Below are 136,325 nucleotides of genomic sequence, written 5' to 3' on the forward strand. Positions count from 1 at the left end.
ATTACACAAAGTAAAACTATTTACCCAAGTTTATTTCCCCCCCTTGCCCCCCACTGTTCCTCACATGTTCTTGTCAACTGCTGGAAATGGCCCACCTTGATAATCACTACAAAAGGTCCCCCCTGCCCTGCCCCGGCTCTCCTGCTGGTAATAGCTCACCTTACCTGATCACTCTTGTTACAGTCTGTATGGTAACACCCATTGTTTCATGTTCTCTGTGTACATAAAATCTCCCCACTGTAGTTTCCACTGAATGCATCCGATGAACTGAGCTATAGCTCACGAAAGCTTATGCTCAAATAAATTTGTTAGTCTCTAAGGTGCCACAAGTACTCCTTTTCTTTTTGCGGATATAGTAAAACAGCTAACACGGCTGCTACTCTGAAATCTGAATGTCAAGTGTTTCCAAATTCTCCCTCTCTCACTCCCCACTGCTAAATTCATATAACTGCTAGTTCCTGAAATCCTTGGTGGGTTTTTTTAATGACTCTTCTCCCTGAAGGCTATTAGCTAAGTTTTTAAGATATGATGCTTGTGCATAGGACTGGATTGGCCAGTTTTGGACAAAAAAGCCTTTGATAAGGGTTTAACATTCAATAAATAATTTTACAGGTCTGGATGTTACATACATCAAGTGTGATAGTACCCCATTATAGGAAGACAAATTTTAATATTCTAAATACAGCATTAAAAATCATAATTACAAAAATATTAGTTAAGACCTTGGTTGTAAAAGAGATACAGATCTGGCCATTTATCTGCAGGTTGGTGGTTAAAATACAGTCAGGCTCAATAGTAACAACATTATAAACTCTTTTCTGAAATCAGATCAATGACCTTTGTAAAAATTAACTGGAGGTTTCACATTCAGGAAGCTACCACCAAAACTGGTTATACAGTAGAACCCCAGAATTACAAACTGCAGAGTTACAAAGTGACTGGTCAACCACATACCACATTTAGAACCAGAAGTACACAATAAGGCAGCAGCAGAGACCAAAAAAAAAAAAAAGAAAGAAAATACAGTATAGTACTGTGTTAAACTTGAACTACTAAAAAAAGGGAGGGGGGAGTTTAAAAAAAGATTTGACAAGGTAAGGAAACTGTTTCTGTGCTTGTTTCATTTAAATTAAGACGGTGAAAAGCAGCATTTTTTTTCTGCATAGTAAAGTTTCAAAGCTGTATTAAGTCAATGTACAATTGTAAACTTTTGAAAGAACAACCATAACTTTTGTTCAGAGTTATGAACAACCTCCATTCCCAAGGTGTTCATAACTCTGAGGTTCTACTGTATTTGGCACCTTGGAGTCAATCAAGTATTTAATATAAAATTCATAAAGATTGCACGAATAAAAGATCTGCTTCAGTTCCAAATACAGCACATCCCTCAGTGTTTCCATTAAAGTACATAAATAATTGTCAACTCATTAAAAATATATGTAAAACTAGATAGTGAAAAGAAAATGTTTCTAAAAAAAGTTATAACTTACAAGTAAAACTCAAAAAGAAAAGGAGTACTTGTGGCACCTTAGAGACTAACCAATTTATTTGAGCATAAGCTTTTGTGAGCTACAGCTCACTTCATCGGATGCAAACTGTGGAAAGTGTAGAAGATCTTTTTATACACACAAAGCATGAAAAAATACCTCCCCCCATCCCACTCTCTTGCTGGTAATAGCTTATCTAAAGTGATCACTCTCCTTACAATGTGTATGATAATCAAGTTGGGCCATTTCCAGCACAAATCCAGGTTTTCTCACCACCCCCCAACACACACACACAAACTCACTCTCCTGCTGGTGTGTATGGGGGTGGGGGGTGAGAAAACCTGGATTTGTGCTGGAAATGGCCCACCTTGATTTTCATACACATTTTAAGGTTAGTCTCTAAGGTGCCACAAGTACTCCTTTTCTTTTTGCAAATACAGACTAACACGGCTGTTACTCTGAAACCTGTAAGGAGAGCGGTCACTTTGGATAAGCTATTACCAGCAGGAGAGTGAGTTTGTGTGTGTGGTTTTTGGAAAGGGGGGGGGGGGTTTGTGAGAAAACCTGGATTTGTGCTGGAAATGGCCCACCTTGATTATCATACACATTGTAAGGAGAGTGATCACTTTAGATAAGCTATTACCAGCAGGAGAGTGGGGTGGGAGGAGGTATTGTTTCATGGTCTCTGTGTATATAATGTCTTCTGCAGTTTCCACAGTATGCATCCGATGAAGTGAGCTGTAGCTCACGAAAGCTTATGCTCAAATAAATTGGTTAGTCTCTAAGGTGCCACAAGTACTCCTTTTCTTTCTGTTAAGTATGTTTGCACTATTGTTGTAGCCATGTTCATCCCAGGATATGAGAGAAACAGAAGGTGACCTGTACCTCAGTTCCTGAAGAAAAGCTTTGTGTAGCTCAAAAGCTTGTACTTTCCCCCAACAGAAGTTGGTCCAATAAAAGATATTACCTCACCTACCTTGTTTTTCTGTTAAGTGTGACATTCTGAAAGCTACTGGTTAGGGGGGAAACAAATACAGTGATTTATCCAAACTCTACTCCAGTTCTTGCAAAGAAAAGACTGGCCATGGTAGAGGTGAAAGGGAGGTTCAGAAACCTGAACCTTATTAGTCAGCAGTAAGATGCCCAGTTAGGCAATGAGCAAATTCTGTCCTGTTAGATGGCTATACTGAGGAGCAGGAGAAAACTCAGGAGATTTTTCTACGGAGTTTTGGTTAATGTTTTAAAGCAGACGAAATGTTGACTGCCTTTCTATGGGTCAAATACTACCTTTGGTGATGCCTCTGCAACACCATTGGCTTTAATATCTTGAAACTAGGTTACCACTAGCTGGTTTAGAAATAATCACTACCAAAGAGACCTGCCCACTGGGTTAACATTGAACTAATCTTGGCTTCAGTAGTAAATGTGACTGATGACAAAGAGCTGATATTTACACAGAAACCATTTGAAAGGCAAATCTGAATTAAAACTAGCCTGCAGACTTCAATCTCAATTCAAATATATGTAATTACCTCGGGGGGGGGGGGGGTCTGGACAAACAGAAGTTAAACACTTTCTCTACGTACTGAAGATCAAAGAGTCTTTGAACATCAAACACAGTTTAGCTTTAGTTTGAAGCTAGCCAGTTAATTAAAAGATGACTTTTATCTGATTCAATGAGAAAGTCATTACCAAGCTTCCCTCCTCATTCATCACTAACAGGTTAATGCCCCCTATCTATGAAATCCAGAGGTCCAGAGTTGTTGGTGGAGGCTTGAGACCTAAATCCCACCCTGCAGCTCAGGCCACCAAAAGAGTTAATCCAAAACTCTATAAACACTTCAGCAACAGATTATTAGCAATAAAACAACAACTTGATATAATGTATTAATTAACTTTAAGACAGTTATATTGTGGCAAGGCACCTCCTACATCTTGCCGTACTTAGCACGTCCCCCTCTCGCGGTGGCAGGCCTGGGGTAAATCAGCCCCACTCTGGGCAGTGTTTGCTTTCCCCCTTCTGTGTTCCTTTGGTCATATTTTCCAGGTAGGCCTCGGGGTTGGCCTAAGGGTTGATCCTCTACCAAACAAAAAGAAAACCGTCTCAGAAACTCAAAAACAACAGGGGAATACCTTTTCCTGCCTCCTCACTGGGGCAGGGTGTTCTTCTGTTGTTTGCCCCGGAGTGTCAGTCCTTCCCCAAGCAAATACTGAGGTTTGGATGTTTCTCCTATGGGAAGGGGCACAGCCTCTCGCCTGGAGAAGCTTATTTCCCTGCTGTCACTAGCCTGGCGGCAGCGCATGCATCTCCGTGTGTCCTTCTGTCTCCTCACAGGAGGGTTTTTTTTAAAAGGTCTCAGGCAGCCCCTACTTGGATTCAGGTGGCCCTAATTGACCTGAGGTAACCCCTTCTCAGCTTGCAGGAAAACGGGCCTTTAACGTTCTAGGGCTACAATATCGGCCTTCCAGGACCCTCTAGCAGCTGTCCGGCCTGACTTTGTCACAATACATTTAAGTCTCCCATTAGAGGAAAAAAAATCAGTTTGTATTCTGGTAAATTTACCAGACTACCAGAGTTGGTTGAATGAGGAGAAAAGATGCTATTAGAAAGAAAATCATCAAACGTTCATCACTAATAGGAGGTAGCAAGCAGTGAATCACAGAATGGGGGAGGATAAGTAGAATAATAGATGGGAATGAAAGTTCCCTCCAGATAAAACAAGGAATTATATGGGAACCAATCCTACCACAGGATGCCTCTGTCGAGGAATGGAAACTTTGTTTGCAAATCTTCCTCAGGTCATGTCTACTCTACAAAATTATGTTGACCTAAATTATGTTGGCATACATCCACCAAAGTTATTACAATTGCTTGTGCATGTGCACACTACACTTAGGGTTGCCAACCCTCCTGGTTTTGTCCGGAGTCTCCCGGAATCAGGCTTTATCTCCCGGAGGCTACTGAAACCAAACCAGGACATTTTAGGCACTAAAAGTCCATCGGTGCAGCAAGGGGCCAAGGCAAGCAGAGAGCCTGCCTTGGCCCTATTGCGCCACCGACTGGGAGCCGCCCAAGGTAAGTGCTATCCAGCTGGAGCTCGCACCCCCCACCCCCTCCCACACCCTAATCCCCTCCCCAGCCCTGAGCCCCTCCTGCACCCAAACTCCCTCCCAGAGCCCACACCCCCTTCCCCAGCCCTGAATCCCCTCCAGCACCCAAACTCCCTCCCAGAGCTTGCACCCAACACCCCCTCCTGTACCCCAACCCCCTGCCCCAAGCTCAGCCCTGAGCCCCCTCCCACACTCCAAACCCCTTGGCCCCAGCCCAGAGCCCGCACCCCCTCCCACAACCCAACCCCCTGCCCCAGCCCCAACCCAGTGAAACTGAGTGAGAGTGAGGGAGAGCAAGCGATGGAGGGAGGGGGGGATGGAGTGAGCACTGCGGGGCCTCAGAAAAGGGGTGTGGTAGGGGGTGGGGCCAGGGTGTTTGGGTTTGTGTGATTAGACAGTTGGCAACCCTAACTACACTCTTTGTGTCAGTGATGTGCATCCTCCCCAGGTGCACTTGTCTCAATGCAGAGTTCAGTGCATTGTAGGTTGCTATCCCAGTGTGCAACTCAACACCAGCTAGCATAGGGTGTTTTGGGAAGTATTTGCAGTGCCTTAGGGGGTTGAAATGAGTCACTCAGGGGTGACTGGGAGCAGGGGTTCAATGTCCCATAATGTAATATTCTCCATCCCATAACTTCATCCACATCCCGTAATATTTCATGCCTCTTTTCAAAATCCCTGCAAACCCACGCATCCCTCCTCACTGATCACCATCTCTGACAATGGGTTTGCAGCAATGGGGTTCCCTAAGTGCAGAGGGACAATAAATGTCATGCATATCCCTATTTTAGCACCTTGCCACAGAGTACATCAATAGAAACGGTTAGTTTTCTATGGCAACACAAGTGCTGGTAGATCACTTGGGACACTTTACCAACATCAGTGTGGGCTGGTCAGACAAGGTGCATGATGTGCCCATCTTTAAGATCACAGGGCTGTTCAGAAAGCTGCAAGCAGGAACTTTCTTTCCTGACCAGCAGATTACTATTGGGAATGTTGAAATGCTAATAATGATCCTGGGAGACTCAGCCTACACCCCTTGTTCCCAGAGCTGTACACCTACCACCTCAACAGCACCAAGTAGCACTTCAACTACAGGCTCAGCAAGTGCAGAATGGCAGTGGAATGTCTTTGGTTGTTTGAAGGGTCACTGGCGCGGTCTACCTACAAAGTTGGACCCCAGTGAAAAAAAATCCCAATGGTTATAGCTATCTGCTATGTCTTGCATAATATCTATGAAACCAAGGGGGGAAGTTTCCACTGGGGAGGGAGGTGCAGTGGCTGTCTGCTGAATTTGAACAGCCAGATAAAATGGCTACAAGAAGAACTCAGTGTGGACCTATACGGCTCAGGGAAGCTTTGAAAGACCATTTTAATAGAGAGCCAGAACAGTGTGTGTTGCTGTAGTGTCCTTTGCTTGGCCTCGCTTTTTGCAGCCCAGTACAAATCTTGCAGTGAGTGGTGTGTGTGTAGGAATATAATATTGCCAATGCACCTATTAATATTGTCTGAGAATGTTATGGGTTCTGTGACAAAGTGAAGTAATAGGAAATTGGTGGGTGTCAGAGGTGCTCAGCACAAGCGAGCATATATTGTGAACTAATAAAGATGAACTATGTTCCCAAAAATAGAATTTTATTCTGTAACGTGAACCAGGCAAATTAAAAAAAATGATTTAGAACTTTATAAAACTTAATGCATTAAGGGAACACAACTTATGAAAGGAAAGAATAGTCATTTACATTTCAAGTACACACACCCCTGAAATAAATCTTTCCTGAGCTCCCTCTTCTGGCCTTAAAACAACTCCCCAACTTCACCAAGCGCATCTTCAGAAGCAAGCTCCTCACGGACCAGAACACACCAATTCAAAGCAGCACCAGACCCTGCCAGAACAACAGATGCAAAACCTGCAGACATATCTCTGGTGCTAAGATAATCAATATCCTCCACTACACACCTTTCAAGATTCCTGGGTCCTACACATGCCTATCAAATGCCCTAACAACTATGTGGGTAAAACCAGACTGTAACTCTACTCTCGAATGAACTCTAGAAAAATTAGAAAAGACAAAAACAGCATATCACATGTGGGCAAATACTTTTCACAAAGCAATCATTTCGTATCTGACTTTTCAGTACTCATCCTCAAAAGGAAACCTGCACAACACCTTCAAAAGATGAACATGGAAACTTAAATTCATAAGTCTGCTAGACACAAAATAACCATGGACTCAGAGAGACTGGTTTTATGGCTCATCACAAGAACTTGTAACACCCCATAGTGCCTGCTAACCCTTAATCTACCACTTCATTTTAAGTGGTATCCAACAGCATATGTAAACCTCTTATGTTTAACAATTTGTCCCAACTTGTATTTGGGTCTTACAGTCTGGTTTCCTTCCCCAGACTTGAAGGAGAGCATCTGTGAAGCTTGTACCTTCTGCTAACAGAAGTTGGTCTAATAAAAGTTTATTACATTACCAACCTTGTCTCTTTCATATCTTGGGACCACCATAGCTATAACAAACACTGCAAACAATCTTCCAAAGCAGTGCTAAGGGTTAAAACAAATGATGGGAAAACTATTTCCAAGGAATTGTGGAAAAAGGAACTTACCTTGAACAGAAAGTTCTCTGGAGCTATAAGAATAACCTTTTACTCATGATATCAACAGTGTGGTTCTTGGATAGATAGGGAAACTGATCCCAAAACCTGCTATTTGTGGGTAATGGTGGCTAGAAGGCCAGCCACAAACTTGTTTAATCTGTCATTCTGATTAATCTTGACATCTGATGATGCTCAAATGGAAAGTCTAATGTGCCTGTCACAGTTGCAGGGAAACTGCACCTCTATTCCCCTTCTGTGGTCCCTTGAGGGCACTCACTTTAGGCTTCCGGTTCTCATCTGTCAACTCTCTTGGGTGGAGACTCACATCTCACTCTCTCAAACAGGGATTGAAGGCCTCACAGTTCCTTGCCCACACTGTGAACTCCCCAGCAAGCCTGAGTGCCTACAAAACCAAGTGCTTGTGCTTTGCTCTCTCTTTCTGAGGGCTATGAACAGTGTATTGCTAAAAGTTATAGGTTACCATGCAGCCTAAGCACATTTATTCTTAAAATAAAAGCATTACAGAGAAAACATAAAAAATTGGGCTGTCAAGTGATTAAAAAAAGTAATCGCAATTAATTGAGTGATTAAAAAAATTAATCACAATTAATTGCACTGTTAAATAATAGAATACCATTTATTTAAATATTTTTGGATGTTTTCTACATTTTCAAATATATTGATTTCAATTACAACAGAATAAAAAGTGTACAGTGCTCACTTTATATTTATTTTTGATTACAAGCATTTGCACTGTAAAAAAAAATAAATATTTTTCAATTCACCTAATACAAGTACTGTAGTGCAATCTGTCACGAAAGTGCAATTTACAAATGTAGATTTTTTTTCTTACATAACTGCACTCAAAAACAAAACAATGTAAAACTTCAGAGTCTACAAGTCCACTCAGTCCTACTTCTTATTCAGCCAATCACTAAGAAAAACAAGTTTTGTTTACATTTGCAGGAGATAATACTGCCCAGTTCTTGTTTACAATGTCACCTAAAAGTGAGAACAGGTGTTCGCATGGCACTGTTGTAGCCGGCGTTGCAAGATACTTATGTGCTAGTATACTACTATTCTGTGTTTAATATCTGAAAGAGAAAATGTTCAGAACAAAGGTTTATCAGTTTAAAAATGGAACATGTGTATTAACTTTAACAATCAATATCCCTTGTGTATGCTGTAGTTACCTTAACAATGTGTAAAGGTATTATAGAACATCTATAAGCACGGCTAGTTCCTGCTGCCAGACTGAATGTATTCTGTGGCTATTGTAATTACATTTAAGCCCATTTCCAGAATCCGTTATTAGCTGCAGAACTCCAGGGGCCTTATCTATACACAGGGCCTCTACCCAATACTAGAACGTTTAAATGTTTCTCTAACAGTGGATTTAATTTATCTCAATATCCCTGCTATTCCTGTCTATGGAAGGTGATAGTCAATGGCAAGTTGAGTCACAAGTAAGGCCACCATCTTAGAAAACACTAAGGTGTTCATAAATCTCTCTCAAAAAGTCAGGGGCTGAAATTAGTCACTCAACAAACCATCCAGATCCCAAGTTTGCTATTGTTTAATGGCTGTGAATGCCTTTTATACTCCAATTCAACACAAGCCAATTGTTATTTTCCCAAGCGAGTTAAAGTACAAGCAGTTATTTCTGTTTACATTTATTTTACAATAAAATTTAATTAACATGCACTTTAGATGTGGTGACCCTTGGGTCTAAGGCCATGTCTACACTACAAAAGTACTCCAATTTTATAGAAGTTGATTTTTGGGAACAGATTGTATAAAGTTGAGTGCATGCATCCACACTAAACACATTAATTCGGCGGTGTGTGTCCACAGTACTGTGGCACGCATCGACATTCCGAGTGGTGCATTGTGTGTAGCTATCCCACAGCTCCCGCAGTCCCCGCTGCCCATTGGAATTCTGAGCTGAGCTCCCAATGCCTGATGGGGCCAAAAATTTGTCGCAGGTGGTTATGGGTAAATGTCAGTCAACCCTCCCTCCCACCGTGAAAGCAACAGCAGACAATCATTTTGCGCCCTTTTCCCTGGATTGCCCGAGCAGATGCCATAGCACAGCAAGCATTGAGCCCGTTCAGCTCACCGCAGCAGTTATGACCATTGTAAACGCCTTGCGCATTATCGTGCAGTTTATGCAGAACTAGCACCTGAAAAAGCAGGCGAGGAGGCGAAGGAAGTGCGGTGATGAGGACACGAACACAGTTTTCTCTAAAACCGTGGTCCCCAGCAATTTGGAAATCATGGTGTTACTGGGGCAGGCTCATGCCGTGGAACGCCCATTCTGGGCCTGGGAAACCAGTACAGAGTGGTGGGACAGCATAGTGTTGCAGGTTTGGGATGATTCCTAGTGGCTCCGAAACTTTCGCATGCATAAGGGCACTTTCATGGAACTTTGTGACTTGCTTTCCCCTTCCCTGAAGCGCAAGAATACCAACATGAGAGCAGCCCTCACAGTTCACAAGCGCATGGCAATAGCCCTGTGGAAGCTTGCAATGCCAGACAGCTACTGGTCAGTTGGGAATCAATTTGGAGTGGGCAAATCTACTGTGGGGGTTGCTGTGATGCAAGTAGCCAATGCAATCATTGAGCTGCTGCTATCAAAGGTAGTGACTCTGGGAAATGTGCAGGTCATACTAGATGGCTTTGCTGCAATGGGATTCTCTAACTGGGGTGGAGCTATAGACGGAATGCATGTCCCTAACTTGGGACCGGACCACCAGAGCAGCCAGTACATAAACCGCAAGGGGTACTTTTCAATGGTGCTGCAAGCACTGGTGGATCACAAGGGACGTTTCACCAACATCAACGTGGGATGGCAGGGAAAGGTTCATGACGCTCGCGTCTTCAGGAACTCTGGTCTGTTTAAACGACTGCAGGAGCGGATTTACTTCCCAGACCAGAAAACAACTGTTGGGGATGTTGAAATGCCTATAGTTATTCTTCGGGACCCAGCCTATCCCTTAATGCCCTGGCTCAAGAAGCCGGACACAGGCACCCTGGACAGTAGTTAGGAGCTGTTCAACTATAGGCTGAGCAAGTGCAGAATGGTGGTAGAGTGTGCATTTGGACATTTAAAGGGTCGCTGGTGCAGTTTACTGACTTGCTCAGACCTCAGCAAAACCAATATTCCCATTGTTATTGCTGCTTACTGTGTGCTCCACAATCTCCGTGAGAGTAAGGGGGAAGATGTTTATGGTGGGGTGGGAGATTGATGCAAATCGCCTGGCCCCTGAATACGTGCAGCCAGACACCAGGGCTGTTAGAAGAACACAGCAGGAAGCGCTGCGCATCAGAGAAGCTTTGAAAACCAGTTTCATGACAGGCCAGGGTACTACGTGAAACTTTTTTCAGAGTAACAGCCGTGTTAGTCTGTATTCGCAAAAAGAACAGGAGTACTTGTGGCACCTTAGAGACTAACCAATTTATTTGAGCATAAGCTTTCGTGAGCTACAGCTCACTTCATCGGATGCATACTGTGGAAACTGCAGCAGACTTTATATATACACAGAGATGATGAAACAATACCTCCTCCCACCCCACTCTCCTGCTGGTAATAGCTTATCTAAAGTGATCACTCTCAAATAAATTGGTTAGTCTCTAAGGTGCCACAAGTACTCCTTTTCTCCTTACAATGTGTATGATAATCAAGGTGGGCCATTTCCAGCACAAATTTCTCACCCGGGGGGGGAGGGGGGGTGAGAAAACCTGGATTTGTGCTGGAAATGGCCCACCTTGATTATCATACACATTGTAAAGAGAGTGGTCACTTTGGATGGGCTATTACCAGCAGGAGAGTGGGGTGGGAGGAGGTATTGTTTCATGGTCTCTGTGTATATAATGTCTTCTGCAGTTTCCACAGTATGCATCCGATGAAGTGAGCTGTAGCTCACGAAAGCTTATGCTCAAATAAATTGGTTAGTCTCTAAGGTGCCACAAGTACTCCTTTTCTTTATGTGAAACTTGTTTGTTTCTCCTTGATGAAAACCCACCCCCCTGGTTGCCCCTAAGTTCCCTGTAAGCCACCCGCCCTCTCCCCTTCGATCACAGCTTGCTTGCAAAGGAAATAAAGTCACTATCGTTTAAAAAACATGTATTCTTTATTAATTGATCATAAAAATAGGCAGATAACTCACAAGGTAGCCCGGGTGGGGTGTGGGAGCAGGGTAGGAGGGAAGGAAAAGGCCACTTTAAAACTTCTTGAATGACAGCCTTCTGTTGCTTGGGCTGTCCACTGGGGTGGAGTGGTTGGGTGCCCGGAGCCTCCCCCCTGCATTCATGGGCATCTGGGTGAGGAGGCTATGGAACTTGGGGAAGAGGGAGGGCAGTTAAACAGGGGCTGCAGCGGCAGTCTGTGAACCTGCTGCCGTTCATGAACCTCCACCAGACGCCAGAGCATGTCCGTTTGATCCCGCAGTAGCCCCAGCGTTGCCTCATGCCTCCTCTGATCTTCCTGCTGCTACCTCTCCTCACATTCATCGGCCACTTTCCTGTACTCTGCTATTGTGTCCCTCCACACATTCTGCTGAGCTCTTTCAGTGCTGGATGACTGCATGAGCAGAGAACATTTCATCGCATGTGCGTTTTTTTCACCGCCTTATCTGAGATAAGCCTCCCTCCTCCGTCCCAAAGGCTGAGACATTTTCAGCTGCTGGAGGAAAAAAAGGGAGTGAAGATACATTTTACAGAACAATGGCTATACTCTTTCACGGTGAACAACACTATTCACATTACATAGCGCATGTGATTTTGGTACAAGGTCGCATTTTGCATCATATATTGAGTGCCTGTGGCTTTGGTGTTAGAGATCACATACGCAGTGCCAGGCAACAGAATTTGGGTTGCAGGTGGCCATGGTAAGCCATAGTCTTTCAGCTTCTGCAACCTTCATAACAGCAGCACCCTCATCTCCCATACCAAGCAAAGCACATTGAGTTGGCTATTTAGTGCTGCGGTTTTCCTGTTAATGTGCAGCAGCAGAAACCAAACTAACCCCCTGCATCCAATTCTCTGGGATGATCACTTTACCCCTCCCACCACCGCGTGGCTGGTATCAAGGAATATCCCTGCTAGCCAAACGTGAACAGCTCAGGGCCAATGCCTCCCCTCCCCCCACCTCTGCGTGGCTAACTGCGGGGAGGATTTCTTTTCAGCCACAGGCAAACAGCCCAGTAGGAACGGCCACCTCTGAATGTCCCCTTAATTAAATTCCCCTATTTCAATCAGGTTACCATGAACAATATCACTCTCCTGAGGATAACACAGACAGACAAAAATGGATGTTGCTTGAATACCAGCAAACACCAGGACCATACGCTGCCAGGCTTTGTCATGCAATGATACCAGATTACTTGCTACTAGCATGGCATGGTAAAGTGTCCTACCATGAAGGACGGAATAAGTCTGACCTCCCCAGAAACCTTCTGCAAAGGCTTTTAGAGTACCTCCAGGAGAGCTTCATGGAGATGTCCCTGGAGGATTTCCACTCCATTCCCAGACACGTTAACAGACTTTTCCTGTAGCTGTACTGGCCACGAAATGCATCTCAAGTCCTCAGGGCTACTTAACCATTAAAAAACATACTTGCTTTTATAACATGTATTATATTTAGAAAAGGTACACTTACCAGAGGTCCCTTCTCCAGCTTCGTTGGGTTGGGAGGGTATTTCAGTCAGGGTGATAAAAAGATCCTGGTTGTCGGGGAGAACAATGTGCTGTGTGCTCTCCTCAAGCTCATCCTCCTCCTCCTCCTCATCTTCCCAATCCGCAAAATCCTCAGGCATGGCGGAGAGTACCCCTTCATCGGAGTCCACGGACAGGGGTTGGGTAGTGATGGCGGCCCCCCCCTAGAATTGCACACAGCTCAGCGTAGAAGCAGCATCTCTGGGGCTCTGTCCCGGAGCGTCCGTTTGATTCTTTGGTTTTCTGGTATGCTTGTCTGAGTTCCTTAAGTTTCACGCGGCACTGTGTTGCATCCCTGCTGTAGCCTCTGTCCCTCATGGCCTTGGAGGTTTTTTGAAATGTTGTGGCATTTCATCTTTTGGAACGTAGTTCTGATAGCACGGATTCCTCTCCCCATACAGCAATCAGATCCAGTACCTCCTGTTCGGTCCATGCTGGAGCTCTTTTTCAATTCTGGGACTGCATGGTCACCTGTGCTGATGAGCTCGCCTGGCCAAACAGGAAATGAGATTCAAAAGTTCCCAGGGCTTTTCCTGTACACCTGGCCAGTGCATCTGAGTTCAGAGTGCTGTCCAAAGCACTCACAATGGTACACTGTGGGATAGCTCCCGGAGTGCAATACCTTCTAATGGCATCCACTCTAACACTAATTCAAAACGGCGATGTCTATTTCATCGCAAAGCCCCTTGTTGGGGGAGGAGTACAGAAATTGGTTTTAAGAGCCCTTTATGTCGAAAAAATGGCTTCGTTGTGTGGACGGGTGCAGGGTTAATTCGATTTAATGCTGCTAAATCCGACGAACTCTTAGTGTAGACCAGGTCTTAGTAAATTCCCAGGGCAGCCCTTGCCGTAACCAGAATGTATGGTTCTGGTGAGGCAGAATAGAACCTCGCTCACTCTTTCGCACGGTAGCTGCATTTGCTCTTTGCTGAAGACAGTGCAAAAGTACTGAAAAGGAGAGGATCTGCTTACCATACTTTACAGTTACAGCATTTTCCATTCACAGAAAGGTCACCATCATTGCCAAGTATTTGTTCAGTACAATTTTCTGTTCTCCTTATTTTAAGTGTTACAGCACAGATACCAGAGCTGGGATGTTCCACACTGCAGTGAGCAATGGGACACTGTACTGTAATCCATTCAGCAATCTTAGTTACCATAGCCTGACTATCTACAACACGTGATAGCTATATTCTATTGCGAGGATAGGCCACCTCCTTAGGAAGAGGAAGGGGGAAATAAGAATGCTTACCTGTTAGGAGGAAGGAGCAGCTGGCAGATGGAAAAATGGTCTTTCAAACTTAAACAGCTCCCAGAAAAGCATACTAGGAAAGATTCTCCTAGGAGAGTGAACCCACCTGGAAAGTTCAGTGGGGAGCAGGCAAACGCAGAGGAAGCAGTTGGTAGCAAAGAGATTGGATTTCTATATATAAGGAGCAAAGGATCCAGGTGGCAGATGTGCTCTTTTGTTTTGTGGTGCTGGATCATACTGAAACAGATACATCATTTATTTCCCTATGTTCTGATGATTTAATAAAGATGTAGATTTTTGAGCATCTATTGTACTTTGCTTAAAGTATACTACTACTGCATCACATTCATACATAAATAAAAAGATACTGTATGATAATGCCTGCTAGAAACACAAAGGAAGAAAAGGAAAATGGCTTGTTTCCAGTGCAGTTAGATGGAGTGTACGGAACCACTTTAAATAATGTGTAATGAAGTATTTATTCAACACTTCATGATTTTGTTTAAAAAAATTACAATAAACAAGACTGTAGATTAGTGCTGGCTTTGATTTAGCTGCATGTTAATTAGAATTTTCATGACTTCAGAATCAATAAGTAGAATTCAGATACGATTTTCCCCTGAATATTAAAAATGACAACTTCACATTTTTACAAGTCTGAGCGGTTTCCATTAAGTTTGAAAGAAAGGGACCATGAAAGAATGATGATTTGTGCCATACAGAGGTAACAAAAAGCATGTAGGGAGTGTATGTATTGTGACAGGGTCAGGCCAGATGACTACAGGAGAGTGATAGAAGGCAGATATATTATCCCCAGGTTAAGTAGGTCCCTTTTCCCTGGGTAAGGTAATAGGGAAGGTTCCAGAACAATCAGGAACCTTCTGGAAACAATTAAGACAGGCTGACTAGAACACCTGAAGCCAATCAAGAAGCTGCTAGAATCAATTAAGGCAGGCTAATCAGGGCACCTGGGTTTAAAAAGGAGCTCACTTCAGTTTGTGGTGTGCATGTAAGGAGTTGGAAGCAAGAGGCACTAGGAGCTGAGAGTGAGACCGTGGACTGTTGGAGGACTGAGGTGTACAAGCATTATCAGACACCAGGAGGAAGGTCCTATGGTGAGGATAAAGGTGGTGTTGGGAGGAGGCCATGGGGAAGTAGCCCAGGGAGTTGTAGCTTTCACACAGCTGTTCCAGGAGGTACTCTAGACAGCTGCATTCCACAGGGCCCTGGGCTGGAACCTGGAGTAGAGGGCGGGCCCGGGTTCCCCCCAAACCTCCCAACTCCTGGTCAGACACAGGAGGAGTCGACCTGGACTGTGGGTTCAGAAAAACGGCCAAGCTGAGGGCTGCTGTGAAGCTCCAAGGCAAGCAAATCCGCCAATAAGCGCAAGACCCACCAAGGTAGAGCAGGAACTTTGTCACAGTATATTATAAACTAAAATTTACCCAAATAAAACACTATTCTGGTTTTGCCTTTACATGTAGACATGTTTGGCTGATTCTAGATGGGTTTTTTTCTGTTCGAAGATAGCGGAAGATTTTCAAGAGCACCTATGGGATTTAGGAGCACAAATTCCATTTGAAAGTTAAGTGCTTTTGAAAACTTCCCCCAGCCATCTTCAATAAGAAAGGCCATCTGGAATTAGCCAAACATGTCCGGTTTTCACTTCACATTGCTCTTTAACCTGAAAACCATGAGTCGTGGACACAAGCGCAGGCACTGAAGTTGGTATAAATTAGTGTAATGCTACTTGGCTACCTGTTCTTGCAATCCATGTGACTAACCAGGTAAAATATTATAGGAAATACCTAGTTTATTTTATTGGAAGGATAAAATGTTTGTTGGAGTATTAAAAATCAGAAAGTAAAATTTTAGAATCTTTGCTATGGAACTGGACTAGTACACCTCAACTGAGTGACAGCTGAAAAGAGGGGCATGTGTTCGGACGGAGAGGCCTTCAGGCTGAGATGTGTTTTTGTCAAACAGCAAATAATTGGGGAGGAGAGTCAGATTTTTGTACATGAATTATTTTCCTTCAAGACTCAGCGATATTCAATTTGATAAGGGTTTTGAAGGGTAATATAAGCTGTCAAAAAAGACAAATAGTTGTGAACTTGGATAACTGAACATTCTAACTTTTTCTTTTCTACAAAGCTGTTCCGAGAGGGGATTCCTCCTCTCTTTATGAGCTTATCAGGGGAGAAGAGAGAACACGGTTCCTTAGGGAAAAGAATGCTAGAAGTCTGAGAAACCCTGGCTTAAAGTATGTGTTTAAATAAATCATTTTTATAATCAGCTACACAGATCTGTTATCCATCATATCTGCTAGGCCTATTGAAGTCTGCTTTCTGTCCTAAGAATAGGCCTCAGCTCTGGTTTCCGGCAGGAAACCTTCTCCTGGCCAGTGCAGCTGTTTTCTTTCAGCAATGTTTCCCGGCTGCAATGCTGTGGGTTTTGTTTACCCCTCTCCCTCTTCCATCCTATAAAGGAAGAAGGCTCTTCATGGTCTAGTGTGGGGATCTACACCAATCTAGCTACCTTACACTGGTACTTTCAATCCAGCACAAAGAAATTTACAACATTCTTGACAGATGCCTGCAAGCGTCTATTCATGCAGAAAATATTAAATGTGACATGGGAAGCCTCCTGAGCCACACTCGGTCAGTTTGAGTCCCTGGAGAAAAATAAAAAAAATAAGTAGATGTCATCATGAGACACCTAATGCTGAAAGCATTTTACTTTTTTCTAAAAAAGACCCAATCTCTTATACATGCTTGGGTTTTCAATGTGAATGGGAAAAGAGCTTCTAATTCAGCCTTCAGCAGTTTGGTGCTATGTAGAAAGAACTGCCTGCAATCACCGTTAGATTTTTTGATAGCTCTGCATTTCACACCCTAAACACTTACCATAGACTGCTGTTCCTGGTGATAAAATGATAAATGGCCAAAGTTTACTGATCCTTATAACTTGTGGGATGGAGAAGAGGGTACTGCTCTGACTAGGATCTAGTGTACAGCCATGAAATGCTAAAGCAGTTAACATGCAGCTCTACTGGGACCTGTAAGTAAACACTGGACTTCTCCTTGAGTCTGAGGTTTGGGGCACAAAACTGTCACTATAACAGAGAAAAAACATCCTAGGCAGGTAATTAAAGGTATCCACAGATTTTTAAAATGCGTGTATTTTGGGGGGTTTGGGGTTTTTTTTGCACTTCCTGATGCAGAAAAATATCCTGAAAGGGGTTTTTTTTTTGTTTTTAAAGTTTATGCTTATTTTTGGCTTATGAAAAATCAATAGTTCCAAGTTTGGTCTTCCAGCTTTCTTGGTGGCCAGCTTGAGAGCTCACAATACATTTGCTTTGAGAGACCTCACACCTGAGAAAGCATGGTGTCAAATCTTTGAAATAATTTATGTGTTTCATTAAACAGCTGTTTTAAAGCAGCAACTAAAAATAAAATTTCCCTTCACAATTGCTCTGCTTTCACACGGACTCTTCAGATCAATTTCACAAGTGATTTAGTCAAAGCCTTCTAGGGTAGACAAGCTCTAAGTTGAGTTTCCAATATAAAAAGCCACTGCTATACATCATAGAACAGCACAACACAGGAGCTGAATGTTTTCCTTTTGCAGAAGGGAAGATTTTCCCCTTTTAAGAAATACCCCTATACTATTTTGATGTCACTCATTTTGCAGCTCCTTGTTCCCTCAAAATTTAAATTGACAGATCACATACACTGTGGGCAAAGCAGAAATAAGAGTCACAAGCATTGTTCTACACTAGCTTCATTCTTTCATTTTTAGCAAACATACAAAGCTTTAAAAAGCACGGGACGTTTAACCACTACAATCACCTCTCCTGTCAATACAGAAAAATGTGAGTGTCTCTGCTTTAAATTTCTCGGTGCGTATTCAGCACAAAAAAAAGTTCATAAACTATTTCATTTAAAGAGAAGTCAGTACATTTTATTGACATATAGACTCTCTAAACAGCCTATTTAAGAGAAATAGGAAGATTTTAAAATACAAACTGTTAAAGCTTCTGTAACTTGCATTCAGTGTAAAAACTCTGAGGTATAAACAGAAAACCAGAAGTTTGGAAAGTTAAGTACATTTCCAATCCCACAGTGCAGAAAACAGAACTCATAACAATGGCATTCACTCTACATTTACAATAGAGAAGTGTTCCCATGTTTCATCCTGCACATAAATATCTCCTCCATACAAACCCATTTGAGAATTTTCTATACAAAGATATTTGACATCCATTTTCCTACATAAATACATAGTTTTCATGACTGAACACATAACAGTTGAATAATTTGACTGTCAAGAGCACAAACAGAATCTCTCTATACAACAAAAATTAAAGTTTCCAATGGCAGTGTTTTAAAAATATGAAATCCAAGTAAACTAATCTTAGAAGATAGATAACTGTTGCCCATAAAACACATGGGTTGTACTACTTTGTGGAGGGATTATTGCATACATATTTGACACACCTGATTTTCGATTACAGTAATTAAAATCTATAGTTTGAAAGATGTGAGTGCAAGACAGCCAATTCTGGCAAGTGCTAGTTATAAGAAGGCTCATATGCACTATGAAAATAAGTGTAGTGCTAGTGTATTAAAAAAAATATTGCAAGCTTATATTTCTTAATAGTCTTCCCCATTAGGACTTAAGGCAACCATGACTTGAGAAGCTTCAGTTTGGCATCTAGCTCCATCAGCTTTCCCCCGATCAGTGTATTTCATTTTAGCAGACCAAACTTGGTTCATAACACAGTTAAAGAGAAGCAAGAAAAGAGACAGGATCTGCTGTCGATAAGGAATATAAATTCAGTGCAAAGTTTAAGACTCCTCTTTAGCAATCCAGTTAAACATTCCTGATTACTATGAGCTGAACAATCTTAGATGCAGGTTTCTTAACACACAGTATTATTAATCCTTTCACCAAAGTAAAGGCTTTTAGGACTTACTTCCATCTTGTGGACTATTTTCTGCATTTTCGGGTGCAAAATGACCATAGATATGATATTTCATAAAGAGTAAAAACTTGGATTTTACAAAGTACAATGATCTCCATTAAAAAAATGAGTATATATACACAATAGAGCAAGAGGTTTATGACAGGCATTTCTTTTATGGCTTTTATCACTGAGGTACTGTTATGCCAAAATCCAGCAACTGGATTCTAATATTCAACTTTTACATGAAGGCCACATTCATAATTAACGTATGCCTCAAGTTTATAAACCAAGTGGCAACGGATTATAAAAGTCCAGCTTTATTGTAGGTGTATAAAACTATTTTTTTTCTATTAGCAGAGAAGGTGCAAGCTACAAAAAGCCTTGAAAGGCAAATGGCATCAAGAAGGGAGACGAGCACGAAAGTTCTACTCCATTTGAGAGGAGATTCTTCTAGTAAATTTGAGTCTTTCAATCTGACCATTACTTATAACTAGCAGCAAACATCTAGGATTTAATATATCATGGCAGCAGGACTGTATGGCATCATGGGCATGAGGAGTAAGACTAGTGATGTGAAGTGCCCTTGCGACTGACTGGTCTTTAAGCTAAGCACATGTCAAGGCTGAAAACAGCCAGACTGCCCATTACAATACCACACTGAAAGTAAAATTCTGTAGGCCAAGAAGGAATAATTTATCAGAATGGAAGTGGATGACCAATTCACAATTTCAATTCATGATGTAACGGGTATAGAGGAATAAGCCCTGGGTACCATGGATGATATTTTCTCAGCTTCAAAGAATGAAGGATTATACTTGTTTGTACATGAGTATTTACAATTCTCTACCTTTCTCCAGTTTACCACTTGTGGAGAAAGGTTATGCCAAGTCAGTTTAACCAACTACTTCCAATAATGTAACCACCTTAGTGATTATGCAGAGGTTCGTATCAAGGACATAAGTTAGAGAGAAATAGCTTAATTCCTTATGACTGTATAGCCATTTTATATTTCATTTTTTTCTTGACATACTACAGTACAGCCATTTCACAACAAAGCAGTGTTGCTCTTTAACCCATGTAAAATCTGTCTGCAGTAAACATTGCTAGACTGAAATGGAAGTATATCAATGCCTTTCCACAGACTATATAAAATATTAATTATGATAGCTAGTTCTTTCAGTGCTAAAGATCTAGGTTATGATTTTAGCATACTGGCTGAAGTCAGATGCAGACACTTGAAGGGAAAAATTCCATCATTAGGATACAGCATAACATTTAAAACCTAAAGTTTTTAACATGTACAACTCTCACTGAAATTTGTGCCAATACTTTCATTTCTCAGCTCAAGTCATGTCAAATCACTTCACTTAAATCAACAAACTCATCATCTCTCTTGGCCAAGTCATCCTCATCTTCCAAGTCTTTCCAGGTGCTGGTGGGCAGAACTGGCTTGAGAGAATGTCTCTGAAGCAAAGCAAATGGAAACAAGGATGACAAACGGGCAGAATTTCTCAGCATTGGAAGAGCTTCCCTGCCTTGAGTGACTGTCGGACTATGTTTTTCATCCATTTTCTTCTGTAAGCGCTGAACTTCCTCTATCATGTCCAAGATTTTAGTTGCAGTGGCAACTGTACCACCGCCAAGCAGCTGTGCTTCAGGAATCCATCGTAAATATCGCTGCGCCCAAACTTTGATTCCTGGCCCTTCAATATGAGGCAGCAGAAGTCCATGAAAGTCAACAGGTTTACAGTGCCAGCTATCGTAGAATTCTGAAAAGTTATTATGAAGCTCATCTGAAGAATTTATCAGTTTGCTAATTCTTTTGCCCAGAATGTTTTTAATAAAGTGATCAGTTTCCTCCCTGAAAAATCCTCTTTTTGGAGAAGATTTTGTTTGTGTCAGTGGCAAAGAAAGCTGTCGGTGATGCTTAAAAAAAAAGTAACGAAAAAAATTAATAAAGGCAGAGGTAAACTGCACTAGAACTATATTTTAAATTGAAGACATTTGAAATGAGCCACGTTATACAAAAGTTATATTCAAATAATGCTGAATTAAGACACCTACCAGTAAAAGTCATACTGGTTTATTTAACCCATACATTTGTCTGCTGTGTATATGGTCGATATCTGTATATGTATATGGCGGAGGCAGCCAATGCACAGAGTCAGAGAAAAAAAGCCTGCTTATGTCAGCTTGGTTTCATAAGACTTAGTACTATACTAGTTTTGTTGCCTTGTACTGAAATTCACTCTTATTTGTTCTCCAATTATAGCAACTCAGTATCACTGGGGCATGAAGTCTTTTTTTCAGCAAAATCAGAGGAAGATTTTAAAAGCACTTTTAAGGAGCTATAGCGATTAAAAGTGATAAAACAACTCCAGTAAAGCATGGATTTCAAGCAGTCCATACACACTAAAGAAAATTTATATTTTCACACTGTTCAGCCTCCAATTGCAGTTTCTCAGCATAATGTTGTAGCTGTCCAGATACACAGTTAGTTATTTGTTGAGCAGCTAGTGTTCTTAGTACAGAACAGAACGTTTAGCCCCAGCCCCAGGAAATTTATGATGAAAAACTCTTAGTTAGACAGACACCATGTAATGCCATGACAGAAACCAAGTATATTTTATATGAATTTTTACTACCCTATAATAAAAAAATGCCTATCCACAAAAATGGATGCCCAGGACAATCTTAAAAATACTGTAACAGACCCATTAGTTACCAGATCAAACTCAGATTAAGGTAATCTATCAGCTTTATAATTATCTATGCATTTGGATTAGATGTTTCATGAACCACAGCAAAGCAAGTCTAGTAAAGTGTCTATTAAATAGTTTGGCAATAAATGCTTTGGCACTGCAATAAGCAATATATTGAGTTTATTACTACACTTACCCTTTCGCCAACTAATCATCCAGACATAGCAGCCCAGGTTAGGTCTTCCATCTAAGTGTTTCTGCATTAGTTTGCAGCGGTAGCAGGCAGATCAAATAGAACTGCTTCTTGCTAGTGCAAAAAGAGGTCTCAGAATCCTTTGGATTCTAATGTGGGTTTTTAAATCTCACCAAATACAGTGTACATTTTGGCTCCAAGTATAAATGACTTGCACAAAAAGTGGAAAATATATTTTTATGGTTTCTGAATGAAGATGATCAACCATCTTACTTTGAATCGTGTAGTTTTCCGCTGACTTTTGTCTAGCTTTGGCTTATCCACATAAAGAGGGTTGTTGAGCAAAACTTGTGCTTTAGGTTCAAATTGCACAGACCAATCCCAAACTGTGAGAAACCTGAAATGGCTGCTTTGTGCATTGTGGCCTTCTCCAGACTGCCAAAACAAACAGATCAAATAGTTAGAGGTGGCCAAGAACGGAATTCCACAAGACTTACGATGAAATCAGAATTTTAGACCAAGCCCTACATACTCTGCAGCAAACTAGACACAATTCTGCAGCTAGATCCTTGGATTCTGCAGTAAACTCAGATAAAATTTAAAAAAACCAGAGGTTTTTAAATATAGAAATTAATGCAGTCTATATAGTAACTTCTGTTTATTTTGGTATTAACCATTTTATTTTACACTGTCTCCCTATTGGGTTTTCAATATGCAAGGTTATTGCAGTGAAAATCCGTAATTGCATCATGAAGGTTATCAAAAGGGAAACTGGAGGTTTGAAAACTAAGTAGGAGACTGACAGGGCTTGTGGCACCTGGGAGGCATGTCAGGACTGTGAGATAAGCATATTAAAGGAGAATCTGCTAAAATGATAATGTTGCCAACTGAATTATATTTAAACATCACAGTTAACATCCAGATAGATGAATGGGACACTGCATATCAGCTGTTTTTTCAGGCTGTTTGTAGACTTCGGAAGGACATGCATTGATTCACAGCTGGTTCATGTTTTCAAGGTTTTCTACTATCAAGGGGGCTACACGAAATGTACAAGAAGTGAAGCGTCGATTCTTGAGCACAATTCTACAGCAAGTGAATTCTGTGGCCATGGAATGCAGAGGACCCAGTCCACAGCTGTAACAGTACTAGACATCTTTTAAAGATATTTTAGTTACTCTTAAAGTCTTACACTCCCATAAATAAATCCCAATTTTGCTAGAACAGTAGCAAAAAAACCCAGATCTAATATCTATAATGCTTCAAACACAGTGTTATAATGCTTCACACTCCTGCTCAAGTATCTGACTTTTACAGTTTGACAACACAAAAGAGATGAAATGACTTACCCAAATCCATGAGTCAATGACAGAATCAGGATCAGAACTCAGCACCTCCAAACTCCCTACCCTGTGTTAATTCATCTAGATTACACTGCCATCAAATTTTCCTTGGAAACAATTTTGTAGCTAATTCTAATGCCAGTCAATTTTTGTTAAATATTTACCCATACCGTTGGCAAAAGGGTTCTCTAACACACCACTTTTCCCCAAAAGCACACCCTTACCATGTTAGCGTCCTTTTGATGCTGTGAATTGAAGAAGAAGGTGCTAAAAATAGGTATATAGAGACTGTCTGATAAGACAGTTAAGTAAGTTTCAGTGAACTCAAATGCCGGAGGATACTGTTGTACCAACTGCCAAACACAATCTAAGAAGAGCAGAAAAACAGGAGCCTAAATAAAAAGAAAATATTAAATCAATTTCATGAAAAAAAAAAAAAAAAGACACCACACGTTGGCCTATCATGCAGATGGCATACTTCTAAATAATTTGAATGTCTCGAAATACACAAACCTATCTGGATTTATAGTGAATTGTGTTGAACTGTTTTACCCAATTGTTTTGTCTAAGACAGTGGTCTCCAACCTTTTTACGCACAAGATCATTTTTTGAATTTAAGTGCAACCCAGGATCTACACCGCCCCTTCCTCCCCAAATCCCTTCTCACTCCATCCCCCCCGACCCTGTTGCTCACTCTCCCCCACCCTCACTCACTTTCACCCGGCTGGGACAGAGGGCTGGGGTTTGGAAAGGGGGGCACGGGCTCTGGGCTGGGGCAGAGCGTTGGGGTGCAGGCGGCGGTGCAGGCGTGCGTATGGTGTGCTGGCTCCGGGAGGGGGCTCAGGGCCGGGATGCGGGCTCCCTCTGGGTGGCACTTACCTAGAGCAGCTCCCGATCAGTGGTACAGCAGGGCTAAGGCAGGCTCCCTGCCTGCCCCAGCCCACGCTGCTCCCAGAAGGGGCCCCAGTGCATCCCCTAGTGGGGACACGTTTCCACGCACTGCCCCTCTCTGCAGGCACCACCCCTGCAGCTCCCATTGGCCACAGTTCCCTGTTCCCAGGGAATGGGAGCTGCAGGGGTGGTGCCTGCAGAGAGGGGCAGCGCACAGAGGAAGACCCCTGCCCTCCCCCAGGGGCACGCTGGCTGCTTCTGGGGGAGTGGTGTGGGGCCAGGGCCGTCAGGGAGCCTGCCTTAGTGGCAGCCCCACTACACCACCGGACTTTCAGTGGCCAGAAATCACAGTGGACTGGTTGGTGACCACTGGTCTAAGACAAAGCATAGTTTGCTCTTTGCTGATGCATATAGTTTAAAATTTTGTAATGCCAATTGCTAATCTATAGATTAACAATTTGCCTTTTTGCAAGAGACATGAAATGCATTAGCTTGTGATGAAAACTGTAGATCTGCCAGAACTACTGGATTAGCAGTGAATGCTAGAGATTAGTTTGGATCAAGAGTCACTGGAAGCTATGTCAAAAAGTTTCAAAAGCTATAGATTTCCTTCTCTTGATAAAAAAATAATGCAATTACCTTATTCCTAGAACTCAGACTACATAGGGAACTAAATGGTAGTCAATCCAGAGATCTAATTAAATCCATGTTAAAAAGTCAATATTGCGTGGAATCCCAAACTGTGGATGTTTCAAATCACTCCCCTGCTTGATTAGTTAACTCTATGCTCCTGCTCTATGCTCTACTATTTTCGAAAGACAACTTCGGAGTGTTTCGCTACACCTCCTTCGAAAACAGGAAGTCCATGCCAAACAGTGCAATCAGACAGGCATATTTATGGTGGAATTGTCACCTCTAGAGCATGCTTTACTGCAAGTTTATGAATGATGAAATACTTATCTAAAAAACCAAAACACACTCAACTGTAACCTAGTGTATATACTGTAACCTAGTGAATAGTAATATTCCAAGATAACATGTCATCAAGGTAAACTTTTTAAAAAGAGCTGTTTCCCAACGGAATAAAGAATACACAATGAAGTACCTGCAATCCATAAGACAAGATTTACAATTAAAATATCTTCAAAGCAGACACCTTTAGCCCAAACACCTAACATAATCCCTCATAGTGAACAAGCTTTGTGAAGCTGTTCATAACCAAGAGTCGAGAAACATACCTCCTCTTTGTCGTTCTGCCGTAAATGGTTGCAGCGATCCAAAAAACAATGTCCTCCCATTACCCACTCTTTCTGAATAAGGCTCTGAAAGCCAAACTTTGTTCTGTAGTGTGAATCCATCATCACTTGAACTAGACTGGAGATCACACAGCACAGATCAGAGGCATTCTCCTCTAGATAGTAGTATTGAAAAGACAAAAATGTCACTGGTAATGCATATTGCTCCCCTCACTATTCAAATGCTTTTTCACATTAGTTTGGTGTGACTGATACTTATGGAAATATAATTTTGACCAAAAAAATTGCTAAGACTTGTTTAGACTTGGATGCCTAAGGAAGAGACTTTCTAGAGGTGCTGAATACCCCCTGCACTGGTAGTGTCTTTACAGAAAAAGATGTTAATAGGTAACATTGCAGTAAGTGCTATTCTATTTTATGGTCTTATTCCATGATCTTCTCTCCCACACTGAAAATCATCCTGTTATCTAAGCACCCAAAACTTGTTCTTGCATTTTCTGTGGAAAAATTAGCAATGTTTAAACAAATTGGTACTCTCTTTCTCCCTCAAAAATGGTTCTATTGTATTTAACAATTTGTTAATTAGAGGAAATTTAGTTTGATGTCTAAAAAGCTCCTGTCAGGTCAAGCCACAATTGCCCTAGAAAAATACATTTACTAGTCAGCTTATGAAAAAAAACCCAATTCACACATTTGGCATTTTACATAGAACTAGACACACTGATGATCCACTCTGGTTCACATCTCTAGCTCACCTACTGAATCCTTAATATTAAACATGATCTTCAAAAGAGTTTTCAAAGTTTGTATGCATCAATTTTGGCTTCTGCTGCTCTCCAGCAGGGAGAGACACACTCAACATTAGACTCTGGAGGGCATCTCCCAAGTAGTTAATCTGCTTTATCCCCATGTTCTTTAACCCTCCTACACTCAATCCAAATGTTCATGATGTGAAAAGATGACAGAGGTGGTAATGATGGAGGGCTGGATGAGGTGACAGATAGCAAAAGGGAACAACTAAAGGGAAGAGACATGGGAGGAAGGGGAAGTCATGGAACAAGGTGTATACCAAATTGTGCCTCATTCATTTTGCTTTGTTATATCCCCTTGCCTCCTATACTGTCTTGTTCACTATATTGCAAGCTTTTTGTGGCAAATACCTGTCTATGCCTTTGAGACATGCAGCATGTTTGCCAGCACTCAATATATTTGTATACTTCAAATCACTGTACTCTCTAATGCCCTCTCCCCATTATTTAACATAAAAATAACTCCCTCATTTCATATTTTCAACATAAGATAGAGCTCCCAGTCTCAGTTTATAACCCAGAGTTGACCCACAATTTGAGGAAACTAACATGTCTGGGAAAATCTACTTTGCAATTAAATACACAGATATGTGGACTAAGTTTTAGATATAGACCAGTATAGTTAGGGCTTGATCCTGTATATCATATACCGTATATAGTGGTGACTACATGTGAATGTAAATGCAACAACTATTCTCAGAATTGCCATGTATCAGATAAACATACTGGGTTCTGTCTGCGTAGGCCGAATTAAGCCATTATCCCCTGTACAACGTTCACAATGACAACACTACACACATTATTTGAGCAAACTCGGGTGAATAGATTCAACTTTACATTTGCTTTTTATTTAGCGGTTTAACTATATTAGGGGGTTAACCTGTAAATTTAAAGTTTTTAGACCAAAAAGCATTACTAAAAATTTTTTTGACTCAAACATAATAGTCCTTTAATTATTCATCTTTACCCCCTTCAAGTGATTCCCTCATGGGCTGAGACTACGCATGCCAAAATCTCAAAGAAAAATACTAGTTACACTACAGACGGAAGTTTTGTATGTGAAGTGCCACAACGTTAAATATAGCAGACGTTTATGAATTTTAAACTCCGTTTACCATTATTTCCCCCTTCCGTATATATATTTAAGGGTGTATCTTAAACTCAGTACATTTCTCAAGGTGGTAGGCGGGTGGGAGGAATAAAGAGAAGATTTATCTGATATCATCTCTCGATGAAAGATTCTTACCTACAAGGAGAACGTTTGTGTTCTGTTCTTCCAGATATTCAACCACCTCTATTGCTTTTTTCAGACATCGCCTAATGTGGTATGGAGAAATAAGACAAAACTAATATTTTCAAATGTGGTTTTCAACTAGTTAAGTTTGAGAAGCATTATGACAGTTCATATAGTTTCAGTGATCTGTTATATTAGTTTCCCCTGAAAAAAACGATCATGCCAAACAGAAGCAAGTTTGGGTAGAGCAGATTCCTTAATCAAGTCTGTGGTTTAGATTGTTTCTCTCAAATTTTAACCAATTACAATTCATGTTTTAAGTTTAATCTTTGGGCTCAGAAGTTTTCTTGTTTTCTGATTTTACAAAAGTTTCTATTTCCAATGTGCACGTTTTTGAAGAGTAGTTTTATATTTCCAGTTTATAACTATCTTTCTATCGTAGGCATTCATAGCACATCAATATATCTAGCCTTCAAGTAGAGTTTACTTCATTCTGGCCTTTTTCTAACTGCACGTTATAAAGAAATTATTATTGTGAAGCACCGGAACTCTATACATGCTTTACATTGAGAGCAATATAGGAATCCTCAACAAGCTTGAAAGGTAGGTAAATATTTTCTGTAAGAGTTTGGGAATGGTGATTAACCAAAGCCTCTGAAAATGCAAATAAAAACCAAAAAACTTTTCACATTAGAGACAGTATTTTCTCCTAAGGAAGAACAAGTGAGATTTTAAAAAAGGGAAACGAAATACAAAAACAATTTGGAGAAGTTTTGGGTAAGTTCAAACCTATCTTTAAAGTTAGCGACTTTTTACATTTGCACAGAGGTAAGATTCTTGCAAATGAGCCAACATAAATCAGTACTTTCATCTGCAGTGTCTATTTTGTCATATTGCTTCATTCAGAAGTTTGGACTCCAAAAGGAAGACTGCTCTGCAGATTCTTGGCACTTCAGCAAGCAAACTGGGCCAAGTAAAGGAAATTGCTTCTTTTCAAGAGTGAGGATGTGAAGTGGGTAGAAGTTTGCATTTGGTTTGATTGTGTTTATCACTAGAAGTTATGCTCACACATTAATGCATGCAGGTTGAAAAATTCTTGTATAAAACTCGCAGGCAACCCAGAAAGGGGAAATGCAATCCAGGAAACAGGAGGAGAGAGAGTGCAAACAATGTATCATACTACTCCTCTAGTCGTGGGGTGGGGTCAGCAGGTGGGGAGGGAGGAACGAACAGGATTTTAGTATCCTGAAAGGTAATGTCTCCAACCAGTCTGGCTGTTTTGAAAGTTTTTGGTCAGTCTCCAATAAAGAAAAATGTGTTACATTTGATAGTACTTACTTCTCAACTTTACACACAGGAATTATATAAACAGAGATGGATACTACAGAGGACATTTCAGGAGATCAGGACAGGTTTTCCATATTCTGGAGTTCAGGATCACGTCAAAAACTGAAATTTTCTGAGACCGATTCTATTTGGATCTTCTACTGAAGACAGACTTTTGCAGGACACCTAGCTTCACATGCAGTAGAATTTTTTTTGTTTAAGGCCTTGTCTACATATAAAGCTTACAAAAAATTACTACGGTTGTAATCACTGGTTCAGGTAATCTGGTGTTTATGCTATAGCTACCAGCAGTGCAGATGACCACTAATTCAGTTGGGTTTGCTTTGCAACAAGTATTGCTACACCACTGAAAAAAGAATGAGTTTAGCCACCAGACTCATCTGCACTCTGGTTCCCACCAGTTGGCCTGAATTAGCATGAGCACAAGTGGGAATTTAAGTGTCCCCAGTACACAAATAGTCCACAGTACCACAAATCTCTTCTCCAGATACCCTGTCTATGGGGCGTGACGGCATGCACTCTATTGTAGTCCAGAAGTTGAAGGCTTAAAGAAGTCTGTCCTGTTAGGTTTTCATTTATTCTTCCATTCTTGATGAAAAGAAAAGGAGTACTTGTGGCACCTTAGAGACTAACCAATTTATTTGAGCATGAGCTTTCGTGAGCTACAGCTCACTTCATCAGATGCATACCGTGGAAACTGCAGCAGACTTTATATACACACAGAGAATATAGTTTCCACGGTATGCATCTAGTTTCCACGGTATGCATCTGATGAAGTGAGCTGTAGCTCACAAAAGCTCATGCTCAAATAAATTGGTTAGTCTCTAAGGTGCCACAAGTACTCCTTTTCTTTTTGCGAATACAGACTAACACGGCTGTTCCTCTGAAACCTGATTCTTGATGAAGTTCATGAAACAGGTGATGTGAAGTCCCTTTCCGCCAATGAGAAAAAAGTTTAGTGACCAGAGTTTGGGAGGTTTTTGTCCTCCAAACAGCTGTTTTACACCTGCTCTTGCTGTTGCATGTAAATTTTCTATTGATATTAGATCATAAAGAAAAAAAATTAATGTATTCTATGCATCTCAGACTCCTGAACCAAAGTGTTTTGATAAAGATCCCAAGAAATCCATTTCATATAAAAAGCATTATTGATTTAAAAGTAGTTTTCCAATAACCATAGCGGAAAAAATCACCACAGATTCATTTAATAAAGACTGAACCTACAGAACATATATTAACAAACCTAACGATTTCCAGCCAGTTTGTGCTCTCCAGTAATGAAAACCATTTTACATCAGTATCCCAGAAGTCTGTACTGTTGTTATCTGTAAAAATAGAAAATTGGGATGTGAGTGCAAGCATCACGCTAGTTAACAGTGGTCTGTCAAATAAAAAATAACCAAGCCCTTCAACCAGAGTGGGCACAAGGCACTGAACAGACAACATTTTCTTTTAAGATTGTGAAGACTAAATCTAACTGAAAATTCTATCAAACCTGTTCATTGTTTAAAAGTGAACACTTAGTTTGGGCCCAAAATATAAAGTTATGTAAAAAGCAGTTTTACAAGCCTTTATAAAGCTTCATGAAAATATTTCTAAAACAATCTGAGGAAAGTTTGGATTCCAGTATTCCCTACTGTATGTCCATATCTAGGTAAACCAAATAAGGAAGTTTGTGGAGCGTCATGAGGAGACAAGAGGAAATTAAACTGGAGATGCGAGTTCTCAGCAATCTTCTATATACCAATTTCTGTATTTTTAGAACACATTTTATGCTGAACAACATACTCAGGCCTACCTGCTTATTTAGAATTCTAAATAAAGTTGTCCCAGCAATGGGGAGAGAAACACTGGAAATAAGAAAATGGAATAGTAAAACCACAGAATTGGCAGTGGGATTCCAACAAGTGCAGTACATTAAGCTACATAAAACTTTTTTTTGTTAAAACTTTTCTGAAGCCGATTAAGTATCAAGTTGACTGCTTCCTTTTAAATCAAATAGGTACTAAAATCCCAGGGACCCAACAGATATATAACCAAGGCTGAGACTAGTTTGCAGAAGGGTTTAAGATTTTTGTAAATTTCATTTAAAAATGAAACAAACATCTGATCATCTTCTCTATACACACGTCTCTAGAGTGCTAGACCTCGGGAGTTGCTCCAGGACTCAAGTCTACCTCATCCCACAAACGAAAAAAAGCTTCTCCCACACAAAAAAGTGTTTCTGCTGCCACTCTGAGTTTGAGATTTGCTGCATATCTCTTGTTTTGATCTTCAAGAACTCTTCAAATCTTCTTTACTTCACTGACAGTTTTTTTTTTAATTGAGAACTTTGCTTCCTTAACCCCTACCCTGCCCTTTCAAGTCTTTCCCTTCATTCATTTCCTAGTTTTCTGTCCCCATGACATCTTACTCATACTTGCCCTTACCTCTCACACAGCTCTCACGTATGATCCTTAAACCCAGTCCTTTCCTTCTGTATTCTGGTATCTGTTCCCTGTTCTCTTCAGTTCACTCCATGCTTTTTTAAAAATTCTCTCTGGTTATTTTCCTACTCCCATCCTTCCCACTAATTTTCTTCCTTCTTTCCTACACCATGCAGAACCCATCAGTTCATCCTCTGCACTCCAAGCCATTCCAAGTTCACCCTCAAACCTGACTGACCAGTTCTGCCCACACAGGCCACCCTCTCCCACTCCATCTTTCTCAACGAACCATCCCTGAATTTCCTGACCCAACCCCCTGAATAGGTTATCTGCCTCCACATATTTCCCAATCCACTCTCTGCCCTTCCAAAATATTCGGAAGAGCAGCTATTTCTTCCCCACCTCCTTTCTGGATTCACAGGAGGCAGCTTGAGTGCTCTTGGAGGCTGCAGGGGAGGAGACACCCTCTACTGGTTCTCATGAAGTGTTTACAAATGTGGGCTAAGAATGCACTAGACGCAGAAAGACAGGAACTGGCCTATTCTCAGTTAAGCTGCATGAAGTGCAAAAATACATTGTGTGAACATAGTCAATTAACTAAAACATGTTTTTAGAAAGTTTAAGAGCGTTCCTAACAGGCAAAGCAGCTTTCAAAGAAGGGTCAATTTTAACTTAAGTGTCCCTTTGATTGCAGATCAGTTTTCATCTTGTGGGTCACAGGACAAAGAAAGCCCAATATATGCAACTTCTCCTTCCCCTACAATAATGGACTGCATATAGGATCCATCCAAAAAAAACAGTAAAATCTATTAAATGTTTGCTTTAGGAGATGAACAGAAATCCCTCCTTTTCAGAGACAGACTTTAAGGGGATATGATCCTCCCACAGGTGCAGATCAGACAAGGCCAAGTTACTAAAGAAAGCAATTTTAAGTTTAATGATCTGACAGGGCCTTGAACTGCTCCAAACCCAGACAACAAGCTCTGGAAGGTGTAACAAGTAGCACTGGAAGAATCTTACAGTTGACATGCACTGTTTGTCTCCAATATAAAGAAAAAACGGTTACTCACTTTCTCGTAACTGTTGTTCTTTGAGATGTGTTGTTCATGTCCATTCCAAGCAGGTGTGTGTGTGCCGCGTGCACGTCAGCCAGAAAATTTTCCCCCTAGCAGCGTCCGTAGGATCGGCCTGGGCGCCCCCTGGAGTGGCGCCTTAATGGCACCCAGCATAGGGGCCTGCCGATCCCCAACCCCCTCAGTTCCTTCTTACTGACTATTCCGACAGAGGGGTAGGAGGGTGGGTATTGGAATAGACATGAACAAATCTTGAACAGTTACGAGAAAGCGAGTAACCGTTTTTTCTTCGAGTGATTGTTCATGTCCATTCCATGTAGGTGATTCACAAGCTAGAGCTCAGGAGGTGGGGTCGGAGTTATCCACAGAATAGAGCACGATTCGCCCAAAAGCCGCATCGTCCCTGACCTGTTGTGTAATTGCATAGTGCGACATAAATGTATGTATCAAGGACCACGTAGCTGCCCTGCACATTTCCTGAATAGGGACTTGCGCAAGGAACGCTGCAGTGGAGGCCTGGGCCCTGGTAGAGTGGATGGTTATCTGCAGAGCGGGCTCCTTTGCCAGGGTGTAGCACTCCCTAATGCAGGACGTGATCCACAAGAATATGCATTGAGAGGATACCGGGAGGCCTTTCATTCTGTCTGCAATGGCTACAAAGAGTTGGACGGACTTCTGGAACGACTTAGTTCTCTCTATGTAGAAGGCTAAGGCCCTACGCACGTCCAGTGAGTGTAGCCTGCGCTCCCTATCGGAGGAGTGTGGCTTGGGATAAAACACTGGGAGGAAGATGTCCTGGGTCATGTGAAAATGGGAGACGACCTTCGGGAGAAAAGCCAGATGAGGCCTAAGTTGGACCTTATCCTTATGAAAAACTGTGAAGGCCCTGAGCTCCGAAACCCGTCGAGCCGAGGTAATTGCTGTTAGGATATAGATATTCAGGCCTGTCTGCAAAGGCCTGTACTTTAAGAATTTAGGTGTATTCTTATCACTTGGCTAGATATAGAGGTATAAAAGAAAGAATCAAAATCACTGTCTGGCGGTGCAAGGTCCTTCTCTTACTGTGACAGTCTGAGGCCCTGTTCTTAGGCTAAGGCCTTTGGCTAAGCAACGGAGGCAGCCATAAGCTGGGAAGCGACCAGTCACATCCTCATATTCCAAACTAGTCACATTGAAATAAGGTCCTATTGGGCTGTTAGGTTTCAAAGTAACAGCCGTGTTAGTCTGTATTCGCAAAAAGAAAGGGAGTACTTGTGGCACCTTAGAGACTAACCAATTTATTTAACCATAAGCTTTCTTGAGCTACAGCTCACTTCATCAGATGCATCCGATGAAGTGAGCTGTAGCTCTCGAAAGCTTATGCTCAAATAAATTGGTTAGTCTCTAAGGTGCCACAAGTACTCCTTTTCTTATTGGGCTGTTAGGAATACAATCCTGTCCTGATAATGCCTATCGCCTCCAGAGAAAGGGAAGTGCCTAGAAGATGTAAAAGGAAACTTAGTTTGATAACATCGTCTGGCAAGAACTCACTTGTCAATAGCTGGGATGTGAAATCCTCACTTCTGTATTATTTTGTCATTATAGTTCCCACTTTGCTATTGTTTGTCTGTATAATCTGTCTGGTTCTGTGATTGTTCCTGTCTGCTGTATAATTAATTTTGCTGGGTGTAAACTAATTAAGGTGGTGGGATATAATTGGTTACATAATCATGTTACAATATGTTAGGATTGGTTAGCTAAATTTCAGGAAAATGATTGGTTTAGGTATAGCTAAGCAGAACTCAAGTTTTACTATATAGTCTGCAGTCAATCAGGAAGTGAGTGAGAGGGGGTGGGAGGGGGGAAATGGGAATCATGTTTTGCTAAAGGGGAAATGGGAACAGGGACACAGGTGTAAGGCTCTGTGGTGTCAGAGCTGGGAAGGGGGACGCTAAGAAAGGAAACTGGAATCACGCTTGCTGGAAGTTCACGCCAATAAACATCGAATTGTTTGCACCTTTGGATTTCGGGTATTGTTGCTCTCTGTTCATGCGAGAAGGACCAAGGAAGTAAGTGGGTGAAGGAATAAGTCCCCTAAAAATTGCGACCAGGAACGCGACCTTGAATGAAAGATATAACAAGGAGCATGTGGCCAGAGGTTCGAATGGAGGGCCTGTAAGCCTGGAGAGGACTAAATTGAAGTCCCAGGCAAGGACGGGCTGACGTGTGAGCAGGAAGAGCCTGTTAAAACCCTTGCAAACCCTATAGTCAGTCGTTTTCTCAAAGACAGACCATCTGAGCCCAGATGTAAGGCGGAGATAGCGGCTAAGTGGACTCTTACTGATGACTAGAACAGGTCTTGATGTTTTAGGTGAAGGAGGTAGTCCACTATAAACGGTATGGGGGCGAGGAGCAGCGACTGACTGCGTTGCTCCACCCAGATGGAGAACCTTTTCCACTTGGCCAGGTACGTAGCCCTGGTAGAGGGTTTTCTACTACCCAGGAGGACTTGTCTGACATTGTCCGAACAAGACAGCTCTGCGGCACTTAGCTATGCAGCATCCAGGCCATAAGGTGGAGAAATTCCAGATTCGGGTGCCGGAGTTGGCCCTGGTCCTGCGTGATCAGGCCAGGGACCAGTGGTAAGGTGAGTGGGGGCACTATGGACATTTCCAGGAATGAGGGGAACCAGTGCTGACACGGCCATGCCAGCGCTATTAGTATAACTCCGTCCCGGTCCCTGCGGATCTTGAGGAGCACCATGTGGACTAGGAGGATGGGTGGGAAAGCATATAGCAGGCGGCCCTCCCAAGAGAGAAAGGGTCCATCAGGGATGCCTTCCGAGCTGTGGCTCCCGGGGGAACAGAATGTTTGACATTTCCTGTTGCCCGGAGTGGCGAATAGGTTTATCTGGGGAGAGCCCCAGAACCGAAAGATGAGCTCACCACGTCTGGCCGAAGGGACCACTTGTGGCCATGGAAGGTCCAGCTGAGGCTGTCTGCCAGCGTGTTTCAGACCCCTGGGAGGTATGAAGCCTGCAGGTGGATCGAGTGCTCTATGCAGAAGTCCCACAGCGTAAGGGCTTCCCAGCACAGGGGAGAGGAGCATGTACCCCCGTTTGTTGATATAGAACATCGCCGAAGTGTTGTCCATGAGGATTGAAACACTCCTGCCCATTATGTGCGTTTTGAAAGCGTAGCATGCCAGACGCACTGCCCTCAGCTCTTTGATGTTGATGTGAAGAGCGAGGACCATTGGAGACCAGAGGGTGTTGAGGTCCCCTAGGTGAGCACCCCAACCCAGATCAGAAGCGTCTGTCACCAAGGAGAGCGAGGGCTGGCAAAAGGCATTCCTGCGCAAACTACTCGCAGGTCGAGCCACCATAAGAGGGAGTCCAGCACCAGGCGGGGCAGGGTTACAATCCTGTCCAATGCATCTCGGGCTGGTCAGTACACCAACGCCAACCAAGACTGGAGCTGCACAGCTACAGACTAGGGACCGAATGGCTAGGCAGCAGTTCTGCGGAAAAGGACCTAGGGGTGACAGTGGACGAGAAGCTGGATATGAGTCAGCGGTGTGCCCTTGTTGCCAAGAAGGCCAATGGCATTTTGGGACGTATAAGTAGGGGCATAGCGAGCAGATCGAGGGACGTGATCGTCCCCCTCTATTCGACATTGGTGAGGCCTCATCTGGAGTACTGTGTCCAGTTTTGGGCCCCACACTACAAGAAGGATGTGGATAAATTGGAGAGAGTCCAGCAAAGGGCAACAAAAATGATTAGGGGTCTGGAACACATGAGTTATGAGGAGAGGCTGAGGGAACTGGGATTGTTTAGTCTGCGGAAGAGAAGAATGAGGGAGGATTTGATAGCTGCTTTCAACTACCTGAGAGTAGTTCCAGAGAGGATGGTTCTAGACTATTCTCAGTGGTGGAAGAGGACAGGACAAGGAGTAATGGTCTCAAATTGCAGTGGGGAGGTTTAGGTTGGATATTAGGAAAAACTTTTTCACTAGGAGGGTGGTGAAACACTGGAATGCGTTGCCTAGGGAGGTGGTGGAATCTCCTTCCTTAGAAGTTTTTAAGGTCAAGCTTAACAAAGCCCTGGCTGGGATGATTTAAGTGGGGATGGGTCCTGCTTTTGAGCAGGGGGTTGGACTAGATGACCTCCTGAGGTCCCTTCCAACCCTGATATTCTATGATTCTATGGAGTGAGCGCAGCCTGACCCTGGCGTGCTGCACCATGTACATGCAGGAGGCCATGTGTCCCAACAGCTTTAAACAGTTTCTTGCCGACATCGTGGGAAACTGTCTGAGGCTCTGTAGGATGTCCTGGAGTGTGCGAAACCTGGCTCCCAAGAGATACGCCCTGGCTTGGGTAGAGTCCAGGACCATGCCTATGAACTTTACCTTCTGCACTGGGGACATAGACTTTTCCTCGTTCAGGAGGAGACTTAAGTTGAGGAAGGTCCTCCTTATAAATTCGACCTGAGCCTCGACCTGGGCTCTCGAGCAACCCTTGATCAGCCAGTCATCAAGGTATGGAGAAACCTGTATCTGGCGCTTGTGCAGGAACGCCACGACTACTGCCATGCATTCTGTGAATATTTGGGGGGCAGTAGACAGTCTGAGCGGGAGGACAGCAAACTGGTAGTGGCCTCTGTTCACCACGAATCTGAGGTAGCATCTGTGATGTGTGACTATTGCGACATGAAAATATGCATCCTTCAAGTCAAGAGCGGAGTACCAGTCTCCTGGATCCAGTGAGGGGATAATGAAGATTAGCGAGACCACGTGAAACTTGTGTTTCTTTACGTACGTGTTGAGCTGTCACAGGTCCAGTATGGGTCTGAGGCCCCCCTTGGCCTTCAGTATTAGGCAATACCAGGAGTAGAAACCCTTGCCCCTTAACTACTGAGGAACCTCCACCGCTGCCCCTACTGAGAGGGGGGACTGCACCTCTTGAATTAGAAGTTGCTCATGAGAGGGGTCCCTGAAGAGGGATGGGGAAGGGGGTGGGAGGGGACGTGAGGGTACAGAATTAGATGGAATATCCTCTCTCTACTGTGCAGAGCACCCATCGGTCTGAAGTAATTCGGGACCAGGCACAGTAGAAAGGGGATAGAAGGGATGAGAAAGTAAGATGGGAAGGATCCAAAGATCGTACTGGCAAGCCGTCCTTGACGGTACCCTCAAAAGGGTGGTCTAGAGCCCAGTGGGGCTCTGGGCTGGCCAGAGCTTTGTCCAGAGGGAGGGTGTTGCCTCCTCCAAGTACTCCTGTTTTGCCTATGAGGAGCATCCTGGCAGTTTTGGGGTTGGTAAGGGCAAGGGGCAGGCTAAGGCCTAAAATGTCTGCACTGGGTAGCAGGAATGTGACGTCCCAGCGAACAAAGGGTAGCCCTCAAGTCCTTCAAGCTGTGAAGTCTCTTATCCGTCTTTTCGGAGAAGAGAGCTACACCTTCATAGGGAAGGTCTTGAATGGTCTGCTGGACCTCGTGGGGGAGACCAGAGGCCTGTAGTCAGGAGCCTCTCCTCGTAACCACCCCTGTGGCCAAAGTGCGGGAGGCTGCATCTGCCTCGTCCAGGGCCGCTTGTAAAGATGCTCGGGAGACCAGCTTCCCCTCCTCCACAAGCGCAGAGAACTTCCCTGAAGCTTTGTGGGGCAGGAGTTCTGTAAACTTAGCCATAGACGAGCAGGCGTTATGCCTTTAGCGGCTTACTACAGCCTGCTGGTTGGCTACACAGAGTTGCAGGCCTCCTGTCGAGTAGATCTTTCGGCCAAACAGGTCCAGTTTCTTGGCATCCCTGTTTTTAGGGGTGGATCCTTGAAACCCTTGACATTCTCTCTGATTGGCCGCATCGACCACCAAAGAATCCGGAGGAGGGTGGATGTAGAGATGTTCATACCCTTCAGAGGGAACAAAGTAGCAGCGCTCAGATTTCTTGGCCATAGGTGCCAGAGAAGCAGGTGTTTGCCACAAGTTCTTAGATGTTTCTTTTATTGATTCGATAAGTTGCAATGCAACCCTGGATGGGCCAGAGGAAGCTAGGATATCTATGAGAGGGTCTAAATCCTCTTCCACCTCCTCCGCCTGAATCCCCAGGCTTTGGGCGGCCCGCCTCAAAACCTGTTGAAGAACCTGGTTGTCCTCCAAAGCTGGGGCCGTCGAAGACTACGACCGCTTCATCAGGTGAGGACAAGGAACAGGAAGTGGGTCCAGTTCACTGCCCTCAGCCCCCTTGGAGTACCTCAGCACATGGAGCCAGTACTGATGAACTCTGCACCGCATCCAGTGCTGGGGCAGACAAATCCAGAGGGACTGAGACCGATGGGGTCGATAGGGACTTAGCTGAGGCTTCCACCAGTGCTGTTGCCTGGAGAGCCGGTGCCGGAGCTGGCTGAGGTATTGATGCCGAAGCTATCTGAGTCAGCAGGGCCACTCCCTCTGAGGACGGCGCCGTCAGCGGCGGTGACTCTGGCACGAACGACACCGAAGACACCGACGCAGTTCTGGAGTGTGGGCATTGGGCTTGACCCTGGCTCTGATGGTACGTCCAGGGTGTCCAGAAGGCCCACTGTGCACGTGGTTGCCACTGTTGCAGCCACGGTGCCGGGTACGGATGATTCGGCCAGGACCTGGACCTCCTGCTCCGTGATCTGCTGGATCGAGTTGAATCCACCTCCGACTCTGAAGTTCCGGAGTAAGAAGACCATGGAGGAGCAGTCCCCTGGGTCGCCAATGAATGAAGACTCGACTCCGGGGGAGCGGTGCACTTCCTGTGCCTGTGTGGGTGGTGCCGGAGATGGAGACCGACAGGCCATCATGGTTTGCTTACCCCTGGAGTGAAACAGGGGGCTGGCAAATTGTCCCTCCTTTGGGGGGAGGACAGCACTGGGAGGTGCATCAGGTTCGTTGCTGTCTCAAATGCCTCCGGTGTTGATGGTGGCTGTATGTCCACCAGATGGTCTGGGGACTTGACTGGACCCCGGCTGGGTCATGAGTTGACGAAATCCTGGGCGGAAGCAAGGCAGAGGCGGTCTGTCCCGAGACACTCGTGGACACCGCCAGCCCTTTAGGTTTCGATGGGGGTGATCGGTCCCTCAGCGGCCTCTTCTTTACCGGCACCGGAAATGGAGAGCAGTGCCGAACTCAGGCCGACGCCCTAGGGCCCGAACCAGGGCAGTGCCAGTGGGTTTTAGAGTCTTTAGCCAGGCCCATTTTGCACACCACTGGCGCCGAAACATTGCAAACCGAAGAGGATGTGCTCGGTGCTGGGTCATTGGATCAGACTGTGGTCTCAATGCCGCCTGCATGAGCGAGAGTTTTAGCCTCTGATCTCGGTCCTTAAGGGTTCTTGGGCAGAAACCCTTGCAAATGCAGCACTTGTCCTTTTGGTGAGTCTCACCAAGGCACCACAAGCAAAAAGAGTGAAGATCACTCTTGGGCATAAATTTTCCACAGGACTTGCAGAGTTTAAACCTCAGAGACCAGGCATACCCCCGAAGGGGAAACAAACTAACAATCCACTACTAACTATATTAAAAAAACTAACTGTAGAGAACAACTATTGAACTATGTACACTAGGACAAAAAGACACTGCTAAGGCGCTTGCTGTAAGAGCGAGCAAAGTTCCAGCTAGCTGTCATGGGCAGTAAGAAGGAACTGGGGGGTGGGGGGTTGGCAGGCCCCTATACTGGGCGCCATGAAGACGTCACTCCAGGAGGTGCCCAGGCAGACCCTACGGACATTGCTAGGGGAAAAATCTTCTGGCTGGCGTGCACACACCTGCTTGACATGAAACAATGAACAATCACTCGAAGAACTAAGTTTTTTTCTCCACAAAATAGAGTTTTACATCATATATATTCATGTCTTGTCTAGCCTTAAACTGAACAACTGGGGAGGTTGTGGAATTTTGACATCCCCAAGTGCAGCAATTATGGGGGGAAAGAGATTTTTCAGACAGACTAAAGCACTTAACACTTTAACCTGTCTAGATACTTTTATGGTCCTCCTCAACATCTTGTGAGTGCTTCACACAGACTACATACAACTCCTAGCATGCTTAGAAGGAAGATATCTTGAGTCAGCAGACTTGCCTCTTCATTTACAATGTATGGAAGCTCAACAGATTTGATACTTCAAAAAAGTAAAACAAATCAAATACTTTATGACATATTTAGGATTGGCAGGATTTGATTTTAAAATCAGTAACTGTTGGTAAATATTAATTCTAGCGGACACTGAAATTGACAAAAAGACATTTAGTGGAACAGTCAGCGAGTCTGCAGAGATCAGGTGTCACTGTCCCTACAGATGTGCAGGGAGCCCTCTGCAGCTTTGCTATCACGACCCTGACTCCCTCGCTCACCTTCCAGCAATATGGGAGCCATCCCCAGGCAGGAACTGTTCAGCAGCAGGGTGGCCTTCCCTGCAGCTGGGGGCTCGTCCCCCACCTTACAGTCCTGGATGGTGGGTCTCTGCCCGCCTGGGGAAAAATGACCGCAGCCTCCCCTACTCCTTGCACCCCAGTGTCTTAGGCCCATTAGCCATACAGGGAGCTTCATCAGCCCCACTGTCAGCACTGCCCTAACCCCAATCTTAGCCTGCACAACTGTAAAAATAAAAGTACATAAAATAGAAAAAAACATCTTAAATGAAACAAGTCATCAATATTAGAAAAAAATAGAATTCTGCCAAGCCTATTTATATTCCTGATGCTTCTAAAAGAAGGGGAAGATTTTTTTTAAAAATCCAAGCTTTTATATGTCAGAGGGGAAAAAGGCAGACATCACATTTTTCTAAATTTTCTTTCAGACTCCTTTAAAAGAAATACTTTGCTTGTATGACTGTCATTATCTTAAAATAATTAAGTGGAAGAGTATTTTCAGATCTAGGTTTTTTAGTTTGAAGCTGAATTATAAGAGTGTCTTAACTGATTCAACTGTATATTTAAAACAATCTAGATTAGTTTTAATACACGGTTTAATATCCATGTACAAAAAACTGTCAACTGTTGGAAATGGGCTATCCTGATCATCACTAGGTTTTTTTCTCCTGCTGATAACTGTTCACCTTAATCGATCACTCTCGTTACAGTGTGTATGGTAACACCCATTGTTTCATGTTCTCTGTGTATATAAAATCTCATAGAATCAGAATATCAGGGTTGGAAGGGACCTCAGGAGGTCATCTAGTCCAACCCCCTGCTCAAAGCAGGACCAATCCCCAATTTTTGCCCCAGATCCCTAAATGGCCCCCTCAAGGACTGAACTCACAACCCTGGGTTTAGCAGGCCAACGCTCAAACCACCGAGCTATCCCTCCCCCCCAGTCTCCCCACTGTATTTTCCACTGCATGCATCCGATGAAGTGGGTTTTAGCCCACAAAAGCTTATGCTCAAATAAATTTGTTAGTCTCTAAGGTGCCAAAAGTACTCCTTTTCTTTTTGTGGAGGAGAGGAGATTTCTAAGCAACAGAAGGCAGTTGGATTAGGTACCTAATAGCAGCTGCAAAGGGAAAAAACTGCCAGGAGGCAGACCGTCACACGTTTAGTAGCTACACACTAGCTAGCTGAAGTCAGTGGGTAAACTAGAGGGCCTACTAGAAAGAAGGGGCAGTGGGACTACTGGAGGAGCTGCAGAACCAACTCACAAGGACATGCTTTTGATGCAGAAAGGGTTACAGAATTTCAGACTTTTATACAGATATTTTTCTACTAAGAAGTTTTCACATTTAAAATGCTCATCTAAATTGGAAAAAAAAAGAGTCTAAGGTCTCACTAATATCTTTATTCTGATATCACCACCAACAGCTGATAAGTAAATAGCCCATGTTATATTTGCAACCACCATCACCACCACCACCAGATATACTGAACTTCCTTAAGTCAAGAAAACCGAAATGGTTATATGCCATCAGGGTTTGCAGCTTTAAGTCAGTAGGACTTGTGCTCTTATCACTTAGGGTTATGTCTTCATTGCAGTTAGCCCACATGAGCTGCACCCAGGTTAACCTAGCCTATGTACAGGCAGCTACCCTGCAAAGCCCTACCCGCATTCCTGTGTCCACTGCTGTAAGCCCCATGGATTTCTGGGGCATATCCCTAGGTTCTTTGTGTTGTAGTAGGATTCTTTCCCAGCAAATTGCAGGACAACTTATCTGTCCTCGGCACATGTGGAGAACTGTGAGAAGGTACAACTAGAGGAGTATCAGCATTGAAGTAATTTAGCTTGTGTCCTGTCCTCACTATAAAACGGGCAGGTTACCAGCCTGAGTGAAAGCCGAACCAGGTCTCTAATCCACATGCCCAGTCAGGCCAGTTAATCTGAGTTAAAAATTTAACCCTGGTGAGAGGTTTTTGTGTGTGGACAGGAGGGCTGTTAGGGGCAACATCTGAGTAAGAGTCCAGGATAACCCCATAGTAAAGACACACCGAGTGCTTTTGAAAATCCCACCCATAGGAGTCAAATTTTGGCCTATACGTATAAAAGTTCACAGTAGCTTAGTCAACGGATTGAAAGTCTAATTCTTTTTTATTGTTAAAGTAATTTTGTTTTGAAGTGATAAAGATTTTACACCAGTTTTAATAAAAATACAGTTTTAGAACCTCATTCTGAAAACATTTACGCGCATGCTTAACCAAAGCCCAAGTTGTCCCACTGACACTACCTCACAAGTAAAGTTACATATCTGCTGAAATGCTCACAGGATCAGGGCCTAAGTTTCAATATTTTGTTTCTGCCTGTGGCTGTCTTATAAAATTCAAATGAGACCCTATCAGTGGCATTTGAAAAATTTAGCTTATAAATGTTAACCTAAAATTGTAAGAGCAAAAAAAATTCAAATCAGTTCTACAAATTCACAATCTGATCTAAATCAATGGGTTTCGTTCAAAAACAAGTGATTTAAATTAATGATTTAATCCTTCCCCTAAATTGCAGCAGAGTGACTATACAATTTAACAGCTCTTCTCTAGCCTGTTTTAAAAACTGTTTTCTCTGCAGTTAACACAAATGTTGTCTCTATCTTTAGTCCTGTCCACATACGAAACCCCTGAATTGGAGTGTCAGGAGGTATAGGCTACAGAACAACTTGTCAGCTGCTCATAAAATCACTCTTGTTATTTTGCAGTGTCACGTCCCTCACCTGAGCTAGGTTAACACAAAAGTAGTTAACTGGAGTGTAGATAAATCCAGTTAACCAGGCAGTGAAGACATGCCTCAAACAGCACTTCAGAATTTAAAAAGGTACACCAAAAATGGTGAAAGTTCATTCAGTCATTATGTTTGCAATATATATTGTTAATCAGGATGAAGTCAAACTTAATTGCATTTGTAGAGAATGTAGTCTCATCACCCCAATTATACTGGTGTTCTCTAAAATTCTGAAATACCTCCAAATACTACCAATGCCTATTTGCAAGTATTTTAGGGTTAAAAACATTGATATAACCTCATTTTAATTAGGTATAGGAGGTCTGAGACTTCTGCTTAACAGTGTTCTATTTTAACCATTAGATTTTAATGAGACTTAAGTTGGTTTCCAATTGCTGTGTGTTCTAAGTTTTTGTAACTCATTTTCTAATGGATACGGTGACTTGTTAGTGTGGGCTAACAATGTTGACAACAGCAGGCTTCCAGTTTAATACATCAATCAAATATGCACAGATCTCACTTGAGCTGCAGAAACAATCATCAGATAACTATTCAGAAAGGGCTCCTTTCACCCTACAATCAGAAGAAACAGACCACCAATTTCTTACATCAAGAACTGTATTCAAGATCTGTTAGAGATGTAATTGAGTATCTGGATGCAAAATTAGCAAGTCTCTAAAGGAACTTGTATCACATCTTGGTTCTTCCCACCTCATTTAACTCTAATTTTAACTTACCTATCAGAAACAGCTGTTTAAATCTAGTGTATGCAGCTTGAATGTCTTGAAGAGATGGAAGGCTGCTTGAAAGGTCATCAGTTTTCAAGACTTCATAAGGAGGTTTGTTAATTGTTTTATAAACTCTGAATAATCAAAGAGATAAAACCTTTCAGTTTAGAGAAACTGAAACACTGGTAGTTGTCACTGAAGGTAGCAAGGTTCGTGTCCCACCCCATATATACTATACGTATAGCAAAAGCAGAGCAGTTAGCCACAAAAAGAAGGTGTGCATTAGTGGACTATTTTAGAATACACAGCAACAACCTTGCTATGGGTTTGTCCACATGACAAAAGATTTGCTGCTTTACATATGCTAGCAATCCTAACCAGCAAAATTGTCCTGGTGTGGATGCAACTACATGGTATAAGTCCTTATACTGTCAGCTAATCTGTAATAATTTATTAATATTGTAAGCATACATTAAATACATACACTAGCAGGTCTGTCAGGATATGTACCAGGGAAGGGGGGGTGGATACCAACAGTCACATCTAACAAACATTTCAAGTAATAAGAGACAATGCAGAGCCAACTGGCTAAAGAGACACGAGAGAGAACAAAGAACTTTGGCTGGTTTTCAACAGAGACACTCCCTGAATGAGTGAGAAAGGCAAGATAGTCATGAATGACTGTTGTGTTAAAAACCCTTTTCTCTGGTTTTAAGAAAGCTGTTTTGGATCATTGTATTCACCACTGTCACAGCTCCCGAAGGGAGGACTTGCAGACACTGAAGCCAGTTAGACCTAAATAATCATAGTTGCCATAGAGATGCTGTAGTTTGGGGAGCCGGCCTAATGGCATGGCTACACTTGCAGATGTAGAGCGCTGTGAGTTACACCAGCCCTCGGAGAGCGCAGTAGGGAAAGCGCTGCAGTGTGTCCATACTGTCAGATTCAAGTGCACTGGCATGGCCACATTAGCAACTCTTGCAACGTCACAGAGAGCAGTGCATTGTGGTAGCTATCCCAGCGTGCAAGTGGCTGCAACATGCTTTTCGAGTGGGATGGTGTGCGACGGAATGTGTTGTGTGTATGTGGGGGGAGAGAGAGTGGGTTTTGGGGGCTGACAGCATATCACCATGCTGTCTTGTAAGTTTAGACAGCAGCAGACCCCCCCCCCCGCCCCCGCCCCTCTCTCTCTCTCACTCACAGCAGCAACATTCCACATTAATGGCTGCTTTGTCCCGAAGCAGATAAGCATGCCAGCTGTCAGAAATGGAGCTTTGAAAGGGCATATCTGCATTCCTACAGCGGAGTTCAAAACAATGACAAGAGTGGCCATTATGGGATGTTTCCAGAGGCTGATCGCAGTGCAGTAACGCCACACTTCATTCACACTAATGCAGGGGCCTTTCGGCCAAGGTGCAGCAAGCATTATGCTTCTTGTGGAGGTGGATTACCAGGAGCGCTCCAGCTGCAGAGTCCAGGTGATCTAAGTGTCTTGCCAGTGTGGACCGGTCATGAGTTAGGGTGCCTGGAGCTGCTTTAATGCACTCTAACTTGCAAGTGTAGCCAAACCCTAAGAGTGGGAGAATCACAAGATTCCACCTGTCACGGTGTCTGGAGTGACTCACAGCTAAGAATGCCTGAACTCAAGACAGACTGTCAGAAAATAGGGCAGATGCCCCTAAACTGGTGGTCTATTCCATCATTAGATTCACCAAGCCAGTAATAAAGAGTACTCCTGGAATACAGAAATCCCCTTGGCACTCCAGCCCCTATTTACAACCCAGGCATACTGGACTTTATGGTGTAAGGTTACTAAAACCAAAACACACCACACAATAGGTTCTTCCAACCCCAAGGGGTTGGCCACTCACCACAGGTTACTGGATACTTCAGGATCTCACCAAAAACAATACTGTATTAGCCAATCCTTCGTAAACTAACTGAAGATTCATTAAGAAAAAAGAAATGAGTTATTAAAAGGATTAAAGGCAGATTAAATACATTACGGTTGAATCAAAATATATGAGTCTAGTTGTTAGCAGATGTATAATGTCTGCTAATCCTCCATAAGTCTTAGAGTTCTTCCATGAATCTTTCAGGGTGTCCTAAAATGTTTTTTTTGTTTGTTTGTTTTTTTCGGGTGGGGGGGGGAGGGCGAGATCTCAGTCCAATGGCTCAACCTCCCCCGATATAGTATTCAGTGGATCTGAGATGCCCAGATCATGCCCAAGATCCAGAATTTATAACTGGAAATAGCCAGGCAAGTGATTTTAGCACAGCATGTGGTGTTCCTCCAATAGAAGAATAGATACCCAAGTCTGTATAAAGTCCTAATAGCTCTGAAGATCTAATGCTTCACCCCTAAGGCTTCTGTCTTGTAAACACTATGTGATAGCCAAACAATTCTTCATTAAACAAACTCACATCTAAATGTGAAATACATGCCTTTTGATCTAATGACAATTGGGTATAGTTGCATAATATAAAGGAATGATAAGGTAATATAAAGACATTAAAAGGATTTACCAACTACAGGTTATTTTGGTTCCCCTGGTATATGTCTAACAGGGTGAAGGTAGGTTTCAGAGTAACAGCCATGTTAGTCTGTATTCGCAAAAAGAAGAGTACTTGTGCACCTTAGAGACTAACCAATTTATTTGAGCATAAGCTTTTGTGAGCTACAGCTCACTTCATTGGATGCATACTGTGGAAATTTCCACAGTATACATCCGATGAAGTGAGCTGTAGCCCACGAAAGCTTATGCTCAAATAAATTGGTTAGTCTCTAAGGTGCCACAAGTACTCCTTTTCTTTTTAGGGTGAAGGTAAATACAATTAACATCTATTCTTGATTTTTATCAAGACAAGTGAATGGGCTTGTCTGTGCTATTTAACATGCCTTTGTTGCCCAAATACAGTGAATTAACACCTCTTTGAGGTCATGCCCTAAGCTAGCTAGCTAGCTGCCAGCGCCACACTCCCCACAAAAGGTAAGAGCATGATGCTTAACACCTGAGGAACTGCACTGAGACCAGAAAAGGAGACAGAAGTACAAGTAGCCCTGTAACCATGATAAACTTATTTTTGTTCAGGAATCTAAAATAGTTATATCAGTATAAGGCACTTCTTTACCTTTATAACTGCATCTATACAAAGGCTTTTACCAGCATAACTGTCAACAAAAAAAGTCACACCACTTACCAACACAACTATGCCAGTAAAATTAAGTGTAGACCAGTTGTATACTAGGAAAAAACCACGTTAAGCATGATTTTACCTTCAGCTATACAATGACAATCATGTTTAAAAACTTGATAGTGGTAGTAGTTAGCCACTAGGCACTTCCTATTACAGACAAGGCAGAGTTCTCAGGTAGTTGAAGACAACGGCCCAAGACAGCAAATCACATCTTGTTGTGGCTATCTGCTATTTGCATATGGTTCTTTACCTTTTGCAAAAAAGTGTTTTTCAAACAATTCTGAAAGTTTATTCAACATATCCTTCCATTATGAAATTTGGAAGCATAAGAAAATATAGGGGAAGGGTTAGAAACCTTCTCTACTGTTTAAAACATATTAAGTTAATTATTTTAGCCCCCTAGAAATTTTGTTTATCTTCATCTTCTTCACCCAAATAAGCTACCATTCAGCAGCTGCTTGTGGCTCAGTCTTCTCCTTTATAATGCACAGGGTGGTAACTGTTCACAGAGCCAAGAAACTATTCCTGAAAGGGCAGCTGGGCTCATGGAGGATGGCAATTTAAAACTCACTTTCCACTTCTTCCTTAGTTTAACAACCTTTAGTCCTATTTTAGATGAATTGGGAGTTGGTTTGGGGCTGCCAGTTCACCTCAACATCAAATGTTGAAAGAATTCAACTGCCTCTGTTGGTGCTGCAGCTCATTTGGATTAGAAATTGGTAACTACTTTAAGGGAAGCAGCTACATCTCCTCTACAGCCTAAATCAATGCTGGAGAAGCAAGGTTTTTAAGATTATATAACCTCTGGAGGCCTAAAACAGGTTTAAGTTGAGCTTTTAAAAAGAGAGGTGTTTGAAGTTCATTTGCCTGCAAAGGATGCAACTAGACTAAGAGAATCTGTAGAAATGACAGGCTTTGCTGCTAACTGCAGCTAAAGCCTACAGTTACCAAAAAAAAAAAAAAGCTAACAGAGGAAGTCTCTCCCCACCTATCCCCAAACAGTTTCTGTAGAGATTTATTCTAGTGAGTACATACATAGTTGTGAGATCACACCTCCCCCCCCCTCCCCCGCAAAAAAAGTTACTTGACCAATGATACCACTATTACAATGTGCGCTTAAAGCTAAACCCCTAATAAGAAATTGCTTTTAAATACCCTGGATAGAAAACAAAACTTTATCAAAAGCAATAGTCTCTTGTTGCTATGGAGGCTCACAGACATAGAATACAGAAGACAAAAGAAGCACTTTTTATAAAGGTCATGGACAGAAGAGCTATTACTGACCCATCCAAGAAAATTTTGTGCATTTGTGAAGTGTTGTCCTCTTGTTCTTTGGGAAAAGCAGACATTTTGAGAAGAGAAGCACCATTATGGCAAGACCAACACCAAATCTACAGAAAAACACATTTACCTGGTTAGTTAAGTCTCATGTATACATGACAGCTACAGGTTTCTATTTGAGTGAACATTAGACTATAAGAAACCCCTTCCTGCTGCTTTATCACAAATAGTTTGGGGCATCCAATGAATCATTCAGCAGCTATCTTGTACTTTAGAACCAACGGCAAATGCTCCAAACATGACATTCTATAGTATTACCCTTAAGAAGTTTAATCATTAGGTACAGGCAATGGACAATGTAGGTGTAATATGTTTATCAGTTATGGTTGAGACTTTGCTCTTCCTCTGGGCTTGCATACATTGACTAGAATTGGCAATAGCTATTCCATTCAGTTTTCTTGCATAGATAAATCTTTAGACTGCTTTGTCTTGTCCAACAGATAGTAGCTGTACAACTAAAATAGGAGCTGAGAAACTCCTATGGTATGCATCTTCCTAAAACTAGCTCACAAATAGTTCTATTTTACAGGGCAGTATTACACCATGTCTCATTGGAAGACACAGATTTTGATGCACAGGTTTAAACTGCAATCTGAGATTTTCTTCAAGCAAGACTGACAGTAGAACAAACAACAAGCCATAAAGAAAGAATGAATCTACACTCGAAAAGAAAAGAAAAAAAGTAGAAATTGCAGAGAAGTTTACTTTATGAAAACTTGTTCCTTTGTCCCTCCAATGGTCCACACTTTTGGAGTGCTAACATGGAGGCATATCCTATCAGTGGCTCCTAAACTGGTCACCTTAAACAACTGGGCTTTCAAAGTCAATTTCCTTTTCATACATCAACAGAAATATGATGGCCAAATTATGACTCAGTTACTCCTATGCAACACCATTAGATGCCAACAATTGCACAAGTGTAACCAAGTCATAATTTGGTCTAGAGTATCTGCTAGTGTGAAAGAAGAAAAGCCCCAGCTTGGCTTCCACATCCAAGAGAGAATATGCAGCACTGGCAATTTGGAATACAGCTTTATTTGTAAACTAAAATTTGAACTGGAAGTAATTAAGTCCAATGGTACCATTTTACAAAAAGATTAAGAGCTGTACTTTAACAGGAAGGGGACTGATTGCTTGCATCAAGAAAACTACAAGTCTGCCACATTACCCTGTCATCGCCATCTTAACCGGAACTAATTCGGTCACAGAAGTGATTTTTAAATGTAGTTTTTCACTTGGTGTTTGTAACCGGAAATTAACTTACGGGCTTCAAAAACTTCTTGCTTTCACTAGAAGAAGCCATCATGGTAACAGCAGGCTACTGTATAACAATGCCATTTGCTGTACTCTGTCCTGTGGCATATTTGAGGATCAGAGCACTGAATTAGGTTTAATGAGGGTAATAAAGGCAGCGAACGTTTTCCTCCAGAAAGTGTCTAGTTTAGAAACTAAACGTGTGAAAGGACTTGCTTTTCATAGGTGAAGTCAATGGGAGCTGTAGGTGCTCAGCACCTAAGACAGAGGTCTCCAAACAGAGGAATGTTCAGGGGGGTATGACAGGGCTGGGGCCAATCCCAATAGGGGGGGCAGGAGAGAGCAGCACCCAGCCCCTCCCCACTCCCAGCTCTGCTCAGGTCCCACCCGCAACTGCATCCCCAGATCCTGGCCCCAGGCCTGAACCCATTCCTGGCCCAGGACCGAGGCTGGGGCAGAGCCAGGAGCAGAGCTGCACCTGGCTGCCAGCCCCCACCACAGCCCAGCTGCAGCTCTGTTCCTGCCCATGCCCCCAGCCTCAGCCCCTGGCCGTGGCCCCACCCCAGACCACCCCCAGCCTTGGACCCCGGCGAGGTGGGCGGGGAGAAGAGAGAGAAGATCCTAAAAAGTTTGGGGACCACTGACCTAAGATGATCAGCAGTCTCTATATAAAAAAGTTGCCTTGCTCTCTCATCTCCACCATACCTTATCTGTTCTTATGATGTGACCACACATTCAGTGCCTTAACACTCACTGCTGAAGTACTGTCATAAGCACAGCAACCCAGCACCAAGCAGAGTCCTGCAGATGCCAAGAAACAAGTGCCTCTGGAGAACCTCAAAATCTCAAGGAAGACAGACTAGTCAGCAAATGCCATGAGCACGTATGGGGTCCATTAATACTCTCACATCTGTTCATAGCCTTATTCAGATATGTAATGAGAGGTAAAGTAAAAACTGTTGCTCTATATGTTCTTTAGGGGAAAGGGGAAGCTTTATGTATAACCTCTATTTTCAGCTGCTGCTTCCACTTTTACAGGTGAGTCTGCTGTTACAGAAATGACTAATAGTGCAATATGAACTACATTAAGACTAATGTACTTAAATAATGCATAATTTATTTATAGACTAGTCTGTCTGAAGTACAAGTTAAAATTTTCTCATCTACATTTGTTCACACTTCAGCATCACATGTATACTCACAGGAATGCCTCTTCCTTGGTACTGCAAGATCCTCTCTTCAGAGAGGGACATGGGAACAACAAAATACAATGGCAATCTAAAGAAAAGAGAAACATTTCCTACAGCAAAGAATTCCACAGCAGATTTAATGCCCCTTGTATGATGCTGGAAGTACTAGCCACAAAAATCAGAAAATCTGAATAAATTAGTAATTCCCAATTTCCTACATCAATCAGCAGCTATGTTCTCGAAGGCGCACAATAAAATGTACAACTTTTAAAGACATTTGATACTGAAGGCTAAGTACTTGCAATATGCTATCCAGATAGCTTTAGTAGTATCTTGAGAACTCGCATTCCATTGTTCTGAGAGTTGGTACATATCTGCAGTCAAAAGTTTAATGAAAACCTTAATGCTGCTGAATCTTAAAAACTAAAGGATTTCCACTTGAAAATAAGGTCTTGTCTAAACTTGAAAGGGTTTGCTGACAGATACAAACTCACACAACTCCCTCCAGTGGAGAGAGTTGTGTATCAGCAAAAGAGGATCTGTGGGTGCAGTTTTTTGTTTGGCTGGGGTTTCGGGGGGGTGAGGGGGGGAAGTGGGCCAACGTAGCAGCCTAAATCAGTTCCCCGAATAGAGTAAACTATACTGGCAAAAGGACCTTTTTACTGAAATAACAGTGTCTAAACTAGACTATACCTGACCTAGTTATATTAGTGGTGGGAGGGGAATCACACCCCTGAACAACATAGCTATGCCAGCAAAAATTTTTAAGCATACACCAGGCCTAAGTGTTTCTTAGGATGCTTGAGGCCTTAGAGAAATGAGTTGGAAGATGGATTCAACATGGGACGTAAAGATTTACCACTGGTGTTCATCAGTCATCATGTTTTGAAACATGAACAGTGACTTCAATATTGAATTTGCCACACACACTCTTACACTTGAGTTCAAGCTTACTTTTCAGAGACTTTGTAAGCTTCGTTGGCACTCAGTACTTTATATTTCATGTTCCCTTTGGTCCGTTCCAACTCCTCACGCCAATCCTTAATAGCATCAAACATCACAGTTTGGTTTTGTGTGTCTGTCAACAGAAATCCAGTTAGATATTAGGTTTACAGATTTCAGAGTAGCAGTCGTGTTAGTCTGTATTCGCTGTGTATGTCTGTATATACATACACTGTGTATAAAAACAGCCTCAGTGCATTTTCTGCTTTTATTCAACCGATGAAGTGAGCTGTAACTCACGAAAGCTTATGCTCAAATAAATTGGTTAGTCTCTAAGGTGCTACAAGTACTCCTTTTCTTTTTAGGTTTACAGAGACAGTTGTAATTACTTTGCTATCACAAAGGCATTTTTCATTGTAAAGCAACCACTTTAAACCCAGTGCATATACAGAACCCCTAATATATGAATGCTTTGAACACATCAAGTTAATGTGCCTTTGTACAGAACATTCTATGCTTCTGTCTGATCTTTACTACTTGGTCCTCAGTCAAATGCTGCTTAAACCAAGACAAGCGTTCCTAAAGTGATGATGCACACAGGGCTGGATTAATTTTCCTGTGGGCCCAGGGCTATTAAATTTTGTGGGGCACCTGTATACTAGTCTTTTTCCTAATTTAAAACTAAATGATCACAATTATGGCATCAAGGCTATTAATGCTATACTCAACTTGCCTTTTAATTAACATAAAGCCATTCTGGCCCTGGGCTGCAGCAGGGGCTTTAGGGGTATTAATTCAGTCCTGGATGAACACGAAGATCTATACATATATTTTTTAATAGTGCTCCCATATGCTTAAAGGCTAGTTAGCAGTCTACAGCCAAGACCTACCATGTGCTCTGCAACACGTGCAACCAACACTGTTTACTCTGCTTATATGTTGCATCCCTTTCTCCCACTTTGTCTAGTCTATTTGGATCAAACTCTTAAGGACAGGCCTGTCACTAGTGTTCAGTGCCAAGAACACTGTGACCTCAATGCTAGCTGGGATCTTCAGACCCTACTGGAATATTGAAAAAAAAAAAATTCAATTTCAAGCTAAATGCCTGAGCCAACATCATGGAGCATCAAAACGCCTCTTGATAAAATAAATAGATGTTTTGGGTGCACAAGGAATGAAGAATCAGCAGGAACATCATTAGAACAGCACTATTACATCAGCTAGGTTTCTATTAAAACTGGCAATTTAAGAAATTGACGTTATCTACAACTGCTTTGCTTGTTCAAAATAAACAAGCCACTTTGTGCGACTTAACCAGATATGGCTAAATTGGAACTTTTAAATTATTTTGCAGGATGCGTTTCACTGATAAACCTGCTGGATTAGTAAAATTTAAGTTACCATCCATGCTAGGCTGATCAGTGCATCTTTCCTAGATGACTGGGGGGAAATCCAATCCTGGAATAAGGGTGGGTGTGTTTATATGCAAAATCTCTTTTGAAAGATGCAAGAACAGTTTCACTGAGTCCAAAAAGTGAGAGCAGGAAGTTACATTCACCCTTCTGACAGTATTTTAGCTAAAATAGAAAGAAGTACGAAAGGGAAAAATCAACAGCAGTATTTTGTTGGAATTGGGGGGAAAAAAATTGTATATGCCAAATGTCTGCACAAATTGATCATAAATAAGGCTACAATTTAGTCACTGGTATTTTTAGTAAAAGTCATGGACAGGTCATGAGCCATGAATTTTTGGTTATTGTCCGTAACCTGTCCAGGACTTTTACTAAAAATACCAGCTCTTGCCTGCAAGTTGCAGGCTTTGTGCAACCTCTAGCATTAGCTTAATATAATGAATTGATTCCCTTAGGCTCATCAAGTGGGCATATGAAGACCACCTTCTCTGGGCTAAAAATTGTATTTAAGTTTTATATTACATACAAAAAAACGACACCAAAAGCCCATTGGGGGCTAGGAGCATGCAGCTGGCACGTTTGGAGATTTTAGCGCTTTCTGCTTAGCATGTACAAATGAAAATGTTCAGAGGCTTATAACTCTGCCAAATGTAGGGATATTGTCATAGGTCTAGCACACTTCTGGGCACTAAAAATCACACGCAGGTATAGTCTGGGAAGCAGGAATGACAGCATGTGGTAGTTACAACAAACTAAAAAAATAAAGAACTAAGTTTACCTGCATTGGTTGGCGCAGCTGTTGCATAAGAGAACAGAAACAAGCGTTTAAGTAGTTTAGGAGTCTGGCTATGATGAACTATGCCACTGACGATCTAAGAAAGGATCAACAAATATACAAGTATATATCAGATTGTAATACAAGCCAGCTGATGCAAAGAGCAGCTGACCCTCAAAGGCAAGCCAAGGAGAGGAAGAGATTACGCATTTTAAATGGACAGTGTCAATAAGATTCAAATGTAGCAAGATATTAAAGACCCAATTTAAAATTCAAAAAGATGGCTTTGCCTGAGCATCTATGCAGCTCCTATGTCTAGCACTATATTTAAAGGGCAATCCTGAAATCATAACATTACTCCACTTTAATTTTTCTGGAGCCCTTTAGTAAAGATTTATACTTTTTTTGAAGGAATGTCTTAAGAGTTTAGAAAGATCATTAGATGAACTTCACCCTAGACTAGGGCTCAACCTTAGTTTTAGTGCATCCTTTGACACCAAGGTATCTGATATTTCACCTGAGTACATTCCTATGATGTGTGTGTGAAACTCCCTTAATACCAGCAGGAGTTGCATGTGTGCATTAAGACAACTATGCTGCCTAGTTATTTCCCTTATTTGTGTAATGTCAATCTTGGACATTCTTCATACACACCTTTTGGAGAGAGCCTTCTCAGTTGAAGGTTTTGGTTTTTTTATGTTAAAGGTCAGAACTGAAATTCTTACCAAGAGAATGTACTTTGGTGTTGTCATAAATATAAAGGGAAGGGTAAACACCTTTAAATCCCTCCTGGCCAGAGAAAAAACCCTTTCACCTGTAAAGGGTTAAGAAGCTAACAACCTCGCTGGCACCTGACCAAAATGACCAATGAGGAGACAAGATACTTTCAAAGTTGGGGGGGGGGGGGCGCAAAGGGCTCTCTGTCTGTGTGATGCTTTTGCCGGGACCAGAGCAGGAATGCAGGTCAGAACTCCTGTAAAAAGAGTTAGTAAGCAATCTAGTTAGATATGTGTTAGACTGTTTTGTTTAAACGGCTGATAAAATAAGCTGTACTGAATGGGATGTATACTCCTGTTTTTGTGTCTTTTTGTAACTTAAGGTTTTGCCTAGAGGGATTCTCTATGTTTTGAATCAAATTACCCTGTAAGGTATTTACCATCCTGATTTTACAGAGATGATTCTTTTACTTTTTGTTTAATTAAAACTCTTAAGAACCCGATTGTTTTTTCATTGTTCTTAAGATCCAAGGGTTTGGCTCTGTGTTCACCTATGCAAATTGGTGAGGATTTTTATCAAGCCTTCCCCAGGAAAGGGGGTGTGAGACATTTCCAAGTGGGCACTTCCCCTGTTCTTTGTGTAACACTCTCGTGGTGGCAGCTTTTAACCTAAGCTGGTAAGAATAAGCTTAGGGGGTCTTTCATGCAGGTCCCCACATTGTACCCTAGAGTTTAGAGTGGAGAAGGAACCTTGACAGGTGTGTATAAGGTAGATGTAGTGTTGTGAATCAGCCTGTGTCTCTGATCCAAGAAAATTGAGTTCTATTCCTAGAAGCTACAATCTTACTGTGTGACTCAGGAAAATCACCTACCTTTGAAAATACTACATCTCCCTAGATCAATATTAAAAGGTATGTATACCGAACGTGTTAAACCTTTTAAAAAGTACAGTTAAGTCTGGAGGCAAACTAGCTACACCAAACTGTAAAACAACTCAAAAGCCAACTATTAATCATTGTCTTAAAATTTAAGTTCTAATTCAAAGAAAGCCAAATAAATCCTTCAGTGTCAGAAGAAATAATTTGCATGCCAAGTTATCAGAGAATTGTTTATGATGGGAGCTGACAAGGTAGCAGGAAGATAAAAGGTTAGCAAGGCAGTACAACAAGTAAATACAAAGCCAGCTTACATTATATTCTTTAGCTAGACAAGCTCTAGAGCAATTTATGCAGTACTTCCAAGCTGGTAGAACATTTCCACAGTAAAAGCCAGTGCACCCGACATTTTAAGTTATTAGATGCACACAAAGAAAGATGGTTAAAGAAGCAAGTTTAATCAAACCAAAGAGTGACTTTTCCATGATAGTTCACCCCAACAGTGAATGACTCAAAAGGCAAGCTTTGTCATAAGGGCTTCAGTGAACAGCTCTCAAATCAGTCTCCCTATTCTCCAGAAATCCTACATCATTTCCCTGTAATTAAAATATCCTGTTAACATCCCACCCCTGATTTTTAAGGGGGAAAAAAGTTATCAAATATGTAATGTTGCTATACTTACCCTTTTTACCTCCTCTTCCTTTGTGTACCTCAGACAGAAGTGAAATACTCTAAGATCTTTACAGTAGATAATTAATTTATCTGGATATTTCTTCAGTTGTCCAGACAGAGATTTCTTTTTCTCATCGTAAACTACAGAGGTAAAACACCCAAGAAAGAATATAACAACATTAAAAATTCTGGCATTTCTTGTTGGGGTCCCAGCTAAACCGAGTCAACTTAAGAGTTTTACTAAGTATCCTAAAACACAGACTTGCAGTGCAGACAGACATACTTGTCAACAGGATCTTTACAGGGGAGATAATCTCAAGATTTTGTGCTCTGTCCTAGGTCTCCTCTTTTTCACTCAAATAGAGAGTACTGAGTTTTTGGCTGCAGTTCTTAGTTCTGACTACATACCACCATTGGTTTGGTTTGCTGAACAGGGCAGAGGCTTCTCTTATGCTGTTCACTGGTCCCTTGGCTGCTTCCCACAAGCAGCTAACCACAGTTTCAGCGTGGGCATTAAATTGTGGCAGAGAGGACAGGGAAAGAAGCCCACCAAGTTGCCGTGGGAGCAAATAAGACTTAACTTGTCACTTCAAATAAAACTATGATAGCATATAGGCTTTCCTTCAAGATAATCCAGAAGAGGGGCGGTTTTATGGGAAAGCTATAGGGCCTAGTGGAAACCTCTGAACCTTGGTTCAGATAGAATTTAAAAGTTACCGTAGGGTGCTTATCTGAACTAATCTTTGGTGCGCACACAGCCACCAGCCTATCGTTATTTTTACATTAATTTGCCACATTCAACAACAACAAACATCAGCAGCTATGCAACACCACAAAACCAAACAAGTAAGTATTGATATGTTGTTCCTCTACTTTGGGTTGTAATTGATTTGTCCAGTAGAGAGCAGATCTTTAACACCACACTAAACGCTAAGATGAGGTTCTGATAATTCAAATGTTTTGAATAATTCAAGTTTGCCAGAGTGGTCACAAAGCTCTTTGCGACCTCCAGATCCTTCCCTCACTTGAAGGTATTTAAACAAGGCCAACTATACAATTGCATCAGTGACCAAAAAACACAATATCTTATGCCACCAGGCTCTGCCTTTCTCTCCCAAGGCTATTCCTTTCCTCTCCCCTCCTATTCTAACACGCACAACGAGATCATAGGTCCCCTCCCCTACTCTCCTCTAGACTGTACTCCTTCCACTAATGCTTACATCCTACTGCTTACAAGTTCCCAGACTAGTTTTCAATTTTTATTTAACACTACATAGTGTAGACTTGTCTTTGAGACTTTTTAATTTAAGTAAGCTGAACCAAATATTTGGTACAAATTTCTTATTTTTCCTTCCTCCCCATCCCTTTTTCTAACATTCAGATAATGCTGAAAGGAATGTTTTTTATTTTGAGATGGTACTTCTCTAGAAGTCCACCATAGAAGCAGGAAGTAATCACTTGGCAACTCAATATTTAAATTGCTCTGATGGGATATTACCCAGAACCAATAAAGTGAAGAACTTCTATACCTCAGTGCATCAAATATACTTCAGTGGCTTAGTAGGTGTGAAGACTGATATGGTCCAGTTTTAACCCAATATGTTACTGGGAGCACTTTGCCAAGAATTGTGATATCTCCCCACTTAATTTGACTTCCAAACTGACCTAACCAGATACGCAAACAAAAATGTAGATTTTCTTCAATTTCATCTACAAGGTTAAAATGTAAACTATCATGATTCGCCTGAATCAAGGAATTTTCAAAGCTATGCAAGACCTGTATCAGATGACCCCTTGACTTATGCTGCATTTTGTGCTCAATCTGTTCAATCCAACTTTACTTGAAAGGATAGGAAACATGAATGTTTAAAAAAAAATCCATCCATGTTTCACTTCATTATTTATTCCAAGTGATGGAAGAGTTACATTGCAATGATGTTAGTTATCCTAAATAGATACATTTGTAGACCAAGAGCACTGGTTAAAGAGTACAAAGTCCAGGTATTAAAAGGTATTAAGGTGTTCCTGCAACACCTAACTAATTTAGGAACCTAAATCTCATTTTCAGTCCCATTGACTGTCAGTAGCTAAATACTTTGAAAAATCTGGGCCCATGTCTTTAGAGTTATGTGGAATGTAAGACGGAAAGGGGGTGGGGGGGGGGAAGAGGGGGAAATGGGGAAGCGAACCTACCTCCATAAATGTGGTCTATACAATGCAGAGTTATGTCATTTTCTCCTATGATCTTATTCTTAAATTCTGGCTCCTATAAGACAAAACATTTCATGTTATACAAAATTCCTGTCAATAAAGCCCGTTATAGTCAAACTAAACAATGGCACCCTCCCATTAGAGAGCTATATCCTATGTATTCAGTAAATATATATTTACTTAAGTAAAAAGTAGCTAAATACTTGTCACTAATTGGCTTTTCAAAGCAAGAGTGGGAGATTGCATTAGTTGTATTACTCCAAATTGTTTTCTAGCCTTCAGTTATGTAATATCTTTAAAGGCAGGCAAAATCTGGTCTGCAGAATTTGTTATTGATAGTGACGCGAGTAAGAAAATCCCACACAAGTTTGCAGGGTTTATAGTTAAAGACTTTTGAAATTAAATCATGAAATTAAATTAAATTTAAACATAAAATTAAATCATGCCAGCTTTGCAATCACTTTTTAGACTAGAACTTAATTTTCAGAATGGGCTTAATCTTAGTCTGATGTATTGCCATGCATATCAAGTATACTATACTACACTACTACAAGAAACACATGCACTACACATATGGAATTAGAATCTTGCTTCAATTAGTTTAGTTCACAAAATTAACTGTACAGAGTTTTGGGGGGAGGGTTTGGCTGAGTAATCTAAAATAACTTCAGATTTCTTTCTCAGACACCAACTCAGTGCTTCAGTTCCTAGATTAACCTCAGATATTTGAAAAAAGGAAGTCATTTTGTTCCAATGTCACTGAAGAACACTGTGCTCTATGAAACTGGTTAAATTCAGTATAATTTTTAAGTCACTTTGGCAGATGTGCTCTGTTGCTTCTATATATTAAGCATAGCAGTAATAAAGTTGATTTTTTTTGGCAGACTGTTACAAGTGTAAGTCTTCCAAATAAATGTTTTTAGCTGTACTAACTTCAAATTAAAATTTGATTTTTTGGTTCTTATGAATTTAATTGTTAATATGTCTAATTTAAAACAGACACTGAACATGTGTCATGCAGCTTTTCACATTCTACAGACTCCTAACATTCCTACCAGATTCCAGGTGACAAAAGGACTGTTGAGATTTTCAAAGCCGATAAGGGGATTATTTATTTCTATTGTTGGAGCACCCAAAGGCTCAAAGACTGGGATCTTATTGTACAAACATAAGGCCATTCCCACTCTGAAGAGCGCACAGTCCAAGTAAACTAAGTTAAGGGAAGATGTCAATTCCCTACACTGTTTTGAAGATCTCCTGGACTGGAGGGGGGAAAAAGTGTGTAAACAGCCAGAATTAGTTAGCCTCAATCAAGGATTCTCCACAGCTGTGCAAGACTTGTTCAGACAATACCTTGACTTACACATCTTGAGAAGGATGGTGCAGTGGTTGAGGCACTACACGTGGGAGTCTTGGGAGACCTTAGTTCAAGTTCCTTGCTCTGCCACAGACTTCTCAGGTGACTTTTGGTGAGTCACTTAGGCTATGTCTACACTACAAACTTTGGTCAATGCAAGTTACACTGGCATACAGATGACAAAGTTTCTATATCACTCATGCATGTGCATATTATGTTGGTGCAGCAGGTACTTACCAAGAGCACTTAGGCTGATGTAAAGCACTATGGGTAGGTATCCCAGTGTGCCATGTGCTGCCATCTGGCATGATGCCTTTTGGGAACATTTCATAATGTGTTGCGAGATAGAAACGACAAGCGCTGGGAGGTCAGACCTCAACATGTAGCTCTCTCTATCCCACAATACCATCCATATCCTATAATTTTCACACTTTATAATAGGGGCTGTCAAGTAATTAAAAAAAAAGTAATTGTGATTAATCACACTGTAAAACAATAATAGAATACCATTTATTTAAATGTTTTTGGATATCTTCTACATTTTCAAATATATTGATTTCAATTACAACACAGAATACAAAGTGTACAGTGCTCACTTTATATTTTTGATTACAAGTATTTGCACTGTAAAAAACCAGAAATAGTATTAGGTGAATTGAAAAATACAAGTACTGTAGTGCAATCTCTTTATCATAAAAGTTGAACTTAAAAATGTAGAATTATGTACAAAAAACTGCATTCAAAATAAAACAATGTAAAATTTTAGAGCCTGCAAGTCCACGCAGTCCTACTTCTTCTTAAGACAATCGCTCAGACAAACAAGTTTGTTTACATTCGCAGGAGATAATACTGCCCGGTTCTTGTTTACAATGTCACCTGAAAGTGAGAACAGGCATTCTCATGGCACTGTTGTAGCCGGAATCGCAAGATACTTATGTGCCAGATGCACTAAACCAGGGGTGGCCAACCTGCGACTTCAGGGCCTCATGCGGCTCTTCAGATGTTAATATGTGGCTCCTGCATAGGCACTGACTCCAAGGCTGGAACTACAGATGCTAACTTTCCAATGTGCTGTGGGGTGCTCACTGCTCAACCCCAGGTCCTGCCACCACTCCACCCCTTCCCCCAACATCCCTGCCCCTTCCCTTGAGCCTGCCATGCCCTCGCTCCTCCCCCCTCTCCACCAGAGCTGCCTACACATGAAAAACAGCTGATTGCGGTGGGCGCGAGGCGTAGGTGCTGATTGGGGGGCTGCTAGTGGACAGAAGGGGCTGGGGGCTAGAGGGGGATAGCGGATGAGGGGCTTCTGACATATTACTGTGGCTCTTTGCCAATGTTCATTGGTAAATTCTGGTTCCTTCTCAGGCTCAGCTTGGCCACCCCTGCACTAAACATTCATATGTCCCTTCATGCATCAACCACCATTCCAGGGGACGTGTGTCCATGCTGATGACAGGTTCTGCTTGATAAGAATCCAAAGCAGTGCAGATTGACACATGTTCATTTTCATTATGGGTCAGATGCCACCAGCACAAGGTGGATTTTCTTTTTTGGTGGTTCAGGTTCTGTCGTCTCCACGTTGGGAGTGTTAATCTTTTAAAGACTTCTGAAAGCATGCTCTACACCTCGTCCCACTCAGATTTTGGATGGTACTTAAGATTCTTAAACCTTGGGTCAAGCGTTGTTGCTATCTTTGGAAATCTCACATTGGTACCTTCTTTGAGTTTTGTGAAATCTGCAATGAAAGTTGTTCAGTTCAAGAACACATGTGCTGGGTCATCAGCCGAGACTGCTATAACATGAAATATATGGCAGAATGCGAGTAAAACAGAGCAGGGGACATACAATTCTCCCCCAAGTCACAAATTTAATTAATGCATTATTTTTTTAAAACGAGCATCATCAGCATGTCCTTTGGAATGATGGCTGAAGCATGAAGGGGCATACGAATATTTAGCATATCTGGCATGTAAATACCTTGCAATGCTGGCTACGAAAGTGCCATGCAAATAAATGCCTGTTCTCGCTTTCTGGTGACATTGTAAATAAGAAGAGGGCAGCATTATCTTCTGTAAAGGTAAACAAACATGTTTGTTTGTCTTAGCGATTAGCTGAACAAGAAGGAGGACTGAGTAGTCTTGTAGGCTCTGAAATTTCAGTTATGTAACAAAACAAAAATCCACATTTGTAAGTTTCACTTTCACAACAAAGACTGCGCTACAGTACTTGTATGAGGGGAACTGAAAAATACTATTTCTTTTGTTTATCCTTTTTACAGTGCAAATATTGGTAATAAAAAATATACACTTGATTTCAATTACAACACAGAATATAATACATATGAAAATGTAAAAAAAAATCCAAAATGTTTAATAAATTTCAATTGGTATTCTATTGTTTAACAGTGCAATTAAAACTGCAATTAATTTTTTTTGAGTTAATCGTGTGAGTTAACTGTGATTAATCGACAGCCCTACTTTATATTTAAAATTGCCAGTCTTCGGTCTCCCCCTTACTGACAGAAGAATGGAGCCTGCAGAGCTCTGCACTATTCTCATGAATATTACAAATAAAGGAGGCACAATTCTCCTATACCTGCAGACCCACAGGACATGATGATTTCTTGGAGGATAGTTTGCTGAGCCACATAGCAAAAAAAAAAAAAAAAAAACAATTCAAGGTTATTGGTAGCGTTCATGCAGCAAGTGCAGATGGTGAAGTGCCACTTCTAGGCATGAGAAGCAGTGACTGGTGGGACTGCATCATAACGTGGCCTTGGAATGATGAGCAGTGGCTGTAGAATTTTTGAATCTGAAAAGCCACATTCCTGGATCTGTATGCCAAGCTTGCTCCAGCCCTCCAGGACAGGGACACCAGAATGAGAGCAGCCTTGACCGTGGAGAAGCAAGTGGCAACCCCACTCTAACAACCGGCAACACCACAGAGTACATGAACAGAAAAGGCTATTTTTCTATGGTTATGCAAGCACTGGTGGATCACTGGGGACACTTCACTAACCAGCCCATATTGATATCAGTGAAGGCCCACTACACACCTTTAAGAACACATACAGCTCATTGTTAAAGAGATATGTCTACAGCTCAGCACAGATCTGTTGCACTCCCTTGCCTTGTGGCATGTTGCTTCTCTTTCATGCAGCACTGCAGCGGATCCCTGATGTACTCCTTTGTCTGAATCTGCCTGTAGAAGTCTACATTTCTACAGCTGGTCCATAGCTGGGCTTGCATAGCCTCTTTCCCCCAGAGGCCTGGGAGATCCAACATCTCCTGTCTACTCCAGGCAGGAGCGCATCTAGGGCGTAGGGCCAGCATGTTTGGTTGGGCAACTGCCCACAACAAAGGAGCACAATCATGAAAGGCATTTCAAAAATACATGCCGGGGGTTGGGGGTGGGAAGGCTTCTAGTCTCCATGACCTCTGGCAGTCGAGTTCACAACTGTTGCACTATGGGACAGCTGCTGAACAACTGTCAGGGTTGACACAGGTCATGCAGTGTTTACCTTCACGCTGCACTGATCTCAGTAGGTTGACCAGGGTTCAATGCTATTCAAGGAGGTGGTTACAACAACACAGCAAAACAAGGTGCTTACATCAGCAGGACACAAATTTGCATGCAGACACATGCACAAATAGGTTGATGCACGGCAACTTACGTCAAGCTAACTTTGTAGTGTAGACCAGGCTCCTCCGTGCCTCAGTTCTGCATCTATAAATTAGGGCTAGTAGCTCTGTACCTCACAAGGGTTTGAGGATAAAAGATTGTGGGGCAATGGGGCAATTACTATAGTAATGGGGCCAGATAAATAACTAAGGCTAGACTCTACATTACAAGTTTCATGGGTCTAAATAAAGATGTATTTTATTTTTTAATTAAAGCAGTGTTTTTAAGATGTAATTAAACCAGTAAAAGCCCCTGTGTGGACACTCAAATAGATTTAAGCTTGACCTATACAGATTCCTTACCAACTCACAAGGAATTGATATAAACCAGGTTTAAATTTGTTAAGAGGGCCCACAGGGGCTTGCACTGATCTATTCAAAAGAATGCTTTTAGTCAAACCCACCCCCACTTGCAATATAGCCATGGACTTAATCTTTTCCCTAAAACTTGGGAGTATTATAATATAAAAACGCATTATTCTCAGGAACAATTTTCAATCGGGTGTAGTAGTTAGTAGTTCTAAAACAGGCCATGAGAACTAGAGACTGAGACTTCACCTAGAAACAGGACAGCATTAGTTTTATCATAGCACTCTGTTCTGACTCTGGGACATAACTGGTGCTTTTGAAGAGAAAATTGTGACCTTTCACAGAAGAGATGGACTCAAGAAATAAAAGTTATCTGTCATGACGAAGAAGGAGACTGCTGTTGCTAATCATTACGTGCCACAGAGGGTCCTGTGGGAACAGTGAGTGTACAAACTGGGTTTAGTGAGTTTGTGGTGCTCAAGGCTTGCTACAAAGCTTTCCTTTTCATTTCTTTATAAAACATTCCCTCTAATGGGGAAGGGAAAAAAGGCTGCATAGAGGCAGTGTATATTACTTGCTACTGAGAAGTACATTCACAAGACTTAGCCAAATGAAGTTTGTCTTCCTACGTTATCATCTGAAGCAGATTCATCACCAAGAAAAGCAATCTTGAAGTTTGTGCAAATGAGTTTCCCGCAGGCTCCACGATTTGACCCATCTTCTTGTACACACTTTAATACTGTGTTTGCCTCACAGAGCAGCAATTCACCTGATTGAAATAAACAGTCTTAGCTTGCAGCGTAATGGAACATTCAGATATTAAGACACAGTCATCTATTCAATCTCCAACTCAACATTAACTTTGAGTCCAACTTCCTATGCATTGGCTGGCTGAGTTTACCACGTCACAGAAGTGCCAGAAAAATCAGAGAAATAGCTCATGGGACTGATGTCTTCTCAACTGGGCATTCTATCTTTAGATTATTGGTTCAAGTTTAAACCAAAAAACAAATCAATGGCCTTTGAAATGAACTGCTGATCTTAATTTCTAATGGACAAATGTCCATATTACAATTTGTACCCTTGTGGACAGTTACATCTAAGCAATATATTGAGTTTAGATGTAAGGGTGGGTCCAATCCAAGTGGCTGCTCCAGATTCAAATTGGAGGCATCATTCTGGAGAAGCTTAAAGTAATGCTGCCTCCCTGTGCTGTAGACAGGGATTGCACCAAGTGTCTTGGGAGATTAGTCTCTAAGGTGCCACTAGTACTCCTTTTCTTTTTGCAAATACAGACTAACACAGCTGCTACTCTGAAACCTCCATGAAATCAAGTCTCAATTACAATTTCTCTCACTGTCAAGTTTTTGTAACCTACAGCATTCTAATGCTTTGTATCAATTTCTACCTACAAATTTAATTATCTTATTGATGTTTTGGCTGGGAATCATGACATGCATTTGATAGGTTACCAACAGTATACAGGTTCTGAGGACATTCCAAGGCCTTAAGACCACATTTGTAAGTGTCATTATGGATCTGTGATGGCGAGAATTAAGCTCTATATCCCACATGCAAAGACTGACCTCCAAGCTTAATACTAACTCCACTAGCTTTTGTTGATTTTTTATAGGATACAGGAAAGATTTAAAAGTGGACTAAAGAATTCTAAACAGTTGGGCTCGTGCCCTTTCTAGCATCTTTATGAAGAATGCAAAGGCTTGACTTTTTATCTTATTACTGCTACATTCTCCCATTTTTGTTGGAGAACATTTGGAAGATCTCAGGGATGTTTATTGTGATTTCTAACATCTTAATCAAAGGGAAAAGGGATTATCTTTACCAAAGGCTTTTTATCTAAAAGGTTAGTCACTGAAGTTGAATAGGTGTAAAAAAACCCAAAAGTGTAAGAGTAATTTTGAATTGTAACTAAAAATCTTTTCAATAGCTCAACTTGCACTGTTTTCTTGAGGTCATTGCTCTAGCTCTCCAATCAGGCTTTCAGCCAAGACATGACCTACATTTCTAATATTATATATTTTCCTAAATTCCTTCTAAGTCTTCTTTATAAAATAAAGAAACGTAAAACCTGAGCACAATTTTTCCCCATGCAGGACACCTATAAACACAGTACTCAAGTTCAACAGAAATACCAACTTTGCATTTTAGAACAATCCATGCAGATGCAAAAACAGAACATTCAGCCTGTATGGTTACTTACCTCTCATCCTCTATTTTACTACTCAAGATACCGGTGTCTCTTGAGCGTTTACTGCACCAAACAAATGAGAATATTTTCTTATGAAGATGTGGCTATATAAAAGACATAATTTTGAGTTCTAAATTCAATACACAATGTAACACAGCAGTTACCTGGTAACAAGTGAAGGTTTACTTCCTTTTCTATGGGTTCCTTTATGTGTATTTCCTAAAACAAAAGAAGAGTCATTGTTCCTTTGAAAAGAACTTTAATACATTAGTACCATTTACAGAATGACTTTCTTAAATGTAAACACTAGATTACCTCAGAGATCAGCAAAGCACTATTCTGTTCAAGAGGCAGGGGGGAAAAAAGTTATTAACTTTTCAGTTTGCAAGAGAGAAGAGATAGGGATATTTAAAAGGACACCATCCACTTGAAATAAATTTCAGACCAGAGCTAGAAGCTGAGGCCCCAACACCTCATGCAATATTTGTAGTTTTACAATAGTCTTTGCAATATTAGTAATTTTCCTAATTTAAAAAAGTTGTTACTCTTCTGGTTTGTGAAAGATCTGAATAAGAGCGCTGTCAAACACGAAATAAAACTGAAGAGATATTTTCCTTCTAATATTTCAATTTATTAATAACCTTAGGTAAAAAAAATTCTAGGCAGAAGTGTGACTTTTTTCCCCTTTTAAAACAGACCAAGTTTGGCAGTAGTTCTTATAGGTCATTTGTCCACCATGTTTATGTTTAAGTTGGTGGCTGGCACCCATAACGTGAAACTGTGCAGTTCTTTTAAAATGAAGATTAAATCTCTGTGCTGGGAACCCAACTAGTATCCAGTTCAGGACTGAGTAAAAAAAATATTAAATAAAAAGCCAGCATCACTGCCATTAGTACCTTTAGCACAGGTAACAGCACAAGTAGGTAGAAATTTCTCAAGTAAAATTTAGTTTCCCCAACTTCCCCACTCCTAAAGTTACACATCCACTATGGTCTCCATATAAGACAAATCTGTCAGAACTATAGCATTAGTATTGAAGTTATGTAGCATCTTTCTAGTGCCATGAAGCTTTATATTTTAGTAACTATAATGTAATAAACAAACAAGGGAGTAAAATATGTAAGTTACACCTAAAAAGCACTGTCACTATTAAAGAGATCTCACAGAAAGTGACTCCAGAAGCTCAGACAGAAATCCTTTACACAAACTGAACATGGCATATTTCAATTAAGAGTCATACACACAGTACAACCCAGATGAGGGTCCCAGAGAAGGTCTTAATATTGATTACGCTAGCCTTAGTCGTACTCAGCATGATTAGTGCAACCTTACTGTAGCCTCCCAAGATCAAAGAACATAATCCTTCCTGCACAGGCAGTTCAGAAGGCTCCCTCGCCCCCCTGGAGTCACAATGAACAGCTTCACCTAACATGCATTAGGAGCCCTTGTGGAGAACTACTGGTTAACTGGAAAACCAAAGGAACCACAGCTGTTGTAAACTAAGGTTAGTTTGTGCCCAGTATTCTAATAAGAGATTGTGACTCAACCAAGAAAGCCAGTTGGAAATTTATTAAAGGTCAAAATAAGAGGGAACAATAAGCAGTATGCCTGAGTCTTGTCAAGCTAAGCACAAAGGAAGAGAAATACCTCCTGGCACAAACACAAAATTAAAAACTCATATCCAGGCATATAAATACAGATACTTGTATCCAGACCCAGAAGAACCTACATGCAAAATGGTGACGTTATTTATCAGCATCTAACAAGGCAAAGGGTATGTTTACACAGCCAAGAAAAACTGCCAGCGGACTCTAGCTTGCAGGGCTCTGGTTGAGGGGCTGTGTAGATTTTTGGGTTTGGGCTGGAGCCCAAGCTCTGGAACCCTTCCACGCTGCAGGATCCCAGAGTCGGCTGGCATGGCTAGCTGCAGGTTTTTCTTTGCTGTACAGACATCCCAAACAAAATACCAGGAATCCTTTGCAGGTCAACAGCAAAAAGTATTGAGTGCTGGGACAGAAGACAGAAAAGGTAGTTAAACTTGTAAAAAAAGTAAGGTAAGGCAATCATGGAAAAAAATTCAAGCCGGAAGATGACAGCTAATGGAAGAGGGGGAAAAATAACAGCTACTCCTGTGTGTTTATTGTATCATGAATGGAAGCTTGAAACAATTAAATGAAACTGAAGAGTTCAGAAATTCAGAAGTGCTTTTAAATCAACAAAGTTTGTCTACAGGCAGCAACTCCAGTAATTCACTAAAGCAGACCAACATTACATCAAACCTCCACACAAACACGAACATAAGGAAAACTGAACTATTTTCCCCCACTGTTGACGCTTCATCAACGGGAGAGAGTATTGCTATAATTGATGAAGAATTATAGTTCCCATTTTTCAGAACACAGACACAGTCGCACATGTACACAGCCAGCTCTGCAATTCCTGTGTGCTTAGTTCATGTGCACACACCAGCCAGCTTTCCTTCTGATGGACAAACATGATCTTATTTTTAGTTTTCCTAAACTACTGAAGCCAAGTTTAACATACATAATTAAGACTATTTAAAACAACTTTCTCTGTTTCAAAATTGTATGGCTATGAATGTTAATTTATTCCGTGGAGATTACTTGTGGCTCACTAGCAGGCAGTTGGCAAAATTAGAACCAAAAGAATTATTCACTTAAATCAATGGGAACAGCCGTGGATTTTTGAAAGTTTACGTCCATCAGTTAACACAAACTGAAACACTTACAAGAGAAAAGGAGTACTTGTGGCACCTTAGAGACTAACAAATTTATTTGAGCATAAGCTTTCGTGAGCTACAGCTCACTTCATCGGACTGTCTTTAAAAGGGGTGAGCTAAAATCTCTGAAATGTATAGCTGCAGTCCTGTGAAGAGAAGCAGGCAAAACAAGATGGCCTTTTTAGTTAAAGGTGATCTACAAAGAAAAAAAAAAAAGCCTTATAAAAGATCAAAAAGGACAACCTGAAAGGTTTTCCCAAAAGAATGTTTTCTGCATTAGAAATTCAACTTGCATCTGCTTGAGAAACCTGGTATGAAATGGCAACACACCTGAGTGTGACAACTATTGTTAACAAGTAGTTTAACTGAAATTATCAAGGTATCAGGCTGTTAACAGATATAAATTTGAGAAACTAATTGTCTGCTAAAGATTTACACTTCTCACTGCCTCAATTAAGGAATGAGTTCAAAATACACATCTCAGACATCCAGGATATCTTCCTGGAAAAATAAGGAAGGATCAGACTTTACATTCCTTACTTTGTAAGAAAAAACAAGAAAAGACACTTTCAAACAAGTCGGGCCTTCTGTCTACATCAGACAGAAAGAGGGCACAAGGTCATTTTTAAGAAACATCTCTGAAGGTTAATTTAAGCAGATATGTTGTATCCTCAAGTAGTCCAAGGGTCTTTACTGGTAGTATGCAGGAATTTTACATTAAGGTAAACTGCATCCCAAAAAGTGACCGATCTGTCTCCTTTTCTTTAGCCTTATTCCCTGGCCCAGACCACCCATCCTTCTACTCAAGCCTGACCTCTACATTAGACTTACTGAAAAGTTGGGAGAGGAATAGAGGCACATTTTTCAGAGTGCAGGTTATCTTCTTCTGAAAAGCCTGGACAGCGGGTGACAATTAAAAGTAGATTTATAGTTTTTAATATTACAATGTTTTAATCTAGTACCTTGTGTATGAATCTACTGCTTCCTTCCCATTTATTTTGGAGCAGATTAGGTACCCTTTTCTCCTTGCCTGATGGCCCTAGGGAAAAAAAAGAGATCTACTTCAACTGTTCCTAGACAAATGGCAACCTCCGAGTCATCTTAACCCTCTAAACTCATTTATCAGCTAGAAGTTACCTCGTTTCAGTCATCGTTCATAGGAACTGATGGAGAAACTATGGAATTTTCTGCTGAGGCTCTATGGATTTGCAGTTTCATCTCAGGTTCTGGACAGTTCTCAATACAGAAAGATTGCTTGCAGTCTCTGAACCAAAGCAACCCAAAATACCTACTACAGCTGTTATACCTGCAAAAAATTAAAAATAAAAACCTTTGGCATTCCACACCAAGCAACCAAAAAAATCAGCCTGTGCTTTAGGAGGATATCAAACGCAGACATTGCCCCCTTCATTCCAGCTTTGATACAGTTCTCTGTGCAACAGTCTCCGAAGCCTGAACCTCCAGGAAAATCAGCTAGACTGGGAATAGCATTAGGGCATGTCTGCACTAGAAACTTTTTGCAGTGTTTGTGTATCTGTTATCTGGAGCAACTGATGTGAGCAGTGCACAATACTGCACTGTTAAGATGATTAAGGTACTTTTTCCTTGTATCAATGAAGTCACACAGTACAGCAAAGTTTCAAAATAAGTGCTAAGTATTCTGGTGGGACAGCTTATGGTTTATTGCTCCATCACGGTTATGCATTCTGGGATTTTTTGACTGCAGTGGCTAGAATTCAGATGAGCCTGTACACACTCCACTCTCCAGAGGGCAATGAAGTCCAGGACATCTGCATAGGACAATGCTAAGCACAAGGCATACTCCTGATGATGGAGCAGTCATAACAGGTATGTGAATCCCCATGAGCTGGAACCACAAAGGACAGCACTTGGCTGCACACCAGCTTTTAAATAGGAAAGCGACATCCATTCAGGATAACTCTGGAAGAGTAGCGGGTATATCGGTAAACAAAACAATAATCCAGGTAAAGGGCAAAGCTGTGTATGATAGAAGTGGAAGGACTTGGAGATATGCAACAGTTGTTCAGGACGGAGATGTATCCACACTTACTTCATGGCGGGTACTCTCATCCCACTTCCCTGGAAGTGGGTTTTTTAAGTGGGTTCAATAACGTACAGTAAAATGCCAGACGACTCGCACTAGAAGATTCTGTATGTGGACAGAAGTCACTAAAGAAAAGTAAGTTATCCCTCAATAAATGTCAAATGTAGACAAGCCCTTAGTCTTGTATCCTATGTATGAAGGCAGTTTCCTCAACTGGAGTACTATGATGCAGAAAAGCATTTATATTTTCACAAAAAAAAGATAAATGTTTTGAAGATAAAGCCCATGAAGATTAGTGTTAGGATAAGGTAATCTGATTTCTGCACTACCTATTCGGTTGATTAGCTAGAGTTCAGGCAAGAAAGCATATCCAATCAAGTGCTGTCCATGAGGACCAATTCCTGTGAGCTCCACTAAGGAAGGGATCAGAGTGGTAGCCGTGTTAGTTTGTATCAGCAAAAAGAACGGGGAGTACTTGTGGCTATGGTGCCACAAGTACTCCCTGTTTTGTTTTGTTTTTTTAAGGAAGGGATATTATTCATAACGTACTGTTTGTGAAATTTAACCAGTTCTACAAACTGCAAATTAGATATCGTCTATTACATAATTGTTCAGAAATAAAATCTGAGATCTTTTTGCGAAGCCTAGATAAATGTAGCTTTCCAGTGACACTTATCTTAGCCAAAGTCAGCAAGTGGTGGCAGCCAAGCTATACATAGAATCATAAGACTGGAAGGAACTTTGAGAGGTCATCTAGTCCAGTCCCCTGCAATCCTAGCATTAATTATTATCTAGACCACCCCTGACAGGTGTGGGTCTAATTTTCTCCTAAAAGCCTCCAATGATGGAGATTCCTAGGCAATTTACTCCATTGCTTAAGTACGCTGACAGTTATGATATTGGTAGATGTCTTGATTCCTAAATCCTTTTAATCAGGTTTCAGATAGTTTTTGACACACAGCACAAACTACTACTGACCTGCTTACAGGACATAACTAGGATAGATGTTACAGCATTACACCTCTACCCCGATATAATGCGACCTGATATAACACGAATTCGGATATAACGTGGTAAAGCAGCGCTCTGGGGAGCGGGGCTGCGCGCTCTAGCAAATCAACGCGTCAGGCTCCGACACGCTGCTCTGAGCGGCATGTTAAGAGTGCTGGACCAGGGCTGAGGGTCTCAGGGGCTGGGGAGGAGAGGTTGGATAGTTCAAAGGTTTGGGGGCAGGGCAGTCAGGGGTGTGGATAGGGGTCAAGGGAGTCAGGGGACAGGGAGCGGAGGTTGGGGGGTTGGATGGGTCGGGGATTTTGAGGGATCAGTCAGGGGGCGGGAAGTGACTATTAATAATGGAAATGCTTGCGACCAAAGCAAGTTTGACATAACGCAGTTTCACCTATAATGCGGTAAGATTTTTTTGGCTCCTGAGGAGCCCATTATGTCAGGGTGGAGGTGTACCATGAAATCATCTCTCTCCAAAAGGAGCATGAATGTAGTGTGGGGCAATTACTCCTCTTCCCCAAAAAACTTCACCTGCACAATCCCATCAATATCTACCATATCACTGTTTGGAGATGTAGCGAGAGGTCAACAATATGACAAAATTATTTAGCTGCATTATTTTCCTTAGGTATAACCAACACAATCACAGGGATGTCACAATGCCTTCTATGAATCATCATCTGGATGAAATGGCTAACACTAAACCCAGGCATAACTGAAGAGATGTTTGTAAGAAGAGGGAAACATTCTGAAGAACTAGTCAAGATGCTGACTTCCCTCTCAAAGGTGTCTTCCACCTAAAAGCAGTATGCAGCCTTGGAGTCTTAGTAACAGGCCTCAATAACCAGGTAGCATCACTGGCAAAGAGTAACTTCTTTCATCTCCAACTTGCTAGGAAGCATAATTTCCTCCTGGCCAGAGAAATCCATACAGAAGCATTGCAAAGGCTCTAGCTTGTGCAGAGTGCATCTGCCTGCCTCTTCAATAGGTCAGACCACCATGAGTATTTCACTTATGTGTTCCATTCCATTCAGTAGTTCTTAGCCCATGGCTTCACCTTCAAAGACATCAATGGGGTCAGAAACAAGCTACCACAACTACCATGAATTGTCAAAACAGCTGTCTCAAAGAAGCACAACAAAGCTTACAAAGGACAAAGTACATGAGTAGAGTCCTGCACGGATACAAAATTTGTATCTGCATCTGATTTGCAAAAATGGTTCGCAGATATCCACATCCGTCAATCTAAGAGCTGGTAACTAGGCTGACAGAAAATTCTTCAGTTGACCTAGCTGCATTTATACCAGGGGTTGGATTGATCTAACCATGGAGATGAGGGCACAAAACTTTTTGATAGCTCTAAGCAACATAGCAAAGTCCATCTAATTTTTAAGCATAGACCACAAACTATAATTTAAGAAAGTTTTAAATCCTTAGGGTTGAAGGTTACATCAGTTTGCATTTGGGAAATAAACATCAATTTAGTTTGAAACAGCTGAGAGGTATGAACTGTCCCTAGTTATCTCAATGTAGGTGTTAAAACAGTTAATTGGGTTTAATAGTTAAGGGAGTGTCTCAAACAAGGTGTATAACTGTGTATCTAGTTTGCATTCAACCAGTACAACTGTGAGAGTAAACTCAGTAATTGCATGGGTGCAGATAGGGGGGCATCTCCCCCCCCAGATATGTTGCAGAAGCAATGCATTGGGAAGGGGGGGGTACCCAGATTTCTCCCTTAGCCCTGCTTCCTCCCTGCGGAGGAATGTAGGACAGGACTAGTGGTGACATCAGGAGCTCTGTACCCTGCTGGGCAGTTTCCCCCACATGGTCTGCGTAAGGGAAGGGCAGGAGAGCTGCTCCTGTTGATTCACTGCACAACCCATGTGGGGAACTGACTGGCAGGCACAAAGTATCTTCAGTTTCTGCTCTCTCCCCCCTAGCCCCTTAGGGGGGCACAGAGCAACATTCGGGGGGCGGGGGAGCAGTGATGCCACCCAGGTGTTCTCTGTGTAAGGGGAGGGCAGGGACCAAGGAGAGCCAGGCAAGTGAGCTGCTTCCCTAGCATACGGTATACAGCCCAGGTGAGTGAGCGAGTGAATTACTCCTGGGGGAATTGGAATTCTGCACCTGGCTCAGCTGCTAAGGGGGTGGGGGTAATGGGACTTCCTCTTTCCCTAGAGCAGCTGGGGCCAACCCCCAGGGACCTCCCTGGTTGGGGGAAGCTCTGCACGTCCCCTCCGCTCCTCGGCCTCAGGGGGCAGGAGTCACTCTAGGGCATCTGCCCAACCCACCTGCATCTAGCACCCCACACACACTCAGAACCCCCTGCACCTGAATCCTCATCCCACCAAGCCTCTCACTCCCTGCATCTGGACCGCCCCTGCAGAGCACCCACCATGACCTGGAACCCCCTGGAGAAGAAATGTTTATTGGAAAGGATCCATTGAATAGGGGGACTTACAGAAGGGAGAGAGTTATGTTCAGACAGGTGTGAATCAGGAAAATATTAACATTGTTTTGAGGTTAAAAGAAAATGAAACCTAGTAGCATGTGTTTTGTCCAGAGGAGGGGCTAGCCAGGTTATACGGGAGACCTGATACTAACTTTAAAATTCAAACCATGCAGAGAAAGTGCCTCTGGTTACACTGAACACTCTGGGGACATGTGACCGCATACTGACCAGACAGAAAGGTTGCTCTGAAACGCAAGAGGAAGGATTTCACTATGAAAAGTAATCAGACTTTATTTTGGCACTACGTTTACAGACTGTGCATTCTATAATGGATTACAAGATCTGGGCAGGGACTGTCTTCACTCTCTCTTATACAGCACACAATAATACACTGTCTGTGTTTAGTAGTCTAGACATGTTTGCTTCTATTATGAGTTTCTGCACTATCACTTTAGTTTAGTTCAGGGCAACATGAATTACGTTCAGAGAACTTTTTGGCTGAACCTGGAAAAAGCGAAAGGGAGATGGACAATGATGTCAGGCCATAAGCACAGAAAAAACATGCTGTCTTCCCCTCTGAAACAGGATCACAGATAGTCTGGAGAGGGTGTTTGTGTGCCCAGATAGGGATAAATAACCTACAAGGTACCAGGCACAGTTCCAGATTCTTCATATACAGACACTCCCTGACTTATGCAAGCATTCTGTTCCGGAATGCCTTGCATAAGTCAGAACTGTATCTCTGGCCATTACACCAACAAAACCAAAAACAAACATACAAAAAAACCACACCCCCCAAAACCCCCCTCCACCTCCTATTTCTAGCTTATGGAAGTTTTTCCGTAAGCTCTGGTTTGCGTAAATCAAGTTTGCGTAATTCAGAAGCGTCTATTCAGAATGAGGAATGACACAGGAAGGAAGGAAGGAAAGATAGAAGCAGTAAGAAACAATAGACTGAAAAACCCCTACATAAGATCAGCATCTCCAAAATACAAGAGTCCTGAGAACAAAGAGGCTCGAGTAAAGTCATCCAAGACAGGGATATTGAGTCTGGACAGAGTGGGGGAAAAGGTAAGTCTCAGCACATCTGAAGACAGATTTCATATTTAATGAAGTTTTAAGAGCTTCTCACCTCAAAGAGATGTGGACAAAGATATTTGATCTAACATATGCTTCAGTGGCTGAACAAGAAGGTGGAAACTCAGGAGTCTAACCAGGTCACTTAAGACCCATTTAGCTCTCAAGTGTGTGACTGCTTTGAACTTGTATGTTAGATGAAAAAAAGGCTGTCAAAACTCCCACAATTTCTTATTCATACATGGCAGTGGATAGTCTAGACTGAAAAAGCTATAAAAATGAGTTGTATTAGGAGTGAATGAGCATTCATCTGAAATTAATGCTATAGTACATGCAAGATCATTAAAGCAATGTAAAGTGTACAAGATTTAGAACATTCCAAAGCTAAAGTTATTCTGGAAATGTTAATTGTCATAATTTCATATATAGTATTTTCAATGCCTTCCCTTGTTAAATGCAAGCCTTAAGTCATACTATATTACTTATCAAGGTATATGGAATGCAACATAAAAAAAACAGATTATGCAACATTGCTCATCAAACATGACAGGATGGAACTCTTGCCATCATCTGATTTGAATGCTTAGTTTTACAACAGTACTACTGTTTTTGCTTCTTGCTGTTTTTGCTTTTTGCTTTAGTTTCCTGTGAGTTTAAAAAATTTAGCATTAGTTTGTTTGCAAAGTTTTTGAACTCTACAGTGCATTCAACTTACAGTGCACAGGTGTGTATCTATATATAATTCAAACAGTCACATCACAAACCAAAGCCAATTTCTCAAACCAAGTAAATTCTCACTGAAGACCAATTCTTTATTTATTAGTTTAACAAACAAAGGTCTATTAAAAATGCTTAGCAACCTTAACCATTATTAAAGCTATCAAATGTCTGTTATAGATATAACCAATCAGATTTTTCACAGATTACTACTACTGGTAAATTTATTTATTTCAGTCTGGAAAGTGTTGTCTCCTGATTTGAATAAAGTAATAAAATATGAACTCCAGCTGTACATGTGCATTTCAGATTCTTCCTTTGTCTTGCAAGGCCTAACCAAAATCTAGACAAACCAAACCTGAGCTTTTCAAGTTTTGCTTTGAGAAAAGCAGACCCTAAAAGGAGGTATTGATAAATTACTGCATGTGTGCACTTAATCTTGAAGTGTTTTGCGACACTATTAGGCACAAATCTGCATTAAGGACTTCATGTACAATAGAACCCAGAGTTATGAACACCAGAGTTACAGACTGACTGGTCAACCACACACTTCATTTGGAACCAGAAGTAAGCAATCAGGCCATAGCAGAGACACCCCGCCCCCCCCCCCCCCCCAAAAAAAAAAAAAAAAAAAAGGAAGCACAAATACAGTACAGAACTGTGTTATATGTAAACTACTAAAAAAAAAGGGAAAGTTTAAAAAAAGATTTGACAAGGTATGGAAACTGTTTCTGTGCTTGTTTCACAGAAGTTAAGAGATTGAAAGGAGCATTTTAATTCTGTATAGTACGGTTTCAAAGCTGTATTAAGTTAATGTTCAGTTGTAAACTTTTGAAAGAACGACCGTAATGTTTTGTTCAGAGTTACAAACAACTTCTAGTCCCAAGGCATTCAAAACTATAAATGTGTTTAACAGTTTTACTTACAGTGGAACTTCAAAGTATGCAATGTTGTTGTAGTCCACATAGAGATAAACAACCTAGAAGGTATCAGGTCATCTGAAGAAGAGCTCTGTGTAAGCTTGAAAGCTTCTCTCTCTCAGCAACAGAAGTTGGTTCAATAAAAGATATTACCTCACCCACCTTGTCTCTCTGAAGAGATTTGAATTGACGCAATCAAAAAGCATCCATCGTTTTAATGAAACTGGATCAAGCAAGCCTAAAATCTGCACAGTTTAATTTGAAGAACTACTGTATCTAGTGCTAAGTTATAAATCAATAATAGAGATTTATATATAGTGACAAATTGAAGTGGAGGAAAGTGTGGTCCTAGAGTCTAATGATATTCTTCAATACATGTTTAGTAAATGCAAGTTATGAGACTTGAGTATTATCTAATATTTCCATGACTCATTCAGACTGCTGCTGAGCAATGTAGGAAGTGCTTTAACAAAAAAATTATACACATATTCCAACCCAAGAGTAAAGGTGGCCAGCAGGCTACCAATGTTGTGAAAATGCAAAATACTTCAGTGCTGTGAAAACTAGATCTTTGCTGTAAAGAGATCAGTTTAAAGAAAATTGCACTAAAATCAGACTTGCTTTGAATTTCAGATTTTCTCCTATACTTATCTTTGCAGGGCTGAACTGATAGCTTTCTTAATCACATTCCTTTCATTAACAACCGTACTTTTCATTCCCAAGTGATATTTACAAAATATTTTTTGTATTGCCTAAGGAGATTTGATACTAAAAAAAGGATGCAGTTTAAATTTTAATCTGGACTCTTTGGATAGAAAAGGGGACTTGAAGACAATGTATTTGCAGTTGATTTTATTATTCACATTTAGCATTTGAAGACCATTTCAAGAACACACCTACACTTGGCTTGACAGCAGTTGGTAACACTTGCAGTTTAGAGGAACAATTTACTGTATTTAGTTATAACATTTTTTAAAAATTTATCCTGCCTCTAGTGCTTTTGTTCTCTCTCTTTTCCCAGTTCACTCCATTATTCACTATCCTGTCAGATCACGGTGTATATTTCCCTGCCTGTTCCATCTTTTTATCCTTTCCTCTTTTCCTGCATCGTTATTTAGCTCTTCTTGCTTCAACTCTTCTCTCCAGCCACACTAGCCGAAGTCTAAATCCTCTGTTTCTAACCCTAACTCATTCTCAACCTCCTGCAACAACCTCCATGCCAGTTCATATAGTAAGTGCTCCAGCCCATATTTCTTTCCTTCATCCTATGCTGTAAGTAAACAGTGACAGATGGCTTTTGAGACATCTTACATGAGACATCACTGTAGACATCTGAGCACAAAGAAATGTATGCTGCCTAAGAGGGAGCACCATAACTGATAAGGATTACGGATTTGCTGTGATGGGGCCTGACAAATATATGAAAATCATCTGTAAAGCAAAGAGCCCCAAAGTGGACTCAAAATTGTAGAAGCCAAGGTCATAATATCTGGAATACAGCCTTCCTGCTGTACTTCAGTTTTCATCAATATTCCATGAGGGACACAGGCCTCCTTTCCCTATGAATGAGAACTTTCCCTCCCACCTCTGCTCAGCAGGATGGATTTAAAAAAGGATGATTTATTTTTATATCAGAAATAAAATTTGAAATGGACAACCCATATTAAGGCTTAACTGTATTATAATCTATTAAAATTAAATAAAACCCCAAAATTAAAACAGTACATGTTTGCTGTCAAGTTTTAAAGAAAGTCAAACCACTGAACCGATGGAAGTCACTAGCTAAACACGTGTAATCAGAGCTTGTTCAAATACTAAAATCAGCATTTGATAGCCATAGCCTTTTCCAGAGGTGCAGAGAGAAGATTTTCTTCCTTTCAGTTTATTCAATTACTTCACTTCAGTGACTAGTTCATTCAAAGTTAACAAACCGACTGAGTTAAAAAAGCAGGAAAGCTTGTTTATACTTCCAATCTATGAATAAAAACTAGGTGTGAGAGGATGAGATTTACTGGTTCTAAAAATCTCAAAGGACATGGTGACCAAAAATAATGACTTCAATTCACTACACTATAGACAATTCTTTCTTTGTTTAATAAATCAGTTTTAAATCCAAATAATGTTTGGGTAAATTTTGATAATTGTTTCCTAATATATTCAGTATATTTAAGGTACTTTAATTTAAAAAAATGAAAATGCTGTTTGTGAATTTAAAAGTGAACTTACACTTCCATCCAACTAGAGCTTGACACAAATCACAAGTACAAAAAAAGTAAAGAAATGCATCATTCACCATTTCCTACCATAAAAATGTAAAAATAAGTAATCTGAATAACTTAAGCTATGTAATTGCTTCAGTAAATGTGTATAGATATAGCATGTTGTCCTCGTTCACAAAAAGTAAAACCAAATTTAGTGTAAAGGATATATTTAGTTCCAAGCAACACATTTTAATGGTTGCCAAATAATGAAAAAGTCAACCTTCCTTTAGAAAGGTAACTAAAGTACAAATGCAAAACAGGATTAAAACTGATTTAAATCAATCCACCCTATTGCAGAGGAATTTTCATGGCTCCCAGTTAGATAAGGGATGACACTTGTGCAAAAGTCACCAAAGTACAAATTTCACAAAGAAAGGACTGATCTAGAAGACAGGATTTATTGGGTGGCCTAGAGAAGAGGGCTAACACAGATTGTAATAAATGGAAAAATTAAGCGTCCCAAAAGCGAGTGAGGTTTTTAGGAGTGATATGAAAGAGGATGGTGTCCTGGCAAAAATCAGATTTAGAGGACATTTCATGCATAAGGGATAACACGGTAAAAGCATTTTTTAAACTTATGAGACGACCTTGGAGAAGCAGTTTAAACTCATTTTAAAGACTAAGACCTTTGGCTTTGAACTGACAGTGGGTTTGTAACTAAAGTTCCATTTTAAGAAAAATGGAATTCAAGTTGTTAGCCAGTAGCGGTTTAACATCTCAAACACTTGAAACAATGATAGAAAAATGGATGTACAGTAGAACCTCAGAGTTAAACACCTCGGGAATGGAGGTTATTCGTAACTCTGAACAAAACATTATGGTTGTTCTTTCAAAACTTTACAACTGAACATTGACTTTATACAGCTTTGAAACTTGGTTATGCAGAAGAAAAATCCTGCTTTTAACCATCTTAAATGAAAAGCAAAGAAACAGTTTCCTTACCATGTCAAAACTTTTTTTTTAAAACTTTCCCTTTATATTTTTTTAGTAGTTTATGTTTAACACCCTACTGTATTTGCCTTTATTTTTGGGGGGTTGGGGGTGGTGGGTGCTGCCAGCTTGCAGGCTTCTGCTTCCAAATGAGGTGTGGTTGACCAACCAGTTTGTAACTCTGAGGTTCATAACTCTTTGAGGTTCTATTGTATAGATGTGAAATATATACCTGTGCAGGAAAAAAAGCTTCAAATGAATCTACATTTACAACAAGAACATAAACATAAGAACAGCCATACTGGGTCAGATCAGTGGTCCATCTAGCGCAGTATCCCGTCTTCTGACAGTGGCTAATGCCAGAAGCTTCAGAGGGAATGAAAAGAACAGACAGAGTCATCTAGTGATCCATCCCCCGTTGCCCATTCCCAGCTTCCAGAAAACATAGGCTCAGAGATTAGGGTTGTATCCCTAACCACTCTGGTCAATAGTCATTGATGGACCTATCCTTCATTAACTTATCTAGTTCTTTTTTTAACCCCGTTATACTTTTGGTCTTCACAAAATCCCTGCCAACAAGTTACACAGGTTGACTATGTGTTTGTGAAGCAGTACTTCCCTGTGTTTGTGCCCTGCTGCTTATTAATTTCATTGAGTGATCCACGGTTCTTGCGTTATGTGAAAGAGCAAATAAACACTTCTTTATTCACTTTCTCCACATCAGTTAAGATTTTATAGAATATCATATCCCCTCTTAGTTGTCTCTCTTCCAAGCTGAGAAGTCACAGGCTTTTTAATTTCTCTTCACACGGAAGCTGTTCCGTGGTACTAATCATTTTATTGTTTTCTGTTCCTTTTTCAATTTGAGATGGGGTAACCAGAACTGCATGCAGTATTCAAGGTGTGGGCGTACCATGGATTTATATAGAGACATTCTGATATTTTCTGTCTTATTATCTATCCCTTACCTAATGGGTCCTAATATTGTTTGCTTTTTTGACTGACATTGCACACTGAATGACGTTTTCAGAGAACTATTCACAATGGCGCCAAGATCTTTTTCATGAGTGGTAACAGCTAATTAGATCCCATCATTTGGTATGTATAATTTGGATTATGTTTTCCAATGTGGATTACATTGCATTTATCAACATTGAATTTCATCTGCCATTTTGTTGTCCAGTAACCCAGTTTTGTGAGATCCATTTGTAAGTCTTCACAGTCTGCTTTGTATTTAATCTTGAGTAATTTTGTATCACCTGCAAATTTTGCCACCTGTTTACCCCTTTTTCCAGATCATTTATGAATATGTTGAACAGCACTGGTCCTAGGACAGATCCCTGGGGGACACCACTACTTTCCTCTCTCCGTTCTGAAAACCACTTATTCCTATGCTTTGTTTTCTATCTTTTAACCAGTTACTAATCCATGAGAGGACCTTCCCTCTTACCGCATGACTGCTTACTTTGCTTAAGAGTCTTTGGTAAGAGGAATTACAGACTACTGTTTTACTTCCAAATCTGTCAGATTAGCTAATAAAAATACACGTAATACTGTAAAACAGATCAAGATATCATAGGTTGATATTAGTAAGGCTTCTTTAGAGAAAATGCAGATCTTCCTATCACTTTGAGTTGACAGGACAGTGGATAAAAATAAATTATTTGTCCTTTGAAGTGGCTACTAAGGAAACTAGCTATCAATGAACTGGGGAAAAAAACGCCAAAATTCTGTCATGACTTAGACATTGATTGGGGAGACAAAACTAAAAGCAAGAGAGAGGCTAATTTTCAGTATAATAAAGAGGTTAAATAGTGATATACCCAAGGGTCTGTGCTAGAACCAATGATGATATATTTATTAATCATCTGGAAGAGGAACAAACAGTGAGATGGCAAAATATGCTATTGACAAGACTATTTAGGTTAATCAAATTCAAAGTGATTTAAAGCTGTGCAATTGGGCAAAACAGTAACAGATTAAGTTTAGTATAGATAGATGAAGGGTAAAGTACACTGGAAAAAACAATTTGAAGCATTTGCACACATATGCTTTCTAAACTAACTGCTCAGGAGAAAAACGCAGGCCTCATTGTGGACAGCTCAAAGAAAAAGTTTGTTCGATACAGAGCAGCAATTAAAAGCAAAACAAAATACCAGAAATGTATATAAGAAAGGAATAGAAAATAATGGAAATATGCCATTTTACAAGTTGATTGTATATCATAACCTTAAGCATGACATTTGGTTTATCTGACCTGATCAATTACACCACGGAAAAGTTTAAAAATTTAGCTTAAAAAGTTGGAATTAACACGCTAAAGTATGAGACACTGAAGGCTACACACATTTGTTTGTCAAGTTATCTTATGTAGCAGCATTAATTTCCGTAAAATGCTTCCCCTTGTTCTGCAAGTACAACTTATCTTTACGGAACCAGATTTGTACATTAAACCACAATTCTCCAATACTAGTTGTAAGTATTTGGTCAGCTATGACAATGGATTTTTAGCTTATATGAGCTATAATTTAGGTCTTCAGAACTCTAACAATTTCTATTTCAAACTTTGTTTTAAACATACAATTAGTACCAGAGCTGAATGAAAGTGAAAAACCAAGAAAAACCAGTACAGTGCTGGCCTCAAGGGCAAGTTCAAGTATCTATCAACTTTAATTCCTTTTGCAGGTTTAGCAGTACCATTATCCTCTCCAAACAGTCTAAGCGACCAGCTGGCCACCGGTTTTCTTTAGGTTACAAAAGACATGCTACTGTTACAGTATCCAACAACTACTCGAGTGTGCGAGTTGCATGCTGATGCCCCTTTACACTCTGCTTTTGGGAGGCAAGAGTGCAGCTCTCTGACTGATCTCACATCTGTTTGCAAAAGTAGGAGTGCAGTAGTTTGCGCAAACTGCAGATCGGTCCCGAGACCCCTGTGTCAGCCAACTTTCATACAATCATAGAATATCAGGGTTGGAAGGGACCTCAGGAGGTCATCTAGTCCAACCCCCTGCTCAAAGCAGGACCAATCCCCAATTAAATCATCCCAGCCAGGGCTTTGTCAAGCCTGACCTTAAAAACTTCTAAGGAAGGAGATTCCACCACCTCCCTAGGTAACGCATTCCAGTGTTTCACCACCCTCCTAGTAAAAAAGTTTTTCCTAATATCCAACCTAAATCTCCCCCACTGCAACTTGAGACCATTACTGCTTGTTCTGTCATCTGCTACCACTGAGAACAGTCTTGGGCCATTCTCTTTGGAACCCCCTTTCATGTAGTTGAAAGCAGCTATCAAATCCCCCCTCATTCTTCTCTTCCGTAGACTAAACAATCCCAGTTCCCTCAGCCTCTCCTCATAAGTCATGTGTTCCAGTCCCCTAATCATTTTTGTTGCCCTCCACTGGACTCTTTCCAGTTTTTCCACATCCTTCTTGTAGCGTGGGGCCCAAAACTGGACACAGTACTCCAGATGAGGCCTCACCAGTGTCGAATAGAGGGGAACGATCACATCCCTTGATCTGCTGGCTATGCCCCTACTTATACATCCCAAAATGCCATTGGCCTTCTTGGCAACAAGGGCACACTGTTGACTCATATCCAGCTGCTCGTCCACTGTAACCCCTGGGTCCTTTTCTGCAGAACTGCTGCCGAGCCATTCGGTCCCTAGTCTGTAGCGGTGCATGGGATTCTTCCGTCCTAAGTGCAGGACTCTGTACTTGTCCTTGTTGAACCTCATCAGATTTCTTTTGTCCCAATCCTCCAATTTGTCTAGGTCCCTCTGTATCCTATCCCTGCCCTCCAGCGTATCTACCTCTCCTCCCAGTTTAGTGTCATCTGCAAACTTGCTGAGGGTGCAATTCACACCATCCTCCAGATCATTAATGAAGATATTGAACAAAACCGGCCCCAGGACCGACCCTTGGGGCACTCCACTTGATACCGGCTGCCAACTAGACATGGAGCCATTGATCACTACCCGTTGAGCCCGACAATCTAGCCAGCTTTCTATCCACCTTATAGTCCATTCATCCAGCCCATACTTCCTTAACTTGCTGACAAGAATACTGTGGGAGACAGTGTCAAAGTCTTTGCTAAAGTCAAGGAACAACACGTCCACTGCTTTCCCTTCATCCACAGAGCCAGTTATCTCGTCATAGAAGGCAATTAGATTAGTCAGGCATGACTTGCCCTTGGCGAATCCAAACTCTGGCATGGCTAAGGTGCCTGCCACCACAATACAGATAAAGGCACATCTCACAGTGCCCCATTCCACTTGGCACAGCTCCACCACCACTAGGCACCTCACTGCCCCAAGGCTCAGCACCCAAAGCTCCGCAGCGGCTGAGCCCATCACCGCTATGTCTACTCGGCAGCCCGGACTCACGCGCCCACCGGACCTCCTGGGTCCGAGTCGGGGGGCTGGCCTGGGTCTCTGAAGCAGCAACCGCCACATCGCTATTTTTAACAAGCGAGCTCGAGCTCGGCTGACCCCTCCCACAGACACCCCCCCCCCAGCCCCACACCTAGCTCCCCCCCGAGTTCCCAGTCCCCACATGCAGCCCCCACGCCCAGCTCCCGGGCCTCTACTCCTCCCCACCTCGCCCAGCGCCACACCCGACTCCCCCACCCACAAACCCCAAGCCTGCCCGCCCCCGCTCACCTCCGGGCTGACGTAGGACACGAAGGAAGGCTTGGCGGGCTTGGCCCCGCTGCCGCCGGCCCCTTTCCCCAACATGGCTCCGGGCGCTTCCTGCCCGCCCCAGCTCCCAGCGGCGGTGCTGGCCAGCGGGCGCGGCGGCGGCGGCAGTGGCGGCGGCACCAGCTCCTCCCAAGACTCCTCGTCGGGATCCTCCGGCTGCAGCGCCGCCCGCCTCCGGCTCACGTAGTTAACCCCTCCCATAGCAGCTCCCACCCCAGCCCGACGTCACCGGCCCTTTCTTGGTAACCGCCTCACAGCGTCTTGCTTCACTGTTGGACGCTGATCGCTGTCAATCAAATTCAGCCCCGCCTTAACAGCCAAATCCCCTGCTCGGATTTGCTAAAGTGGGGAGAGGCCGGAGCTCAGTGCTGGGTCCTAGCGCCGGTCAAGTTCGAACGGCAAGAGGGACCCAGCTCCTGTCGACAAATCAATAGCGCTTCCTCGAGCGCTCCGCTGATTGGCTGATGGAGCTGCCTGCTCTGGGCTAGTCGCGCCGCTCCTGGAGGTGGAGTTGTGTGTCGTTTCTGGAAGTGGTGGGTCCGTGTGTTGCTGTGACTTATGGTTATTATTTAGTTTGCACCTCACTAACCCTTCTTTTCCAGTCAGGAGATTCTCTGCAGCCTCCCTCACTCGCAAGAGACGTGCAAGGCTCGGAACCGTGCAGATTCTGGAGGTTTTGTTTGTAACATGAAATAAAACACCCAAAATGCAAATCTGCTCTAGCCTGGAGGGCAGAGGAGAGTGTTCACCACGGTTATGTCTACACTACCAGAAAAAACCGGCAGTGGGCGGCTCGGGCTGCGGGGCTATACAATTGCAGCATGTTCGGGCTTCTGCAGCTCCAGCGCAAGCGCTAATGTTCACACTGCAACTCAGGTCAGCCTGGATCTTTTACTGCAGTGTAGACATGAGAGCAGCAAGCCCATGAGAGCAGAGCTCTTCCAGCACTTTGCTAAGCCGCAAGCCAATTCTTTAAGAAATGCCAGGTCTGTCATTTGGAATAAGCCTTCCTGCACCAGACATCTGAGACCTCACTTAGGGCACAAATTTGGCTCTGCCATCCGTGTCGAACCTAGGCTGCACTTTGCATGTCCTCTATTATCAAATCCCATAAGGATTCCCTTTCCCTCTCCAAGTACTGTTCGATGGAAGGATTCTTTCGGTGAGCTCCCTTTTTATGTTCCTACTGTTGCACCTGGCAGATGCTCTGGCTTCATTCTTAACACATCCCAGATATTTTCATCTTCTTTTCTAGATAACTTTGGAGAGAAGTTAACTCTCTGACAAACCTCAAAATTTGTTGGCCTAACTTGCAAGGCTTGTCAACTCAATGGTGTTTCTCTCTATATCTATATGTTCCATGGTAACCTTTGAACTCTGCATCTGATCAATTCTAATATTTCAGGGAATGTTCTAGGCATCAGTGAACAGAACCCTATTGATTTTGGGGACAACTGAACTATCCTAAGGGGAAACACGGGGGACACATGGACTCACAGTCATCTGCTGATCACACTCATCTCATTAACACCTTGCAGCATAACAATAACCCTGTTCATCCTCCCAATAGAGTTAACATGTTAACACCCTGAATGACAGAAGAGAAATAATTGGTTTCTGCTGAAAGTCACAAGGCAGATAAGGGAGAAGAGACAGAAGACTTCCTTCCTTCCTTCCTAACGTTCTGCCTCCTCAGAGCCTGCTCCAGTCAGGAAAGAGAGGGCACCATCTGTCCATCTCTTCCTTCTAATCTAGGGAAAGGAAGGCACACAGAGACACATAGAGCCCCTGGCATGATACAGAGAATGAGGACTGTGATGTGGGCTGTGGGGAATGAAGGAGAGCAAAGCCCCTGGTATGGTGGGAAGAATGGGGGACCTACTGTGGAGGAGGGGAGCTGTGATGGGCTGGACTAGGATCTGAGGGCCCCCTACTGGAGGCCTCCTGGCCTTCCTGCACCTGTCCCAGAAAAGGGCAGTGGAGAGGGTTCTCTAAGCTGCCTAGAGAAGCAGTGTGGGATGCAGCCAATCAGGGCCCAGCCAACTCATATAAAAGGAGTGGCAGGGTTAAAGTGTGTTCAGTCTGCTGGCAGGAATTAGGGAAGTAAGAGGTGTTTCTGGCTGGACAGATGAGTTACTGGGGGAGTGAGGAAAAAGATGCTGGCTGGCTGCTGGGATTCAATTAAGACACACTACGGGGAAATGATCCAGGAAAATGTAGAGCAGCAGTTAGTAAAGGGACGCAGCATGAGGCTGCTATATTTAAAGTGTCCCTGGGTTGGGATCTAGAGCACTGGATGGGAAGTGGGCTACGCACTAAGTAAGGGAATTAGAACTGTGGTACCCCAGGGAAGTGGGCTGCACTGGGACTGACTCAGTAGGAAGCTGTGGTCAGCAAACTAAGTCTAAGCCCTGGTCTACACTAGGACTTTAGGTCGAATTTAGCAGCGTTAAATCAATGTAAACCTGCACCTGTCCACACGATGAAGTCCTTTATTTTGACTTAAAGGGCTCTTAAAATCGATTTCCTTACTCCACCCCTGACAAGTGGATTAGCACTTAAATTGGCCTTGCTGGGTCGAATTTGGGGTACTGTGGACACAATTCGACGGTATTGGCCTCCGGGAGCTATCCCAGAGTGCTCCATTGTGACCGCTCTGGACAGCACTCTCAACTCAGATGCACTGGCCAGGTAGACAGGAAAAGAACCGTGAACTTTTCAATCTCATTTCCTGTTTGGCCAGTGTGGCAAGCTGCAGGTGACCATGCAGAGCTCATCAGCAGAGGTGACCATGATGGAGTCCCAGAATCGCAAAAGAGCTCCAGCATGGACTGAACGGGAGGTACGGGATCTGATTGCTGTATGGGGAGAGGAATCCGTGCTATCAGAACTCCGTTCCAGTTTTCAAAATGCCAAAACCTTTGTCAAAATCTCCCAGGGCATGAAGGACAGAGGCCATAACAGGGACCCGAAGCAGTGCCGCGTGAAACTTAAGGAGCTGAGGCAAGCCTACCAGAAAACCAGAGAGGCGAATGGCTGCTTCAGGTCAGAGCCCCAAACATGCCGCTTCTATGATGAGCTGCATGCCATTTTAGGGGGTTCAGCCACCACTACCCCAGCCGTGTTGTTTGACTCCTTCAATGGAGATGGAGGCAACACGGAAGCAGGTTTTGGGGACGAAGAAGAAGATGATGATGAGGAGGAGGTTGTAGATAGCACACAGCAAGCAAGCAGAGAAACCAGTTTTCCCAACAGCCAGGAACTGTTTCTCACTCTGGACCTGGAGCCAGTACCCCCCAAACCCACCCAAGGCTGTTTCCTGGACCCGGCAGGTGGAGAAGGGACCTCCGGTGAGTGTACCTTTTAAAATACTATACATAGTTTAAAAGCAAGCATGTGAAAGGATTACTTTGCCCTGGCATTCGCGGCTCTCCTGGATGTACTCCCAAAGCCTTTGCAAAAGGTTTCTGGGGAGGGCAGCCTTATTGCATCCTCCATGGTAGGACACTTTACCACTCCAGGCCAGTAACACGTACTCGGGAATCATTGTACAACAAAGCATTGCAGTGTATGTTTGCTGGCGTTCAAACAACATCCGTTCTTTATCTCTCTGTGTTATCCTCAGGAGAGTGAGATATCATTCATGGTCACCTGGTTGAAATAGGGTGGTTTTCTTCAGGGGACACTCAGAGGAGCCCGTTCCTGCTGGGCTGTTTACCTGTGGCTGAACAGAAATGTTCCCCGCTGTTAGCCACAGGGAGAGGGGAGGGTTGAGGGGGTAGCCACGTGGTAGGGGGAGGCAAAATGCGACCTTGTAAAGAAAGCACATGTGCTATGTATGTAATGTTAACAGCAAGCTTTATCCTGAAAGAGTGTAGCCACTGTTTTATAAAATGTGTCTTTTTAAATACCGCTGTCTTTTTTTTTTTTCTCCACCAGCTGCATGTGTTTCAATGATCACAGGATCTTCTCCTTCCCAGAGGCTAGTGAAGATTAGAAAGAAAGAAAAAACACACTCGTGATGAAATGTTCTCTGAGCTCATGCTGTCCTCCCACACTGACAGAGCACAGACGAATGCGTGGAGGCAAATAATGTCAGAGTGCAGGAAAGCACAAAATGACCAGGAGGAGAGGTGGCGGGCTGAAGAGAGTAAGTGGCAGGCTGAAGACAGGGCTGAAGCTCAAATGTGGTGGCAGCGTGATGAGAGGAGGCAGGATTCAATGCTGAGGCTGCTGGAGGACCAAACCAGTATGCTCCAGTGTATGGTTGAGCTGCAGCAAAGGCAGCTGGAGCAGGGACTGCCACTACAGCCCCTGTGTAACCAACCACCCTCCTCCCCAAGTTCCATAGCCTCCACACCCAGACGCCCAAGAACACGGTGGGGGGGCCACCGGCCAACCAGCCACTCCACCACAGAGGATTGCCCAAAAAAAAAGAAGGCTGGCATTCAATAAATCTTAAAGTTGTAAACTTTTAAAGTGCTGTGTGGCATTTTCCTTCCCTCCTCCACCACCCCTCCTGGGTTACCTTGGTAGTTATCCACCTATTTGTGTGATGAATGAATAAAGAATGCATGAATGTGAAGCAACAATGACTTTATTGCCTCTGCAAGCAATGATTAAAGGGAGGAGGGGAGGGTGGTTAGCTTGCAGGGAAGTAGAGTGAACCAAGGGGCGGGGGTTTTCATCAAGGAGAAACAAAGAGAACTTTCACACCGTAGCCTGGCCAGTCATGAAACTGGTTTTCAAAGCTTCTCTGATGCATACCGCGCCCTCCTGTGCTCTTCTAACCGCCCTGGTGTCTGGCTGCGCGTAACCAGCAGCCAGGCGATTTGCCTCAACCTCCCGCCCTGCCATAAACGTCTCCCCCTTACTCTCACAGATATTGTGGAGCACACAGCAAGCAGTAATAACAGTGGGAATATTGGTTTCGCTGAGGTCTAAGCGAGTCAGTAAACTGCGCCAGCGCGCCTTTAAACGTTCTACCACCATTCTGCACTTGCTCAGCCTGTAGTTGAACAGCTCCTGCCTACTGTCCAGGCTGCCTGTGTACGGCTTCATGAGCCATGGCATTAAGGGGTAGGCTGGGTCCCCAAGGATACATATAGGCATTTCAACATCCCCAATAGTTATTTTCTGGTCTGGGAATAAAGTCCCTTCCTGCAGCTTTTGAAACAGACCAGAGTTCCTGAAGATGCAAGCATCATGTACCTTTCCCGGCCATCCCACATTGATGTTGGTGAAACGTCCCTTGTGATCCGCCAGAGCTTGCAGCACTATTGAAAAGTACCCCTTGCGGTTTATGTACTGGGCGGCTTGGTGCTCCGGTGCCAAGATAGGGATATGGGTTCCGTCTATGGCCCCACCACAGTTAGGGAATCCCATTGCAGCAAAGCCATCCACTATGACCTGCACATTTCCCAGGGTCACTACCCTTGATATCAGCAGATCTTTGATTGCATGGGCTACTTGCATCACAGCAGCTCCAACAGTAGATTTGCCCACTCCAAATTGATTCCCAACTGACCGGTAGCTGTCAGGCGTTGCAAGCTTCCACAGGGCTATCGCCACTCGCTTCTCAACTGTGAGGGCTGCTCTCATCTTGGTATTCATGCACTTCAGGGCAGGGGAAAGCAAGTCACAAAGTTCCATGAAAGTGCCCTTACGCATGCGAAAGTTTCGCAGCCACTGGGAATCATCCCAGACCTGCAACACTATGCAGTCCCACCAGTCTGTGCTTGTTTCCCAAGCCCAGAATCGGCGTTCCACGGCATGAACCTGCCCCATTACCACCATGATGCATGCATTGGCAGGGCCCATGCTTTCAGAGAAATCTGTGTCCATGTCCTGATCACTCACGTGACCGCGCTGACGTCGCCTCCTCGCCCGGTATCGCTTTGCCAGGTTCTGGTGCTGCATATACTGCTGGATAATGCGTGTGGTGTTTAATGTGCTCCTAATTGCCAAAGTGAGCTGAGCGGCCTCCATGCTTGCCTTGGTATGGCGTCCGCACAGAAAAAAGGCGCGGAACGATTGTCTGCCGTTGCTCTGATGGAGGGAGGGGCGACTGACGACACGGCTTACAGGGTTGGCTTCAGGGAGCTAAAATCAACAAAGGGGGTGCCTGTACATCAAGGAGTATTTCAGGCAGGACTTCACGGAGGGTTCCAATAAGAAATGGTGCACCTAAGTTATTGTTCTTATTGGAACAATGAGGTTAGTCTGGCCTCTGATTGATACATGGCTAGACCATGCTTGCTGCACCTTCTCTGTGAGTGACTGCAGTGTGAGCTAGAGGAATGAGTCCCCTAGACGGGGGAGGGGGGGAAGCAAAGGAGTACAAAACAAATCTGGTCTATTTCTTGTTTTGATCCACTCCATCTATCTTTTACATCTTTGGCTGGCAGCAGACGGTGCAGAAGGACTGCATGCCATCCACATCTCATGGCTGACCGGCAGAAGATGATGCAATAGGACTGCTAGCAATCCGTATCGCCTGCCTGCTCACCATAAGACGGTTCAATAGGACTGACTGCAGGACTAAAGAGAATGACCTGGTCAAGTCACTCCAAATTTAGTCCCTGCGCCCATGTCTGTCCAGGCGCTCCTGGCCAACGTGGCCAGGAGCACCTCGGACATGACGAGGACGCCTACCAGTCGTACTGTACCATCTGCTGCCACAAGGCAAGGGGTTGCTGCTACTGTGTAGCAATGCAGTACCACGTCTGCCAGCACCCAGGAGACATAGGGTGACGGTTACCTGAGCGGGCTCCATGCTTGCCATGGTATGGCGTCTGCACAGGTAACTCAGGAAAAAAGGTGCAAAACGATTGTCTGCCCTTGCTTTCACGGAGGGAGGGAGGGAACGGGGGCCGGACGATATGTACCCAGAACCACCCGCAACAATGTTTTAGCCCCATCAAGCATTGGGATCTCAACCCAGAATTCCAATGGGCAGCGGAGACTGCGGGAACTGTGGGATAGCCACCCACAGTGCAATGCTCCGGAAGTCGACTCTAGCCTCGGTACTGTGGAAGCACTCCGCCGAGTTACTGCACTTAATGCACTTAGAGCATTTTCTGTGGGGACACACACACTCGAATATATAAAACCAATTTCTAAAAAACCGACTTCTATAAATTCGACCTGATTTCGTAGTGTAGACATACCCTAAGAGGGGTGGCTCAGCAGCAAGGCTGGAGTCACTGAGGACTCGAGTCCTCAAGGAAGAAGCCCTCGGGGTGCTGCTCAATTCCAGAGTAGGAACCTTGCAACCTAGCCAGACCAGGCAAGGACACTGTGATGGGTCCTGTTGGATTGGTTAAAGACTGAGCCCAGGGAGGGCTGCAGAAAATGACACACCAACTGAGGGTACCATGGTGGGCCCTGTTGGACTCTCTTAGAAGCCTGAGTCCAGGAAGGGCTGCAGGACATTGGGGACATTTTGGACTGTGTACCCCAAAAGGGGTTTGTTTGTTTTGTACATGAACAGCGTGTGACCTGGCTGGAGGGCTGAGTCACCGAAGACCTGCCTGACAAGCACAGAGGCAGACCGAGGGCACTGTGAGCAGAGAAGAAATTGCAGGGATGCACACACTCAACCAGGGGCACTCAGATTACTCTGTTACTGGAGCACACAGAACCTCTGGTATGCAACAGCTGAGGGACCCTGGTATGGGAGTAAGGGGTTGGTTGATATATAGAAACCTTAGTGGGGGACATTGGTGGTGGGGTGAATGGGGGCACACAGAACCCATTGTGTGTGTGTGGGGGGGGAGATTGGAGGAGTCTGAGAAGTGGGGAAGGAGGAGACACAGAGCCCCTGGCATAAGGAGAGAGGTAGCAACCAGAGTTGCTGATATGGAGGAAAGAAGGGGGAAACGGGAGGGGTCACAGAACTCTTACCAGTGGTGAGAATGTAGGGAGTCCCTGAAATAGATGAAAATGGGAGGGTGGTACACAAGGAGCTTGTGGGGGCATTGGAAGGATGCAAGAAACTCCTGGTGTTGCAAGCCAAAGCCTGCAGAAGCTATGAAGTATGCATCCCCCCCGATTATAAATTAATTCTATTTAATGCCTAGAATTTTCATGAGGTTGCTGCTTTCGAAGGCAGTTGGCCATCTCTCTATACCCTCAGTGAATTTCCAGTTTTCACATACATATGTTAAGGTCTATCTCTTGTTTGTTTTCTGTGACAGTTGTATAGCTGGGATGTGGGCTGCTAACTGGGACAGGTGAGAAAGATCTATGTGTCTTGGTGTAGGTCTTGTGACTAAGATTCTTGGGTCTTTGACATGCCAGATGTTTGAAGTCTCTGAGTAGTTAATCTTTCCCTGTTAGCAAAGAGGTAGTGCTGGACAGTATGTCTTAGTATATGTCATTTGCAAGGCAAACTTTTGAGTAGGCAAACAGTGGAGCTTCAAAGGGGATGTGATAGCCTTGCTTGCCAGGTACAGTTCTATGCTCAGTACTATGATGGCCAGTGACGGAACAGTGGTTGCGAATCTGCAATGGATGTGGGATGTTTTCTTTTCACCCCGAAAATGGACTTCCTGGGTCTGACGTGTAAATTGATGGCTGTGCTAGAAGAAGATTCTTGGTTTGGAAGGGCAAGTACAGGCACTATGGGGCACCACAGAGAGGCTGGAGGAACTCTTGGAAAACCAGAGTTGGGAATCATTACCACCTCAGATTTAAGGAAGACAAGAACTGGCTACGAAGGAAACACAGGAAATCAGAGATGAGGTTTGGCAGTTCTAACCACCAGCGGTAAGAGGACAAGGCAGCACTCTATACAGTTGGAGGCATACAAGGGTGGGCAGGCTGTGATTCCTCCTGGTCCTCGTCTCTCTGGTAATTCCACATACCTAGAAATTTCCAATAGTCCCCAGGTCCTCAGCACTGAAACAACTGAGTGAACAAAGAGGAGTATGGGACCCATCTGTGTGGGGCTGCTCAGCCCAACCCAGGAGAAAATCAAATGTTTTCATAAAGAGATCTCCAGTCCTCCAAGACTATCCTTTTTGGGAATTCTATACTAAGAAGAATGGAAAGAACATTCTGCAGTGGACAGGCAGACAACAGGATGGTGTGCTGCCTTCTCAGAGCCAAGACAAAAGTCATTAACATTGGACAGGCTTCTGAAGTTCAGGATCCACTGGTGTTAGTGCCAACATGCACAATCAACATTGCTTTGCAGGATACCTAACCGATCGTAGATGACTTCAGGAAACTCAGAGTGCAGAAGAACAACATCCAAGTGATCTTGGAGCTCCTTGTGTCGTGAACAAAGGAAGACAGAAGATTCTGGAAGTGAACCACTAGCTAGGTAAGTGATGCTTGCGTGCTCTCTCTCTTTTTTATATATAAAAACTAAAATATGCTTCATGCAAAAGGTCTCTTGTAAGGTATCATTACAAAGCTTATAATCTACTGTATGGTCATTCTATTTGTATAAATGTATCACTCTTGTATCTGAAACTAGAAATAATATAACTGAGGGCTTATTGTAGTTATGCAAAGTGAGGGCCATTAATGGTGGTTTGGAATCTTGATGGCTCCCATCAACCAGGACAATTTACTGTGGATGGCTATTTGCAGGCAGGCCTTCCTGTGAGTCAGGCTGGGAGGAATGAAGGCTTGGGGCCTCACAGGACATGTGATCATGCCACCTGAAATGGAATCCATCTTTAACCTGGTGCTTTTCCACTGAGAAGGAGGGGTGGGAACCCAGAGGGACAAAGGATTCCGATTCCCACCTTATGCAAAAGATATTTAAGTGGGTGGAACAGAACAAGGGGGGAGCCATCAGGAGGAATCCCCTAGCTACCACCTGAGCTGGAACAAGGGCTGTACCAGGGGAAAGGATTGTGCCCAGACTAGGAAGGCATCCAGTCTGCGAAAGAAATTCTTGAAACATCTGAGGGTGAAATTTTATCTGTATTCACTCTTTATTACTGTACTAGACTTAGACTGGTGTGTTTTATTTTGCTTGGTAATTCACTTTGTTCTGTCTGTTACTACTTGGAACCACTTAAATCCTACTTTCTGTACTTAACAAAATCACTTTTTACTTATTAATTAACTGACAGTATGTATTAATACTTGGGGGCAAACAGCTGTGCATATCTCTCTATCAGTGTTACGGAGGGCAAACAATTTGCGTTTACCCTGTATAAACATTATACAGGGTAAAAACAGATTTATTTGGGGTTTGGACCCCATTAGGAGTTGGGCATCTGAGTATTAAAGACAGGAACACTTCTGTAAGCTGCTTTCAATTGAGCCTACAGCTGTTAGGGGATGTGGTTCAGACCTGGGTCTGGGTTTGCAGCAGGCCAACGGGCCTGGCTCAAACCAGGGAGGGCACTGAAGTCCTAAGCTGACTGGGCAGGAAAGCAGGGGCAGGAGTAGTCTTGACACATCAAGTGGCAACTTCCAGGGGGTTTCTGCAATCCAACCCGATACAGTAAGTAGAGTGTGTTTTCATTTTGTGGAACATTGGTCTACCTTCAATGAGGAGAGGGGACTGTAGAATTTGGATGGCTTCCATCTCAGCAGAAGGGGAACCAATCTTCTTGGAGAAAGGCTGGCTAGACTAGCAACAAAAAGGGTGAAAAGAGGGAACAAATAAGACTTATTTAGCATAAAAGTGAGGTGATGAGAGCAAAATTAATCAAGACACAAGGACTTAAAGAGAAGAAATTCTTTAATTGCCTGTGTACCAGTGCTACGAGCCTGGGTAATAAACAAGAGGAATTGGAACTGCTCATTTCTGAGCATAAGTTTACCCAGTTGGGATTGCTGAACCCTGGGGGGGAAGATTTGCATGATTGGAATGTTAAAATCACTGCTAAAATCAGGGCCATCCTTACCCATATGCAAAGTTGCAGCTGCGTAGGGCACCAGGAACTTTGGGGCTCCAAATTTCCTGGTGCCTTGTGCAGCTGCGTGCTGCTCCAGCCCCTGCTCCAGCTCTTCCCCAGGGCTCCTGCTCCGCCCCGCTCCTTCCCTGCCCCCACTCCTCTGAGCTCTGCAGCAGGGCCGGGGCTGCACTCACAGCGGCGGGAGTACAGCGACCTGGCCCCAGCTGCGCTGCTAGTGAGTGCTGGTTCCCACCCCCTGACCTCCAAGCCAGCCCTGCCACCCCATGGAGGCCTGGGGCCTGCTCCCCCCCGAAGAAGCCTTGGTCCCCCCCTCACTACATCCATCTGATTATGTCCGGGGAACTAGTCTGGCTGCGGGGTCTCACGCCGCGGTAGAGGCAAAACAGTTACTCGCGCCCTGTTGCGGTCCAAATACAAGACAGAACAAGGCTTTAAGCAAGCAAGCAGGCTGGTCTGCCGACAGGCTGGTCTCCTGTCAGCTTTCCACCCTCTCTTTTATTCTTTCTCTCCCCCCGTGCATTACATACTCCAACAGATAAAAGGAATACACTGGCTTTGTTTAATATTCTTATTTACCAATATCTATCTACCGCATTCCTTGCTCTCGGGCCTTGAGCCCAGTCCTGGGAGGCTTCCCACGGTTCATGTCCTCTGGGCGAGTTTCCAAGGTTCATGCCCTTGAGAGGAGCCATGTGTGCACTGCTCCTACACAACACTCCGGGTGTGCCCTGAATGTTGCCAAGTGCATGAACCTTGCATGAATGCTACATCCCCTCCTTTTTTGTTTATTTGTGCTCAGCCATCTCATGGTAGCCATCAATTTGCTTTTGCAAGCCAATTAACTCCCGGACAGACAAGGTCATAACTCGTGGAGCCTGCCAGGGCAGGTCTCGACAAAGCCTTAACAAAAAGGAAATACATTGCACACAGCAACAGCAAAAAATAAGCCCAAGAAGGTAAAGTGTAGTTGGCCGGGCCCCAATTAGCCATGCTAGAGTACTGGGAAGAGAGGTTCGCGTAGGCAGCGAGCATCATCTCATTCCCTGTTTCCTCAGGGTGATGACATACTGGAATAAGGCACGTACCTAACAATTCTTCAGCTGCTACAAAATCAAATAAACAAAAGTGGGTAACATTTGCTATTGAAGACAATCTTTCCCATAGGTTATACGTCATTTGGGCCCGTAACGGAGGAGGCGCTCCCGAGTCAACCCCTGCAGGAAATAGCAGGCACATAAGGCACACAATCAATACAGAATTAGCAGTGATTTGGGCGAGAATGGCCACAAACAGAGTCTCACGAGTCTCTGGCTGTTGGTTTGCTGCCAGTCTTCGTTGAGCCGCGGCGACCAATGCTTTCACTGCTCCCCATGTCACAGGCTGGCTTGGGACGCTACGTCTCCTCCGTCTCGCCATTGTCGACCCGGGAGGCACCGCGTTCTCCTCCAAGGTCAGCTGAAACTCCGGTATGGGGTTCGACAGCCCCTGGTGCCACACCGTGCTGTTTCAGTGCCGGTCGCACACACCGGGCCGGAACCCACAACGGTCCTGCAGAGAGAGACACAGCAGTATATCCCCGACCCCAAGAAATTAAAGGTACTGGGCCCAACCATTGCGGATCGGGCAGCTGACAGTAATAGACACGCGGTCTTTCCAGTACCTCGGACTTATGAAAATGCTGATCCGCGGGGGTCTGCTGATCTGTATTCGGTGTTAAATTATTTAAAGTAAACAAAAGGACATGCAATTGTTGCTGAATGTCTCCTAAGGTTCAGAGACGCAGCTCCCCTTGTTTTAATTGTTTGTCAAGCAAGGTTTTTAGCGTGCTATTTGCACGTTCAACAATGGCTTGGCCTGTGGAATTAAAAGGGATCCCGTGTTTTAGACGGACGTCCCATTGGGCACAAAAGGTGGAGAGGGCTGTGGAGCAATAGGCTGGGGCATTATCCGTTTTTATCTGGCTCTGGCAACCCATAAGAGCAAAACAGGCTAGCAAGTGGTGAATAACTTTGGGAGTGGCTTCCCCACGCTGTGGGGTCGCCCAGAGGAATCCCAAATAGGTATCAATGGAAACATGTAAAAACGAATAGGGGCTGAATTGTGGCACGGGAGTGACATCCATTTGCCACAGCTGATTCGCTGCGGTACCTCTGGGGTTAACGGCATAAGAAAAGGTAGGGGCAGCAGCGGCACAGTGGGAGCAGGAATGAACAATAGAATGTGCATGATCAGCAGGAATGTGAAACTGTCGGGCCAAAACAGAGGCAGACTGATGAAAAAAAGAATGGCTTTCAATGGGGTCAGAAAAGAGGGAATTTACCTGACCACGTAATGCACGATCGGCGCGCGCATTGCCTTCAGTAAGTAGCCCAGGCAGAGGGGTATGACTGTGAATATGAGCAACAAAATAAGAAAAATTACAAGTGGTGAGGAGATACTGTAAGGACAAAAACAGGCAAAGAAGGTCCGCATCGACCTGAGGGGTAATGAGGGCAAGGGGTAAATGATCAATTACCTGATAAACATAATGGGTGTCCACAATCAAATTAAAGGGACAATCAGCAAAAAATTGAAAGGCCAAAATAACAGCAGCTAGTTCCGAGCGCTGCACGGAACGCTGGGGCAGTGTAAAACGAGAATGCCAACGAGGGGGGTCACCTAATTGATAGGTGACGACACCACAATGTGGAGAGCCATCAGTAAAAAGAGTGATAGCTGAAACAATAGGTCGAGAGTGGCTAAGACGATGTACGATTAGTGGCACCTTTTGTGTGATCACCAACCGAGGATCTTTTGGGGGATTATAAGAAATCTCTCCCACATAATCACAAAGAGCAACCTGCCAGGCCAAGGAGGTGTGATACAAGAAATCAAATTCACTACGTGATAAGGGGAAAACAATGGCAACTAAATCAGTGCCCGTGAGTTGCACTGCACGGTGGTGGGCTTTACGAAAAAGGTCGGACAGGGTGTCTAAATAAGGATAAATGTTCTGAGGAGGAGTGGAAGACAAATATATCCACTCTATGATAGAGACGGCTGTGTCTGTACGAGGTACAAACAGAGCCGCAGTAGGCGTATGAGGGGTGGCAAGGAGAACTAACCGCAGGGGACGAACCTCAGTGAGTCTATCCGCAAACTGCTGACTCAACATTGCATTGATCTGTCGAATGCAGGCAATGTGCTCCTCAGTGATGGCAATAACTGCGCCCGGTGCCCGAGCTCCAGGTAGGAGCTCGAACAACGGCTGCAGCATCGATGTGGGGAGACGGAAATAGGGTCGAATCCGATTTAAATGACCCAAAATTTGTTGTAATTTAACAAGGGTTAGGGGTTGGGATAGGACCACTTCCGGGTGAACAGGGGCAGCATAGGTTTGTAAAACCTTATGCCCGAGATATTGGTAGGGATAAGAGCGTTGGATTTTTTCTGGTGCCACTAACAGGCCATTTTGGCCAAGAATCTGAGACAAATATTCAAGCTGTTGTGCCGTGACCTGGGGACCACTAAGCAAAATATCATCCATATAATGGTAGACCTTTAGTGTGGGGTATTGGGCACGAAAAGGGGCAAGGGCCCGATCCACAAAAAACTGACACAAGGTTGGACTATTTTGCTTTCCCTGGGGCAAGACCTTCCACTGATACCTTTGAGAGGGTCGCTGATTATTATATTCTGGCACCGTAAACACGAATTTTTCGCGATCTTGTGGGCAAAGGGGGATTGTGAAAAAACAATCTTTTAAATCTACCACACAAAGCTGATTGGTTTGAGGAATTAAATTCGGGTTTGGCAACCCAAACTGCAAGGGGCCCATGGGTTAGATGCGTTTATTTATTTCCCTTATATCGTGTAACAGCCGCCATGCACCAGATTTTTTCTTAATAACGAACACCGGGGTGTTCCAGGGACTAGTGGAGCTCTCCAAGCGCTGTGCATGCCAATGTTGTTGCACAAGCGAATGAAGCGCTTTCAGCTTTTCTAGGGGGAGGGGCCACTGGTCAATCCATACGGGCGCTACCATTGGTATGGCAATCCTTAATGCGGAGGGCAAGGTGGGTGGGGGAGGGTTTTGGGCCATTATATATTAATATCAAGGGTGGTGTCCAGCTTTACAAGTAAGTCACGGCCCCAAATATTGAGGTGGACAGGGAGCACAAAAGGGCGGATCGTAGCAAGGGCACGGCCTCCTGGTTTAGAGACCGTGACCCAAGACAAACTTTGGTGCCCGGGTTTGCTACCCCCGATCCCCCACAACTCTTTAGAAGGAACTGTTGGCCAACTGACCGGCCAGTCCTGATCACGAATCACCGTAACATCAGCTCCAGTGTCCACCAGCCCTGTAAAAGGAAAATTATTTAAAAGAAGTGTTAACTGAGGTTTCGAGGGGTGGAGCGACATTGTTAGAGCAACAAGTTGAGAGGACGTGTTGTGAGACAGCAACTGAGACAGATCCAAAGCCGCCTCCGCCCCGGGCTTGATCCTCTGCAGCTGGCACCTGATAGGGGACTAAAATCAATTGTGCAATTGACCGTCCACGCGGGAGCGACTGCGGAAGATGGGTCCACACCTGAACCTTAATAACGCCAGTGTAATCGGCGTCAATGACCTCTGGGATGACAAAAAAACCCTGTTTCCCAGCGTGTGAGCGAGGGAGAACCAGACCCACAAATCCGGCAGGGAGAGGTCCCGTCACCTGTGTAGGTATGGCGCAAACCTCCCCTGGCAACTGAAAATCAGCGTCCTCCTGCATAATCAAATCAAGCCCTGCACTTCCGGCAGTCGCTGCCCTCATGAAGTCTATGGATTTTAAGGCAGAGGAACAGTTGTTTGAGTGGGGAACACCCCTGTTTGGTCCTGGGTTGGGGGGGACCTGTCGAGCGGTTTCCCGACCCGCTACGACACTGATTAGCCCAGTGATAGCCCTTCCGACACTTGGGGCACTTCTTTGAGGGGCGGGCGGGCGCCGTCGATGAGTGGCAGTCCCGCTGAAAGTGACCCTCCTTACCACAGCGATAACAACGCTTCCCCTCCTTCCTGCTTTTCCGCAGGGCGGCGGCCAGAACCCCAGCTTTATGTGCTTGTGTGCCGATGTTTTGGCACGCCCGCAGCATGTCCGACAGCTCTAGAACGCCAGCGGCTTGTGCCGCCTGGAGAGCATGGCGGCAATCCTCGTTCGCATTTTCAACCGCCATTTTTAACAGAATCTCCTGAGCTGCCACAGGGTTATCCATCTGTCGGAGGATAGCCTCCTGCAATCTGTTGGTAAAATCCATAAAGGACTCTAATGCACCCTGACGGATACTGGCAAAGCTTTTGGTAGGCTTGCCTGAATCCGGGACCTTCTGGAAAGCATGCTGGGCGCAGGCAGAAATAATGGGGAAGACGGCCTGCTGGAGTTGAGACTGTATCTGAACGGTAGCAAACGGGCTCTCCCCTGCTAACTGCTCATAAGTGACACCTTGCGCTATATATACCTGGGCTTGGCGTTCCGCCATCTGCCGATACTCACTAAGCCATATAACATACTGACTTGGCGTCAGCATCATGCGCAACAGCGCCTTCCAATCTTCAGGGACCAGGGAGTACCCAGTACCTAGCCCTTCAAGGAGACCACGTACATACGTGCTAGTGAGGCCGAACTCGCGAATCGCTTTCTTTACCTCTCTGAACACCGAGTAAGGCAAACTGACCCAGTTTGCAAGCTGGTTGCCCTGGCCATCATTCTGCCAGGTCACCAGGCAAACTGAGACCAGATCAGCTAATTCCTCTGCTGTAAGATCTGGGCGAGTCTTCGCTGCGTGAACCATTTGTTGCACCAGCGAAAGCCCCTGAGCAGACGCGGATGACCCCCCCGGGGGGCCCCGGAGCATGGGGCCCCACGGTGGGATGGTGACCACTCACCGGCTCCAGAGGGGAAGACAAAGGAGGCGGCAGTAATTGACGCACTGGGGGTGAAGCAGGGGGAGGGATGGCTGCAGGAGCGGACGGGGGTGGCGAGATCGGCAGCCCCTCTATTGGCGCGGGAGAGGGTCTTTCCAAGGCAACACGCTGTGTCACATCACCAGGAGGGGGGATGGCTGCAGGAGCGGACGGGAGTGGCGAGATCACCAGCCTCTCTATTGGCGCGAGGGAGGGCTTTTCCGAGGCAACATGCTGTATTGCGTCGCAGCAGAGGTGCCAGGCATGTAAAGCCTGCATGGGCGCCCGAGGCTCTTTGTGCAATGTCTGGCCCAACCACTCCCAGTCCGCTAGCTTAAGGGTTCCGGCTTCAGGGTACCACGGACATTGGGCACTCACCTCCTGTAGCAGGAGAGTGAGTTCTCGAGAGGGGAAATCATGCTGAGCCTTACGCAGCAAATACTGTAGCTCATTGCGGTGTTGCACTTGCAAAGCAGAGAGGGAGCTTCCCATACTTACCACAACGAAAAATACTCACTGGGATCCGCGAAGCGGATGAGTGACGCGTCTGAAACCCTTGCCGGGCGAGGTGAGTGCTGAGGGCCCCACGTTGGGTGCCAGTTGTTGCGGTCCAAATACAAGACAGAACAAGGCTTTAAGCAAGCAAGCAGGCTGGTCTGCCAACGGGCTGGTCTCCTGTCAGCTTTCCACCCTCTCTTTTATTCTTTCTCTCCCCCCGTGCATTACATACTCCAACAGATAAAAGGAATACACTGGCTTTGTTTAATATTCTTATTTACCAATATCTATCTACCGCATTCCTTGCTCTCAGGCCCTGAGCCCAGTCCTGGGAGGCTTCCCAAGGTTCATGTCCTCTGGGTGAGTTTCCAAGGTTCATGCCCTTGAGAGGAGCCGTGTGTGCACTGCTCCTACACAACACTCTGGGTGTGCCCTGAATGTTGCCAAGTGCATGAACCTTGCATGAATGCTACAGCGCCCAGTTGGCAGGCAGTAGCGAGTCCCACACTCCAGTCCTTGGACAGGGCAAACTGTGTTAAGCAATAACCCCAAGCCCTGTGTTAGGGCAGGCAGCAAAGAGTCCATGGCTCAGGCCCTCAGGCAAGGGCTGAGCAAACAAATAAGCAACAAGCCCAGGCCCTGGGGCAGTGCAGTGTTTGGGACTCAGGCCCTCGGGCAGGGGCTGAGCAAACAAATAAGTTCAGGAGGCCCAGGCCCTGGCTCTGACAGGCCTGGGAGAGGGGGAGACTGCCACCTGCTCACTGGGTGGCAGGGGGGACAGAGGCCCACCCACTCCACTGCATCCCAGCCCAGGGCCCTAGCAGCGGCAGACGGCCTGCTGCTGTGTCAGTGGGGATCCTGGCTGCAAACCACTGACATCGGCTCTGGGTGTGCTGCAGCCAGACTAGATCAGCTGTCCCCAGGTTTTTCCTACCTCCCCCTCTAGAGGTACCTGCGTCTGGATGGTGTCCTCCAAGGAATCAAGCACGATGAGCTCCTCCGGGTACCCAGTGAGCGGTAGGCTTGGTAGCTCCTCTGGGTAGCTTGCCACGGGCAGGCTTAACTGCTTCTCCGGGGTCTGGTCGGCTTCAGGCCTCGGCTGGTCTGGCCAGTCCTCGGGTCAGTCGCCAATTGCCAGTGTCTCCCAACCGGGAGCTAGGCCAGAGGTTTCTCTGGCGGCTGAGTCTCTTGTAAGTTCTGGGGTTGGGCTTTTGTACTTCCTGTCCTGGGCCTTGACTTCTGGGGGGTGGGCACAGGCTCCACTGGCTCCCCCCACTTTAGCGTCCAGAGGGGTACGTCCCTCTACGGGGTGGCAGGGAACCACGCTGCCTTGCTACATAGAGGCATAAAAGAGAATCAAAATCACTGTCTGCCTGTGTAAGGGCCTTCTCTCACTGTTTCACTCTGAAACCCTGTTCTTAAGCTAAGGCCTTTGGCTAAACAGTGGGAGCAGCCATAAGCTGGGAAGCGAACGGTCACATCCTCACATTCCAAACTAGTCATATTGAAATAAGGCAATCTGGGGCTGTTAGGAAGGTGATCGGATCTATCACCTCCAGAGAAATGGAAGAGCCTAGAAGATGCAAAAGGAAATTTAGTTTGATAGATTTCTGTTTGGTAAGAACTCACTTATCAACAGACACAGCTGGGAAACCCTTATGTCTTTATAGATGTAGTTGTGAAATCCTCACTTCTGCATTGTTTTGTCATTATAGGTCCCACTTTGTTGTTGTTTGCATGGTTTCTGTCTGGTTCTGTGATTGTTTCTGTCTGCTGTATAATTAATTTTGCTGGGTGCAAATTAATTAAGGTGGTGGGATATAATTGGTTAGCTAATCATGTTACAATATGCCAGGATTGGTTAAGTAAATTTCAGTAAAATTATTGGTGAAGGTAGAGCTGAGAATATTACTATATAAATTAGGGGCAAACAGGAAGTAAGTTGGAATTCAAAAATAAGGAAAAAAAACTTGGATTTAAGCTTGCTGGAAGTTCACCCCAATAATCACTGAATTGTTTGCACCTTCAGACTTCGGGTACTGTTGCTCTCTGTTCATGCAAAGAGGACCAGGGAAGCAAGAGGGTGCAGGAATAAGCCCTCAAACAGAAACCACCAAAGGGCACTGTGATGGGCCTGGCACTGCACTGCCCCTTTGTGGCAAGGGTGGGATGGCACGTCGGAACCTCACCACTCCCAAGTCCACGTGCTCGCCTCTCTGTGGGCGGCCCGATGCGGCCTAATGACCTCCCTCCATGCAATCACCCCTTGGTCAGGGCGGTGTGCCCTAACGGCCAAAGTCCATATAAATCGCTCCCAGCATTGGAGCAGTGCAGCCCAATGGCCAGAGTCCATAGAACTCTCCCCTCACAGGTGGGTTAGTGCAGCCTAGTGGCCGGAGTCCATGTAACTCGCCCCAAGAGTCAGGGCAGTGTGGCCCAATGGCCAGCGTCCATATAATCACCCCTCTCAGACAGGCTAGAGTCTGTATGATTCCCATGGTGTGCAGGGGTGGTAAGGGGACCCAGGCCTGCCCTCTCCACCAGGTCCCAACCTAGGGCCCTGGTAGTGGCAAGTTCCCCTTACCACGAGCTTGGTGGGGATCCACCAGAAACATGCTGAGCCTCTGTGTGGCTCTAATGCTGTTCTCCTCTAAAGTTCCCCTGGGTCACTTCTCACCGGTCCCTATAACCTCCAGGTTCTCTGAGTAAGGCCTCCTCTGGTCTGTTCTCCTCCTGTGACGTACTCCGGGCATCAGGATGTGTTCTGGCTTGGCTGACCTCAGATCCTGGAGCTCAGGCTATCCCTCCTTGGGAGCTGGCAGTGTGCCTCCTTCCCCTCTGGCAGTCAGCCCTGACTGAGCAGCTCTGCAGGCTTTTATACTTGTTCTCCAGCTGGAGCATGCCCAGCAGAGCCTCAGGAGCATGGCTTCCTCTGCTATAAAGGAAGGTTTAACCTCTGTGGTACCAGTGTGGGGCCGCTCTGCCCCGTCACAAGCACAAGATGAAATCTATAGCCAGCAGAGTAAAGGGAAAACATTTTAAAAGTATATCTGGAACAAAGGAATCCTAATAATGGTATGAGTCCATTACTAGATGGAAATAATAGAATTATCAATAACACAGAAAAGGCAGAAGTGTTCAATAAATATTTTTGTTTATTTGGGGGGGAAAGCCAGATGATGGAGTCATATGATGATTAAATACTTTCCATTCCAACTATTGGAAGGATGTTACTAAACCTTGAGATTTTTAAATCAGCAGATCCATATAACTTGCATCCAAGAGTTTTAAAAGAGATAGCTGAGGAGCTCTCTGGACAGCTAGTGCTGATTTTCAATAAGTCTTGGAGCACCGGCGAAATTCCAGAGGACTGAAAGAAAGCTAATGTTATGCCAACATTTAAAATGGGCTAACAGGACTACCCATGTAATTACAGTTACCTACCTTTTTGTAACTGTTATCTTCAAGATATGTTGCTCATGTCCATTCCATTCTGTGTGTGCGCACGCCCACGTGCACGGCCGTTGGAGATTTTTGCCATAGGATCGGCAGTGGTGCCCCCTTGAGTGCCACACCTATGTACAGTGTATCAGTATACTAAGCGTCAGTATATCAGGTGCTGCCGGCCCTATGCCCTCTCGGTTCCTTCTTGCTGGCAACTCCGACAGGAGGGCAGGTAATGGAATGGACATGAGCAACACATCTGAAGCACCAGTTACGAAAATGTAGGTGTGATGTTCCCCTCTGGTGTTGTCTGGACCAGTGATCTGCGAGGTCGCTCCAATCCTTGACTCTGGGAACCTGATCTGCTGTGAGAACCCCCACTCCTGGGCTGTACATGCACAGCCTCTGGCATGTAAGCTGCTCCCAGCTATTTACAACCGAATGACACTATCTCCGGTCCCAGACACAACCCTAGGAACCTCCATCTTGCAGCGTCCAGTTATGCCCGCTGGACGCTGCAAGCTTATATGAGTTCATCAATTTAACACAGAAATTGATATGTACCAGGCTTGTTATTCCAAGGGGAGTCTCTGACGCACTTCAAACCAAACACACTGCTTTGGGTAGAATAAACAGATTTATTAACTATAAAGCTAGATTTTAAGTGATTATACGTCAAAACATGTCAGATTTGGTCAAATGAAATAAAAGCAAAACACGTTATAAGCTGATCTTAACACTTTCAGTGTCTTTACAAACCTAGATGCTTCTCACCGCAGGCTGGCTGGTTGCTCTTCAGTCAGGCTCTCCCCTTTGATCAGCGCTTCAGTCGCTTGGTATGGTGTCTGTAGATGTAGGTGGAAGAGCATGACAAACATCTGTTCCTTTTATCATGTCCTTTCCTCCCCCTTGGCTTTGCCCCCTCACCCTCCCATTCAGAGTCAGGTGAGCATTACTGAGTCCCTCCAAGCAAGGTTGAGTAACTCCCCTGGTGGGGCCTCACCCAGGTGAGTCATTGCATTGTAGCTTCTTTGCTGGACAATGGCTGTTGATGGGTTGTTTGACATCCCACTTGGGCGTTGGTTACTTTCCTTGCTGTTGCCTCTGGGGAGCTAATAGCTGGCTGATTTTCCCCAATTTACAGCATGTTTTAGTGACAACCATGCTACACAATTCTCATAACTTCATATGCATTAATGATATACATATATGGATATAGAAATGACTTTCAGCAGATCATAACCTTTCCCCAATACCTTACAAAGCATGCTTTATACATAAGATGACGATTATATGAAAATGAGGAATATGGGGGTTACAGCACATTCCCCCAAGAGATAGAATGTCACAGTAGGTAACCATTTTTTCTTTTTCGTGTGCTTGCTCATGTAGATTCCATTCCAGGTGACTCCATTGACACTGCTTATGAGGTGGACTCAGAGTTCATGGTCTTACAGCATGCAGCACTGTTCTGCTGAAGCAAACATCATCGCAAGCCTGCTGGGTAAGTGCATAATGGGACATAAATGGACAGAAAACCACGTAGCGGCTCTGCCGATCCAAGAGATCTGTAATCTGAGCCAGGAAGGCCGCTGATGATCCTTGTGCTCTCCTTGAGTGTGCTGTGACTATTGCTGGTGGAGGTACTTTTGCCAGCTCATAGCAATAGCAGATGCAGGCTGTGATCCAGGACGAAATCCTTTGAGCAGACACTGGGTGACCTTTCATTGTGTGTGCCACTGCAACAAACAGCTGCATTGCAAAATGGCTTTGTCCTGTCAATGTAGAAGGCCAGTGCCCTCTTGACATCTAGGGCGTGCAACCTGCATTCCTCTTCTGATTTATGAGGCTTCGGGAAGAAGACAGGTAAGGATATGTCCTGGTCCGTATGAAACTGGGAAACTACCTTGGGCAGGGATGCCGAGTGTGACCACAGCTGGACCTTATCTTTGTAGAATAGGGCAGTTCTGAAGTAAGCACCCTGATCTTAGACACCCTGCGGGCAGACGTTATCACAACCAGGAATGAAACCTTTCAGGAGACAAGGAGAAAAGAACAGGAAGCAAGAGGTTCAAAGGAGGGCCCCATGAGACTCGACATCATGAGGTTCAAGTCCCAGGTAGGGACAGGGTCCTGGACATGAGGGTAAAGACGCTCCAGACCTGAGCGAACACTGACCTGCCTTGGAACACAGGGTGGAAAGCTGAAATAGCAGCCAGGTGGACCCTTATCAATGTCAGGGACAAGCTTGAGACCTTGAAGTGCAGAAGATAATCCAGGATCACCTGCAGCGAGGCCTGCTCGGCACAGGTACATCGTTCCGAAGTCCAGCACGTGAACCTTTTCTACTTGGCCAGGTAAGTAGCTCTGGTGGAGGGTTTTCTGCTACCCAACAAGACCCGTTGAACCCAGGCTGAGCATTCCTACTCTTCCACATTCAGCCATGTAGTAGCTATGCTGTCAAGGGTAACACACCACGTTTGGGTGCAGCAGACTGGCATGGTTATGGGACAGAAGGTCTGCAGCGGGGCAGCTACTGAAAGGTCCAGCAGCGTGATGAACCGGTGTTGGTGAGGCCACTCAGGGGCTATCAGGCTAACGTTCGCCCTGTCCTGTTTGATCTTCACGAGGACTCCTGTGGATCAATGGCACTGGTGGAAAGGAATACATCAGGGCCCCAAACCACAAGAGCAGGAAAGCGTCTGACAGGGGAACCCCTGTCCATCCCCTGGAGTGAACAGAACACATGACATTTCCTGTTCTAACAGGATGTGAACAAGTCTACTTGGGGAGTCCCCCACTTCCAGAAGATCATACTGATCACCTTCGGATGCAGTGACCACTTGTGGCGAGATGAGAAGGTCCTGCTAAGGCGATATGCAGAAATGTTTCTTGTCTCGGGCAGATGCGTGGCTACCAGATGAATGGCCTGCCGCACACAAGTCCCAGAGGCAGAGAGTTCTTGGCCAAGGGGTGACGACCTGGCTCCGCCCTGCCTGTTAATGTAATACATCATGGCGGTATTGTCCATGAGGACCTACATCACCTTGCCCCTCAGGTGGAGCAAGAAAGCCTGGCAGGCCAGGCGAACCACTTTGAGCTCCCTGACATTGACATGGAGGGCCAGATTGTCTTGCAGCCAACAGCCTTGCATGCTGAGCTTGCCCAGGTCTGAATCATCAGAGATCAGAGGAGAGGGCCATGAAGGGAACTCCCTGCAATACTGACCCAGGGCTCATCCACCAATCCAGGAACCATAGGATGTGATCCGGCACCCTGACTACCCGGTCTAGGCCGTGCCTGTTGGGGACAAAAACCAACACCAGCACCATCGATGTTGACATGGCCTCGGGTGCCATGGTGGGGTCTGGTTGAGGGACTGAACTGCCCTTCTGTGCCTGAGGAATCCCCTTCCAGTGACCACAGTGGGGCCGTCTATGCCTGCATCTGCCTGCTGACCATCACCACCAGAGACCAGTGCCTGGAGTGAGCAGATTGGTGCTGGTATTGAGGGAACGGAGATGTGATGGGGAACTCTCCTCCGGGGCAGGCAACCGAGATCTGTGCCAAGAGAACATCCTGTGGGAGGGCGAACAGTGCCGGTAGTATGGAGACGGACGCCTCCCTCTAGGCGATCTGTGTAGAGATGGTGGGGACCGCAATCACAGTGCCAGTTTCCAAGGGTGAGCCCCAGAGGATCTGCGCTGCGACTCTGGTCATCTGCGGTGCAGAGGTGGAGAGAACTGTCTTGTTTCAGGGGATTGGTGGCGCTCCACTGCCCCCTGAGGGGTCTTTGCAGCTGGCTTGCCCTTGTGGGGAGCCTTTTCCTGTGGCATGTGCTGTGTCAGTGGAGTGGGCAGAGGCCTCTGCTCTCTCGGTGCCAGCGGAGCTTGGGAAGGCTTCAGTGCCGTCAGGAGTTTGGGTCCCATATTACTCCCGGGAGTCGGTGAGGGACATTTTTAAGGGGTCAGGGAGGCACAGACGTGTGGCTCCAGAGTGGCTGGGTGGCCCAAACTGCGTCTCTCTTTCCATGGCCCTTCTTGCCTGCTGCTGGGGAGCCATGCTTCCTTGCTTTCTTCTTGGGCACCAGCAACGGGGAGTGGTACTGGGCAGAGCCCAGTGCCAGGGGCGCACTGCACGCTGAGGCCGACGTACCCAGTGAGTCTTGGTGGGACGGCTCAGAAGCCGGACAAAGGGCAGACTCGATGAGGAGAGCCCTCAAACTAATATCCCACTCCCTCTGAGTCCTGGGCTGAAAGTTCTTATAAATGCAGCACTTGTCCTTTATGTGATTTCCCCCTAGCACTTGAGGCAGCTGTTATGGGGGTCACTTACAGGCATAGGCCTGTTACAGTCTGTGCAGGGCTTAAATCTGGGAGACTGAGGCAAGCCCTGCCTGGGGCAAAGTCCCCAGTGGGATTCTAACTACTAACTGCATGTAACAACTACTTAACGCTGACTATTATAGACAAACTATATTTACAAGGCCCTAAGGCTCAAAGTCAGTACAAACAAAACCGGTAGCTCTTGCTATGCAAGGAAAGGTGTTCCGACTGACCACCACGGGCAGTAAGAAGGAACTGAGAGGGCATAGGGCCAGCAGTGCCTAATATGCCAACGCATAAGCATGGCACTCCAGGGGGCGCCACTGCCGACCCTACAGATACCACTAAGGCAAAAATCTCTGACCACACACGTGGGCACGCACACACCTAGAATAGAATTTACATGAGCAAGCACTCGAAGAAGAACTGTACAAAATCAAATTAAATGGCACACATTAATGGATTGAAAACTGGCCAATTGAGAGATCTCAAAATGTAATTGTAAATGGAGAATTAGCATTAAGCAGGTGTGCGTCTTGCAGGGTCTCACAGACTTTAGTTCTTGGCCTTATGCTACTTAACATTTTTTTTCAATAATCTGGAAGAAAACCTAAAATTACTGATAGTTTGCAGATGATATGAAGATTGATAGAGTGATAAATAATGAAGACAGTTCACTGATATAGAGTGATCTGGATCGCTTGGTAAGCTGGGTGCAAGCAAATAATGTTTTAATACAGCCAAATGCAAGGTCACGCATCTAGAGAAAAATTAATGCAGGTCACACTTACAAGATGAGGAAAAGAAGTGCATCCTGGAAAGAAGTGACTTTGAAAAGGACTTAGATGCATAACCAGCTGCAGTTAGGCGACTGTGATCCTTGGATGTGTAAGCAGGGTCAGGATGAGCTCTATTCTGACATCAGGTGGTGAGTCATGGTGGGTTGTGGAAAAAAACTTCAGAGGCTGATCTCATTTGCATAGGCACACCCACCTTGCCTGGATGGTCACTTTGGCTGCTGTAGGAGTCCCAGTTTCTCTGTTATTGGGGCAGGAATAAACGGTTATTATCCTGATTATGTGAATCAAGGACAGTGGAACTGGACTTGGCCTTTTGTTATGATGGAGGGACTCACCATCAACTAACCAGCACTTGCTAGGCAAGGGTCATGGGTTCCAAAACCCAGTGAATGGAGAGAGGTATTAATAGCTGGTGGTAAGGGTTTTGCATGCTAATTGTACTTCCTCCTCTCTCCACTGAGGAATATCAGAGCTAATTTTGATTCCATTAGGAATCTAGTTATAGGCTGCTGAGCTGACTTCACTTTGGGCTAATGGTGCACTAGCACTGAGGCTCCCTTACTACAAGCTGAAATCACAAAAGAGCTAAACTTACTAAGAGCTGAAATCACTGAGTGTTGTGTTAAGTAGTGGGGGAGCCTGAAGATATATTGCGGAGAAGTTTCCAGGATGGCTGGCAGAGCAGAGCGGCTCTTGGAGCACAGCAGTTTGCGGGACAGCTGGAGCGGCACATGGGACGGTTGGCAGAGCAGCTGGTGGAGCAGAGCAGTTCGTGGGATGTCTGGAGCAGCTCATGGGGGCAGCTGGCAGAGTGGAGCGATTCGTGGGATGGCTGGTGAAGTGGAGCCCCATGGAGAGGTGGGGCAATCAGCTTTGGGCCATGCAAGGTGCCCCTTAACCCACCCCCCATCTCCACCTACGTTGGGAGGTAAAACTCTGCAGATAAACTTTTGAACTCTGGGGCTGCACTGACCAGGGACAGAGACTTTTGGGGTGTTGGTCTTTTGGGACTTTGGGTGATTTTGAGTTGCTGGACTCAAGAACCAAAGGGAAAGGACATGGATGAATTTGCTTGGGGTGGGTTTTTGCTCATGGGTTGTGTTAGGAATCCTGTTGGTGGTGTTTCCCCAACATAATGCCACATTGTTTCTCTCTGTTATTAAAAGGCTTTGCTACACTCAGACTCTGTGCTTGCGAGCGGGGAAGTATTGCCTCTTGGAGGTGCCCAGCGGGGGTGGTATATATTTGTCCCAGGTCGCTGGGTGAGGGCTCGAGCCAGTTTTGCATTGTGTTATTGGAATGGAACCCCTAGATCCTGAACCCAGCCCTTGTTGCTGCCAACTCTGATGGGCAGAAGGGTTACAGATGTATAAGCAGGAGAATACCATGTATTATCTCCATCTATGTCATTAGTAAGATCGTTAGTGGAATACTCTGTCAAGTTCTGGTATCCGCACTTCAAAAAGGACACTGAAAAATTAGAAAAGTTTTAGGGAAGAGCTACAAAAATTACTCAAAATCGGGGAAATGTGCCTGATAGTGAGAGACTTTAGAAGCTCAATCTATTTAGCTCATCAAAGAGAAGGTTAAGAAGTGACTTGATTATGGGCTTCAAGTATGTACGTGTGATGAAGAATTCTGATAGTAGAAAGGACTTCATTCCAGCAGTCTGGAAGCTGAAGCTAGACAAATTCAGACTAAAAAAAATTTCAACTTATTTAGAAACAGTGAGGGTATTTAAGTAGTGCAGGGGTGGGCAAACTACAGCCCGTCAGCCATTTTAATCTGGCCCTCAAACTCCTGCTGGGGAGCAGGGTCTGGGGTTTGCCCCGCTCCGGCACTCTAGCCAGGGAGCAGGGTTGGGGGCCATCCACGCAGCTCCCAGAAGCAGCGGCATGGCCCCACTCTGGCTCCTATGCCTATGGGCAGCCAGGGGACTCTGCTCTGCACGCTGCCACTGCCCCAAGTGCCGCCTCCGCAGCTCCCATTGGCCAGGAACCACAGCTAATGGGAGCTGCCGGGCGGTGCCTGTGGACGGAGCAGCATGCAGAGCTGCCTGGCCATGCCTCTGCATAGGAACCAGAGAAGGGACATGCCACTGCTTCTGGGAGCTGCTTGAGGAAAGCACTGTCCGGACCCTGCCCCAGCCCTAATCCCCCTCCGGCCCTCCAAACTCTCGATCCCAGCCCAGAGCACCCTCCTGCACCCCAAATCCCTCATCCCCAGCCCAGACCCCGCACCCTTTCCCATACCCCAACCCCCTGCCACAACCCTGATCCCCCTCCTGCCCTCTGAACCAGTCAGTCCCAGCCCAAAGCGCCCTCCTACACCCCAAACTCCTCATCACCCAGAGCCCACACCCCCAACCAGAGCCCTCACCCCCTCCTGCACCCCAACCCCAATTTTTTGAGCATTCATGGCCTGCCATGCAATTTCTATTCCCAGATGTGGCCCTCAGCCAAAAAGTTTGCCCACCCTGAAATAGTGGAACAGCTTGCCAAGGGATGGGGTGGTTTCTGCATCACAGGAAGCCCTTAAATCAAGAATGGATGTATTTCTAAAAGATGTTCTGTAGCTCAACCAGAAGTTATGGGCCGAATGCAGGAATTACTGGCTGAAATGCTGTGTCCTATACTATGAAGGAGGTCAAACTTGATGACCATAAGGGCCCCTTCTATCCTTAATCTTTGAACTGGTGAATCAAGGGTAGGTTTTTAAGATGGGGTGGAGGGAATAAAAACATGCTTCATGTACCAAAAGGAAAAATAATTCAAGGAGGGTGAGAGCTTGAGAAATATATTGGGAAGATGCTGGACTGGAGAAGGGGGAAGAAAATGGGTAAGTAGGAAGGGATGGGTTCTCTGGGCAGATAGAGCTCAGCTTCCTTGATTGGGGAGCGGGGGTGAGGAGGGGGGAAGTAGCAAAATATTGACCTATATTAAAGAACTACATTTAGCAGTAGGACTATTTTAAAAATTTTCAATTTTGACTACATTTTTAATTGAAATTTTGAATGTTGACAAATAAATTGGTTGAAATTTTTGAATAACATTTTCTGTGAAAATTTCCCTTTTTTTAATGAGCTCTACTCGGCAGTGTTTGTAGGATCAGATGATATGACAATGTGGCAATTACTTTTAGGGTTGCCTGGTCCAAAAATAATTGGTCAGTTGACCTGTCAGACATTGGTAAAATGTTGTCAAATCATTGTAAAATGATTGTAAAAAAAAAATGGTCTGATGGTTTTTAAACACTAATTTATTAGAACAGTAATAAAAAAGAGTAAGACTTTATGGTCTTCAATAGGCTTAGCCTTAGATACTGATGCCTGATTACAAAAGAAGTTATTTTAAATGAGTTATTTTAACTCAGGAAAAATATGAAACAATTAAATGAAGTTTTGAAAAATGCTGAAAAGGTAATTCTATCAATGTTAAGTTAGTGTTTAAATGTGAACATTATTCAAGCTGAACAGTTACAAAAGAAATGAAATTAAAGAGAAAAAACATCTAGCAACTATAAGTCATTTTAAAATATACTTAAGCTAGGTAAGCTAGGTAGGCAGCAGTCTAACTCTTCAAGCATCTTGCTCTTCATTATTTTATTTTTCTTCATAAACTTCAACTGCTTCATATATACATCTTTTATTGTAGTCATTAAATTAATCCATATCTCCTTCTTCCTCTTCATCTGCTGGATATTGAATCAACTCATCATCTATTTTCTTCTCCAATCTTAAATTGTGATATGCGGTCAGCAGATGCCAGCCGTGGAGGTCTTCAGTCTATTTCTTGTTTTTTGAATGGATGATTCTCCAAACTGACCTGTTTGCTACTGCAAAATGAAACTGAAGTGTTAAAAGAATTTCTGCTGCTGTTGATGTAGTGCAGGGAGGAACACCACCTTTTCCACCAGTATGAAGGAGCAAGCTGTTTTGATTCAACTGCTGGGATTATATTCACATTGTTTTAAAATGACTGAGCAGGATGATTCTTGTCTATAATATATGCCTCTGTCAGGATTGTTTGTTCATTTGTATATCCCTTAAAACTTGCATCAGCCATTATGCGGTCACAAGCTGGATCAGATTTGTCATTAAAAGGGTCTTGGTCCTGGAAGCATGGATCAAGACAAGAGGCAGTAACGACATTACTTTGTCTGTCTGTAAACTTTTTCACTTTGGTTGTTGTACGTGGACTGTCTGCAAGCAGAGTCTGAATGAGCTCTCCCTTGACATCTAGTGGGGAGCTGTGGAAAGACTTCAGAAGCTGATCTCATTTGCATGGATACACCCACCCTGCCTAGGTGCTCAGCATGCTAAGATTGCTTGCCCAAATGACCATTTGTGGCTGTTGTTGGATCCCCAGTCTCCTTGTTATTGGGGCAGGATCCAAAGCATTGTTATCCTTATTGTGTGAACAAGGCCAGCAGAACTGTACCTGGCATACCCCAATGCCTTGCCCTCAACTGAATGGCACTCGCTAGGCAGGGGACATGGGTTCCAAAGCACAGTAAGTTGAGAGAGGATGTGGGCCTTGTTTAAGGGTCTTAGACACTATTTGACCCAGTCTCTCTCTATGGTATAATAAGAGTGTTCTAGATTCAACTGAGAGTCTTGTTACATACTGCAGGGCTGAAATCACTGATTCCCAGGTCTATGTATTAGACCTACTTTGGGACAGTGTCTCTATTGTAAGAGACTGCCCAGTGTGCGCCAGCAATGAGGCTCCCCTACTAACAGTTAAAATCACTGAGAGCTGTGTTAAGTGTGTGTGTGTGTGTGGGGGGCGCTGAAGACATCTTGGTGAGTGGCCAGCTGGTGTAGAGGCGCAGCAAAGCAGCCAGCAGGGTGGTGGGCAGAGAGACGTGGCCAGCAGGGCGGCTGGGGGAGAGGGCAGAGCAGAGCCCTGCAGAGGTGCGGCAATCAGCCGTTGGGGTGATGAGCGAGTGCCTGAGCAGCAGAGCATGTAAGGTGCCTCCTTACCACTCCCTCCACAGAGGCTGGGAGGTGAACTCTGGGGCTGCCCTGGCCAAGGACAGCAACTGTGAGTGGGGTACAGAAAAGGGATGGGCACGTTACATGGATTTTTGGGTTGCTGGACTTAAGAACCTGAGGGGAAAAGGACAGTGCCCAACTTACTTGGGGTGGGGGGTCTTTTGCTCACAGTTTGTGTTTACGAATCCTAGTTACAGTGTTTTCCCAAATTAATGCTGAGTTACTTCCCTCCTTTTATTAAAAGTTTTTGCTACACTCATGCTGCGTCTACACTACCCCAAATTCGACCCAGGAAGGTCGATTTTAGCGCTACTCCCCTCGTCAGGGAGGAGTACAGCTGTTGATTTTAAGAGCCCTTTAGGTCAGGAACAGGGTTGGTTGTGTGGACTCCTTCATTATAAAATTGACCTAGTGCTGCTAACCTCATAGTGTAGACCAGGCCTCAGAGCCTGTGCTTGCAAAGGGGAAGGTACTGCCTCTTAAAGGCACCCAAGGAGTGGTGTGTAATTATCCCAGGTCACTAGGTGGGTGCTTGAGCCGGTTTTGTGTTGTATTGTTGAAAAGGAAACTCTAGATACTGAACCCGGCCCTTGTTGCTGCTGTCTTTACCTGGCACAAGGGTTACATGTTCAATGTTCTCACAAATACGCTTCTTGTGCACAGGGTTGTTGTAGCCGTGTGGGTCCCAGGATATTAGAGAGACAAGGGGGTGAGGTTATATCTCTTCATTGGACCAACTTTGGTTGGTGAAAAACACAAGCTTACACAGAGCTCTTCTTCAGGTCCAGGAAAGCAAACGTGCTTAGTATTTAGGAACTCATTCCTGACATCAGACAATGTAGAACTAACATTTTTGATATTCTAATTGGACTGAGCTATGGGCTCAAGCAATGAAATGAGTTTTGCATCCAAAAGACGTTGTCCTCAAAAATGTCAGTATGGATTATGCAGTGGCAACATCCACCCACCCATTCTTCAACAGCAGCTGACTGAAGAGCCTTCTTGCACATGTGAAGATCTTTGAAACATTTAATAGAAGATGTCCATCGAGTAGAACAAGGCTTACTCAACATGAATGACACTGAGTGCTGCACTAAATGACTCTGAAAAATGCCAGCTGGTGCTTTTTTTAAAAACTGGACAATGCTTTTCATCTGACATGATGAGAAAGCTGTCAATTTCCAACATCACCAATGAAAAGTCGCATCGTACGGGCAGCTCATCCATAACACAAAGTATGGATGCTCATTTATGAACAAAGTCCAAGCAGCTTTCGTATTAGCTGTGTTGTTGGTCACAATCAAACTAATCTTCCAAAGACCCAATTCATTGATTGTATTTTTAAACTAGTTACCAATACCTTGGGTTGTCTGGTAATCCTCAGTTTTGCACTGGAATGAGGAAAATACTGGTGATGGAGTTGTTGCTATAAAGTTGATGGCACCCTTTGCACGACTGTTGTTCCATCCATCAGACACTAGAGACATGTGAAGAGCTTGCACAATAAGAACATCAACACTCTCTCTTTTTCACATCGTCTACTTAGGCATCCTAGAAGCCCTTTCCTACTTGGTACTGTTAGGGGGCTTATTCCTTCACCCGCTTACTTCCCTGGTCCTTCTTGCATGAACAGAGAACAACAATACCCGAAGTCTGAAGGTGCAAACAATTTGATGTTTATTGGGGTGAACTTGCAGCAAGCATGATTCCAGTTTCCTTCCTCAGTGTCCCCCTTCCCAGCTCTGACACCACAGAGCCTTACCTGTGGCCCTGTTCCCATTTCTCCCCCTGCCTGAGCAAAACATGATTCCAATTTCCCCACCCCCATTCCGTTCCCATTTCCCCACCACCACCTCCACCCACTCACTTCCTGATTGACTGCAGACTATATAGTAAAACTTGAGTTCTGCTTAGCTATACCTTAACCAATCATTTTTCTGAAATTTAACTAACCAATCCTAACATATTGTAACATGATTATGTAACCAATTATATCCCACCACCTTAACTAGTTTACACCCAGCAAAATTAATTATACAGCAGATGGGAACAATCACAGAACCAGACAGAGATTATACAAACAATAGCAAAGTGACAGGTTTCAGAGGAACAGCCGTGTTAGTCTGTATTCGCAAAAAGAAAAGGAGTACTTGTGGCACCTTAGAGACTAACCAATTTATTTGAGCATGAGCTTTCGTGAGCTACAGCTCACTTCATCAGATGCATACCGTGGAAACTGCAGCAGACTTTATATACACACAGAGAATATGAAACAATACCTCCTCCCACAATAGCAAAGTGGGAACTATAATGACGAAACCATACAGAAGTGAGGATTTCACATCCCAGCTATTGACAAGTGAGTTCTTGCCAGACAGAATGTTATCAAACTAAGTTTCCTTTTACATCTTCTAGGCACTTCCCTTTCTCTGGAGGCGATAGGCATTATCAGGACAGGATTGTATTCCTAACAGCCCAATAGCACCTGATTTCAGTGTGACTGGTTTGGAATGTGAGGATGTGAATGTTCGCTTCCCAGCTTATGGCTGCTCTCACTGTTTAGCCAAAGGCCTTAGCCTAAGAACAGGGCCTCAGACTGTCACAGGAAGAGAAGGCCCTTACACCGGCAGACAGTGATTTTGATTCTTTCTTTTATACCTCTGTAACTAGTCAAGTGATAAGAATACACCTAAATTCTTAGAGTATAGGCCTTTACAGACAGGCCTGAATATCTATATCCTAACAGGTACTTTGTAAATTGGATGTACAGTACACAAAATGGTATATAGCTGGTATAAATACCTCTAGCAAATGTATAGTCAAATTCTTTTTTCTGGTCATGGGATATTCTAACTAAAAATCTTTTAAATGCCATTTAATGAACAGCTGAAGTAGTCATTTTAAATGCTGATGCAGATGGAGTCGCAAAATTCTTATTAGAAGATAATGAAGGTGAAGCTAATTCCATTTCTTCATCACCCATATCACTATCTTCATCAAAAGACTCTATGCTTTGTGCTGATGCTGCCCAAGACTAAGAAGGCGAATGCACAGAAGAAAACACATTTTAATACAGACCAGCTTTCCCTTTCTTGCTGTTTGACTGCAACAATCTATCTTTAACAATAATTAGACACACATCATGAAAATTCTAAGTGTCACATCGACAGAAGAACAGAACTTGCATATAGCCCTGTTCACATCTAGTGAAACATTTCCACACGAATGGTTTTGACTTTCCCCAACTCTGCAAAATGCATTATGTCACTGTTTTTAATGTCTCACTACTTCTGGAATGCTCTCTGGATTGAAATAGGAGATATTTCGCAATCAAGCAGTAGCTATTCAGTTCAGTACAATTTCTAACTGCTGCTGTTCCGAAGATTCCAGCCAATCAAAATGTTTTCACACATCCTGCCCACTCCCTCCCAGAACCCTTACAGACTCCTAGAGGTCACACATAGGAAGAGGAGTCTGGTGACCTCTCCTCCTTGCAGCAAACACAATGGACTCATAAGTAGGAGCAGAAGGCAGTGCAGGAAGGGAGGGGCTTCTATAGAGATGTGATGTAACCCCCATTCCATTAGCATAGACCTTTTCATGATATCGGCAAAGTTTGGCTGGAGAGATGTGTGTATACATGAGCATGATGGTGGTGGTGGGGTGTTATGAAGGGAATTTTTGTTGTAAGGGCCAAGTGAGGTTCATTTACATCGTCATTTAATGTGGCTTGTTTGCCTTGATATGGGCAGGAGAGACGTTTGGGGGTGTTTGGTTAAGAGCTGTGATACCTTTTTCTTAAAGGAGATGTTTAATCATTGTGCATCTTTTCTCTTTGAGTTGGGAGTTTGATTGTGAATCCTCCTACTCCCTTCTGAGTTAATTGTTGTATGTTTGTCCAGTCATTTTAGATTGTAAACTATTTGTCCTTGGCCTTGTTTAATGTGCTTTGTAAATCACCATGTACATTGATGGCCTGGTATACAAATAGTGATATATGTACATATGGTTTTTAGAAAATTCTAGCCTATCAAAATACTCCACTTTCAATTAGTTCACCTTTTGCCCAACAAGTGCTATTAGCATATAGTAAAGTGAGTGATCACCACTTAGGCCATGTCTACACTACCACTTATGTCGGGAAAAACTATGTCGTTTCAAATATCCATGCACAAGGGCCCCATTCCTTCTACCCCTAATACACAACTTTTATTATGTCTTTTGACCTTCTGTGGGCACATTTGGTATCCTAGAACCCGGCTCCTGATGATAGTAATATGCCTAATGGACTCCATACCAGCCAATAAGTTTATGAGGTGTTTGACACTTAGTCAGCAAATAGTTTATTCATCAACATGCACCAGAAGCTGAATGGCATGATTTCCTGAAACAATATAGCAGTTAATAGATCACAAGAATTGCTTTATTCAGGCAAAGCAAAATATCATCATGCAAACCACGCTATAACCACCATGGAATTTGATCTTTGGACACAGAATAATTAGAGCTGGTAATTAGTGCTTAGTTTTCCCAAATGTCTAGGTTACCTTGAAAGACTTATCCTTTAGCCTGCTACAGAAGAAAACAAATATTATACAACTAGTCCACACAGCAGCCTAAATGTTATTTGGTGATGAGTCTGACATTTGGTAGATAGTCTTGACTCTGTGAGATTATGTCTACCACAAATAAAAAGTGCTTTACTAACAAAACAAAACCGCGCACACAGAATAAAGAACAAGAAAATAAACAGCTCCATCCACTCACTATTGTTAGTGATAAGCAATCTTTATGCATTTCCCTCCTCCTTGTATGATACTGCACTTTGTCACCCCAGTCCAACGCCAGCCACAGAAAAAACAAAAGAATATGAATGAGTCAGCCAAGTAAACTTATAAAAAGAAGTTACCATGTTTATTCAAACGTTTTTGTTTTGTTTTTGTTTTTTACTGCTGCCTTCCTAAACTGTGTCAGGGAGATCTCAGGGAGCGGCGCTGGGTCCTTGGACTGGTCACTGAGAACTGGTATAGGTTGTTAGAACTTTGGTTTTGAGACAAAAGTGATGTTTATCAGAATAAATTAGCTCTTCACCAGCCACTTAATGATTAACATTTTAATTACCCTATTAAAAATGTCAATTAAGCAGCAATTAAAATGATTTAAGTATTAAGTGTTTAGCTGCAGCCCAGAAGTAGCAGGACTCTGGGGGCAGACCTCAGTGCGTCACAGGAAGAACTGAAGCCCAGGGTTAATTTGGAGTAGTTGGCAAGCAGGGAGAACAATAAAGCTCTGAACTGTGATGTGTAAGCATCTTTGGAAGCTGGCAGATCTACCACGGTCCAGTGAACGGGTGCTGCCCTACATCTGCAGTAGAGGCAGGAGAATGGGCTTGGGGGCAGGAAGCACAGAGGTAGTTGTCTATACTGCATAGTCAACTCAGGGTCAGACTAAGGTTTAAGCCCAAGCCCCACTACTGTCCACACACAAATCAGTCTGACTTGGGCCAGAAAGCCCAGGATCATCGATCCAGCCAGGGGTACGAGGCTGAACCCAAGTCCTGCTGTCATGCAGGCATTTTGCAGTGTGGACGCTGCTGAAGTCCAGGTTGCCAGATGCAGGTCTGGAAAGTCTGCCAATGACATGCTACAACTCCAGTGTTTCCCAGCCCTCCCATCCCAACATTTCCAACTGGATTTCCAGGAACCAGAATCAATGTCCTGGTTGAATTACAGTTGGTCCCTTCCTTTCTACATGGAATGCTCAGCTGAAAACACAGTTAACCCTCACATTAGCTATGGCCAGCACTTGCAAGAAGTCCTGTACCAAGCAGGCTGCTAGCTGGTCAGAAGAACATACCCAAATTCCGGTTAATCTTTGGAGTGATGCAAGCAAGACATTCCATTTCAGCAAGAGCACAAGAAATGAGCATGTCGATAAGGCTATATCTGAGTGGCTGTCAGCATTGGGGATCTACTGCATCAGCAATCAATGCAGAGAGGAAAATCAAGTGGCTCAAGACTGATAACCAGTAGGACAAAGTTGCTAAAGGCACCTCTGGGAATTTCCCTATCTTTCTTCCTCTTTTATGAGGATTTTGAGGAAGGTGCTGAGAACTTCCCTGAGCTCATAGTGGTGCCTGGCAATCTGCTGAGCAGGGATGGCACCTTACGACCGCCCCCAGTTATAGGCACCACCAGAAGAGAGCCAGCGGCTGGATGAAGTACATGAAGTGTCCGGGGTGCTAATGCCAGTCTCTGAAGAGGCTATGCCACTGGAGAAGCTACAGCATGTCCTACGTTGGTATTTGGAGGACCCATTAGTGGACATCCTTGAGGTCATCCTGCAGTGGAACCCACAGCAAAGGAAGCAGAAGAGCCTGGTAAGTTTCTGTTACCATGTTTGTTAATAATATATGGCTGGGAAGGATTGCGGGTTTATGGCCCTATTCATTTATTAATACAAGCCGGGGTTGTAGTGCACTTCTGTTCAGGGCAGAACATATGCCATGTCCCTAGGGTCCCTTTCTCCTCATGTTGCATTCAAAATAGACACCAGAAACTGAAGGGAGAAAAGTTAAACAAGCCGCTATCATGAATATTTTACTCATTACTCACTGATTGTTAGAAACATGGGTTGCGGTACTACAATTATGAGCCTTACGTACCCTCTGTTAATACAGAGCAACTTATAAATCAGCCACTCTCAATGTCCCAGACCACCTCTACACTGAGGAAAAAGGAAAAAAAAATGCCTCTGTGTGTATTTGGTCCATAGTTGGCTGAAATAAGAGCCCAAACAGTACTAGTGTGTGTATATACAGTAACTCCCCACTTAATGTCCTCCTGCTTAATGTTGTTTCCAAGTTACATCACTGCTCCATTAGGGAACATGCTCGTTTAAAATTGTGCAATGCTCCCTTATAAAGTTTGGCTGCCTGCTCTGTCCACTGCTTGTAAGACTCTGTGGAAGAGCAGCAACTTTACAAGGGAGCATTGCACAAGTTCCTCTTCTCCACCTCTTCCCTCTCCCTCCCAGTGCTTTCCCTGCTGCCAAACAGCTGTTTGGCAGCGCTTAGGGCTTTCTGGGAGGGAGTGGGGAAGCTTCCCCCACACCCCCTGCCAGGCAGGGCCACCCGGAATGCAGGGGCATTAGGGGCTGCAGGGCCCTGGCCTGCAGCTCTAAAGCCCCTTTCAGAATGCGGCCCTGCAACCGCAGGGCAGAGGACTCAGGAGGACCAGGGGCAGCCAGTGGCCGGAGAGAAGCGGTTCATTCCCCTTCAGGTGGTCCTGCCTGGTTAGGGGTGGTGGTGGGACAGGATGGCAGCTCCCAGAATCATGGCCATGGGGGTGATGCCACGCTGCATGGAGCCACCTGCACACCCCCTGCCCCAAACAGGAGCTGCCCCAGGTAAGTGCTCTGCAGCTCCTGCCTGCCCCAGCCCTGAGCCTCATCCCGCACCCTAACTCCCCCCCAGACCCTTCACCCCGAGCCCCAGGAGGAGAATGGAGAAAAAAAGAAAAGAGCAAATGCTCCCCCTGCAGGGGGGAAGGGCGGGGGTAAAAATGAAGCTGAGCATAGGGCCCAACTAACTCTAAATCCACCAGTGGAGGGAGGGGGAGGAGCAGGGAAGCACCGCATCTCCTGCTCCACCCCCTCCCTCCTAGAAAATCTTAAGTGCCATCAAACAGCTGTTCGGTCGCAGGGAAGCGCTGGGAGGAAGGGGGAGCAGCGGGGACACGGCCTCCTCTGGGGAGGAGGTGGAGTGGGGGGTGGGAAAAGGTGGGCCTGCAGTGGAGCAGGGATGGGAAGAGGTGGGCCGGAGAATCCCCCGGCACAGTCAGCACCTGTTCTTCTTGGGGGGAGCTGCTGCTGCGCAAGGTGCTTCCTAGCATCCTTTCCTGCCTCATTGGCTGCAGCGAGTTGTGTCTGTGTGGGGTAAGCCAGGGGCAGCTCCCCACCACAGTACTGTACAGTATATGCCTTTTGTCTGCCCCAAAATTTCCTTGGAACCTAACTCCCCGCATTTACATTAACTCTTATGGGAAAATTGGATTAGTTTAACATCGTTTCACTTAAAGTTGCATTTTTCAGGAACATAACTACAGTATTAAGTGAGGAGTTACTGTTGTTCACATCTGCCTGTATCTTGAGTCCAAATCATAGTAGAAGCTGTTACCTGAGTTTTCAGAACCCAAAGCAGGAGTAACTTAACTGTTTCACTCCAGGTGATGTCAGGAATAAGTCAATGGGAACACAGCACTTCCAGCTAATAAAAAATGGATACAAGGAAGCATGCTCTTATCTAAAACTACTATTTATTACATTTAAGCGCATACAGACCTAAGCAATAAGTTTAGAACATCCCAAATAATTACCTAGAATTGAGATGGTATTGAGTAAATTAGCAGGTCAGCGATAGCCAGTCACTTCCCTGCCAGGGAATATGGTGTCAGGAAAAAGTACCTTAGGATAGATAGCTTCAGAGAACTGCTCCAAAGTACTCTATTATCTAGTCTTTTTATAACTAATTTTTACAAAACACATAGCTGATAGCTAAGTTCCCTGTGCAGCCACAGCAGGCTATCAAGGCCCATGCACGTCAGCTGTAGCTCTTCAGGTGTCCCTCCCCCGACTGTCATGTGCTGCTCCTGCCTTCTGCCTTGGAGCTGCTCCTGGGAGCCTTCTGTATGCTCTGCAGAGGAAGGGAAGCGGGGCACTGATGTCAGGGTGTCCCCCTCCCCTCATCTCCACAGAGCAGTATGTGCGGGGGGGGGGGCGGGGGGAACATAACAGGGCTCACGACAGAGGGAGCTTGCTGGCAGCTGTTGCTGTCTGAATGTGCGGATCTACTTGAGAGCGCAGCGTACTTAAAGTGGGGGCAGCATACTTAAAGGGGCAATACGTCTCTCTCTCTCTCTTACCCCCACCCACCTCTGAACACATACTTGTATTAATAGAATCACAGAATCTCAGGGTTGGAAGGGACCTCAGGAGGTCATCTAGGCCAACCCCCTGCTCAAAGCAGGACCAATCCCCTGATTCCTAAACGGCCCCCTCAAGGATTGAACTCACAACCCTGGGTTTAGCAGGCCAATGCTCAAACCACTGAGCTATCCCTCGCACTAACAATGTTGTTGTTACTTCTTGATACTTCTTTCAAAGTGTTATTTTAGTTTTTGACTGGTCTATGCATTTCATAATTTTTATCTCTTTCTCTTAAACTGAATTCTTTGAGTAGTGAGTTCTAAAATGCCTAACCTGTCCTGGCTAAAGTAATTATCTCTATGGTGGTAACTTCTAAAAAATATATCTAGGTTTTTGGTTTCTACGGGTGGCACACGTCGCATTATCCCAATATGGTGCACATAACAAAATTCATTCCCCACATGGGTGGAAAAAATTAGAGGGAACATTGGCTGATAGTGACCCATATTTGGTCATCACTTCTTCTAACTTCAACGAACTACTTATCAACAAAACATTTGTAACAATCTAATCATAAGCTTTTGTAACAAAGATACCTAAAGTCAAGGTCTCCATCCACTTATTTTCTTTGTCTAAATTTGTTGACTCTTTTCTTCCCTTCTCCCATTCTGATTAGCAGAAACTGCAAACTTTCAGCTAGCATTTGACCTTCCTTCTGGAAGCCCTGCTTGTTCAAATTAGCCCTTCGCTATGTGGTCTATTTTATTAATTCATGGTGGCTGAATGCACAACTGAGGATCTGGCCCCAAATCACAAACACACACACACACTCTGAGGCAGCAAAATTCTCAGTGGACAGCACCCACCAAATTTTAATACATCTTTTTATCACTATATATTCTGAGTATGTAACTACAGCAGGAACATCTAAAAAGTTGACTCTAGCTGTAGTTATTACTGGATAAAATTGTATTCCCCATTTTAAGTATAGGAAACACTCCCTGAACCCCGTAATACACTTTTGAAACTGGAGTGAGCTTTTTGAATGCACCTACTGTATTTTTTCTATAGTATTGAGTTTGATGGGCTGTTACAACATTAACAGTTCTTGTTTTCTTAGGACTATATTTACCATCTGATATAAGAGTTGCTTGATCTGTGTTTGTCCAGTACACCTTTGTTTCTAACGATGTGTCTAGTAGGGATACATGCAACTATTTGGTCAGTAAGAGATTACAATTTAGAGGTTCTTACACAGAGGTGGTCTTGAATTGTTAAAGATTTTTGTTTGTGGAGCTTGTACATGCTTGTTTGGAAGGTCTAACTTTTTACAAGCTTTGTATGATTAAGTTAAGGTATTAAAATTTGTGTACACAATGCTGAGAAAAAGATGTGAGTTGGTTCATTTAGGATAGGTCTACGCTTACAGGAGCATGTCGAGTACATATTCTGCATGCTCAGCTAGCACAGGTATAAATAGCAGTGTGGAGTGTGAGACCTGCCCGAGGTGAGTAGAGTGCCCAACACACCTGAACCATAGGGTATATACCTTACATGTGTCTATAGACACCCAAGCAGTGCCTCCCATGTCACCTATACTGACATTTTAGTATTTAGCAGTGTAGTGTCCTGCTGCCTCCTTGCTGCCAGAACCTTTGCCTGCTGCAGGGGGACTAGCAGGGAAAGGCTCCAGCAGCTCCCCAGAGCCTTTCTGTGCTGCCTCCTCATTGCCAGAGCCTTTCACTACTGTGTGTAGCTACACACTGCAGTGAGTATGGAAACAGCCTGTCTAAACCAGTCTTTCATGGGGGTGTGTAGGCAAGGTTGTAGACATTGTAATTGGTGTATTTTGTTACAGAGGCAGAGTTAAGGGTGCTTGAATTCATGGCAAAATGTAGAAATGTTGTTTAATGGGGTGTGCATGCACAAACTGTGTTAAAGTTGGTGAATTGTTTATGTAACCATAGCTTGTCATTTCCATAGTTTAATGTTTGGGGGGGTTGTTTTGGGGTGTTCAATGGAATATATTCTCATTAAGTGAAATTTTCATTTTTTGTTCTGAATTACACTAATTCTATTCAGAGATATGCAGTCCAATTATTTCATTGTTTGTTACATTCCTAATCCAGAAGTGTCCACATCACTGTAAACCGTAACTGGCACCTTGGATATCAGTGTTGGAAAAAAACCACAGACTGAATACTAAATCTTGAAACTGAACCACTCACTTTTAAGAATAGTTCTTCCAGGGGTATGGAACATTCAAAGAAAAGTTAGCACTGCAGTCTGACAAGTCTTCTACTGACAGAGCAGCCATAAGTGCTAACAGCTTTCATAAATACCATTATGAAATAAAAATACAAAGGAGAGTTTGCCCTGTGCAGTAACTAGAGTTCTTCGAGATGTGGCCCCCGCATAGGTGTTCCACTTCAGGTGCTTATGTGCCCCTGTGCCTTTGATGGGAGACTTTTGATAGCAGTGCTCATTCAACCAGGCATACACCCTTACATCCTCATGTCCTACACTAAGGATACTGCACAGATGTACTCCAGTTACTCCCAGGGCAAGTAACTTTTTCTCCTTGAAGTAGCTACCCTCCCCCCACTGAGCCCCAACTCCCTTCACCTGGACCCAAGCTGCAGAGCCCTATTACTGTTGCACCTAGAACCCCTCTACACGCCCCTATGCAGCGAGATCCCCCCTGCATCTGACTCCCTCAGAGCTGCCCACACCGACTACCCCACACAGAACACTCTCAACCCACAGGTAGATCCTGTTTTGCTGAGCCTGTCTGCCCACACCTGGTACAGAGGGGCAGGTCTCTGGAGTGTTTCTGAGGCAGGCCCGTTCCTGCGCTGTATCTAGGGGTGCAGTCTCACCGCTGAGTCTGTGTCTTGGGGGGTAGCTGCACAGTGATCTCCCACCTCTATGTAGCCCCTGGCTTGTGCTCCCCAGTGCAAGGCTGGAACCTCCACAATTATTTGACAAATAAAATTTGAAGAATTTTCAACTATTATGTACAGAATTTTTTGGCGCAGAATGCCCTCAGGAGTATGAAAAGGAAGTCTCTAGCCCTAGAAACTTCAGACTGGGGTGAAATTTCTGACTGGCATACTGAGACAGACAGGAGCAGATCAGAAGCAGCCACAGTGGCAAAGAGGCAAATTGGATGAGCTAAGGATACAAAACCTCTCTTGGCCAAGTTAGAGCAATCAAAATGACTCTAGCTCAGTTTTGCTTGATCTTGTTGAGAACCTTTAGAAGCAATGAGTAAGTACAGAAAAGGCCCTGCCCATAAAATTAGAAGCATCTCCTCCTCATGACCTCCTATAGAACAGAATTTGCTGCACTTCATTGTGTAATTTGCTCCAGCACCAAGACTGACCTCTAAGAATCCCCAAGCTAAGAATAGTTTGACGACAACCTGGAAGTCCAGCTCCCATTCACGATTTATGGAGAAGTGTCTGCTGAGGTAGTTTGTCATAGTGGTAAGAAGCTGAGATGACTATCTGGTTGTCTAAGCACCAACACCAGAGTTTTATTGATTCAGGGCAGAGAGATGAGTAATGTGCATCTCCCTGACAATTGATACAATACATGCAGGCCATGTTGTCTGCCATTATCTTCACTGACTTGGCTCTGATTAGAGGGAAAAAGTGAAGACAAGAATTTCTGAACGCTCTTAATGCTAGGTTGATGTGAAGGAGCTATTCTTGCAGTGACCATTTGCCTGAATTGTGTGAGGTCCCAGGTGTGCCCTCCATTCTAAGAGTGATGGGTCTGATGTTGTCAAAACAGTTTGTGGATGTTGGATAAATGGGACTTCTGGACAGGTGAGTGACTGCAGAACCTACTGGGGAACAGTTACAAACTTGTTCAGATTGTGTTTGTTTGGTCTGTAGACCATATGAAGCCATCCCTGGAGATATCGAAAATGTAATCTAGTGTGCTGAATTACAAAAATTCAAGCTGCCATGTGCCTCAGCCGTTGAAGACAGTCTCTTACTCGTGTTTGGGAACTGAACTGAATTCTTGAGATGAGATTCTCTAGGGTGAGAAATCTGTTAGAAGGCAGATAAGCCCCATTTGCCACTACATCCACAAAAATGTCTATAAAATGTAGATGTTGAAGTGGTGTCAAAAACAGACATTCTTGAGATTGAGATGGAGGCCTACCTAGACTGTGGAATAGAGACGGTTTCACCTGAACTGTCGATAATACTTCCTGATAAGATCTGCCCCAATCAACCAGTCATCTAGATAAGGGAAAATTATGCCTAGATAACAAAGATGCTCAGCGATGACCGCCATAATCTTTGAAAATACCCTTGGGGCCAAGGATAAGCTGAAAGTGAGTATCTGCTGCTACTGGTAGTGGTTCATGAATGAATATGAATTGAAAAAACCTTTTATGAGAAGGGTGAACTGCCACATGAAAATATCAGTCTTGTAGGTCAAGAGTTGCAAAGCAATCTCCGGAGTCTAGAGAGGGAATTATGGCTGCAAGGGTCACCATCTTGAACTTTTGTTATTTTAGATATTTGTTCGGATGTCTGAGAACTAGTGTTAGCCTCCATTCTTTTTGGGAATCAGAAAGTACTTGGAGTAAAATCCCTTTATCCTGCGCTGCACGGGAACTGGTTCTATGGCCCCGAAATGCAGAATATAGGAAAATCTCATGTCAGCAATTGATCATGACATAGGTCCCTGAAAAGGAATGGGATGGAACTGAAATGGATAGTGTAAAAAACGGTTACTAACCTTTTGTAACTGTTGTTCTCAGAGATGTGTTGCTCATGTCCATTCCACATTAAGTGTGCATATGTTGTGTGCACCGTTGCCAGAGGTTTATCCCTCACTGGTATCAGTTGGGCCAGCTCTAGCACCTCTGGTGCTATGTGCTTATATGCTTGTATAAGGGGCACTGCCGGCTCTACACACTCTCAGTTCCTTCTTGCCGTCTTAACTCCCAACAGAGGGATAGGAGGTGGCTCGTGGAATGAGCATGAGCAACACATCTCAAAGAACAAGTTACAGAAATGTTAGTAACCTTTTTTTCTTCAAGTGCTTGCTCATGGCCATTCCACGTTAGGCGACTCACAAGCAGTACCCAAGGAGATGGGTGCGGAGTTCATGGACATATGGTCTGCAACACAGCTCTCCCAAACCTGACATCATCAAGTCTGTTAGGTGACGACATAGCGAGAGAAGTACGTACCTACGACCAAGTTACAGCCCTGCAGACTGGATTGGGACCTGGGCCAGAAACGTTGCTGAAGAGGCCTGGGCTCTTCTGGAATGAGTAGTCAAGATGGCTGGAGGTGGAACGTTCACCTGTTTGTAGGATGCCCAAATGCAAGGGGTTATCCAGGATGAGATTCCCTGGGCTGAAACGGGGAGGCCTTTCATCTCACTGCTATTGCCATAAAGAGTTGCATTGATCTACGGAACGGTTTAGTTCTCTCGATGTAGAATGTGAGGACACACTTAACATCCAATGAGTAAAGCCTCTGACCCTTTAAGAAAGCAGATTCTCAGGTCATGAGAAAACTGACCTATCACCCACAGGTGGGTGGAAGGTTGAAACTGCTGCTAGGTGCACCCTCAGAGATGCAGTGGCCAAGCTTTGCTGTTTTAGGTGGAGCAGGTAATCCAGAACAGATTGAAGGGAAGACCGGAGTTGGAGAGAGTCCTTGCGGGGACGACCATATCGAGCAATGCTTTCACTTCGCAAGGTAGGTAGCCCTTGTAGATGGCTTCCTACTTCCCAGAAAAGTCTGGTGGATTTGTTCCCTAATAGGTTTACTCCTCTGGGTTCAGCCAGGGAGTTTCCATGCAGTCAGGTAAAAGGTCCTGAGATTCGGGTGGAGTAAATTACTGTGGTCCTGTGAGATCAGGAGCAGGCAGAGTGGGAATAGGAGCAGGAGTGATACTGATAAGTCTAGCAGGGTGCCAAACCAGAGCGGGTGCAGCCACACTGAGGCTATAAGAATAACTCTTGCATTGTCCTGCTTGATTTTCAGAAGGGCCTTGTAAACCCAAGGTATTGGAGGAAGTGCACAGAATAGGAGCTTTGTCCATAAAAAGCAGGCAAGTGAAAGGGAGCCTAGGCTGTTCCTGTGCAGTGAGCAAAACTGATAGCATTTCCTGTTATGCTTGGTGGCAAAAAGAGACCCTCCCCCACCATCTTTGGAAAATGAAACTGGTGACCTCTGGGTGAAGGGACCACTCGTGGTGAGAGAAGAAAGATCTGCTGAGGTGATCTGCCAGAGTTTTCCGGGTTCCTGGAAGATGGGAAGCCTTGTGGTGGATGGAGTTCTTCATTTGAGCAGGGGGTTGGACTAGATGACCTCCTGAGGTCCCTTCCAACCCTGATATCCTGACACAGGATGGAGAAGTGTGCTCCTCCCTGATTGTTGATTAACACATGGCAGTGGTGTTGTCCATCAGTACTCATACTACTTTGCCTGTGATCTTGGGGAGAAACACTTGGCAAGCTAAGTGGACCACTCCTGAGCTCCCTGATGTTTATGTGGAGGGAGAGCTCTTCCTGGGACTGCAGGCCCTGTGTTCTGAAGCAATCAAGGTTGGTTCCCCAGCCTAGGTCTGAAGCATCCGACACCAGGAACACTCACGGCTTGTGGGGAACAAAGGGAATCTTCTGCGGCTTCGAAAGATGGAAATGTGAAAATAAGCATCCTTCAAGTCAGAAGTGGCGTACCAATCCCGTAGATCCAGGGAGGGAATAATGGAGGTCAGGGAAACTGTGAAACCTATTTCTTGAGATAACTGTTGAGACAGTGCAGGTCCAGGATGGGGCAAAGACCCCCCCGTTGGCTTTTGACATTAGGAAATACAGGGAATAAAACCCCTGCTCTCTCAAGCTTTGAGGCACCTCTTCCACAGGCTCCCCCACACCATAGGAGAGTTTGAACCTCCTGACTTAGGAGTTGCTTGTGAGAACAGCCTCTGAAGAGGGACGTGGATAGGGGGTGTGTGGGAGGGGGATGGATGAAAACTGAAGGATATAATCATCCACCAGTGTATTTAGTACCTAGCAGAAACCATGCCGAGCTGAAGTGGGAAAGTTGGTCCAAAACCAATGGGGGTATGCCCTTGGTGCACCTTCAAAAGGCCTGCTTGGGTCCTCTGGAGTACCTATACAACCCCAGCAGGAAGACAGTCTAAAATATATCTCCGCAGAAGGGATTGCTGGTTTGAGATATGCAGCTGTAGACCACCTGTCAAATAAATTTTTCTCCCAAACAGATCCAGTTTCTTTGCATTGTTTTGTTTGGGGGTAGCACTTGGTTGACCCTGTCTATCCCTCTCATTGGCTGCAACAACAACTAGGGACCCAAGAGGGTGCAAGTACAGGTACTTGTACCCTTTGGCTGGTACACAGTATTTCTTTTCAGCCCTCTTCCAAGTGGGAGGAAGAGAAGATGGAGTCCGCTGACTGGACCCATTACAGCCTCATTAATGGGTAGAGTGCACTGTAGATGGAGCTGCTGCAGCCAGAATGTCAGTGAGGCTGTGGGATGATTCCTGGAGCTCCTCAACCTCTAGACCCAGGTTAGTTGCAATCCTGTTTAGAAGTTCCTAGTGGGCTCTAAAGTCATCTTCCAGCAGCAAGCTGCTCAGTCCCGAGACAGCCTTATACGGAGAGGAGGAAGAGCTTCTTCCTCTTCTTCAGCCTCAATCACCTCCGTGGGGCCCAAGACTTGTGTATTGGTACTGGGTTTGGTATTAGAATCAGGTTCCAGTGCCGAGCTGAGTGGTGTGGGGGCCCACCTCTCGGAAGCAACAGAGTATGATTGGTAGGCTGACAGACCTAGTACCTGGGCAATCCCCCATGGGTTCCAGATCAGCCACTGCATAGGACACTGACCACCTGACCAGGTACCGGCAGAGGGAACCCGCACAGGGGTCAGGTGGTATGTAGGATGGGTACCGATGGTGGTCCTTGGGATGGGTGTAGGGCTCCACCTCAGACTCTGATGAAGAGTCCTCCCATGATGACCACATGGGAGCGGTACCCCTTACTTCTGCCGTTTGGCACCAAGAGAATGGGGATTGGTGCCAGAGATGACCTTGTAAAAGAAAGTAGGGTTGGCTTGCCCCTGGAGGATACAGAGGGACCCAGTGCCGGGAAGGAGCTTGGAGCACCATGCTCTCTCCTGCTCATGCTCACTGGAGCCAGCAGTTGTCCAATCAGAGTCGGTGGTACTGGGAGTGGTAAGTCCCTGGCCACAACAAAGACCTCCAGGATAGAAGGTACCATGATTCTGTTGGTGCAGCGATTACTTCCTGGCATCGACAGAGGGTCCCACATAGGACTCAACATCTCTCTTGATTAACTCTATGGTGCTGCCAAGGGACCGGGGGTAGAGTGGCCCAACGTGGGTCGCACTCCACTGCTTTCCCCTTGCTTGCCTTTCTTTGGCACTGGAGAGAGCAACATGCTGCTTTTTACGTTTCTTCTGGCACCAGAGATAGAGAATGGTACCGGGAAACGCACAGTGCCGGGATGGGCGCTTTGCACTGATGCGGAAGTTTTTGGTGCTGAATCCAAGTGGCTTGGCTCCGATGTCGGTCTAAGAGCGGCTTCCATTAGGATAGCCCTCTGTCTAGCCTGTGTCTTTCTTCATACCAGGCTTAAAGTTCCAACAAATCTGACAAGTGCCATCTGACGTGACACTCTCCCAGACACTTCAGAAAACTGGGCTGTCGGTTTCTCCACAGGCACAGGCTTGCCCACAGGAGGCACAAGGTTTGAAGCCCAGGGGATACCTGACCCCTCTACAATGAAGTAGGGGGACTATCTACACTAATACTATTTACAATATTTACACAACTATACTAAGACTAAAACTAACATACAGAGAAGAAAACCACTGAAAAATGCCTGGCCAAAGCACAAGATGATGTTCCAGCAACTGTCACGGGTGGCAAAGAAGGAACTGAGAGGGTGAGGAGCCGGCTGTGCCCCTTATACCAGTGCATAAGCATGCAGCACCAGAGGGTGCTAGAGCTGACCTGACACACCACTGAGGGGAAAATCTCCAGCAGCGGTGCGCACACACCTAACGTGGAATGGACATGAGCAAGCACAAAGAACTACCAGATGTTATAGCTTCCAACACCCATTTGTCCAATATTATGCTCTCCAATGCAGCTTGAAATTGGGAGAGAGTATCCAAAAGAGGAATGGGAGGTAGGACAGTGTAGCAGTAAGTCCCTGTCGATTGGATAGGTGAGACTCTGATCAAACCATCAACACTGGTGCTTGGAAGACACTGATGACTGAGAAAAAGTAGCTGTGACAGAAGCTGGCAGTTTCTTTATTGGCTGGTGGCTCAGGTGGCCTACAGCAGTTAAAAAAATGAGCTGGACAGAACCTTTGTGCAGTCAGATCTGCTAAACCTTCTTGTGTTCAGAGGTGTATAGATTCCGAGGTATTTGTGCATGGTCCTCAAGTCTTTAGAGAGTGTGAAGTGAGTCATCAGTAGACTGAGCAAACAGTTTGTTCCCATCAAAAGGAAGGTTGTCAACAGTACTTTGTACCTCCCTAGGGAAATCAGAAAGCTGCAGCCAAGATGCTTGTTGCATCACAATTACAGTGGATATGGATTGTGCTGCAGTACTGACAGCATCTAAGGAGGCCTTTAATCCTTTTGCCAAAAGCTGACCTTCCTGTAGGATAGCCTTGAATTGCTCCCATGCTTCTCTGAAGGTGCTCATTACAAGAATTAAAATTTCTTGTAGTTTAAATAATCATTTTGACATAAGCACCTGGTGATTCATCATTCAAAAAACTGTAGTGTGGCTGAGGAGTAGAACTTATGATCAAAGAGATCAAGTTTCTTTTGGTCTTTGGAGTAAGGGTTAGACTTAAAATTGTGTTGTCTACCACATTTATTGACAGCCTCTACTACCAAAGAGTTCAGTATAGCATAAGAAAATAAGAACCCCTAGCTGGGACATAGTACTTTTTATCTGCATGCTTGCAAGTTGCTGGAGCCGGTCAGATGGTTTATAGCAGGCTCCAGCAAAGCTTCATTGACAGGGATGGCTATCTGCACAGAAACTGAGGCATGTAAAATGTCCAGGAGTTTGTGGTGGGAATCCTGGACTTCCTGTAATGGAATTTGAAGCATAGAGGTAGTATATTTCATCAGCTCTTGAAACGTCCTGAAGTTGATCTGCCATGGAAGTAGGTTTAAGGCATGACAGCTTCATCAGGTGGTGGTGAAATATTAGTGTCACCTCTGTCAGCCCTTGCCTCCTGCACCTCAAAAGTCTCCTCCTCTGATTGGAAAGATGGAAGAGGAGGTTGAGAAGAATGCCCCTATCTATGCTCCAAGTGGGTAGATGCTGACCTGAATTGTTGCTGGTAAATGGGCCAAGGATCCCAGCAAGGCCACTAGGGCATTGTAGGAGCAGCCTCTACTGATCATACCAAGGGGGTGGAAGCTGAGGTCTGGTATCCTCCATAGTATCAGTACATGTGGGTTAATTATGCCGCCTAGAATATACAGAAGAACCCTATACTAAAATCTGTGAGTCAGAGGAGCTCTCCTCAACATATCCCAGGGGAGGCAATAACTATTTGCCCTCTATGGTTGAAGCCTATAAGATTGCCTCAGTGACAAATGTGGAGCTGGTGACCTAGCAGATTGCAGTACCACAAGGTGACGGTACCAGTAACAGATTTTGGCTCAGTGGAGACCAGGTGGTCTTTAGAATATCTAAACTCCTGCAATACCGATGGTATATTGGTGGGAATTTGATGATTTCCTTTGGAGGCCAGTTTCGGTATTGATTGTACAGAGAACCCTGATATGAGAAAGATCAGGGTCAAACTCCATTGGTACCGATGCAGTACATGATGATAGTACAGGTACCGAAAGGATAATGGAGTCTGATGACACAGACCTCTTAGAGATAGAATCTCTATTAGCCTAGGTTCAGTTAAAGAGGTCCTCAGCACTGAATCCCATTGCAAGGTATATTAGAATATGCTTTAGAAACCTTCACCGTAGCAGAGCCATTCAAAGCCTCACAAGAACTCTCTTTGGGACCTGAGGTCTCTAGGACTTTCTTGCAGATGGTGATCAACATTTCATAGAAGAACAGGTGCTCCTACTCTTTTTATTGGTGGTCAAAGGCTTCGATAATACAGCTCCTTAGGTACTGTCACAGAAGGTCTCTCTCCTGATGCTTTCAGTGACAGATGCTC

The 136,325-nt window shown here is 44.0% G+C and overlaps 2 protein-coding genes across 4 annotated transcripts; both read right to left on the reverse strand.

The window, feature by feature from the left end:
• Positions 1 to 18,111: 18,111 nt before the first annotated feature.
• Positions 18,112 to 85,488, reverse strand: MTMR12 (myotubularin related protein 12). Of its 3 annotated transcripts, none has more exons than XM_048850125.2 (16): positions 85,249 to 85,488; positions 66,587 to 66,641; positions 64,843 to 64,982; positions 58,850 to 58,922; positions 56,667 to 56,797; positions 54,397 to 54,490; positions 52,219 to 52,342; positions 51,277 to 51,352; positions 48,764 to 48,870; positions 44,291 to 44,415; positions 30,163 to 30,244; positions 27,585 to 27,655; positions 25,512 to 25,684; positions 23,607 to 23,774; positions 22,313 to 22,474; positions 18,112 to 21,070 (listed from the first exon to the last, which is right to left on the reverse strand). In XM_048850125.2, the coding sequence occupies exons 1-16, from the start codon at positions 85,486 to 85,488 to the stop codon at positions 20,498 to 20,500; spliced, it is 2,394 nt and encodes a 797-aa protein (XP_048706082.2). In that variant the 3' UTR covers positions 18,112 to 20,497. The 3 variants fall into 3 exon arrangements, with proteins under 3 accessions (XP_048706082.2, XP_048706084.1, XP_048706085.1); XM_048850127.2 differs by lacking the exon at positions 85,249 to 85,488 and adding an exon at positions 66,435 to 66,485; XM_048850128.2 differs by lacking the exons at positions 30,163 to 30,244; positions 44,291 to 44,415 and having other exon boundaries at positions 85,249 to 85,454.
• An 11,115-nt stretch (positions 85,489 to 96,603) lies between these two features.
• On the reverse strand, positions 96,604 to 101,994 carry LOC125637283 (endogenous retrovirus group K member 9 Gag polyprotein-like). Its single transcript, XM_048851563.2, has 3 exons — positions 100,461 to 101,994; positions 98,494 to 98,560; positions 96,604 to 97,721 (listed from the first exon to the last, which is right to left on the reverse strand). Exon 1 carries the CDS (start codon positions 101,981 to 101,983, stop codon positions 100,934 to 100,936), a length of 1,050 nt encoding a protein of 349 aa, XP_048707520.2. The 5' UTR covers positions 101,984 to 101,994; the 3' UTR covers positions 96,604 to 97,721; positions 98,494 to 98,560; positions 100,461 to 100,933.
• Between the last annotated feature and the right edge of the window lie 34,331 nt (positions 101,995 to 136,325).

This window comes from Caretta caretta, chromosome 5, assembly GCF_965140235.1.
Source record: "Caretta caretta isolate rCarCar2 chromosome 5, rCarCar1.hap1, whole genome shotgun sequence".
Lineage (NCBI taxonomy): Eukaryota > Metazoa > Chordata > Testudines > Cheloniidae > Caretta > Caretta caretta.

Bases quoted from the DNA above. Each gene is read 5' to 3' on its own strand.
- LOC125637283 (XM_048851563.2), bottom strand. From the start codon at position 101,983: ATGGTTCACGCAGCGAAGACTCGCCCAGATCTTACAGCAGAGGAATTA.
- MTMR12 (XM_048850125.2), bottom strand. From the start codon at position 85,488: ATGGGAGGGGTTAACTACGTGAGCCGGAGGCGGGCGGCGCTGCAGCCG. The intron at 58,923-64,842 runs GTAGGAAGACAA...TTTGTCTTATAG, and splicing joins AATCTGCTTCAGATGATAAC to GAGCCAGAATTTAAGAATAA. The intron at 54,491-56,666 runs GTAAGTATAGCA...ATCCTTTCTTAG, and splicing joins AGGAAGAGGAGGTAAAAAGG to ATCGTCAGTGGCATAGTTCA.